Genomic DNA, 133,042 nt, shown 5'->3' with positions numbered 1-133,042 from the left:
TGTTTATTTTTTGTTTGTTTGTTTTCTAACCCTGGCACTGAACTCTTCATCTTTCAGTGATTTTGTAGCTGTATGTCCTACTTTGATAAGCACGAATTATGACATCATGTCATCATCCAATAGAACCTCCAGACAGTCATTCCAAGTAGAAAGCCACCAATCAAGTGGATTTAATTGCTCAATTGCTCTAAGCCTGCTTGGCTCTGAGTTCCAAAGAAAGTAAAGCGAAAATCTTTTCATGTATTCCCCTGCCTTCTTCTTTCCCATATGTGTTTTATTATACAAGCTTTCAAACAGCCTTCTTTCGGTTTAGCAGCTAATATAGTCAGTTTTAACTTAAGTATAGAGATAAATTAAAAAAAAATACGTAATGTATGTGCTAGATTCCTAACAAGCGGAGGAAGGTAGAGAGGCAGGAGTGAAGGTCCTCAAGCTTAGTCACTGCTGTGTCCCATGAAGTCTTTGCTGAGTAGCTGGGCAGGACTGCGCGCACTCACTAAGCTCCTTGTGGGGGGGTGGGGGCGGGGGAGATGATGGCTCGAGTTCTGCCCAGTGTGAGCAGACCCTGAGTTCAATCTGCAGCACCACATCCCCCGCCCAGGACCATATGAAAATTATCATCTAAATTAGTCACTAATTAGCGACGATGGGTGTTATCCACCACAGTTAGCTCACCCCCGTTTCTCCACTGGCCAGAAGAACCTGAGGTAAGGACTCTGCCACTTGTCACTGAGACCTCAGGCGCTGTCTGCAGCTGCCTCCTATTGCACATTCTTGAGGTCTTCTCACAGAATGTGACCAGGAACACGTCCCTACAACCCACAGCTTCAACACCCAGGCATTTGCTAAACTGAATAGAACATCTTCCCAGAAATTGTCTCGTGCTCGCCACTGCTCAGCATTCTCTCAGGCTAGCGAGGGCTGGGCAGGCCGGGGGACATGTGTGCATGCAGGAGCCCTGGGTTCTGGCTTTGGACCACACAGTCTCCCAGCACCTCAGGAGCAACCCCCGAGCACAAGCCACAAATGCCATAGCTGGGTGAAGCCCCCAAAATAAAAGAAGAAGTGGGGGGACGCAAAGCAGTCTTTTTTTTTTTTTTTTTTTTGCTTTTTGGGTCACACCCAGCGATGCTCAGGGGTTACTCCTGGCTTTGCACTCAGGAATTGCTCCTGGCGGTGCTCAGGGGACCATATGAGATGCTGGGGATTGAACCCAGGTCGGCCGCGTGCAAGGCAAACGCCCTACCCGCTGTGCTATCACTCCGGCCCCCAAAGCAGTCTTTTGATGAGTGTCAAAACACCAACTCATGTACGCTTTGGGGGGGGGCGGGGTCGGTACACTCCAAATTCAGAACAGCTTGATCCAGGAGCTCAGGGCCGAGAATCATCTTTCTCCCTCGTGGTCCTGCTGATTTCTTCCCTACAGTCTCGTGGCTTCCCTGCTACCCCCTGGCAGGTGGCAGCAGACACTGTCCTTCAGGCTACACCCCCCAAGTTTAGTGTCACTGTATCACTGTCATCCCGTTGTTTGTCGATTTACTCGAGCGGGCACCAGTAGTGTCTCTATTCCTCCCAGCCCTGAGATTTTAGCAGCCTCTCTATACTCGTCTTTCCCAACGATTGGAGGCTCTTTCAGGGTCAGGGGAATGGACCTACCGTTACTGTTTTTGGCATATCGAATACACTACAGGTAGCTTGCCAGGCTCTGCCGTGCGGGCGGAATACTCTCGGTAGCTTGCTGGGCTCTCTGACAGGGATGGAGGAACTGAACCTGGATCAGCTGCATGCAAGGCAAAAACGCTGCATATATATATATATATATATGTACACACATATATATGTATATATATACACACATATATATGTATATATATATATATATCGTTAGCCTACTGATCTCCATCTAATATGGTGTGGTAGTTATGGAAAATGGGTAGGAAGTGTCTTATAATGTGTCACGTAGCCAGTCTGTAAAGCAGCCTGGAGCGTGGTGGCGGTTGGGTAGTGGAGGTCTGCTGCTGGGGCTGGGTCCCTTGGGACTCTCACCCACCCCCCTCTGGGGGGCCCCAAGTGAAAACAGCCTGGCGCGGAGTTCCAAAGTTTAGTCATTTCTTTTTTTTTTTTTTGAATAGTTGATCATCTTTTTTATTTTATTTGCTTTTTGGGGGGGCGTCACACCTGGCGGTGCTCAGGGGTTACTCCTGACTCTGCACTCAGGAATCACTCCTGGCAGTGCTCAGGAGACCATATGGGATGCTGGGAATCGAACACGGGTAGGCTGCGTGCAAGGCAAACGCCCTCCCCGCTGTACTATCGCTCCAGCCCCAAGTTTAGTGATTTCAATGGAGCAAAATTCCTAAGAGTTGATCCGGGCTCTACACCTACCTTTGTCAGATGAGGCTAGGCACCCCTCTATCCCAGGCCGCCACACCTGGAGTGAAGCTGAAACATCTTAAGTCCACAGGTGTAGGCTAGAGAAATAACACGCTTCTTACATCCTATCCTTTAATGATAGGATTTTCCCCGTGCTATGGCCCCGCTCCACCGTGGGCCCCGGCCACCTTGATGCGTCCACTGAGATTGCACAGGTCAGATGAAACCACCCCTGCCACAGAGGACGGATGCAGTTACATAGCTGTGCCAAAGCGGTGACCTGCTCGGCCACTGCGAGCATGCGCACACGGAGGCTGCTCTGGCCTGCGCACTGGCGCTCGGCTGCACGTCCGGCCTCAGGCTCTTCTGGGTCAGCAGAGGGATGAGAGCTGGCGAGCAATGCAGAGGCCGGCAGACCGCGGGCAGGGGTGAAGAGTGAAGCGGCAGCTCCCGGGGTGATGGATCTCCAGCCCGGACTGCCGGGCCCGGCCTCAGAATACCATCTCGATTGTTCCTTTAAAGCTCAAGAATTACGGGCTGGAGCGACAGCGCGGCGGGTAGGGTGTTTGCCTTGCACGCAGCCGACCCGGGTTCGATTCCCAGCATCCCATCTGTTTCCCCGAGCACCGCCAGGGGTGATTCCTGAGTGCATGCGCCAAGAGTAACCCCTGTGCACCGCGGGGTGTGACCAAAAAGCATAAAAAAAATAAAATAAAATAAATTAGCATTTCTAACAGGTGCCTGGGTGAATGTTGATGAAGCGTGGCCGTGCCCTGCACTCTGGAAAAACCGATGACCCAAAGCCAGCTCCCACAGGAGAGGAATGACGCTGGCCTGGCGCCCGTGGGCCCTGCATCTCTCACTGAGGTCTGACAGCTGGTATGGAGGCAGCAGAAGTAACGAGCACAGAACCCTTGTGGGGAGGCTGGGTTCGGAGGTGCCCTAGATTCTGCCATGGCAGCTTCCTCTTTCATTTTCCACGTGATCCACTGCCCTCTCCCCTCCCAGATTCACCTGCCGCCCCAAGAACCATGTCTCTGCTCGGGCTGCGCGTCTGCCGGGATCTGCTTAGTGAGGCCCCTTCAAGTCGAAGGCTCAAATCCTGGAGGCCATCCTGGAGGAGGCCTCCGACCATGTGCGCCGTCACCCCCCGCACCCTGAAATGAGCTGCCCCTTCTGTGTCCCACACAGTCTCTGTTTCTCCCCCGGTTACACTCAACCATGGCGCAGCCCCTCAGGTTTCCCTCCTACTTCTCCGGCTGATCCTTTTCAGCCTCCTTTTCATACGCCTCCCACCTTCTGCTCGACTTGAAATGCGGAGTGTCCTGGGGCTTAGGACTTGGCATTCTTCCCCAGAGACAATCTTTTCTTAGGCAACCATCGCCTGAAGTCCTACCTCAATATTGATGACATAACCAGCGGTAGAGCTACACTCGAGTCCCGGCTGGCTCCTGGCTGCCTGCGGGACTCGTCTCGGAGGGCGTCCCATGTGTGACGGGGAGGAGGGTGAGAGGGTCACCTCCCCTGGCGAAGTGAGGCCCAAGCAACACCGAGACCTCTGCAGGGTCACAGCTGAGAGAGCTGGGGCTGGGCGTGGGAGGGAAGAATCTGCGCACACAGAGTGTGGTTTTCTTTCTTTCATCACTTCACCTCCACAGACGCTTAGTTTTTCTCTCTCTTCTGCTACCGGATTATAAACTCCAGCGGAACAGGGATCCCATGGATTTAGAAGGTGCCATGAGATCTGTTTGCCCGCAGACCTGGCCTGCACCTTCATTTCCCGAAGTCCCCAGGGCCTCCCTCGCCCGGAACAGGGCAGGTGGGGGCAAAGCACAGAGCACAGCCCCCTGGATGAATGGAGCCCCGCATGTTCTTTGCAAAATTACTCCTGGGGGCAGAGGAAGGAAAGAAAAGTTGCCATTACAACAACAAAAAAAAATCAAATCAAAAAATGAAAGAAAGCCACACAGTTGATGCCACGCAAAGTTCTGCACAACGGTTTTCAAAACCCGAGCTCCCTGATGGGGTAATGTCGTTTAAATATAGCAGCTATTTTTCTCTCCGCTTGCTTTGCGCTTTGATTTGTGTGGAAAGGTTTCCAAAGTTCTCCACTGCCCTCCTGCCTCAGCCACCCCCACCCCAGGCGCGGAGACCTTCAAGACTGAGAGGTCGGAGATGCACAGCTGACACGGCCGAGCCCGGAGGAGGAGAGACGCTGGTGATTCCAGGGGCCCGGAATTGTGCAGGACGAGTTACCAGCGCGGCCGACCCCGCCAGGGTGGTGCTTCAGCAAAGGTGGCGATGCCCTGAGCAGGTAGCGTTTCCACTGGGCAGAATCCAAGGGCTGTGGATGCAGCGGCCGCGGCGCCGTGACTGCTTCCTGGAATAGGATCTTTGTTCCCAGGCTGGCCAGCTTGTTCCCTTGATGTCACACAATAGGAAAAATAAAGAGGCAGGTGGTAGAGGCCTGCTTAGGTGTCCTGTGCCTGCAGCTACCGGAGAACTCACAAAGGCCTGCTTCGGGGGGAGCACATCTAGGGAGCCTGAGGATTCACTGAGGAGCCTGAGGATTCCATCTGGGAGCACACAGCATAGGCCGCCTCTGGCCCCGGCAGTCGGCCAGGCTGGGGCCACGGTCCTCTCTGGTCCCCTCCGCCTTCCTCCTCCCCCAGAGAAGAGCTTGGTGTCTCTGTTGCTGAGCTTCCCCCCACTCCCTAGGCCCTGCCGTCGCTTCTGCAATCCTCCTCCTCCTTTGTCCCACCGGTGGTTTCTCTGCAGAAGTGGGGCTGACTGAAAGTGCTCTCGAGAAGCCCCTTGGGAACTGGAGTGACAGTACAGCGGGGAGGGCGCTGGCCTTGCACGTGGCCAACCTGGGTTCAACCCCCGACAACCCATATGGTCCCGAGTACAGCCAGAAGTAATTTTTTTTTCTTTTTGGGTCACACCCGGCAATGCACAGGAGTTACTCCTAGCTTTGTGCTCAGGAATTATTCTCAGTGGTGCTCAGGGGACCATATGAGATGTTTGGGAATCGAACCTGGGTTGGCCGTGTGCAAGGCAAACGCCCTACCCGCTATACTATCACTCCAGCCCCTGGAAGTAATTCTTAAGTGCAGAGCCAGGAGTAACTCGGAGGAGGTAGAGGAGGAGGAGAAGGAGGAGAAGGAGGAGGAGGAGGAGAAGGAGGAGGAGGAGTTGTTTCCTTGAAAGAGCCTGGTGGTTTGTTTCTGTGGCATCACGATGGAACCCAGGCCTTCATGCCTGGTATGCTTTTGACCTCATCCCCAGCCCCTGCCAGTCCTGCCCTCACCCTCGATTTGCAGACAGTGGCAGCGTCGGGTCCTGCCCGTGTGCAAGGTGACTGCTTTCCTTAGCTCCATCTCAGGAGGTGGTGGAGCCCCACGCTCCACCACCTCCTGAGATGGAGCGCGGGGCTCTGCTTTAGCCTCAAACTCCCTCAAACTCTGCATCTTCTTCCCAGGTGGGTCTGAGCCGCACAGCTGGGGGATGGGGCGAGTGAAAGAAAGCAGAGGCTTGGCTGGAGATGTTTGCAAACACAGAAGCTTCTCTTCCATGACTCATCAGGAGAGCGGAGCCCTCCCTCTTCCTGGAATGCAGCAACCCCTTGGCCAACTCCTACCCCCACCCAACTCCAGCCCCCAAATAAAGCCACCTACACATCTGGAGAATTTGTCCTCAGCAATGTTCCCCAAAATCCAACATGGCAACTTGGGGCGATGGGCATTTTGAGGACTCAGACAGCTCCTAGAAGGATCCCTGAGCCTGGGGAAGAGGGAGCTGCAGAAACCCACATGGTGACTCACAAGCCAAGGACAAGCGCGAGGAAGTGGCCCTTCCTGGGAAAGCATCTGCCCTCTTCTCTCTTCCCCCATCCTTTCTGCTTAGCATTTCCCAACCTAGAAGGCGGGATAGGCAATCTTGGCGTCACTCCAGGTCGACTTGATTTCAAAGGTACACAAAAGCATTCCAGGAGAAAAAAAAAAACTAAAAGAGAAAGGACTGATGCAAATATAGAAAAGAAAGTGACAAGGAAGAAGATGCCTTTTTTGGGTCACACCCGGCGATGCACAGGGGTTACTCCTGGCTTTGCACTCAGGAATCACTCCTGGCGGTGCTCAGGGAACCATATGGGATGCTGGGAATTGAACCTGGGTCGGCCGCGTGCAAGGCAAACGCCCTACCTGCTGTGCTATCGCTCCAGCCCAGGAAGATGCCATTGGTTAAACATGTACCTGCCCAGCACACAGTGCACTAGGAGCTTCTCACGGGCTCCTACTCCGTCCAGGGCAGCCTCTGTGGTGAGCGTATTATCATTTCTACTTTTCCAGGGACCAAAAGTAGATCCTTAGACTTCATTTGCTAAAATTACATCATTAAAAACCACTAATTAATAAATACTGTTGGGAAAATATTCTTTGTATGAAGAAGTCAGGTCCTTTCCTAATATAAGATGCCATATACATTTCACAGGGGAGGAATTAAACAGTAGACAAATCTGTTTTGGGCTTGTTTGCTTTGGGCTACACCGTCAGTGCTCAGAAGTACTCCCGGCTCTGCAGTCAGGAACTGCTCCTGGGGGACCATATGGGATGCCAGGGATCGAACCCCGGTCAATCAGCCACGTGCAAAGCACTATACTAGCTCTCTGGCCCAAGAGTAGAAAAATAACGTAAGACAATTATAAAGCAACAAAAATGTAACTGTATGGGAGATGTATTTCTAAGTAATTCAGATAAAGAAACACTAAATATTTGGATAAAGCCGTTTTTTGTTTGTTTGTTTTGTTTTTGGGTCACACCCAGTGATGCACAGGGGTTGCTCCTGGCTCTGCACTCAGGAATCACTCCTGGCGGTGCTCAGGGAACCATATGGAAGCTGGGAATCGAACCCGGGTTGGCCGAGTGCAAGGCAAATGCCCTCCCCACTGTGCTGCTATTGCTCCAGCCCCTGGATAAAACCTTTTAATGGGGACTGGCTCAAAGCTGGAGCACAGACTTTACATGTGGGAGGCATGGTTTGATCACCAGCACCACACGGTTGCCTGAGCACCTCCAGGAGTAACCCCTGAGCACTGCTGGATGTGGCCCCTAAACCAGAACCACCAACAAACCATCCTTGAATGCACTGGGCTCGGGCTTCAAGGACTGCACGGAAGCCTCAGAAAGCCAGGCACTACTCTGGTTGCAGCAAACACTGCCCTGGTTGGTTCTTGGACCAGATTCATTTCCTGGTTCCACGCTGCTCCCACGTGGGGAGGGAAGGGGAGGGAATTCTTCTCAGTCCCTCTGCTCTGCAGCCTCGGAGGGCGGGGAAGGGACGGGGAAGGGACAGCGTTTTAGCTCACTGCAATGGAAACAGAAAGACAGAAAGCAGAGTCACAGCCACTGAGAACTGCACCAGGAGGCCGCCGCCAGCCGCATGCAGTGACCTGAGCTGGAACTTGGCCAGGACAGTGGGATTAACTTCCCAAGCGCTGGCCAAAATGGGCCTGGGATTTTTATTTTTATTCATTTTCCATTACAACTGCACAGCAACGCAAACAAGCCCCAAAACAATGTGAGCCGCGGGGAGTCCTTTTCCTTTGCGGGGTGCCATGTCAATACCACACATCTTGCTGACCTCATTTTACCGAAGTTTAAAATCTGTTTAAAATCGAGAGTTTAATTACTCACTTCCTGTCCAACCCTAGGGGAGGATGTCCACGAAAAGGGAAGTCGCTTGAGATGGGCCTGTGGAGCCCGGAGGTAACCAGGAAGAATGACTTGAGAAATCAGTGGAAATCGAAGAAAGGAGAAGTGTAGCTTTCCCAGCTGCAGGCACCGAGCCTGCCAGAGCCTGGCCGGCCACAGGCCACCGAATGCCAACTGAAAGGACTCGGGCCAGGCAGGGAGGGGCAAGGCGTGGTGCTTAATACTCAGACTCGGGGCTAGTGATACTCCGAGAGCACTTCCTGTACACAAGACACTGAGTTGCTTTTACTCGCGAGCTTGCCACCGGATTCACAGTTGTCACAAGTCGTCAAAATAGCGCTTTTTGGAAACGGCAGAGAAACAAGTTCCGAGAACTGTACTTCCGTGGTGATGAATGCGTGCTCTTCGGCAGAGTGCTCTGCTCCGGTCCGGAGTTCCTCCTGATTCCAGCTGTGGGCAGCAGAATCGATCTCTGCTGCCGCTCTCAGGAGGGAGAAGTGAGAGGGGAGGCTTGGCAGGGCCTGGCAGCGGAGTGAGACGCGCCTTTATTTTAGGTTTATATGTGCACAGAATTGACGAGGTATAATTGGAAAAATTCTGAACTATAGTTTGCAAAATTACGTCCAGCTCTCTGTAAAAATATGAAAGTCAGAATAGAAAAGTATGCACGAGGATGATAAATCCAGCCCTCTCTCTCTTTTTTTTGCTTTTTGGGTCACACCTGGCAACTCACAGGGGTTACTCCTGGCTCATGCACTCAGGAATTACCCCTGGCTGTGCTCAGGGGACCATATGGGATGCTGGGATTTGAACCCGGGTCGGCCGCGTGCAAGGCAAACGCCCTCCCCGCTGTGCTATCACTCCAGCCCCCCAGCCCTCTCTTTTTTAGGGAGGGCGGGCCAGCCCAGACAGTGCCGTGAGAAGGGCGACTCCCAGCGTGTGGCGGGGCCCGAGCAGTGCCGGGAACGGAACTGGATAGGCCCTTTCGAGTGTAGAGCATGGGCCCATCTCCCCAGCCCCAAAGCCGGCCCTTTGCAAACTAGCGTTTTGGGGTCGTGGTTCAGTGATCCTTTGGTTCTGGGGTCCAGAAACAGATGATTTCCAAGTTGTGCTCTCTCCAGGGCACCATGACCGAGCGCGCAAACCGGGGGCACCCAACCATGACAACCAAGGGAGGGGAGGAAAGGGAAGCGTGAGGTGTGTATAGTGTGTGGGTAGACGCATGTATGTGCATTCTATATTAGCACTGGAGCACTGTCGTCCCGTTGTTCATTGATTTGCTCTTTTGATTTGCTCGAGCGGGCACCAGTAACGTCTCCATTGTGAGACTTGCTGTTACTGTTTTTGGCATATCGAATACACCACAGGGAGCTTGCCAGGCTCTGCCATGCAGATGGGATATTCTCAGTAGCTTGTCGGGCTCTCCGAGAGGGGCGGAGGAATTGAACCCGGGTTGGCCGCATGCAAGGCAAACGCCCTACCCGCTGTGTTATCGCTCCAGCCTAAATTTTAAAAAAGCATTCTATATTAAAAAAAAAATAACAGGGTCCAAGACAGCATGACAGGTTGACCACAGTCTGAGGCTGGAGCCATAGCACAGCGGGGAGGGTGTTTGCCTTGCACGCGACCAACCTGGCTTCGACCCCCAGCATCCCATACAGTGCCCCAAGCACCCCCAGGAGTAATTCCTGAGAGCAGAGCCAGGAGCAATCCCTGAGGATCACTGGGTGTGACCCAAAAAGCAAAAAAAAAAAAAAAAAGGTTGATCATGTGGTTCACTGAGCACTGCCAGGAGCAACCCATGAGCACTGGGACAGGAATAACCCCCACTCACAGGTATGGTCCCTTCAAAAGAAAACCACCTAAACAACCAGATCCATTTGGCTAAATTCCACAAAGAGGCATGAACATGGGCGCTGTGGAGCCTGTGACCACGTGGCCCGTAGGCGAGGCCCTGAGGCTCCCTGGCGAGCACAGCCCCTGGAGACGGGTGCTCGGACATGACCCTGCAGAGAGCAAAAGCAACGAACCCAAACATCTATGTTAGTTAATACCATTCAAGAGAGAGACTTAATATTTTCCTTTTAGGGGCTGGAGCAACAGCACAGCGGGTAGGGCGTTTGCCTTGCATGCGGCCGACCCGGGTTCGATCCCCAGCATCCCATATGGTCCCCTGAGCACCACCAGGAGTAATTCCTGAGTGCAGAGCCAGGAGTAACCCCTGAGCATCGCCAGGTGTGACCCAAAAAGCAAAAAAAAAAAAAAAAACAAAAAAACAATATTTTCCTTTTATTTTTTTTTATTTTTATTTTTTTGCTTTTTGGGTCACACCCAGCGATGCTCAGGGGTTACTCCTGGCTTTGCACTCAGGAATTACTCCTGGCGGTGCTGGGGGACCATATGGGATGCCGGGGATCGAACCCGGGTCGGCCGCGTGCAAGGCAAATGCCCTACCCGCTGTGCTATCGCTCCAGCCCCTATTTTCCTTTTAAAGTAGGAGCTCCCCCAGAGCTATCTGGGGACCCAGGGGTTGCTCCCAGCCAGACTCTGCCCAGAGATTTTCTTGAATATTCGGTACTTGGGCAGGGCAAAGAGTGCCAGGGCCTGAACTCAGGGTCTCCTGCATGTGGGGCGTTGGCTCTATCCCTTTGGCACTATCTCCCTGGTCCCTCCTTTTTTTGTTTTGCTTTGGGACTATGCAGGGCGATGCTCAGGACTTACTCCTGGCTCTGTGCTCAGGGATCACTCCTGTTGGAATTTGAAGGACCATATGCGGTACCGGGGAACAAACCCAGGTTGGCAGCATTCAAGGAAATGTCTTCCCCGCTACATTCTCTCTCTTGCCCACATTCTTGCTTTTTTTTTTTTTAAAGAAAAAGAATCATGCCAGCTATATACGTGTGAATGTATGTGTGTATGTGTGTGTGTATGTGTAAATAGTACAAATAAATCCTAATGCCCACCATTTGCTTTAAGAAATCTAACCTGATTGGTATAACGAGAGTTCCTCATTTCCCATGGTAAGCGCTGGCCTTGATCTGAAGCCGATCACAGTATTCAGATGGCGTCAACTCTATGCACATGGCCGCAGCAGCTCTCTAGAACTTTCTCATCGTGCAAGACCAAGACCCTATATTCATCCAGCCAGACTCCCCTTGCCCATCCCCCAGCCCTGGCACCGACCGTGCGACCTTCTCCTTTCAAGAGTCCGATGACGTCAAGAGCTGCCTTGTCGAGTGGGGTCCTGCTGTATTTGCCTTTCCTTGTTGCAGCATCAGACAGGATTTCCTTATTGTACCAGAGCTGAATATTATCCCATTGTGTGCCGAGACCACATTCTCTGCGTCCGTTCACCTGGTGAGCGCATCTTGGTGACTCCTGCTCTTGGCTACTGTGAAGAGCGCTGAGGAGCACTTGGGGCTGGAGACATTTCTTGGCGACCCCGCTCTCCCGAAAGTTCCCGAGGCCGCCTGTCCCACAGCACTCCCAGAACCAGCCGTGTCCCACCCCTCTTCCGTTCCTTGCTCCCTGCTCCCCCCACCCTGCACCCCCATCTGGTGATTCCACTTTCACTGGTGCTCTTTTTGGGTCACACCTGGTGATCAGCCATGCACAGGGGTTCCTCCTGGCTCATGCACTCAGGAGTCACTCCTGGCGGTGCTCAGGGAACCATACGGGATTCTGGGAATCGAACCCGGGTCAGCCACATACAAGGCAAACGCCCTCCCCACTGCGCTATGCTCCAGCCCCCTCCCTGGTATTCTTGAAGTTGCTCTTTCACTTGGCCTGACCGGCCCCAGGGTCAGCCTCTGACAGAGTGGGAGGTCTCACACTCGGGACCCCCAGCGCCGAGACCACCCCCCAGAGTCCTCAGCTGCTGCTGTGGGTTTGTTTGTTTGTTTTCACCCTGTGGATCTGGAAGAGTCGCTACTTGTTTCTTGTTCTCCTACTTTTCTAGGAAGCGAGATGCCATCTCCTCACCGAGTCCGCTGGCCTCATTCTGTCATTCTCCTGCCCGTGCGGCTGCTGACACACGGAGAGAGGCTCTCCGAGGCCCAGTACACACCTAGAGAACTTTCCTCCCATTTCTCTCACTCCTTTCAGTGGCACCAGTGGGGCCAGCGTTTGACAGTCTGAACTCTATGAATTTTTTCGAAGATTTATTTTATCCCCCACCTCCCTCTTCCCTTCCTTGTTGCTGTTGCTGATGCTGTGATGATGATGATGATAATGAAGAGAGGAGGAGGAGGACAATGTGATGCACCGGGTACCAAGCTCTTATAGGGAAACGCCCAGACTCCCGTGCGATTCACTTCCTAGGTCAGAGAAGGCTGGGGTCTTTGCTCGGATCCTCCTTCAGGCTCCCAGCCGAAGGGTGGAGTGTGTTCCTTCTCCTGGTTCACTTCACTTTAAGACAAGTTGGCTCATGGCTGGTGCAGAGCTGGGGACCCTCCCTCCCCTTCCCACGAGGGTTAGTCTAGCCCTGGCAGCGTCACATGAGGCCCGATTCCCGGGGCCAAAGCTGCACATCTGACCCGTGCTCAGGGTCAGAGGCTCACCTTCACATTAAGGTAGGGAAGGAGACACAAAGACCTTCAGCTTTCTTACCTTCCAGAACCATCTCTCCTAGTTTTGATGATGCACAGAGTCGAAGAGTTGAAGAAAAAAGGAAAAGGTTCACAACAGTCTTACTCCTTTGCCTATGAATTCCCGGAGTGAACCCTTATGCAGGCGAAGTCTGCCGGAAACACAGGTAAACAGGAGCCAGGACCAGTTTACCAACCTCTTTCAGTTACCCCTGGGAAATAGAATTTTCATTTATAAAGCAAGTTCAGAATGAACCTAATTTCTCTTTCTCTGGCTACTAAGGTTCTACCAAAAAGAAATCCATTGGGAGAATTTGGGAATAGGGAAATAAATGAGATCTGACTCCACGGAAATGTAACAATACATTCAGTCACATCTGTGAATCTTTTTATTTTGTGAAATGATACTAATTACAGTCTTTCCTTCCATTCCTATTTGTGACTGGTACTGGTACTGGTCAATTTTGTGGGTCACCTTGGCTAGACTATAGGCCCTTGTTACTCAATCAAACACTAATATACTTGTTCCTTTAAAGGTGATCTGAAGATCTGACAAATGTGAATTGATCTGGCATTACTGTATGAATCACATTACCTGATTTCAAACAATATTGCAAAGCTATAGTAATCAGAAAAGTATGACATTATTAGAAAAACATATATAAAGCTCATGATGGCACAGAACAGAAAGTCCAGAAATTAACCATGTATGTATGCTAAATTATTTTTTTTATAAATAAGCCATGAATATATAATAGTGAAAGGACAGGTTCTTCAACAGTTTGAACAGTTGGAAAAACTGGCAGTTGCATGCCAAGGAGAAAAACTTGAGCTTTATTCTATACCATGCACAAAAATCCATTCAAACTGGGTTCAGAGATTTAAATTTAAGCCTCAAGACTGTAAAAATCCTAGAAGAAAATGCAGCAAGCAACTCATTAACATCAGTCTTGGCAATAATTTTTGCTTCTTTTTTTGGGGGGGAGGGTCACACCTGGCGATGCAAAGGGGCCATTCCTGGCTCTGCACTCAGGAATTACCCCTGGCTGAGCTCAGGGGACCATATGGGATGCTGGGAATTGAACCCGGGTCGGCCGCGTGCAAGGCAAACGCTCTACCCGCTGAGCTATCACTCCAGCCCCTTGGCAATGATTTTTGGACTTGACACCATAAGCCACCATAAACAGGGGCAACAAAAGCAAAATTGACGGGCTGGAGCGATAGCACAGCGGGTAGGGCGTTTGCCTTGCACGGGCGGCCGACCCAGGTTTTAATCCCAGCATCCCATATGGTCCCCTGAGCACCGCCAGGGGTAATTCCTGAGTGCAGAGCCAGGAGTAACCCCTGTGCATCGCCGGGTGTGACCCAAAAACAAAAACAAAAACAAAAAAAAGCAAAATTGAGCAAATGGGACTATATCAAACTAAGAAGTATCCGAAAAGCCAACGAAAGCATCAACAAAGCAAAAAGGAAAGACTCACAATGGGAGAAAATGAAATCACTGTTATACACACCTTAATTATATTCCATAATTTTGTCAATTATATCTCAAAGCTGAAAAAAAATCAGCTGACTTTAAAGGGAATTTAGTCTGGATAATCTAGGTGGGCCTGATGCAACCAGTTGAAAGAACGGAGCCAAGGCGTCCTTGAAGAAGGAATTCTACCATGGGCAGAAACTTCAGTCCCTGCCTGAGAGTTTCCCTCCACCCTGCCCTTCCCGATGACCCATCCTGTGGATTCTGGAATTTCCCCGAGCGAGGCTCCACTGTCATAGAAGCAGATTCCTAACACCAGATTTTGCGCTGGTGTCTCCTTTTGGTTCTCTTTTGGCTCAAACCTGACAGGTACAGTGTCTGCCATATGCTCCGCAGACCTCGCAAGTTCCAGCCGTGTCTCCTGCATCTACACTTCTGTGTCTTTAGCTTGTTCTTCTCCCTCTCCTGGAATGTCCTCTTCCACAAGGCCATTTTCCAAACCTCACAAGGTCCAGCTAGAAGAGCCCCGTCTGTGAAGGCTCCCCTGGCTGCCTCAGACGTGTCAGGGGGACCCGCTTCTGAATTAATTCAATATTGTGGGTGTCCACTCTTGTGGGCGACTGATCCACCTGATTCTGTTCAGACGGAGTCACTTCCGGTCTCCCTCCGTGTCCTCAGTCCTAGGAGCGCGTCACCATCGCTCTCCTGTGCCTTCACACTTCCAGTCCCTCCCCAGGTGCCAACACTGTCCTGGCGTGGGGCGCCCACACCCATCTTCTGGGGTCTTCTACATTAGGGTAACAGAAGGGGACATCTTTCAAACACGGCCTCGGATGGGGAAGAGGCCAAAGACCACATGTTGAGGTCAAAACACTGAAGAGTATGACAAGACACTTGTGGCAAGGGCTTCCCTCTGGGCCAGATGTCTTTTCTTTGGTTCCCGGCAAGGAAAACTTGACAGAAAGGAACCACCAACTGCCTGAACCAATCCCCAAGGGGGAGATGAAGGGGAGGTGAAGGGGAACCCGGGAGCTAAAAACTGGGGTTTGGCAGAGGAGAGTGTTCATAGACGGGAGATGTCCAAGTTTTCCAATGACAGAAGAGTTATAAGAAGAGTAGGCAGCATAGGGCCACTGCAGGGCAGGATGCACCCCAAAGTGAACACGTTCTGGGCATCTGAGGTGATGAACTTGTGCAGATTCCTTCTGGATGTGACTAACTAGCCTGTCTCCCCACGACAGCCTGCACCTGGGGTCCTTGGCAGCTCCAGGCAGACGAGATTACACAACCGACCGGAAACGTCGCTAGCTCAAAGGACGGCAGGACAATTTTTCCTTAGTGGTACACCCCTAATTTATTTAACTTATTTAGGTTCCAACTGAATGAGAGAGAGAGAGGGAGAGAGAGAGAGCGCAGGCATGAGGGCCTGCCTTCTTGACAGAGTTACTCATGGATCTCGAATCGACCAATAAATGCATGAAAGGAAATCCAAGCTCACTAGTCATCAAAGGAATGGAAGTCAAATCCGAGAGATGCTGACGCTGACTGGTCTGAAAGAGGGTCTTCTCACAGGCACTGACCTTTTGGAAAGCACTCGGTAATAGTACTAAGACCTGAAAATGACGACTCAGTAATTTCACTTCTAGGAAATGATTCTAAAGAAAAGGCAGAAGCCATAAAAAAAAAATTATACATCTGGCACAGGGACAGAAACAAAAGTCCAATGATTAATCATGGTAAATCTATGCTGAAGAGTATTAGGTAGCCACTAATTATGGGCACCGATAAAAGCAATTTGCTTTTAAAAATGTGTGAAGGGGGGGCTGGAGCAATAGCACAGGGGGCTGGAGCAACAGCACAGTGGGTAGGGCATTTGCCTTGCATGCAGCCAACCTGGGTTTGATTCCCAGCATCCCATATGGTCCCCTGAGCACTGCCAGGGATAGTTCCTGAGTGCAGAGCCAGGAGTAACCCCTGTACATCGCTGGGTGTGACTCAAAAAGCGAAAAAGAAAAAAAGTGTGAAGGGGCCAGCATGTGGCTAGAACACATGCTTGGCACGTATGAGGCCCTGGACTCCATCCCTGGCCCTGGCAAACAAACAAAGCTGATGTGGAGCAGAGTAATAGTACAACAACAAATAGGGCACTTGCCTTGCACGTGGCTGACCCAGGTTCAATACCTGACGCCATATAAGGACCCCAGAACCCTTCCAGCGATGATGATCCCTGAGTGCTGATGCAGGAGGCAGTGCTGAGCACTGCTGGGTGTGGTTAAACGCTGTGAAACGCTGTGTGTGAAACGCTGTGAGCATTTAAGGCTCTGCTAGCTAGAACAAGTTCTTACACCTGTCTAAGGTCTTGCTGCCTTATCTGTGAGATGAGCTTATCGGTTTCTACCTGCGAGAGTTGTGAGAATAAAATGAGAAAAGTCTACGTCTGAGCAGGGTTCCCAACCCTTATGTGAGTGATGACAACGCCATTGTGGATAATTCCATAATGGACAGCCATCACTTTTAATAAGGAAAAAACTCCCACCTCCTGTCATCTTTTGTTTCTATTTTTGGGCCACACTCAGCAATGCTCGGGGGTTACTCCTGGCTCTACATTCAAGAATCACTCCTGGCAGGCTCAGGGATTCATACGGGGTGCCGGGGATGGAACCCTGGTCAGCCGCACACTGTAAGGTTGCACTGTTCCGGCCCCACCTCATGGTTTGTTTGTTTTTTTCTTTTGGGTCAGACCCAGCAATGCACAGAGGTTACTCCTGGCTCTGCACTCAGGAATTACTCCTGGCATTGCTCAGGGGACCATATGGGATGCTGGGAATCAAACCTGGGTTGGCCGCGTGCAAGCCCTCCCCGCTGTGCTATCGCTCCAGCCCCCCACCTCATGTGTTTGAAGGTAGTGTTTTGGGAGAATTTGGATGAGACACAAACCAACACGCGAAATCTAAAAGCAGACAACAGGGGCTGGAGTGATAGCACAGCGGGTAGGGCGTTTGCCTTGCACGCGGCCAACCCGGGTTCGAATCCCAGCATCCCATATGGTCCCCTGAGCACCGCCAGGAGTAATTCCTGAGTGTAGAGCCAGGAGTAACCCCTGTGCATCGCCAGGTGTGACCCAAAAAGAAAAAAAAATAATAAAACAAAAAAATAAAAAATAAAATCAGACAACAAACAGTGCAAGTGCACAGACACCCACTTTTCCAACCCACACACCTGTACAGAAAGGGGCACGAACCCCTCAGCGCTCTGACAGAGCCACCGCACAGAGCTCTGGTCGCAGAGCTGAGGGGGGAGGTGGTCCTCTCCCCTCTGCTCTATAGGTCAGAGTATTTTCCACAGGTCTCGACAATCAGCACTTGACAGTTTTCAAGAAGTGCTAAGTTTCCCCCGACTCCTGGAGCTGGCGTGGGAGACTGTGCCAGCAGGGAAAACTGTGACCTCCAGCTGGGGGTCACCACAGTGCCACGCTCTGCAGAACGCCTACTTTCCTTCCCCCCCCCCGCCACCCCGGGGGGCAGGGTGACTGTGATGGAGACAGAGAGGGGCGCGGGACTCGCTGGCCTCTCTGGGAGTGGGCGTTTGGCTCCTACCCCCCATCTTCAGGAGATAAGGCGAGTGAAAGCACTTTGCCACAGAGAAAACTCTCTCCAGTGAGGTGATTCTGGGGCTTATTCTAGAAAAAAAAAAAAGAGGCTCTCTGGAACGCTGCACTCGGCCTCTGCCTCCCTCCCCTGAACAGAAATATATTTAGCCACTCTATCTAAATCCTCTTCTTTCCCTTAATTTGATTAAGGAGCTCGGGGAACAAGGAGATGAAGTGGGGGCGGAGAGCAGGGGCGATTGGGTGGGGGGGGTGAGATTAGAAGGGCAGGCGGCTATCGCAGGCCGGGTGGTGCCTGAGTGAGGACAGGGCAGGAGCCCCGGGTACTTAGCACAGAGCCCAGAGGGCGGGGAGGGAACAGTTTGTCACGGAGCAGCGGGGAGAATGAGGACCAAATCCGGAGGGACAGCCAACGCTAAGGACAAGGGGGCACGGTTCCCGGGAGGGGGCCAGGGTCCTCTTTCCTGGCTTCCTGGAGCCTTCGGGGGTCTCAGACCCTAAAAAGTTCCCGAGGCTCAGGTCAAAAACTCCTATGTGTTAGGTACTTTCGTGTCAAACAATTAAGTTATCCAAGAAGCGCATGGCTGTGAGATTAGTAACTTTGCCCTTCACACACCGGGGTTCAAATCCCGGGGGAGGGGGGAAGAATAATAGTCTGCGTTTCTTGAGCGTAAAGTGCCTTAGAAAAGGGGTTTATTTAATCCTCAAATGTCCCTGGATGATGATAATGATACTAAATTAGTCACTTGTGTCACTTGTCATCCCGTTGCTCATCGATTTGCTCGAGTGGGCGCCAGTAACGCCTCCATTCGTTCCTGTCGCGTGCTAGTGTAGCCCAATGGCATCTGCTCGCTCCAGGAACACGAAGAGCCTCAAACCGTTCATTCACTCATAACAATAATAATAATATGATACTATGCATAGTCCCATTTCAGAGACCAGGAGCCCGAGGCATGGGGGCCAGTGAAGCCGCAGCTCCAGACCTGGGGGGAGTGGGAGGGAGGGAGAGCGAGCCAGCAAGAGGAGTGTCGGGGGCTGTACCCGGGTGCGAGCCTGAGCCCTGCACAGGGACAGAACCTTGCTCATCCTGTTTGCCCAGCCCCCAACGCAACACTCGGAACGGAAAAAAAAAAATCTGCGGTGAGAACTTGTGGAACTTGATAAATGCGGCCAAGAGCCTCTGCTGGGGAGCAGCCGCGGGGAGGATTAGCGAGACCTACTTGTCAAGGGAGTTCCAAGTCCCAAATGTCATGGTGGCCGCCTCAAAGACAGCCCGCTGGCATTGGGTGCCGAGCAGGAGGCTTTCGGGGCGACCAGACATTGCCCGTGGGCAGAGCGCTCCGGCTCCCCTCGGCGCTGGCCAGGGACGGTCTGGCACCCACCGGCCACCTCGAGGGCAGCCCCAAGCCCAAGGGTAGAAGGCAGACGGGCATGAGGGCCGGGCGGCAGCAGGCAGCGACCCCAGCCTCCCGGGATGCAGAGGGAAGGAGGCAGCAGGCGCGAGCGTTTCTGAGCACCGACAAACGCCTTTAGAAACAGGCTGGAAAGCTCAAGAGCAGGACTCAGGAACCCTCGGAGAGAGGGCACGGGAGGGCTGACTCCTCCTGGACGGGCACCAACGGCCGAGCCGCGTCTCTCGCTGGTTAATAAGTATCTCGCGCCTCCTGGCCCACGAGGGAGGGAGATTAGGCTTTCGGGCACGTCTTCCTTCTCCAGCCCACAAGGAAGGCTACCAAAGGGCAGAGGACAAAACAGCCATCCGGCTCCTGGGCCAAGTCCAGGGCTGTCCTGGCCTCTACTCGGGCCTCAGCCTGGCTCCCTGTCGCAACGGCCCCTGGTGTCTTTATGGGAGCTGCTCATTAACCAGGCTATCGGGCGGGCAGGGCAGTGCGGGGCCCGCGGCCGTGAGCGCGGCGGCTGTCCGGCTGGCAGACTCGGGCCGGTACTCGGAGCAGAAAGCCTGTGACCTTCGGTGGCACCGGCAGAGCAGGGGACAGACCCTCGTGCTTGGGGCCCCCACTCGCTGAGGGCACTCCCCTCATCCTTTGGGGTGCCGGACAGACCCCGCCCGCCTGGGCAACAGCTTCGTTAACTGGGCAAGAGATGGTTTGATAGCGGGCGGGGGGCACCTGGGGGCTGGGGCGCCCCCCCCCCGCCCTGCCCTCAGAGAAGCCCCCGAGGCGGCTGTTTCGGTGCTGTGGGATGGCTCCGGGAGCCCCTCCAGAAAGAGACTTTGCAGAGAGACGGCTCTCCAAGAAGCCGTTTCAAGAAGCCCCACATTATATATGCAAACATCAGGCACCCGCTTCTCTCTCTCTGGGGAAGCAACGGGGGGGCGACCCCAAGCTGCAGGCTGCTAACAGTGGGATTCCTCTGCCAGCCGGGGTCCTGGGGTGGAACCCAGGATGCCAGGGAGGGTGTTGCCCCTTGAGCACAGTAGCTCCCCCACTTGGCTCCTCCCGAGTGGAGAAGGGAAGGGCGGCCCAGAGCTGCCGGGTTGGTGCTGGGGCCTTCAGACCACGGCTCAGAACAGCCCCTGGAGTGGGTCTGTGCAGGCCCCCACGGGGACCGAGCAACCTCGTCCTGATTTATCCTGCGACCTGCGCTCTGCAAACAGAAGTGACCCAGCCTTCATCTATCACCTCAGAAGCTAAACAACTTCCTCAGAGGGCCCCATGCAATGTAAATCAAGAGGAGGCCAGGGCTTCCGAAAACCTGCTCTCAGCTGCACTCAGCCCCTCAGCCCCGACCCCAAGGGGGGCCAAGCCAAGCCGAGCCTCAGAGCCGAGCCTCTCCCCTTCTCCGAGGCCTCCCCTGGACTCGCGCCCACTTCCAGGGTTGAGGTTGGGATGACGCCTCGTGTCCCGGGCTGGGGGGTCAGGTCTAGGTTTGGAGCACGGGTCACACGGACATCACCTTCCAGAATGAACCCCGAGCAAGAAGGGCTCAGCGCCTTGGAGGTTTCCAAACGCACAAAGCTGCTTCCTCCCGGGCCAGGCCTGCTCAGACATGGAGGCCGGGGGGCCTCCGGCCTGTTTCAGCTCTCCTGGAGGATCCTGACAGAGGCCAAGGCACACTCCGGGACAAGTGCCAGGGAGAGGTTCTGTTCGGGCTCTGGCTCCCGCGGGGGGCCCCCTCTTTGCTCTCGGCTTAGATTCTTTCCTCTCAGACATACTTGGACGATGGTGTCATAACCCGCGGACACCCTTACACTCGCTCCTACCTGAGCAGGTAAAGACACGACAGCGTTGCTGCCTCACGCTGCCGGAGGCCAAAGCCTCGGCCTCTCCGGCAGGCCCAGAGACCACAGGCCCCTGCACTATGTAGCAACGCGGGGACAACCTGGGACAGCTGGCCAGGCAGGCGGGCGGCTGTAAGCCGGCGACCTTTGCCCCTGTTTGCTCTTGCAGCCCTCGCCCGGGCTCCTGACCCGGGGTGGCAGAGGGCCCGGCAGGTGCAGGCAGAAAACTCTTCAGCGCGGGGCGCTGACTGCTTGCTCGGCACGCAGGGCTCCCAAGTGCCGGGGGGGGGGGGTACCCCCGACATCTTTCCCCTTCTGGCTTCCTCCTTTATGGCGGCTGATCATTAACTAGCCACCTGCCCCTCGAGAACACTGGCTGCCCGGCCCTCCTTCCCTCACCCCGCTGAAGGGCCCCAGGGCGCAGCTGGGAGGAGGGCCCCCCATCTGGGCCCAGGGGCCACTCTCCCTGCCTCAGCTTTGCTCCCTGACTGCACTTATGACCTTCCCCCCCTGGCTTGGACCGGCTGCGGGAAGGGGCCCCCTGGCCCCTCCCCCGCCACAGTGAGCGTTTGGGGTGGGCTTTCTCTCTTAATTTCCCCCAGCGCTGCTGCTGGAGCCGACTTCTCTTGAGAACAGTCCCCTGGGAGGGGCGTCAGGCCCTGGGCCCCTGTCCCCTTCACCTCCGAGGGCACAGAGCTGGCAGGGGCACCCGGGGGCAGCATCCCTTCTGTTTCGCAAATAAACAAACCCCATCCGTGTGCAGAGGGCATGGGGTGTATTAATAGCTAGACCTGCTGTTTCCCTCTCCTGGTGCTTATCCCCTTCCACTCCGTGGCAGATAAGTGAACACAAAATGTTCCCCGCGGCCAGCCCCTTCTCCCTCCCCGGGGGAGAGGCAGGCCAGGGGGCAGGAGCGATTCTGTTTAAAGCCATCGCTGATGTACAAACTCTGAGAAAACAGACGGGAAAGTTTATATTAGGTCTCTCTTGGCTACTGTTGCTGCCCGGCAAAGAAACTCTATATTGTTTAAGTCCTCCAGGCAAATGGGTTGCAAGGCAACCTTCAAACAATAGAAAATACCCCAAACTAAAAATAAAGGCCTTCAAGAGTGAGGAGCTGGTGGTGGTGATTTGGGAAAGGGACGGGGGAAAGGGAGCAAGGCGCTGACCCCGAGTAGCCTGAAGCCGTGGGAGTGGCCGAAGCAGGTTCCTTACACCCCGACATGCTGGGTCCTTCTTTGCGCACGCGATTCTTAGCTCTCCCCAAGGCTCCAGCACCTTCACAGGGTCTGCGGGCGGTGAGCCGGGCGGCCTGTCCGCAAGGCAATCCTAAACACTCTAATAAACCAACGTAGCTCCTGCCATCTCCTGCTCTGACACAACCTTAGGAACCCCCCAAAGGATCGGGGGTTCAATTGACCAACCAAGGATCAATTGAATCTTTGAAGCAGGAAGGAAAGAGGGTCAGAGTTAGAAAGAAAGGTGACAGGAAAACAGAGGTTGGAAGGGCTGGGGCGATAGCACAGCGGGGAGGGCGTTTGCCTTGCATGCGGCCGACCCGGGTTCGATTCCCAGCATCCCATAGGGTCCCCTGAGCACCGCCAGGAGTGATTCCTGAGTGCAGAGCCAGGAGTAACCCCTGAGCATTGCTGGGTGTGACCCAAAAAGCAAAAAAAAAAAAAAAAAAAAAAAAGTTGGAGTGAAGCGCTTGGGAGGGCGAAGGGGCCCCAAGCCCAGGAAAGGAGGAGGCTTCTAGGAGCTGACAAGGGCCAAGGGACAGATACTCTTCTCAAGCCTCCGAAGGAGCACAGGCAGTGAGCACCTTGACTTTGGCCTCATGAAGCGACTTCCAGAAATGTCAGACAATTCATTTGTGCTGTGGAAGGTATGGAACTTCCTCCGAAAGAGAAGGCCGTGAGGGAGGGAGCAGCAGGACCCCTGACCACAGCGTGAGACCCCTTTCCCCTCCCCCCACTCTGCTGCACCTTCGTCACCGGGCACGGCCAGTGGCGCCAGGGACAGTCTGTTGGGCCAACATCCCAATGTTCCCCAGAGAAGCCGATGGGTGATACTGTCCCCCAGCGGGGACCAGAACAGCCCCCAGAGCCGTGGTGGGGATGGGGACTTTCTATTTCTATTTTTTAAAACCTGTTTATTTTTGAATATTTATTATTATTATTATTATTATTATTATTATTATTATTTTGCTTTTTTTGGGTCACACTCGGCGATGCTCAGGGGTTACTCCTGGCTCTGCACTCAGGATGCTGGGGATCGAACTTGGGCTGGCTGCGTGCAAGGCAAACATCCTACCTGCTGTATTAACACTCCGGCCCCTCTATTTCTATTTTTGTTTGTTTGTTTGTTTTTGGGTCACACCCGGCGATGCACAGGGGTTACTCCTGGCTCTTCACTCAGGAATTACCCCTGGCGGTGCTCAGGGGACCATATGGGATGTTGGGAATCGAACCCGGGTCGCCGAGCGCAAGGCAAACGCCCTACCTACTGTGCTATCGCTCCAGCCCCTATTTCTATTTTTAAATAGAAATTTAAAGATGGGAACTTTGCAGGGAGGCACTGGGTGATTTATTTCTCTGAAAAGGGGAGGACCGGATAAACAAACCTGGGCCCCTCCGCTTCGAGCAAGCCTTCGGCGCCCCGTAATCAGTAGCAAGGCTGCTCTCTTGGACCCACCGAGGCGCAGGCTGACCAGTGTATTACCGGGTAAGCAGATGTGAGCTTCTGGGACCATTTTCTCTAGTAACCTGGGCCCAACCCGAGTGTTCCCGAGTGTCACTCAGAGATAGAACGGAAAGGGAAATTGGAAGGAAGATAAAACCTCCACTTTTCTCTCCAGATGGCTGGGCAGAAACGACCCAAGAATCTCTTGGGAGTGAGAAGGAAAGAGGAGACTGAGACGAAGGGAGAGCGGGAAAGAGGCCACGCGACAGGGCTGTTGCCAACGGCAGGAGTGAGGGGTTCACGCCCGAACAGAGGGACTGCTGGGTGGGGGGCGCCAGAGGTCAGGAGGCTGTGGCCTCTGGGTGGGTGGTCGTGGTGGGACTCAGAGATAGAGACCCTTCAGCCTGTCGCTGCATGGGCGCTGCTGGTGCAGGTGTGTGTGTGTGTGTGTGTGTGTGTGTGTGTGTGTGTGTGTGTGTGTGTGTGTGTGTGAGCTCCTCCCATCTTCTGAGCGAGCTGGGAATTCTAACCCTGGGGCCGCTTTGCCCGAGCAGCTGCCGAAGCTGCAGCTGGAACAGAAGGGCACAGCCCCACACTCCCTACCGTCCCCCCGTGCTCTCTCGGGGCCCTGCGCCTGCCCCCCAGATGTTGCCGGGAAAGGAAACCCCTCTCTGCTGAGTAGGGGAAGAGAGGCGGCCTTGCTTTCACAGGGCACAGTGAGGCTTAGGGCAACAGGCTGAGCGGACTCCCCGCGGGTGCCTGTGAAAGGGGACACGGACCTTAACAGGCTGGCACCGGTGTAGAGCCACGGCCAAGTGTGAGGCGCCGGCGTCTGTGTGACAAGCTATTATCACCTCATCCCTTTCGAGGGGCCTGGAACAGCTGAAGTCACCCTGTGACCCGTGACACATCAGGCAGAAAACAGAAACTGCAGTGGACAGAGGCAGAGTTGGTGACCCTCCGACTCAGGATGGGCAAGACAGGGCTGTCACCCGAAGAAAGATCGTGCTTTCAGAGGCGAGAATCGGCCATCAGCAGGAGGGCTTGGCTGACCATGCCCTGACTTGTTACTACCTTGGGGTCTTTTATTTGGGTGGGGCCACACCTAGAAGTACTCAGGATTTACTTGTGGCTCTGCACTCAGGGATCACTCCTGGTGGGGCTTGGGGGACCATATGGGGTGCCGGGATCAACCCCCAGCCAGCTGCAAGCGAGTGCCCTCCCCACTGTCCTAGCTCTGGTTCCTCAGACCAGTCTGAGAGCAAAAAAATCATCCTTGCTTAGGGATTCCCCCCGCCCCCAATAAACAGAATAACTCTCAATAAACAAAAGTTTATTGGTTAACTCCGAGAGGAAAAGCCCTAAGAACTCAAAGCTGGTGAGGTCACTGCACCCACGAAATGCGGCGTGGTGGTGAGTGGATGCAGGCCAGGCCGACCCCAGTTCCCCTTTAGACCTCTGGTGCAGGTGCCGGGGCTCCCCCGTCTGTGACAAAGCCGGGGAAATGGGACACCGCTCGGATCGCCTCTGCCGAGACTCAAGAACTGCACCCCCAAAGGCGGGAATCAGCTGCACTGGCAAAGGAGACCCGGCCGCGGGCGGAGTGGACAGGGGCCTCAGTTTCGGCAGAGGAGGACAGGGAAGGCTCCTGGTCAGCTGTCCAGTCATGGCAACGATACTGACACCCTCGGAGGCCCAGCATCTGTAGGGGTCTGCAACTCCTTGTCAGGCTGAGTTCCTGAACGTCAGTTCCCAAGCGCCCGTCCCCGAGCCGGCCCCTCGGAGCTCCCCTGGCCACCGCCTCTTGCACTACCTCAGCGAGGAAGGACAGTGAAAGCCGCTGCCACCTGATGTGGCCGGTTCTGGGAAGGAAAACCCCCCCTGGTGAAGGCGCCTCTCAAAGCGGTGACACAGAACAGGAGAAGACTGTCGGGGTGCCCCCAGGAGCTCAAGAGAGAGAAGTGGACAGGAAAGGCTGACCACACTGACTTGATCTTGAGTCCCAAGATTTTCTCTCATGGAGACAGCTCCAAAGGCTGAGCGCGAGCGTGTGGCCTGGGTTCTGTCCCCAGCACCCCCGGGGCCCACTGGGTGTGCCCCCCCAGCCCCTGCAAACAGAACAACCAACCCCAAACCCACTTTTCATTTAGGTCTGGAATCTTCTCCGCAGAGCTGAGTGTCTTGGATGTGAGACAGGAACCTCGGACTGAAGCAGACCCGGCGGAGAGATGCGTGTGACCACCACAGCGAAGTCCCTCACACAGACCGCTGCCCTCCTGCACCTGTCCGTCAGCTCCAGCTCCATCCCCGGTCCTGGTCCATCTGCACACCGGCTCTCTCCAGTGGGCCTCCCGCTGGTCCTCGGTTCACCCAGCAGTTAGCAATCTTTACAATTCAAATTCTTTCCTTGCCTTGCTCTCAGCCCTTCATGAATAAAACACAACCTCCTTACTCTCCAGTCAAAGTGCTTGAGAGTTGAAACTACACCTTTCTCCTGCCTCAAGCCGAATCCTTCTCTGCTCCACCCAGCCACTACTCGGTACCGCCCGAGTGTCCCCGGCACTGATGAGACAGCAGCTGTGTATTATGGCGTTTGAGCACTAAGCCACAAGGGCCACACAGCTGACATGAGCACCAGTGGGAGTGGGGCCTGGGACCCCTGACCACTGCTTGGGAGACTGCCTTAACCCCCCCAAAAAAGCAAAACACTTAAATACTAAAAACTAGCAAAACTGCTGAGAGCAATGGAAAAACCGAATGGAACGACATCCCATCCTAATGCTGTTCCGATTGTAATATTCCCCAAGCAGATCTATCGATTCAATACAATCCCTATCGTTTTGCAGAAACTTGAGATGCACATCTTAAGATACACAAGAAAACACAAACAAGCCAGAAAGGCCAACACATATTGAAAAGGGCAAAACCAAGTCGAAGACCCAAACTTCCAGATTTCGAAACTAACTCTGAAGCACAGAAATCGAGAGAGAGGTCGGGGACTAGCCAGTGGCTGGCGCGCCTGCCCTGCACGTGTGGTCAAGGGCTCAACACGTGCAGGGCCAGCCTTGTGCAAGCTCTGAAGCAGAAGACGCGCTAGTTGTGCTGGGAAGGGCGGCCCACATGCAGCACGGGGCTCGAGCACAATCAAAGGGGGAACTCCTAGGGAGCACGAGTTCCTGTGCAAGTATCACACGTGGGCATGAGTGTGGTCCCCAAACCAATCATTATCATCATCATCATCATCATCATCATCATCACTGTATCACTATCATCTCGTTGCTCATCGATTTGCTTGAGCGGGCACAAGTAATGTCTCCATTGTGAGACTTGTTACTGTTTTTGGCATATTGGATACACCACGGGTAGCTTGCCAGGCTCTGCTGTGTGGGCAAGATATTCTCGGTAGCTTGCCGGGCTCTCCGAGAGGGACGGAGGAATCGAACCCAGGTCGGCCTCGTGCAAGGCAAACACCCTATCTGCTGTGCTATCACTCCAGCCCAATAATGATGATGATGATGAAGAATTTCTCTGGTGACTCTTTCTCTGAAATTTCAGAAATTGTGATAATCAAGAGTCGAAGGCTTTCCAACAATGGTGCAGAGACAGTTCGATGAGGGGCATTGTAGCACTGTCATCCCGTTGTTCATCGATGTGCTTGAGCGGACACCTGTAATGTCTCCATTGTGAGACTTGATGTTACTATTTTTGGCATATCGCATACACCATGGGTAGCTTGCCATGTTCTGCCGTGCGGGCGGGATACTCTTGGTAGCTTGCCGGGCTCTCCAAGAGGGGCAGAGGAATCGAACCCGGGTCGGCCACGTGCAAGGCCCTACCCATTGTGCTATCGCTCCAGTCCTCAATGGGGGAAAAGAAGAAAATTTCATTGTTTTGGTTCTTTTTCCCATGCCTGGCAGAGCATACTCCTGGCGGGCCCAGAAAGAACAGTATTTCCACAACTGGTGTTGGGAACATGGATATCCATATACAAAAGAATAAAGTTGTTTTTTGTTTGTTCTGTTTTGTTCTGTTTTGTTTTGGGGTCACACCTGGAGGTGCTCAGGGCTTACTCCTAGGTCTACACTCAGGGATCACTCCTGGCGGGCTTGGGACCATATGGGGTGCTGGATAAAGAACCCGAGTCAGCAACTTGCAAGGCAGATGCCCTTGTTGTATTGTCTCTCAGGCCCCTCTTCATTGTGTCTTTGAAGCACAAAGATCTAGTTCTGAAGAAGTCCAGGTTATCTACTTTAGATAATGAGAATGAAAGTGCAACCCACAGAATAAGGAAAAACACTAGGGGCCAGAGAAACAGTCCAGGGGTTAAGACACTTGTCTTGCATACTGCAAATCCGGCTTTGAATTCCTGTCACCAAATATGGTTCCCTGAGCATCTCTGGAGTACTTCCTGAGCAGAGAGGCAGAATGATGATGTGTGTATATGACAGAGAGAGAGGGGGGGAGGGAGAGAGAGATTATAAATTACATCTGACTATACTTGTATTCAGAATATATAAAGAGCTAACAATTTAAAAAAAGACAAATTATAGAGCTTAAAAATGAGCAGAGGACCAGAACAAACCTTTCTCCAGAGAAGACATGCAAATAGACAATAAACAAGGGAATGCAAACTCACTATTAGATATAGTATCACATCTACGAAGTTGGCTATAATAAAAAAGATGAACAATAACAAGTGTTGGTGAGGACATGGAGACACTGGAACATTCATATTTTTCTGGCAGAAATGCAGAAATAAAGCAGGTATTCTGAACAAGTTTTACAGCTCCATACAATTAAATACAGTTCCTCTATGACTCAGCAATTCCAGGTATATGCTCCAGAGAGCCAAAAAACATGTCTGTACAAACACCTAAGCCAGAAGTGTTCTCAGTAGCATATATTCATGACATAAAGGTAGAAACAAGTCAAATGTTCATTATCCCATGAATGGCTAATCAAAATGTGATATTATATATACAGTAGAATATTATTGTCAATCAACGAATTTCGCTATGTGCATTTTCAACTACTTAAAAAAAGAACGAAGGGCTCAAGAGAGAGTAGAGCAGGTAAAGTGCTTGCCTTGCACAGGACTGACCTGGGGTCCATCCCTGATGTCCTGATGTCACTGAGCACAGAGCCAGGAGTAATCTCTGGACATATCTGATGTGCTCTCTCCTCCGGCAAAAAGGAATGAAGTAATGATACATGCCATTACATAGATGCCAGCCTCCAAAGACCACATCTTGTATGATTTCATTAATCTTTAAAATATTATTTTATTTGGGAACCATAATTAATTGGCTCAGGGACACTCTCGGCCCAGTGTTCGGGGTCACTCGCAGGGGAGCTTTGGCGATGACACAGTGCTAGGGGTCAGCCCGCCCAGCCATCCCCCTGCCTGGACGCTCCGTGGGATGAAATTTCAGACAGGCAAAAGCAAATTCACAGAGTCAGAAAATAGGTAAGTGGTTGGTGAAGGTTGGCAGACTGGGGGTGTGGGGGTGGGAAACGGGGCGTGGCCGCTACGGGCACAGGGCTGGGTTTTTTTGAGGGTGGTGATATGTTCTCCAAATGCAATGTAGTGATGGTTGTACAACTCAGGGAATAGACTAGAAGCCACTGAACTGCATAAAAGGGGTGAATAGTATGTTACATGAATATTAAGAAAGCAGTTAAATTTAGGGCCAGGGGCCTGGGGAATCAGCAACCCCAACATGAGAATTTTTTTTTTTTTGCTTTTTTTTGGGTCACACCCAGCGATGCTCAGGGGTTACTCCTGGCTTTGCACTCAGGAATTACTCCTGGCGGTGCTCAGGGGACCCTATGGGATGCTGGGAATCGAATCCGGGTCGGCCGCATGCAAGGCAAACGCCCTACCCGCTGTGCTATTGCTCCAGCCCTTAAAGGTCAAATTTTAACTTGCTTCTCATTATTCTGTATTCGGTCATGCTCTCAGGCAATCACATGAATAGACAACACCTGCAAGCATGTTTCAAAGTAGAAACGACCGTACCATAAAAGTGACATTAATTGATATTAATTGATATTAAAAAGGACAGTGTTCGGGCCCAGGAAGGAAGGAAATCCTGTCCCAGGCGCTGACGAGCACCGGGCTGCTGAGCAGAAAGCAGGAGCAGGAGCAGGCCTGCACCATGCCCTCCGCACGTCTGGGAGGCATGGGGCTAGTTACATGCGCTGAGATAAAAGTGGAGCTATGGCTGCCAGGGAGCACGGGGAAGAGACGGGGGAGCACCGAGTCCTGCCCAATGAGAAGGCTCTGAGGGGGCCTCAGAACCATGCAGGCCGACGCGAGCAGACTGGGCGCTAGAAACAGGCAAGACGGCAGATTTTAGACGAGGCTTTTCCCCACCACAATAAAGATGTTAAAAAAAAAAAATAAAGGATACCATTAAAAGCCGTAATGAAATTTAAAGTATGATGGACTCGAAAAGAATTTTCAAGACAGATAATGAAACTGCTGGCTAGGCTTATCTTTACTCTTTCTCAGGGAGTCCTGAAAACAGGCTGCTTGGTTTAATTCCACGATTATTTTTACTTCCTGGTTCCTGCCTGATTACGCAATACTTTTGCTCACAACTAGAAAGAAGATAAAGTTTATGAATAAGACTGGGTTTTAGTTTTTCTTTCTTTCTTTTCTTTGTGGGGGGAGGGTACTGGGTAACCTCCAATGGTGCTCAGGTATTACTCCTGGCTCAGTGCTCAGGAGTCACATGTGAGGGGCTCAGGAGGCCATATGTGGTGCCAGGGATCAAAATCAGGAAGGGAAAACATGTACAAAACATGTACTCTAACCCACTGAATTATCTCTTTGACCCCATGCATCTATTTTCTTTTTTTTAAGTGGCATTACATTAGGGACTAGACCAAGAAATGTTTCAAGTTTCAAGACACTAGTAATCTTTTTTTTTTTTTTTTGGTCTTTTTGGTCACACCCGGCGATGCACAGGGGTTACTCTTGGCTCATGCACTTAGGAATTACTGTTGGTGGTGCTCAGGGGACCATATGGGATGCTGGGATTCGAACCCGTGTTGGCTGCGTGCAAGGCAAATGCCCTACCCGCTGTGCTATCGCTCCAGCCCCGACACTAGTAATCTTTAAGGTCAATAAACCAATGATTTATATTCCCAAATGAATATTTTTTGGCTTTTGGGCCATACGTGGAGGTGCTCAGGAATTATTCCTGGATCTGCACTCAGGAATTACTCCTAGCAGTGCTTGGGGGCCCCTGTGGGGTACTGGGGCTCAAACCCAGGAAGGCGACATGCAAGGCAAGTGCCTATTGTTGTATTGTTCATTGCTCTGACCCCCAAATGAATTTTTATGTTAACTGGTTTTATAGTACACTAATTTCCTCTTTCAACAAACTTGAAAGGTCACAGAATCCATCTTAGTAGTACACATAAAACATGTCAGACTTTAAGCATTTTACGGTACTAACTTTAAAATATAACTATCATTTACAACTGCCTGCTTATTTAATACAAGAAAAGCCAGCTAGAGTCAAATGCAATAGCCCAACCCTGAGAATAGGTATTCCATACTCACTCCATGCATGCTTTCCTGTCATTTCTGTTTTAACTAAAATCAGATGCATTTCAGAGTATGTTAAAGGCATATAACCTCCATTTTCTATAACTTTACCTGAAATTTGATGGATGTTCCAGAGTGGCATCTATATTAAAATTCTTTTGAACATTAAGAATGAATAATACAGTGACTGAGATGTCAAACCTTCAGGATATACATTAAATTTTCTGGCTATAATCAGCATCCCTGAAACTGTTCTCTAGTAAGTTATGTAACATACTAAGTGGCGTCTATCTCTACATAACAGGGCAATAATACACTATAAAGGCTGCCAGTTCTTTCCAATTATAAAGTTGTATTTGATTTCCTGTCATTTTAGCCAGCCTAGATTAGGACCTGAATAGCAACTGTAAAATAAAAGGACAGGGACCAGAGCAACAGTACCGTGGGTAGCGCGTTTGCCTTGCACGAGACTGACCTCGGGGAGTTCAATCCCCGGCATCCCATATGGTCCCCCAAGCACCACCAGGAGTAATTCCTGAGTGCAGAGCCAGGAGGAACCCCTGAGCACTTCCAGGTGTGGCCCCAAAACCAAGACAAACGAAAAGTAAAATAAAAGGACAATCTGCTTCAGGGTGTTTCTGGTCTCTTAACATCCTCACACGTTAGTGAATTTAAGTCTTTGAAACTGAGGTTCAAAGCAATAAAGCGAAGGTGGGTATCGGGTTCAGAAGTACAATACATGCTTTACATGTGTCAAGCCCCTAGGGCTGGTCCCTGGCTTCTTTATTCCCAACTGAGAACTCAAGGACACGTTTGTTTGTTTGTTTTCGGGAGGAGGGTTTGGGCTACACACGCCCTTGAGTTCTCAGAGTCGGGGTAGCTTGCAGGGCAAGTGTCTCCACCCCTGTATTATCTTGACAGTCCCAAACAACTGTGGTGGGTGTTTTTTTGTTTGTTTGTTTGTTTGTTTCTGCTTTTTTTTTTTTTTGCTTTTTGGGTCACACCTGGCGATGCACAGGGCTCACTCCTGGCTCATGCACTCAGGAATCACCCCTGGCGGTGCTCAGGGGACCATATGGGATGCTGGGATTCGAACCTGGGTCGGCTGCGTGCAAGGCAAACGCCCTACCCACTGTGCTATCACTCCAGCCCCTGTTTCTGCATTTTAAGAAACACACCCAGCAGTACTCAGGGGCTACTTCCAGCTTGGCGCTTGGGGGTCATTCCGGGCGTGCACCGGGTAGGGGGGGAGGGGCCACACTGGGCTGGGGGCTGAACTTGGGCCTCCTGCGTACAAAGCATGTGCTCAGTACCTTGAGTTATCTCTCTGGCCCTTCAAGGTCACATTCTTTCCCTCTCAGTCCCTCATTCTTCATGTAAGTAGCATTTATTTCCCAAAGTCGCCTCTGCGCCTCTGAAAGCAGCGGGAATTCCAGCAGGAACAGAAATCATGCATCCCCGGCCCTCAGTGCAGAGGGAGTATCTGATTAGGAAACACAGGATGGCCACAGGGCTGGGGTCTGAGGAGAGAGGGTCTGCGCGCTAATCATTTTATTGTTCCCAGGCGGCCACCAGAGTCTCTGCCTATTCTTAAACTGCTCATCAACCTCATCTCACTGTGCATGCGTGTACGTATGGTTGAAGAAGGACGACACATACATATACGTAAATGCGCGTTATATTACGCACAAAGATGTGTTTGTTTCTCAAGGGACAGGACTCTGAGTATCTTCCCTAAGTGTCACAGAGCCTCATCCCTTCCAGTGAGAGGCGACTGGCTGCTCGGAAATCTCATCCCGCGTGAGCCCTGGTAGCGACAGGGCAGTATCAAGGAAAGAATGCTAATGATTTTTCCACTCGCTGACTCCAGGAGCTTGGCAGAGGGCGGCTCGGTCCACCAACATTTATATAGCACCTTGATTAAAAGAGTTCAGAGCAACAGTTTAAGTAACTGAATGATCTCATTTTGTAAACTGTGGTTTTAAATATTAAAAACGAGCTTCTTTATCAAACTTATCTGTTAAAAATAATCGCAAGTTTCAGAATTTCTACAGGAGGTTGGAAGTAAGTAAATTTGTAAACGGTGATCACCTCTGGGTGGTGGGACTACGTATGATTTAAACTATCTTTTTTATTTATTTTTATTTATTTATTTTATTTTTATTTTTGGGTCACACCTGCTGATTCACAGGGGTTACTCCTGGCTCTGCACTCAGGAATCACCCCTGGCGGTGCTCAGGGGACCATATGGGATGCTGGGAATCGAACCCGGGTCGGCCGCGTGTAAGGCAAATGCCCTACCCGCTGTGCTATTGCTCCAGCCCCCAAACTATCTTTTTTATTATTAAAATTTTCAACAACTATCAACTATTTAATAGGAAAAATACTCTGGAAGTATTTAAAAATAGGCTTCGGCTCCAGAGCCATAGTGAGGTGCCTGCCTTGTGTGTCATGTCGTGGGTTCGATTCCCGGCACCCCGCATGCCCCAACAGCCCCAACAGGATTAATCCCTGAGCACAGCGCCAGGAGTAAGCCCGAAACACAGTGGGTATGGCCCAAACAACCCCCTCCCCTGCCAATATTTGGCTAAGCCAGATTCTATATCAATCTGCAGGAGGCTGGGTATAAATTCCATATATGGTAGACACAAAAGGAAATTAGAGAAACATTTACTTTGTAGTTGCTAGGAGCCTCTCCTGTTTTAGGAAGAAGGCTGACAGAGAAATAGCGATTCTCAGGCAATGAACACTTTCTGAAAATCAATAATGCCCTGAATTGATGCAGAGCACCTGAGGCTCTACGGACAGCTTGAGAAAAAAGGGCTCCTGAGCATCCGATAAACTTGAGAAGCATGAATCATGCACGAAGGTTCTATGACCCAAGCTTTCACATGTTTTTAGAAGGATAAAAAAACACATCTGGAAAATATTTATAAAGACAATCATAAAAACTTATATTTAAGTCTTGTTCTCTATTACTGTTTTTTTTCCCCCCCAGGAGACCATTTTCTCATTAAAAATCTTCATTTAGCACTACAGGTTTTAGGAGTATTTTATTGGCTACCAGGGAAGTCGGGGATGTGGCTCCGTGGTAAAACACAGGCGCTATATGACACCTGGGCCTGATCCTGGCACCACCAACATTAGAAATATCTATGTATGTGTCATGCCATATATTTATTATAAATCTATTTTCATTGTGCGTATATTTCAAAAGCATAGTTCTGAAGCTGTCCAGTTGAAGGAGTCTCTGATACCAGGAAAAGCAAACTTATCCGATAAAATCAATTAGCCCGGTACTATGAGCTCTTGTTTACTTAATTAGGGCAGTGTGGTGACTTTAGCAATTGCTCCAGTTCAACATCAATAAATAATGGAAATGCACACAGGCTACCCACACCCATGAAAAACCTGTTTTTATAAAGAAGTAAATGTCAGAATAAAAATAAAAGTCAGCCGGGCTGTGCATGTATATCAATGGCAGAGCATATGCCTCCCATGTGTGAGGCCCCGGGTCCGGTCCCCAGAACCAAAATATACTCACTAGGTTTTGAATAATAAAACAGTAAAGTGGGTTCAATAATTTATACAAATTAAAAATGTTAAAGATAGGGGCTGGAGCAATAGCACAGCGGGTAGGGCGTTTGCCTTGCACGCAGCCGACCCGGGTTCGATTCCCATCATCCCATATGGTCCCCTGAGCACCGCCAGGGGTGATTCCTGAGTGCAGAGCCAGGAGTAACCCCTGTGCATCGCCAGGTGTGACCCAAAAAGCAAAAAAAAAAAAAAAAAAAAAAAAGAATGTTAAAGATCAGCTTGTTATCTGATGGGATGGATCATCTTTAAAAATATATTAAGGGCGGAGCTGGAGAGATAGCACGGGGGTTAAGGCGCTTCCTTAGCATGTGGCCAGCCCGGGTTGGATCCTTGGCACCACATACGGGCCCCAGAGCACAATCTGAGCACGGGGCCAGGGAGGAAAGCCTGAGCTGGGCAAGGCTCACCATGCTCCCTGATAGACAGATTAAGGGGCCCACTTAGCATAATTCAAAGACAAAAGTGCCTACTTTGCAAGTCGGAGGCCAGTCAGGCAGCCCAGAGTGCCCGAGAACACACTATCTTTAAGACGGGCTTTTCTTTACTTCTTCTGCAATGCCAGGGACGAAACCCAGGGCCACACACATGCATGTGACTGCTGAGCTACGTCCCAAACCCTTATTTTTTCCTTCTTTAACATGTGCATGTATATGTGTGCTTAGCAATGTGCTCGTGTACTGCACCTGTTGGAGTTTGCTTTTTAAAACAAATGTCTCCAGGGGCTGGAGCAGTAGTCCAGTGTGTATTTGCCTTGCGTACGGCCAACCTGGGTTCAATCCCCTGCACTCCATATGTTCCTGAGCCCACCAGACGTGATCCCTGAGTACTGAGCCAGGAACAAACCCTGAGCACCACTGGGAGAGACCCCCCCCAAAATCCAATGAGTAAATAAATAAAACATTCACCTCTATAAATGCTCTAAACATAGCATCTTAGGAAACCATGGGAAAAGAGAAAACATTATACATGTAAAAGAATGATCAGACTATGATTCTTTTTTTGCTTTTTGGGTCACACCCGGCAATGCACAGAGGTCATTCCTGGCTCATGCACTCAGGAATTACCCCTGGCGGTGCTCAGGGGACCATATGGGATGCTGGGATTCGAACCCGGGTCGGCCGCGTGCAAGGCAAACGCCCTACCTGCTGTGCTATCACTCCAGCCCCCAGACTATGATTCTTAATTGCTTCCAAAAATTGCTTTCTTGGGCTGGAGCAAGAGCACAGCTGGTAAGGCACTTGCCTTGCATGTGACCTGGGTTCGATCTGTAACCCCACATAATCCCCCTGAGTACTGCTGAGAACAACCCCTGAGCACTGCACTTGGAGTACCCTCATGAGCACTGCTGGTATCGGCCCTTCTCTACAAAATGGATGTCTAAGTCTGTCCTGTGTCCTGTGACTCTGACCTATGGAATTGTTCCAATTTCCAAAATAAGCAAAATGGGAACTGAAAGAATGCCATATTAGTGACAGTTAAAGCCATCCATCTCCATGGAATAAATATATTTTCGCCTGTGGAATACATTGGATACAACTGCAGACTGACCTTGGCTCTCTGGCCTGCGATTAGAGCAGAAGGGCATCTAGCCCCTCGCCGGGTACAGCCACCTTCCAGTGGGACGCTGGAGTCTTCTTTAAACCTACAGAATCAGCTACAACGAGCCTTGGCTTCAGAGCAAACTAGGAATGCCGGGGAACAAAGACAAAAGCTTAAAAGCTTGTTATTTTTTCATTTCTTAGATGTTAAATTTTTTTGGCCTCACCCCACGGTGCTCAGGGGGTCTCCCCCTGGCCTGATGCTCTGGGGTTGACGGGGTTCTGGGGGATCAAGCCCAGGACCTCCACACGCCAGGCATGCACTCTGGTCCTTGGAATCGTCGCTCGAGCTAACATACATATTTCTAAAGGACAGTTCAATTTAGATTTGAAAAAGACACTGATGAAAAGCAAGTATGTTCTTAAATGTATTCTGAAATAGACGGTTTGAAAACTAATACAGACTCTGTGGTCTAAATATATCACTCCCTTAGAGGCAACATATTGCTGGGGGGGGATCCTCTATAATAGGACTTATGGCATATAGTAACTAAAATGTTTTTTCCATTTGCTGAATTTTCAGTGTTGGGGACTATTCTTCAGTAGACCCAGAGAGAAGTCCTAAATTGGAAAAGCAGCTGAGTCCAAGGTCATCTCTCTTGTTTCCAAATATATCTTGAAACAAATGCAAGAAGGGCACTTTGCTGAGTGTTATCTGGACATATATAGTTTCAATCAAATTCTCCGAGAAGTGTCAGAATAGGAGTTGAACATTTGTTTGACATTGCCAAGTCACTTGCAAGTGGGTCTCTTAGAGGGTTCAGGCTCTGCTAGGTGAGCAGGCAATTATTGCAGCAAAAAGGAATTCTTTCCTCCTGCTCTCAAGAAAAAAAAAAAAATCAAGCCCAGTTAAGCACCAGAGCAGAATTTTTTTCTCACGGTTTTTTTTTTGATCTACAGGAAATCATATAAACTTATAAAAATGGCTTCCAACAAAAATATAACTTTTAAATATTCTGTTTCTTAGCTAAATCCCTTGGAATTATCCCATCTTTTTCACACATTTGAAAATGTTACATGTAACAAAAATGGGATAGAATATAGAGTTGTAAATGGAATCAAAGAGGAAAATGTTGAATCTAATTATTGTAAGAAAGAGTCATTAAAATGCAAGGAAACAAATAATTGGCTCATGGCTTACATTGCTTGCCTTTGGTTAAGAAAAAAAAAATCCTAAAAAAAAAAAAAAGAAAAGAAAAAATTCCTAACCAGGCTGAGTCCATGCCAGTGCCCCCTCCCCTACCCAGGCTGAGTCCGACAGCGCCCCCTGTGGCCCCCCGTCTGTCTCTGCAATGTGTGGCATCTCATTCCCTCAGGGTCCAAAGAAGTAGGGTCAGGACAACTCTGACCATTATTTATACACCAAACAGGCAGCGACTCCCGAACACACCAATTCACAAGCTTCAGTAAAGTGTTTCCGACTCCCCTCCTGCCCCCAGACGCGGCTGCTGGAACCCTGGGGTCACGCTCTCCGCATGGAGCTCTTGTTCCTCATCTGAGCCAGATTCCTGATGCTTCCAAAGGGTTTTACCTTGTATCATTTTCTCCTCTGCCCAGACCATCCCAACCCAAAGTGGTTCTCCCCCTTTGAATTCCCGTAAGGCAACTCTGTAATTCCAAAATGCTGGATTGCCCCCACGCCCTCTTTTGGAGACCCCACTCCCTAAAAAAGTGCCACGACAGTGCCTCTCCACGCTACACGGATGGGGAAAACACACCAAAACAAACCCCTAAAATAAAGGGAAGGAAGTCTAATAGTTCTGAAATATCAAATATGTTTAGAAAATTTGGGATGTATCTGTTTGCCGACGGTACCACCCAGGGCTACAATCCGCTTCAATCGCATCTTGGTAACCAGAGCTCGGGTCCCTTCTCCTGCCTGCCGGACCCGAGACGGCAAAGGGCCCGCAAAAGTGCTCTCGTGACTCTCGTTCCTTAAGACAAACCTCGCCCCCTTCCAGGGCGTCTACCGAGCTCTCCACGCTGCCTCTGCGAGAAAGAGCTCCTTTTCCTGATGGCATTTCTCTCGAGCCACAGAACGGAGCCCGAGCTTGTGAGGGTTTGACATGTTTGCTGGAGATGGGCCACAGGGGCTCCACCGTTCACTTCGGCTGGCCCTTTCCAGGGTTTCACTGGGGATCCGGTGCACTTGATTTCCAAGCACAAGAGCTTGGCACAGGACAGGAACTCCTTCCCCTCCTCCGTGCAACGGGGTGACTTGCTGAACCATACTGGCCTTGTCATTTCCTTGGACGTGCCATGTCCTCAGACGCCTTTCTGGCTTCCATCTCTCCAACGCCGAGCAAACCTCAACTCCTCTTAATAAAGTCAGTGCGAGTCCTACCTTCTCCATTAAGCGTTCCTCAATCCTCTGTCAGAATTAATTGCTTTTTATTCTGAGTGCCTTTCTTTGAAATCATAGCACTTTAAAATTTCGCTACATAAAATTAGAGTCTTCCCGATTGTATTCTTTGAGAGCAAAAACCAGGTCATGTTCCTTTACCTCTTAGTACTGAGCACAGCGTCAGGGACACAGAAGACACTCCGTGAGTATTCACATGTCAGTAAGTGAATGACTGAATGACACACTTGTATTCTCCAATCAAGCTATAGTTTGCTAATTTCTTTTTTTTTTTAATTGTTTTTTGGGTCACACCCTGCGATGCACAGGGGTTATTCCTGGCTCAGCACTCAGGAACTACCCCTGGTGGTGCTCAGGGGACCATATGGGATGCTGGGAATTGAACCTGGGTCAGCAGTGTGCAAGGCAAACGCCCTACCCGCTGTGCTATCACTCCAGCCTCTAGTTTGCTAATTTCTTTGGGTTAGCTTTTTCATTTTAATATAAAAAGACCAAACAATAACTTATAAAACTATTTAATGGACCTTTTATTTGATCAAGTTAACTAAATGTGGTTGTTTTTCTTTTAGTCTGGCTCAATAATTTATTATATTTAAATCTTTAATTTTCACTGTTGCATTGTTCACAAAGTAAAAAAAAACTAATGTCCTATGATAAAGAGACATCTGTTTTTTTTTTATAATTTCACTGGGAAAGATTTAAATTATAGCCTATAAAACTTCCATTTCCTCTGAAACTATCAACTTTTAACTGTAGGTACTATATACATGCACTTTAATTTTAATTGTTTTTCCCCAGTGTTAGGTATTGCACTCATGCAAGACTCTAGCAATGAGCCACATCCCTGGCTCAAAGTGCATTTTTCTGGTTTTAGTTGTTGGGCTACACCGGTAGTGCTCAGGGCACACTCCTGGTGGTGTCAGGGAACCTGACACGGAGCTGGGGGTTGAACTGAGAATGGGGGGGTGGTTAGTAGGTACATGTGCAAGGAAAGCACCTATTTCCTGTACCATGTCTTTGACCCCAAAAGCAGCTGTGTATATATATATATATTTTTTTTTTCTTTGATCCACACCTGCTGTGCTCAGGGCTTACTCCTGGTTCTGTGCTCAGGAGTCTAGATGGAATACTGGGGGACTGAACCTTGATTGTTCAGATGCAAGGCAAATACCCTACCCGTTGTACTCTAGCCCCAAGGCACATATTTTTAATATCATCTCATATAATAGGTAGACCTTATTATTATTATTTTTTTTTGGAGGTCACTGTCATCCCGTTGCTCATCGACTTGCTCGAGCGGGCACCAGTAACGACTCTCGATTGTGAGACTTATTTGTTACTGTTTTTGGCACATCCAATACACCACGGGTAGCTTGCCAGGTTCTTCCATGCAGGCACGATACTCTCGGTAGCTTGCCAGGCTCCTCGAGGTAAACCTTATTTTTAACTATTTTTTACCAGTTTTTTTTATAGGTACATTAAGTAAAATGTATGTAAAATTTAAAAAAAAAGAATTATAAGAAATATAATGATTTCACATGTGTTATGGCTCTTAAGTGGCCTCCAATCTGCCTCTACATACGTCGGTACATACATGAGCACACTGCCATATAGCAAGCAGTTAAGCTGTGGACCCTGGCTCCTCTGGGGTTACAGTGGAAGCTCTCTGTGCCTCAGTTTCCTCTTCTATGAAATAGGACTAACAGCAAGTAGCGCACAGGGTTACTGTGAGGTTACTGTGACTTCACTCAGTAACTCACATAGACTCGGGACGGCGCCTGGTCTGTAGTAAGCGCTCAGTAGTAGTCAGGCTGCTGCCATCACCAGTAACACCGGGATTGTTATGACTACACAGCGTCAGGGAGCAAGCAAGCCTTGCCCGATCCTCTCTGACCTAACTGCTGTTTGGGGGAATGTCCTTTGTCGGTGAGTTTGCTTTGCTCCCAGAGCATGAAGCCAATCAGGCTGTGCCCTGTAGCGGCGGCTCAGGCGCCCTCGTGAGCAGCGAGCCGCACTGCGGTTCCCCAGGAGAGGCTGGAAAGGGAATCGCCGCGGAGCCACAGCACAGATTTCGGAAGTGCAGGAAGGCTGAGAGCAGTCCCTCAAAGGTCCCAACCTGCTCAGTGATCACACGAATCACTCTGAGGTTTCCTTGAGCTCCGAAAGTCCGTTCGTTCACCGGGTCATCACGTGCAGCGCTCGGAGCAGACCTGCCGGGCCCGAGGCCACCCCGCGTTGGAAAACTAATACTTCCACTGAAAAACAGAAATCTTGCGTTTCCTCCCATGCTCTGAATAGTGATTTTCCATAGCCATGAACCAGGCTGGGTGACTCAAATGTCTCAACAATTCTAGAACGGAAACTAAAATTACCCGTGTTTGCTGAGAAAGTGCTTCCCGCTTGCCAAGAGAGGGAGCATGGGAGCAAGAAGCATGTTTGTCCAAGTCTTGGGGGAAAAAAAAACCCACAAAACTTGTTTGGATGTGGGCTTAGGTTTTTTTTTTTTCTTTCTTTCTTTACAACCAACTTCCTCTTTTTCGGGCTGTCTTCAGACAGGAGGGTCAGGGATGGGAAACACAAACACTCTATCCTTCGATCCTTGCCCGGCAAAAAACGCACCCAGGCCGGCTGCCACACACCAGAGCACCAATTAACGTGATCTCATTAGCGGGAAGGGAGGGGAACGACAGCAGCCGCCCTCCGGAGGAAACAGACTCTACATAGCCAGTCAGAGTGCGGCTTGATTTCTCTCCTGGCGGCCCCGGGTTATTTGATAAAGAAGGAACCGCATATATGACCTAGACTTTGCCTTTATTACAGCTGGGGAAGTTAGTGGTATAACCGTCACTAGCCCAAGTTAATCATAAGGTAAGTGCTAACTTACCTCCTCCCCAGGGCTAAAGACTCCTTCGTGTCAAGCAAGAGAAATGATGTAAGCGCCTAGAACCTCCTGCAGAAACAAGTCTTTGATTCACACTCATTAGTCATTCCCACAGAGTAAAAACCTATGGGAGACAAAGATGCTTCTACGAGACTCGCAGCTTGTAATAATGAAACACACATGAAATTATTTTTTCCCATGCAAGTTTTCATTTTTGCCTTTGTACAGTCAGCTTTGGCAAATTACAAATCGTGTATTTTTCAAATGCAAATCGGAAGACTTCTGCAACTTTATTTATTTGAGTCCAAGCAACAGACTCATTCTCTTATTTTACTGCAATTACCAAAAAGCGCTACTCCAGCCTAAAAACTTAAGAAACAAACATACTTGGCAAATGCATGAGATTATATGTCCAAACGAGGTTGTCTTAAATTGGACAGAGTCTACATTTGGTTTTATTGGAGAGTTTAATGGAACGGCTTTTATAATTATTGCTGCCTTCTGAACTAAAGCAAAATGACAGTACGTGGGCTGGGAAGATTGCTCGATGGCCTAGAGCACATGTGTTACACATGTGAAGACCCAAGTTCGATTCCTGGCGCCACATGGTCCCTTGAGGACCACCGGGAATGACCCCTGAACACACAGCTGGGTATGGGGCGCCAAACCCAAAATACAGCCCCTCCCTCCACCCAAAGACAGAGTTAATCCAAAGGAAAAAGGGGAATGTTCTGAAGTTTCTTGAGACCCGATTTCATTCCCATATGCCTTTGAATAATGTTCTAGAAACTTGGTGGGTAATAGAGTAGTAGCAGAAAAGAGATAATTCTTCTTTTAAGATTCTCCTTAAAGGACGGCCTTGGAGGCTGGATTGCTTCCTGAGCCGACAGAGAAAGCCAGATTAGCGGAGGCCTTTCGAAACGTGCCCAGTCAGACCCGGGCAGGAGTTGGCAATGCCGCGCTCGAGGAGGAGGAAGTCTGCGAACTCAAGAAGCACATTTCACAGGCCACATTTTTCTCCTTTATTTGGGCCATCATGTGGAAGACAAGATTATTTTCCAAAATGATTAAGTGCTCTCATCAATTAGCCAGCTAGAGTATCAGTCTTGAAGGGAAAATGTAATAAGCAATTCTAAGTGCCAGCTGCCCCAAACCGTCGGAGCCCGTCAGAGCTTTTTAACGTTCCAGTCAAATCAGGGAAGAGTGGAAAGTCACTGCAGGAAACAGGGCACGAAACAGCCCTACGAAGCTGCTTTACTAAATGTCCAATGTTACATAAAAACTATAAATAACTTTGTACTTTTAGTTTTTTTTTTTTAAATTTGCTTTTCTCGAAGTAATAATGATGTTCTGCTTCAGTTAATAAAGTAATTTGGAGCTGCCTAATTGTTTAATCCACATACGCTGTGTCGAATAAAGATGGCAAGCAATAATTAAATCAGAATTATATGCATTCCTTGAAGTATCTGTCATTAGCAATTTTAAAAGTTGCAAAGAGCACCGAGGACAATATAAGCTAAAAAAATTAATCAGTCAGCTGACTCTCCTATGGGTAATGATATGCTGCTTCGAAAGGGTGTCTAATTCTTTCCAAATATGTGCAAAGGAATTTCTTATGCTACTGAAAGGAACATAGCTTACTACAGTTTAAAAATAATAATCTAGGGGCTGGAGCGATAGCACAGCGGGTAGGGCGTTTGCCTTGCACGCGGCCGACCCGGGTTCGATTCCCAGCATCCCATATGGTCCCCTGAGCACCTCCAGGGGTAATTCCTGAGTGCAGAGCCAGGAGTGACCCCTGTGCATCGCTGGGTGTGACCCAAAAAAGCAAAAAATAAATAAATAATAATAATAATAATAATAATAATAATAATAATAATCTAGTAGCTAACGCTTAACAAATGCGTGTATGTTGACATCCAAAAACTGATTATTCAATGAAGCTGGGCTTGTAGTCACACAATAAAACTCCACCTGCTCCTCTTTAAGTTAATAGTTGATCTAATTGTTGATCTTAAAGCACAGAAGTGAATGGCTGGAGTTAATCCTTGCCCCAAAGAGAGGATGAAGCAAGCTGAGACCATATTTTAACTACTTGGTAATGCTACTACAATTTTTTTTTTTTTTTGGTTTTTGGGTCACACCTGGTGATGCACAGGGGTCACTCCTGGCTCTTCACTCAGGAATTACCCCTGGCGGTGCTCAGGGGACCATATGGGATGCTGGGATTAGAACCCGGGTCGGCCGCGTGCAAGGCAAACGCCCTACCCGCTGTGCTATTGCTCCAGCCCCCCAATTTTCTTTTTTTTTACAATTAGTTAAAAGACATTTTCTACTTTTCCCTGGTAAGTCTAAAAAACAAACAAAAATCAAGAACTGAGTCCAAATAGGCAGAGACTGCCAACACCCTCCTGAGTTTTTTGGGGGTGCAGGTGGGGGGTGTAGGAGTGGGTTACATCACCCTGGTGGTGCTCAGGGATGACACAGAGCTGGGGGGACCTTAGCGTGGCACTGGGGATGAAGCCTGGTTTGGCCACGTGCCGGGCACGCACCCTCCCCTCCGCACTGTGGCTCGGACCCCGTCCCGCATCCTGAGCTGGACTCAGCTTATTGCCCTGCGCTGACTTTTTTTTAGCGTATGATTAACATCTATTTTCATAACAAATTTTAATATTTAAAACAAAATCTAGGGAGTACAGTGTTGTCGGCGGGCTGGAGTTCATGCCTGTACATACACTCACCAAGGCCCATCCCTGGCACTGCGTGACAACCCAGGAGCACCCCGGGGAGAGATGGGTGTGGCCCTGGCGGTGCCACTGGCCTGAACACCCAGGTCTACACAGCCTCTCAGCCCTGCCCGGGAGACCTTTGCAAAAAAAAAAAAAAAAAAAAAGAACCAACCTCCACCCAAGCCCCACCCCCCAAAAAATTAAGACCTAAAGATAATATTTTATTTATTTATTTATTTATTTATTTATTTTTCTTTTTGGGTCACACCTGGCGATGTACAGGGGTCACTCCTGGCTCTGCACTCAAGAATTACCCCTGGCGGTGCTCAGGGGACCATATGGGATGCTGGGAATCGAACCCGGGTCGGGCTGCGTGCAAGGCAAATGCTCTACCCGCTGTGCTATTGCTCCAGCCCCAGGACCTAAAGATAATATTTTAAACTTATTTAGTGTTTTGGTGAAAATGACAATATATTACATCTTATTTGTTTTGTGGTGAAAATAAGTGCTAATCTAGTACAGTGGACGGGGTGCTTACCTTGCACACAGCTGAGCTGGGTTCAATCCCCGGCACTCCATACTGTCTCCCAAACCCTGCCAGGAGTGATCCCTGAGTGCAGAGCCAGGAGTAAGCCCCGAATATAATATAGAATAACATCAGGAATGCTTACTTAAAAAAATAACACAGTAACGCAGTTTGAAAATACTATAATTTTAAGATAAAAAGTCATGATATGTGCACTAAGTTTTATTTGCCATTAAATTTACAAAGAGAACAACTATGTCATTCAAAATACGAAAATTTTGTGAGTTACAGGAAAAAAAGAAACTGAAGTGAAACTGTAGGAATTGATGAACTTCAGGTAAACTTTTCTTCAAAACAAGAGATATTAGTTGCTAAAAGAGTCCTCTAAAGTTAAAAAAAAGATGGAGAGAAACAGTAAGCCACTGGGTTATTTATACTTAAAAGAAATGACATGTTTCTTAATGGACATATGTTTTCATTTTATAGATAGTAAACTTAGTCTCCTGTCTCATAAAACTCAGAAGACAGCACTGAGGACTATACCAAGCAAAAAAATAATAATAATAACAGAAGTTTCTTTTTCAAACTTAACCTTAAAAGCCTACATATACTGACTCCCAAGAAAACTTAATAGGAAACGGCTATTCTGAAAGCAAAGTGTTGTAGAAATAACTTTTAAGAACTGCATCCTGGGACGTGCTGTCGGTCAGTGGGATGCACTGAGGCCTGTCATCCGCTGCGAGGCTTCAGAGAATCAGGCGGTCCTCTCCTCCCTCCTGGATTACCTGGCCGATGGCCGCCTGGTTCTGCTGCTTCAGGAAGCACTGTTTCTTACACTCCATCAGCTGTTCGAAATCACGCCACATTTTCACTTGTTTCATATTTGGACCATGACTTTCTCGTACAGCTTTTTGTTTTTCTCGAAGTTTCTAGCATAAAAAATATATAAAAGAACAATTCAAAAATAAAATAGGGGCTGGAATGATAGCACAGAGGGTAGGGCATTTGCCTTGTATGCGGCCGATTCAGGTTTGGTTTCCAGCATCCCATATGGTCCCCCGAGCACTGCCAGGAGTGCATGAACCAGGAGTAACCCCTGTGCATCGCCGGGTGTGACCCAAAAAGCCACCAAAAAAATAAATAAATAAATAAAGAATAATTAAATCTCAGATACAACAGGGATTTACTTTTATTAGTGTAATCAGAAAATTTGGTTATATTTCATAAGCTTGATAAGCAATAAAGGAAATGAGGTTATCCTTTGAAGAATGAATACTAAGATTTATAAAAATTAAATTGATGGTAAATATTGGACAGCTCAAAGTTAAAAAGGGAGGGGGGGAATAAAGGGCATCAGGAAAGTGGAACAGCATCAAGGTATAGAAAGAACAGACTTTGGAAGTCAAAAGACTTGAGTTTTAATCTTGACTGTGTGACACCATAAGATGATTTCTCAGTTTCCTCTATTATCATCTAAGGCTAATAATAAGGGACAAATACATTATCAGTCTCGCAAGATTAGTTTTTTACATGACATACTACTACATGGAATTATTTAATAAACTATCATGTGTTATATTTTATTAAATATTGTATTCGTCCCTGAATCAGTGCATATCTTACATATGTACAAATAAACCATATGCAAATATTCCTCAGGGAGAAGTCTAGTGACTGATGAGTGTCAGGTGCCAGCCCGCTAGGTACGGGCCAGTGTGCATGCTCCACACGCATCTCTCTCATGCCAGGCACCACATGGTCCTGAGAACCACTGGGAATGGTCCCTGAGCAACATGCCAGGAATAGGGCCTGTGCATCACCAGGTGTGGCCCCAAATAAATAAAATAAAATAAAATAAATATACAGTGGTAAATAGGTATGAATCCTACAATTAAAAACATTAAAAAATATATTGTGTGTTTGGTGGCTGGGATCAAACCCAGGGCCTCACGCATGTAAGGAATGTGCTGCACTGCGGAGCCCACCCAGGGCCCTCAGAATCCTATTTACTAACAGGCTACAGGCTTCTACTGTCAGAGCTATTCTGCTCCTCTAGCTCTGAAATAACAAATAGGAATAGGAAACGGTTAACCACAGTCAGCTGCAAAAATATACTTTGGTTCTGAGTTACGAGAACTGAGGCAGGGTTATTGAAAAGAGGGACAAACACAAAGTCAGAGATGAAAGACAAGAAAGGAAGAGGTGAAGAGAAGGAAGCAGCAAGTGGACAGAAAAGGAAGGAAGGAAGGAAGGAAGGAAGGAAGGAAGGAAGGAAGGAAGGAAGGAAGGAAGGAAGGAAGGAAGGAAGGAAGGGAGGGAGGGAAGAAAGGGAGGGAGGGAGGAAGGAAGGAAGGAAGGAAGAAAGGAAGGAAGGAAGGGAGGGAGGGAAGAAAGGAAGGAAGGAAGGAAGGAAGGAAGGAAGGAAGGAAGGAAGGAAGGAAGGAAGGAAGGAAGGAAGGGAGGGAGGGAGGGAGGAAAAGAGGGAGGGAGGAAAGAAGGAAGGGAGGAAGGGAGGAAGAGAGGGAGGAAGGGAGGGAGGAAGGAAGGAAGGAAGGAAGGAAGGAAGGAAGGAAGGAAGGAAGGAAGGAAGGAAGGAAGGGAGGGAGGGAGGGAGGGAGGAAGGGAGGGAGGGAGGGAGGGAGGAAGAGAGGGAGGAAGAGAGGAAAGAAGGGAGGGAGGAAGGAAGAAAGAAAGGGAGGAAGGGAGGGAGGGAGGGAGGGAGGGAGGAAGGAAGGAAGGAAGGAAGGAAGGAAGGGAGGAAGAGAGGGAGGGACGAAAGAAGGGAGGGAGGAAGGAAGGAAGGAAGGAAGAAAGGGAGGAAGGGAGGGAGGGAGGGAGGGAGGGAGGAAGGAAGGAAGGAAGGAAGGAAGGAAGGAAGGAAGGAAGGAAGGAAGGAAGGAAGGAAGGAAGGAAGGAAGGAGGGAGGGAGGGAGGGAGGGAGGGAGGGAAGCAGAGGGCAGCAGACAACAACGGCTTCGCACACTTGGGAAACACAAGGTGACAAATACACCGACACTGAGGATGAGACAAACAAAAGGACAGAAATAAAGCGAAGGAAGAGAAACAGATGCCACAGGCATAGCCTCATCTTCTCTGCTTTAGATTATGGCTCAGCTAACAGCTGAACCGAGCAAACAAATTCGAAGGCCGGCAGCTGGTACTTGCCCAAATAAGACAGACTAAACTCAAAGACAACCCAACGGGCTGAGTGCAGGCTTTACCTGCTGGGGCCTGGGTTCGATCCCTGAGCACCACTAGGATGGACCTCAGGCCTAGAGCCAGGGGTGAGGGACCATGAACAGCCGGGAGTGAGCAAGAATGAAACACCCCGTCCAATTAAATGGGAAGGAAACAAACACCTTTCTAGCCCCACAGCAGTGTGGGGTTAGGTGTGTGACTCAGGTTCTGCCACTCAGGCCTCCTCAAGACTTTAAAAAATTGCTCTATTGAAAGAATGTTTGTAGGGGCTAGAGCGTGTAAAGGGTTTAGAGAAGTGCCAAACTCATAGTAGGAGCTTTACTAGACAAAATAAATATACGGCTACTTATCTCATTAACTGTCATCCCATTGCTCATCGATTTGCTCGAGCGGGCCCCAGTAACGTCTCTCACGGTGAGACTTACGGTGAGACTTATTGTTACTGTTTTTGGCATATCCAATACGCCACGGGTAGCTTGCCAGGCTCTGCCGTGCGGGCGGGATACTCTTGGTAGCTTGCCGGGCTCTCCGAGAGGGGCGGAGGAATAGAACACGGGTCGGCCGCGTGCAAGGCAAACGCCCTGCCGCTGTGCTATCGCTCCAGCCCATCTCATTACCAGATAAAATATAACATGAAATTCAATCTGCATTATATGAGGTTGTTTTGGGTTTTGTTTTTTCAGTGGGGAGGTGGGGGCAGGGTTGACAATACCCAGCAGTACTTAGTCCTTGCTCACCCCGGGCAGTGCTAAGGGCTCAGCCTGGGTCGACGCGTGCAAGGCCAGCACCTTAACCCCGGCAGGGTCTCTCAGTGGCTCTATCAAACTTCCTCTTGAACTCTTGGTTCTTTTAGCAGCGGGGGTTGAACCCAGTCCTCTCCTGCTCAAGGCAAGTGACTGACTGCTGAGCCCATCCCTGGCCTCTCAATTCTGTTATTTAAAACTAGATTTTTCCTCCCCAATTCATGACTTTTACAAAACCACCTTCCTATGGAAGAGTCTCAACTCTGAAAGAAATTAAGGAGGATATAAATTCTTCCTTGAAAACGACTGCCCAACCCTTTAAAAAGAATGACAATGTTATAGCCATCTATGGAAGCTTGCGATTAGACACACTAAAATGTCTATATGCTTACCTTCCCCAGATTTTCCTGTTCGGCAATATTTCTGGTATACTGTTCCCTAGGGAGTCAACATAATGATTTAGTTTCAATTTATTCCGGTTCATGTGATCATATAACTAAATTATAAATTAACATCTATCTAAATATATTAGGCAATATAGTTTAAAGTACTAGAGTTAGAATGAAACCCATTATCAAATACTCTCCCCTCTTTAGTCATTTGTTCCAGTAAACAGTCATTTAAAAGGGGGGGGAAAAGGCGAAACACAAAATAAGAAATTAAGAGGATTAAAATGTTAAATGCTATTTCTGTTTACTCTGCCCTAAAAACAAAGGAAACACATTTACTTAAATAACACATTGTTTTTTGAAGAGGTTCGCAGAAAGGAGGAAGGATCCGCATTGTAAATAACTAACTAGCATCTAACCCTGTAATTCCACTTCTAGGAAACCATCCTACACAAAAACTCAAAATTTCATGAAGATAAAAGGAAGAACTGTTTAGTTTACACCACTGCACGTAATACTGAAAATTTGCAAACAAACTAAATGCCAATAGGTAAGGAAAAGCTCCAATAAATATGGCATATCCATTCAAATGAGCAATACAGAATAATCAAAATGAAAAAATTACAAATAGTGGAATGGAAAGGACTTTAGATAAATAATTAAGAGAGGAACTGTAACTTTATCTCATTATTGTATACACACAGAACATTTCCCCATGTCAGGACCAGAGAGACAGCACAGCGAGTAAAATGCACCTGGCCAGCTGGGTTCAACCCGGGCCCCCATCTGGTCCCCTGAGCCCTGCCAGGAGTGATCCCTGAGCACAGATTCAGGAGTAAATCTTGAGTATTGCTGGATGTGGTCCAAAAACAAACAAACAAACAAACAAATTTCCCTCAAGTGTTTGCTAACATACACATATTAAGATATATTAGCAAGTGTGTGGAAAAGGAATGTGGAATAACCTGCACAAAAATATGAACAGGCTTAATATCCTAAGTAGCCTCGCTCTTCAAGCCCATGTTCTCCCTGGAACACGCGTCTCTCTTGCGTGTCTCTCTGCCCCTTCACTTGCTTTTCCGCTCTGGAGAAGGCCCTGTTGTCTCTCGAACACGCACTTCCTCTCTCTCCCCTCACATCTTTCTAAATACGCTTCATTCAATAGACACCATGTTGCTGCACTAAAAACAAGAGCAGACATTTAGAAGAATGGTAACGGGGACACCCTTCAGCTGCCGTGTGCGCTGTACTTCCTAACGGCTGCTGATTTTATAAATATTTCTCCCCAAGATTAAAAAATTGAGGGGCCAGAGAGACAGAGTGGGAAAGGCACTGGCCTTACATATGTCCTACACAGGTTCGATCCCTGGCACCCCATACGGTCCCCCAAAACCTGCCAGATATGATCCTCAAGTGCAGAACCAGGAGTTAAACCCTGACTACCACTGAGTGTGGCCCCCAAACAAAGCAAAAGACGAAAACATTGCAATTTTTAACGTCTATGTAAAATATTCATGACATTACATTTTATTTGAATACAAAATTATAGTTATATTTAAGACTGCGTAGGACAGGAGTGAGATTTAGAGTATTCAGGAAAAGTTAAAGGACACAGGAGCCCTGGGCCGGATCCTGGGCGCAGACCGCAAAGTTCCCGGAACCACGGAGCTACCTCCGAGCAGGCTGCAAGTCTCACCGCCAAGTGCCACTCAAAAGGAAGACAAACAAAAGCTCAAAGGCGTCAAAAAGGTCAAAGAAGATAAGAGAGACTTTAGACCTCAATTTACATGGAAACAGATTATGTTTCTGTGTAAAGTTACAATTCAGTATTTAAGAGGAAATAAGTAACACACCTTTGGGAATCTAAGCCACAAAGATGAACTCCAGTACCTAAGTGAGGGAAGGTTTGCATATATACCCCCCGAATGGCTGCAAAAATGAGTAATTAGAATAGGAGAGAATGGCAACCAAAGTAACCAAAGTCCGTCCAGAGTCAGAGCAGAGGGCTGGAGGGGTCGGAGAGACAGGACAGCGGGGTAAGGCCTTGCTCATGGCAGACACGGGTCCAATCCCCGGCAGCCCATATGGTTGAGTCCCAAGTGCAGATCCAGGAGTAACTCCTGAGCATCACGGGGTGTAGCCCCCAAACAAACAAACAAAAAGTAGAGGGCTGAAGAGATAGTACAGTGAGTGGCTAGGCAGGTAGTACAAATTGCCTTGCGCGGCAGATCCGGGTTCAATTCCAGAACCCCTTATCCCCTCACCTCAGGAGTGATTCCTGAGCACAGAGCCAGGAGTCAGCCCTGAGTACCACCAAGTATGGCCCCTAAACCAAAAATAGCAAAGGTAGGGGTTAGAGTGATAGTACAGAGGGGAGGGCATTTGCCTTGCACGTGGCCGACCTGAGTTCTAATCCCTGGCATCCCATATGGTCGCCCAAGCACCACCAGGAGCCATTCCTCAGTGCAGAGCCAGGAGGAACCCCTGAGCATCCAGGGTGTGACCCAAAAAGCAAACAAACAAACAAGCAAACAACCAAAGGGGGCTGGAGCAATAGCACAGTGGGTAGGGCGTTTGCCTTGCACGCGGCCGACCTGGGTTCGATTCTCAGCATCCCATATGGTCCCCTGAGCACCGCCAGGGGTGATTCCTGAGTGCAGAGCCAGGGGTAACCTCTGTGTATTGCCGGATGTGACCCAAAAAGCAAAAAAACACCCAAAAACCCAAAGGTAGAATGGTGCACACGGGAATGAGAGTGGAAGGAAAGAAACAACCATCCCGAGGAACCTTCATTTGCCCTTAAGTGTAATGATGCAATTAAGCTGCCTTTCTAGGTCTTCAGTGAGAAGCTCTAGACCGAGTCAAATGACATTCTGCTCAAGAAAAATGAACGGTTATGGTTCAGATGACATTAGCTAACTTATTTAGGAGCGGGGGGGGGGGAGAGAGCGGGGGTAAAGCACACGCCTGACATGTGCAGGCCCTGCACACCACCCCCACTTCCAGCGTCGCAGGATATAGGCCGTTAAAAATTGATTTATTCATTTATTACTCTACGTATGAGGGATATCAAATTTTTTTTTTTGTTTATTTTGTTTTTGTGTCGCACCCGGCGATGCTCAGGGCTTGCCCCTGGCTCTGCACTCAGGGATCACTCCTGGCAAGTTCAGGGGACCCTATGGGGCGCTGGGGATTGAATCTGGGTCGGCTGCAGCAAGGCAAGTGCCCTCCCCGCTGGACTATCGCTCTGGTTGCTGATGTTCTCTCACTGGGGGAGTGGGTCTCCCAAGCAGTACTCAATGCTGAGTGCTCTGAGCCAGACCCAGAGTGCAATGTCAGGCTGGTGAGGTAGTGCTGCTTGGGTCCAGCGGTGCCTGGGGCCAGGAGGGCCACATCCAGTAATGCTCAGGGGTCCCCAGGGCTGTCCCTGACAGTGCTCAGGGCCTTGGGCATGAACATCACATACCTTAGACTGCTGAGATTTCTCTCTGGCGCCTGGAGCCAAGTTCTTTTCCAATAACACTCATAAGTAATTTTTTTACTCAATGAATTTACATAGGAAGTAACTAGTGAACAACTGTTATGCATCAAGCATGTCCTACCTCGGATTTCAAGAAACACACAGGACAGAATCTGCCTTTCAGGAACTCATGCTACATGATTTCCCAAGCGCTGCTGAAATCATTATATTTAACTTCATTATCTGGGACACACATTGTTCTCTTTGTTATATAGGTGAGGAAGTGACCTGCCTAAGGCATTCACCCAGAACTAGAAAAACCAGATTAGACACAATATTTTCTGAATCCTTTCTAAGCACTTTGGAATAAAGTATGCTGCTTCTTTTTTTGTTTTTTTTTTTTTTTTTTTTGCTTTTTGGGTCACACCCAGCGATGCTCAGGGGTTACTCCTGGCTTTGCACTCAGGAATTACTCCTGGCGGTGCTTGGGGGACCATATGGGATGCCGGGGATCGAACCCGGGTCGGCCGCGTGCAAGGCAAACGCCCTACCCGCTGTGCTATCGCTCCGGCCCCAATATGCTGCTTCTTTAAATAAGACTTGTTGGTAACCTTTCAAAGCCAAGTTAATTTCTTACCAAAAAGTACCATAGAAGTAGAATGATAACAAAAATATTAGGTCTATAACAGTATTTTCAGCACTCATTTACACTTTTTATTTTATATTTTTGTTGTCAGGAATCCCCAGGGACCACATATACGAGGCAGGAGTCCTATCACTAAGCCACATCCCAGGGTCTCTATTTTCTTTTCTTTTTTTCTTTTTCTTTTCTCTTTTTTAGGGCCTCTGTTTTAAACATTCATTGGTGAGTTCAGAGTACCATCAACTCCATTTTTTTTTTTTTTTTTTTTTTGCTTTTTGGGTCACACCTGGTGATGCACAGGGATTATTCCTGGCTCATACACTCAGGAATTACTCCTGGCGGTGCTCAGGGGACCATATGGGATGCTGGGAATCGAACCCGGGTCAGCCGAGTGCAAGGCAAACGCCCTACCCGCTGTGCTATCGCTCCAGCCCCCCATCAATTCCATTTTGTTGATATATTTTTTTCTCATGTGCTAGTCATTAGACAATAATTTTCTGTGGAAACACTAGGACATCACCCAGTGATGCTCAGGGGTCACTTGTGATTCTGCTTAGGAATCACTCCTGGCAGAGCTCAGGGAACCATCTGGAGTGCCAGGGAGCAAACCCAGGTTGGCCGCATGCAAAGCCAGCACCCGACCTGCTATATTATCTCTAGTCTAGAAATGTTTATTTTTTTTTAAAAATGTATTTATTTAGGGCCACAATCAGTGGTTCTTAAAACCAAACAGAGGCTTTCTGCATGCAAAGTATGCATTCCAACCCTTTGTGCTATCTCTTCAGTCCCTAAAAAAAAACATTTTATTAAAATGATAACAGAGAGAATGTGGGGACCAGAGAGATAGCCCGGTGTGTTATCTCTATTCTACACTGCACACAGTTAACTTGGGCTCAACACTTGGCACCCCATAAAGTCCTTGGAGCCCCGCCAAGAGTGATCCCTGATCACAGACTCAGGGGTTAAGCCCTAAATACCAGTGGTTAAGCCCTAAAAACCCCTAAAACTTATATTTTTGTAAACATATTGCCTCAACAACAAAATTTTTAAAATTAAAAACAACTTATGCCTTCCAAGCGGCTGACGGAGTTTGGTTTCTGGCGTGGTCTTGCGGGGTGGAACTGGAAGGTCCCAGGCAGAAAAATCTATAAAACTTATTCATAAAACTTCCAGAGATACCAACATGAAGTGATTAAATAGAAAAACAACGACTGTCCTTGCCTGATCGCCTTTCTCTTCTCCTGCTGATCGGAGGAGACGTACGCCCTCAGCTCATCTGTAGCGCGACGAAGCTGCAATTCCAGGTTCTAAGCGGCAAGGTTTTAGAGGTTAGGCCTGGATAGAGAGGTCCCGGAAAAGCTTCTGATGCACTATCTTTGTCTTACCTTGATCATACAATTTGTATAATGGTATCTACTTTCTTCCTGAAGACACTCTTCACGGAGTCCTCTGACTTCCTATAATATACAACATATGATTCTATTTATTTTAATTTTTGTTTTTTGACCCACATCCAATGGTGCTCAGGACTTACTCCTGGCTTTGTGCTCAAGGATCACTCCCAGCGGAGCTTGGGGGACTGACCACAAGTGGCCCAGAGATTGAACCAGGGTCAGCTGCGTGCAAGGCAAGCGCCCTACCTGCTGTGCTATCATTTGAACCCCGCAACGTAATTTTAATTATTGATTGATTGATCTTTTGGGTCACATCTGCTCTGCACTCAGGAATCACTCCTGGCGGTGCTTGGGGGACCATATGGGATGTGGGAATTGAAAGTAGGTTGTCTGTGTGCAAGACAAATGCCCTCCCCACTGGACTATAGCTCCAGCCCCCACAACATAATTTTATATGGGCAATACTACTGAAAAAATAAGCAAACACAGAGGATGACTTTATTCAATAAAAGAATTGCCATCAGATTAATTTTCTCTGATGACTATACCTTTGTTTACTATGACATATAAAACTGTAACCTGTTCTGGAGTTCCTTACTTGCACTCAATTTGTCTAGGTTTGATTACTCATTTATTAAATACTCTCTGTGTTCCCAGAACTGTGTAGGTCCTAGGATATAGCAATGAACCAGACAGTGAGGTCTCTGCTCTTCTTCGAGTACAGGAAACAAATGTAAGCATTTCATGAGCATAAACACTATAAAGAAAACTCAGCAGCAAAGTGCTCGGAAATCACTAAAACAGTCGATGTTAGCATGAGGAGAGGCGTGTAGGAAGAAGGGATAATTCGGCTGGGAAAAGGAGAGTGAGGCAGAGACGGAAGCAGAATGTCACAAAGGAAAACCATGGTGGGAACAGGTCAAATCAGAAAGAGGCTGGGGAGGCGGGGCTGCACCGGCCAAGCCAGTCTGATCCCCAGCGCTACCCGCGGCCCCCTGAGCAGCTCCCCTGGGCCCTGCCAGGAGTGACCCAGAGCCCACTGCAAGCCCTAAGCACTTCAGGGTATGACCCAAAACAAATGGAAAAAACCCAAACAAACAGGTGGGACCAGAGAGAGAGAGAGAGAGAGTCGAGAGGGTGAGGCACAGCACACCAGGAGGGAGGTGCAGAGCCAGGAGGAAGCCCTGAGCACCAACTCTGTTGCCTCCCGCCTCCCCTCCCCACAAAAGGGGAAAGAAAAACAAGAACAAGCCAGTGTGTCGGAACCCGTGGGTGAAGTCTGTGAGAGGTCCCCCTAAGTTTTCACACAGGCTTCACGGGCTGCATGTGGAGAATAAAGTTCTTCGGGGGGGGGGGGGGGAAGTGCGGGGGTGGGGGTCAAGAGCCGAGGAAGGAGACTGTGTAGGAGTTTAGGAAAGACAGGATGGCGGCCTGGACATTGGTAGTTTTTTTAAATCTGTGCTCAGATTAAAATAAAAAAAGAGTTTACACTTCACTTTGACAAAATAAAAATCTCTGGAATGAAGGAATCAAACTCAGGAGTTGAGGGTAAAGATCTGGGAATGTTCTGATAATGGCATAATAAATAAATAAATATAATATATATACACATATATACAAATATACACACATATATATACACATATATATCCATGTATGTGTGTGTATGTATATATATATATATATATATATGTACGTGTCAGTTTCCGCTAAGGTTTTGCACTCAGAACTGTCTCTTACCTGCTCTAGTTTGGACCGATTGCTTTCGAGGCCTGCCGCGCAGCTATCATACTGCGATTTCTTCTCATCACACTCCTGGGTTAGTTCCTGGTATAGAAAGGGTAAATAAATAAGTGAAAAGCAAAGGCCTAAAATGTGGCTCTGAAACAATGCATGCCCTTGTCAGCCTTGTAACTTAACTCTAAGCTTCTTGGCATATTTATTTATATGACCAGGAGACATTTGAAAAATCTGACAGAAAAAGGTGCTGAAGAACAAGAACAGCTACCACAAATTGAGCGGTGTGTCAGGGTCTCTGTCAGGAGCGGGGGAGACAACAGTGAACAAGAGAGTCCAAAACCCTTCAAGGAATGTTCAGCTAAATAAACAGGCGGCTGGGTGCTCTTCCCGGCCAACTACAGAGTTACAGGAGCACTCGGGATCCTCACCGTATGTGCTCAGGTCTGGGGATCCCTGGGGACAACTTCCTGGAGAAACTGATACCCCAAATCAAAGTCTTAAGGATTAGTAAGAGTAGTTAGGGGAAAGGTAGACAAGGAAAAATGCTGACAAAAATACAATACTGTGTATAGAGGTTTAGAAGAAATCTTTATGAAGAAAGAAGATAAACTACTTAGGACACGCGAGTTATTTTCTTATGGTAGAAGATATCTGGGAAATATTTAAAAAGAAGATGAAAATCGCAGCAGGGACTTGATCAAAACTTTGCTAACCATTTAGCTGAGCTTTATCCACGATCAGAGCTGAATTTCACAGCACCCCCGAGGTAGGTATTAATATCCCCCTGTTGCTGGAGAATGTTCAGAGAGGTCAGGTCTCCTGCTAAAGATTGTGCTTCTGGAAAGAGGCACCAGAATGTGAATTCAGACTATGGAAGTAGTTTCAAACTTCTCTGGTACAATTTTTTTTTTTTTTTTTTGCTTTTTGGGTCACACCCAGCGATGCTCAGGGGTTACTCCTGGCTTTGCACTCAGGAATTACTCCTGGCAGTGCTTGGGGGTCCATATGGGATGCCAGGGATCGAACCCGGGTCAGCCGCGTGCAAGGCAAACGCCCTACCTGCTGTGCTATCGCTCCGGCCCGAATATTTTGAATTAGATACACTAAAAATATTTCACCTGTAAGTATCTAGAAACACTAAAAGTACCTACAAATACTTGGTAAGGTAGAGTAAATATCCTTTCAGTAGAGAGTGGAACTGAACTCTCGGTAAGGAAGAGGGATCAGTTTATCAGGGAAACAGAAGATACCACCCGTGGTTACCACGGCGAAGGGGCTGGGGACAGTCCATCATGGTTAACAGAGGGATCGTGTCCAGGCGGAGCAGAAGACAAAGCTTTAGCCTGGGCAGAGTATGAAATTAGAACCCGTAATTCCAAGTTGTTTTTCAAAGTGGAATCTGCGAGCGAAGGGTTAACAGCAGGTGTGCCCGGAAGGTGAGCAGGTGAGCCCGGCTCAGAAAGCCATGGCCCGACAAGGCGGTTTTCCTGTAATGGGTCAGTTAACACAAATGGGTATTGGAGGCTTCCCTTCCTTATGTGGAACTCCATTTTGTTTGAGGTGACTACAGTATCACTGTATCACTGTCATCCCATTGTTCATCGATTTGCTCGGGCAGGCGCCAGTAACGACTCCATTCGTCCCTGTCACATGCTAGTGCAGCCCAATGGCGTATTGGGGGCTCTTTCAAGATCAGGGGAATGAAGATTGTCGTTGTTACTGTTTTTGGCATATCAGATACGCCACGGGTAGCTTGCCAGGCTCTGCCGTGCGGGCGGGATACTCTTGCTAGCTTGCTGGGCTCTCTGCTACTGGAGGTGACTACAGTAGCACCAAAAATTGGTGGGGGAAAAGGAGCTGTGACTCTTATGTGTCGAAGTCAACTACTGAAAAAACTCAGACTCTTGTGAGAAATAGTCTACACACCCTAAGTGGCAGGGGCTGTGAGACTGAGGCACCCCTGGGTGTCACAATGGACGGAAGATACTTCCTTCCATTCCGCAAGTTGGAAACTCTCTACTCGTGACCCCCATTTGCTGGAGAAAAAGCAAGATGGGTGGGTGCACTAGAAACCCCTCAGATTCATTGCATGATTGATTCTGAATTAATATTTGTTTGCTGTATATTCAGAAAGCTTTTATGGTCACCACCTCCATATTCAGTTACACAATTCCAGAATGGGGTTGCAGCCCATGGTTTAAGAAGCTGGATTAAGGGCTGGTGCGTGGACAGTTGGTAGGGCGCTCGCCTTGAACACGTCCAAACAGGCTCTATCCTGGCACTGATACACACAGGCTCCCCCCACCCCCGAGAGCCCGCCAGACGTGACTCCTGAGCACAGAGCCAGGAGTAAGCCCTGAGCACAGCTGTGCACGGCCCCCACATCAGGAACCCACACTGAGGTTAGGGTATCCTCCATGTTCTCCTCACGATCACCCGTGATTCAGATCTCACACGGGTCTTTAATCAATGGGATTTGACTTTTGTGCATGATGTTAGAGAGGGGTTCTGATTTTTTTATTTTATGTATGTGACTGACCAGTTTGCCCGGCATCATTTGTTGAAGAGGCTTTCTCTGCTCCACTTCATATTGTTAGCTACTTTATGGAAGATTAGCTATCCATATGCCTAATGTTCTGTCTGTGGACTCTCAATTCTGTTCCATAGTCGGAGAGTCTGTCCTTATTCCAGCACTCTCTACCGCTGAGTTCCAGTGCCACGCTGCTCTGAGGACTGCAGCTTCCCAGTGTCGTTTACAGTAGGGGAGGGAGGCGCCTCCCATCTTCTCTATGTCCCGGGTGTGCTTTAGCTATTCAGGGGGGGGTTATAATTCCAAATACATTTTAACAGCATTTGATCTATGTCACTTAAAAATGTCATGGGTATTTTAACAGGGACCTCACTGAATGTGTATAATGGTTTGGGCAAGATGATCATTTTGACAATATTAATTCTTCCAACCCATGGGGATGTGTTTCCATTTTCTAATTTCCTCTTTTATTTCCTTTAGTAGTGTTTTATAATTTTCACTGTATAAGACTTTACCCTCCTTTATTAAGCTGATTCACAGTTATTTTATTTTCTGAGGTACAACTGTGAAAGATATATATATATATATATGTATTTATATATATATCATATATATGTGATATATATCACATTTATAGCACTCTGCTCCTCAGCTAACTGTTCCAGTTCACTAATCTAATGTTAACTTGTCATTATTTGTTGGTCGATTTGGAGCTTTAACCTGGCCACAGAATGTGACTTCATATTTTGGTGCTCAAATGCATATGATTGAAAGCCAAGGTTCAGTCTTGCTGCACCCATGATTTTTTTTTTTTTAACTGGAAGGGAAAAATTTAATCCAGCCTTTCTTTTTTTTTTTTCTTTTTTCTTTTTGGGTCACACCCGGCGATGCACAGGGGTTACTCCTAGCTGTACACACAGGGGTTACTCCTGGCTGTTACTCCTGGTGGTGCTCAGGGGACCATATGGGATGCTGGGAATCGAACCCAGGTTGACTGCGTGCAAGGCAAACGCCCTACCCGCTGTGCTATTGCTCCAGCCCCTAATCCAGCCTTTCTTGGCAATGAAAATTTCTTAAAAGACAAAAATGGCAGCAAGGCCTCTAGATAAAAATATTGGCATAGTTACAATCAAAATACTGCATTCCCTGTAATGTCCAATGCACCCATGATTTCAGTTTAAAGTCCTTTTCTTCTCTTCCCAATAAAACATGAACAGAAAAAATTTTATGTCATAGTACTCTCTTTTGTAGAAACATACCAATAAAGTACTAAAACCAATGAGAATAATTTTTTCTAAGATTATTACCTAAGTAAAACAGTCAGGATTCTAGCTAGAATACCTGAATAAGATAAAGAGTGAAAGTATATTGGGTCAGAGAGATAGCACAACAGGTAGGGTTCTGGCCTTGTATGAGGCTGACCCAGGTTCCATCCCCGGCATCCCCTATGGTACCACAACTGATCCCTGAGCACAGAGCCACAAGTAACCCTCAGAACCACTGGGTGTGGCAAAGAAAATAAAACAAACAAACAAAAAGCAGTCAAACTATTATAAAATCAAACTTACTTGACATTTTTGTCGCAACTGTCGTAGTTCTTTTATAACTGGGGCTAGAGCTGACTTCTTTTCAGATACCAGTGAATTCAGTTTTTTCACCTGCCATATAACCAAAAGACATGACATAAAAAAATTTCAAAAAAGTGTCAAAAAATGGGAAGAAGAGATGAGCTGAAACTTCTTCCAAGATGACATCACTGTCACTGTCATTCCGTTGCTCATCGGTTTGCTTGAGTGGGCACCAGTAACATCTCCATTATGAGACTTGTTGTTACTGTTTTTGGCATATCAGATATGCCACGGGGAGCTTGCCAGGCTCTGCCGTGTGGGTGGGATACTCTCGCAGTAGCTGGCCGGGCTCTCCGAGAGGGGTGGAAGAATCGAACCCGGGTTAGCCGCATGCAAGGCAAACGTCCTACCCACTGTGCTATCGCTCCAGCCCTCCAAGATGATATACAGATGGCTAATAGGTACATGAAAAAATACTCTGCATTACTCATCATCAGAGAAATACAAATTAAAAAAAACCATCAATGAGTTATCACCCTACACATAAAACAAACAAATGAAGTTCAATCCAGAACTTTCTGCTGTGCTAAACGTTAACCTCCAGGAGCCCCAGCGGGTGCAGGCGAGTGGCTCGGTGAGTGGAAGTGAGCCCCCGAGTGTGGACGGCAGGTCCTGGCCAATAAGGTCCTTACGCTCCCAGGAAAGACTGAGAGAGCCTGGAGCCTGATGAAGTGCCACCAGAACATCCTGGCTGGATAAAACCCTTACATCTGAAGACACAAACACAAACCTACAACAAGCTGAACAATTTTACAGGGATGAAAATCACCCAAGAGATCGAGAAAGACCGATGAAAGAATCTAAACGATGCTCAGAAGTGAAACTCTGAACGCTCCACTGAAAACCACCCCCCAGCCCCACGCCTGTGCTTCCCCGTGGGAAAAGCGGGTCATCACCATCTCTGACATGTCATCCAGCGTCCGCCCCTTCATCTCATCCACCTCGCTCTTCAGCGCAGACACTCTTTCCAGCTCTTCCTGCGTGTAGCTATAGCCAGAGATGCCCTTTTTCTCCTCAACAGTTTGCTGAAATGAAAGAACAAAAAGAGGTACAAAGAGTAGCAGCCACAAAATGGGTATCAAAAACTTGATGATTCCTTCTGGAATATAAAAATTTACGATATTAACAATCAAGTTTTTGTTTGTTTGTTTGTTTTTTGCTTTTTGGGCCACACCCGGCGATGCACCGGGGTTACTCCTGGCTCTGCACTCAGGAATCACTCCTGGCGGTGCTCAGGGGACCATATGGGATGCTGGGATTTGAACCCGGGTCGGCCGTGTGCAAGGCAAACGCCCTACCCGCTGTGCTATTGCTCCAGTCCCAACAATCAAGTTTTTAAATTAAAAAATTGGTGTAGAATTCCAAAGAATAATCCTTACTGACTTTATGAATAGCTAAATAGCCTTGTATGTTCACTCTATCACTGAATCATGGTTGTTCGTCGACTTACTCGAGGGAGACCAGTAATGTCTCTATTACACTCAGCCCTGAGATTTTAGCAGCCTCTCCTTACTTGTCTTTCCCAGCAATTGGAGGCTCTTTCAGGGTCAGGGGAATGACCTATCGTTACTGTTTTTGGCATATCGAATACGCTACTGGTAGCTTGCCAGGCTCTGCCATGCGGGCAGGATACTCTCGGTAGCTTGCCGGGCTCTCTGAGAGGTATGTATATATCTGTTACTGTATTTTGGATATGAATACGCCACGGGGAGCTTGTCAGACTCTCCCAAGTGGGCAAGAGACTCTCGGTGGCTTATCAGGTTCTCCAAGAGGGAGAACTAGGTTATTAGATGTCGTTATTAGATATTTGTATGTTACAAACTAAATTTTACTTGGCATTTTCAGGTGCATAAAATTATTTCTACTTTTGGCCTTAGAATAATGCTAGGTTATTTAGCAGAGTCTAAAACATAGGAAACAGTAAACATTAGGTGAGCAAATGGTTTCTCATTTGTGTAATGAACTCTATTTGCCTTCACTCTATCCGATATTTAGTATACACCTAAACATGCCTCATACTGCACAACACACAAGATATGTTGTGTCATACACACAACAATAAACAAAACAGGAAGGAAAAAAAACCTTTCCTCACAGAGCCTGCTTCTCGTGAGAGTGAAAAAAAGAAGAAAGAGCAGTCAGTAAAATATAGTGTGAGAGGAGCATGGAATTGCAATCTCGACCGACAGGGTGGTCAGAGGGCGTCCTGGGAAGATGACACCTAAGCAGAGCCCTGAAGGGAAGTGAGGGAATGTGCCGGCAGATGCCAGGGATCAGCAAGCGCCAAAGACGCGATGCAGAAGCACGCCCGACCTCCTCAGACAAGGGGTAGGGTGAGGCCAACGCAGCCGCACACGAGGAGCAGGTGAGGCCGAGGAAAGGCTCCTACAGACATCAGCGGGTTTGCTGAAACAAACTCACTTTCCAGGCACTGCCGTTAGCATTCTCAAAAGTGTTTTTGCTTTCGATGACAGATTATATTGTTATCTTATTTTTAGGCAATAAAAGAGCCTGGATTATTTATTTATTTATTATTTATTTATTTATTTATTTATTTAATTTTTTTGCTTTTTGGGTCACACCTGGTGATGCGCAGGGGTTACTCCTAGATTTTTTTTTTTCATTTTTATTGCAGATATTCTGTTTATTTGAGACAATTAAATTACATAGTTCTATTGAAATATTTATTTCAACTTCCCAGTCTCATTCACCTTCTCTCTGATTTCAGGATCAAACAATATTCTGAGTTTATTATGTATCATCCTAATTTGTGAATTTTTAGATTCACATATGCCTATCTATATATAATAAACTTTTGATGGGAGGAAGGGTGAAAAAGAGCAGCAGATAAAAGGAAGTTTAAACTACTTAAACTATTCAAAACTTTTTTTTTTTGGTTAGTCCTGGCTTTGCACTTCAGGAATTACTCCTGGCAGTGTTCAGGGGACCATATGGGATGCTAGGAATCGAACCCGGGTCGGCCGCATGCAAGGCAAATACCCTCCCCGCTGTGCTATCTCACCAGCCCCCAAGCCTGGATTATTTAAAATGAGGTGGAGGCTTCCTGGAAGTTAGGAAAAGAATAGGCCAAGGGGCAAAGGGTGGGGGCAGATGGTTGGGCCACCCTTATCTGTGCTCGGAGTGACCCCTCATGGTACTTAAGAGGTCATACGGGGTGCCAGGCTGAGTCCCCTGCAGGGAGCACTTTAACCCTGGAGGCAGAGTAGAATTTTTGAATGATCATTTTCTGTGCTGAAGATGTAGCTCAACACACAGTACCTGCCTCAGGTGTCGAAGGTTCTGGGTTCAACCCCGAGACCCACGCCAACAAAAATTACAGGTGGAATATATTATGTTTGACTCAAGGCAAATCCTCAAAGTTAAGTTCCCTAGAATCAAAAGGTATTCAAAAAGTCAGAAATGGTCATCTGGCCAGCAAAACAAAACTGGTTGTAGCTTCATTTCTCTCTGCCAGATAACGGCTATCTGGTAAACCTGATAAAATTAACTCCCTGTTGATGAAAGAAAAAAAAAAATACAGTCCTAAATGGAAAAAAAAACTCTGAGGAACTGGCATCTCAATGAGCGTTGCTGTTAGAGGGATTACTTTAGGTTGCACGCTTATACAAGGGAGCAGGCCTGGAGGCAAACCTCCGCGTAGCATCCTTCCGTGATATTTCTTGCCAAAGCTCTACAAAAGGTGGCTACTAAGAAAATTTTGCACAACAGGCCATGATAAATAACTATTTTACAGTCACCCTCTTGGTATGATCATTTTGTTCATATTAACTAGCTAAGCAAAAGAAAAATCTACTTGAAATCAACTTCTATTAATAATCCCCAAAGTCAACACACATAAAAAAGTTGCTGTTTTCTGCTACAGCAAAAATAAATGAGCGGGGCTGGAGAGATATTAGAGAGGGTAGCACATCTGCCTTGCACGCAGCTGACCTGGGTTCCATATTTGGCGTCCCACATGGTCCCCGAAGCACTGCCACGAGTCAGTCCTGAGCAGAAAGCCAGAAGTGACCCCTGAGCCCCAAAAATAAAAATAAATGGAGCCACAGAGCATTTGTCTTACTATGCCACTATGTGGGGCCCTGGGTTTGATTCCCAGAACCACACAAACACAAAGATTCCATTTATATGACATCTGTGTAATTAAAGACAATTAGTAATTTTATAAATCTTGCAACAAAAACAATATCCTGGGGCTGTAGAGCTAGCACAGCAGGGAAGGTGCTTGTCACACGGTCAGTCTGGGTTTGAGCCCCAGCACCCATAAGATCCCCTAAGTCCCACTAGGAGTGATTCCTGAGCACAGAGCCAGAAGCAAGCCCTGAGCACCGCCAGGGGTGGCCCCAGAACAAAAGAAAGAACAAAGAAAGAAAACAATCACCTCCATATAAAACTAGGACATATAAACCACCTGGCATTTGTATTTCTAGCACCCCAATATAATACTGTATTACCAGCTGATGCTGAATATTTTCATGACGTTGTTTAAGAAGTTCTTCTGTCCTCTGCAAGAGACCAAATTCAGCCTTAAATTCAGCTATTATTTGATGCTTCTTTTTGAAAATTGTACTCTTGCTTCGAAGTTTACTGACATATCGTTTGAACTGCAAAAGAACACAATATGTGATATAATAAGAATCAAAGTTCTAAAAATCACATATAACCTTAATATATTAGAAAACGTTTCTAATTAACATGTATGCCACAAGTATCCATAACATACTATTAGAAAATTTGAAAACTGCTCAACTACAATACTTTTTATGCTTTTTTTTTTAGTCCTTCTAATATTATAAATACTTATGTGTAAACTATTCATTTGGGGTTTTATAAATAATGACAGGTGTAGCCCAAAGAATAAACAAACGGAAAGGATCAGTCCTGTTTTATTTGCTTATATGGGCCACACCACAGTGCTCAGGGATCATTCCTGGCTCTGTGCTCAGGGATCACTCCTGGCGGGGGGCGGGTGGGGGTTGTTATTCAGGGCCAGAGATCTAACCCGGATCAGCATGTGCAAGGCAAGAGTCCTACCCACTGTAATATCTCTCTGGCCCTGTCCTGTTATATTTAAACATATCTAGACAAAAGTAAACTTCTGAGGGGGGGGGGGTGTTACCGGCACGCTCTCTGCCCAAACAAGACCCGGAGCGGATGCACACAAACGGCTCCTCTGCTCCTAAAAGGCCATGATCCCGGAGGCCTACTAGGTGGCAGTGGCCGTGTGGCGACCGCCATCATACAGAGCCCACTAACCAGAGGTACGAGCTTGCAGTGACACAACTTCTGGCAGAAATTTCTCTGGACTTAATTACTAAAATACCAGAAATCCAAGAGGCCGCGCAACCTAATATACTCTTCATTCTCAGCAATGGAAAACAAATTATCAAATGATGCCTTTTCTGCAGGTTTGGTTGTTGGGGGGAAATTCCAAATAATAATACTGAGTTTTCTGTTGAAATATTGAATATAATCAAAGTATAGGGAGAGTAAAGTGAATATCATTAGCCACACAGGTGGGATGGGAGGTACACTGGGGTTCTTGGTGGTGGAACATGTGCACTGGTGAAGGGATGGGGATTCAATCATTGTATGACTGAGACTTAAACCTGAAAGCTTTGTAGTTTTTTTCCATGGTGATTCAATAAAATTAAATTAAATTAAATTAAAATTAAAATTGGGGCTGGAGTGATAGTACAGTGGGTAGGGCGTTTGCCTTACACGCGCTCGACCCGGGTTCGATTCCCAGCATCCCATATGGTCCCCTGAGCACCGCCAGGGGTGATTCCTGAGTGCAGAGCCAGGAATAACCCCTGTGCATCACCAGGTGTGACCCCCCCAAAAAAAAATTAAAATTAAAATTAAAAAAATGCAAAAAAATAGTAAGCTTCTATGTATCTAATAGAAGATACATAGATACATCATTTAAAAGTCAGCCTTTTTAATGATTAGTTCTTTTTATGGCTAAGTTTTGAAGGGTTATAAATAATGAAAATAATTAATAAATTATGTGTATTCACTATCCCAACGCAAGGTCCATGTTGGCATTTTTCATTCAAAAAAATTTGGGGGCAATCTCCCAAGCAACACTCAGGAGACCCTGGGGCTCTTTCTGGCAGTTCTTACAGCCTGGCTGGTGGTTCCACGCAAGGGGCTGAGGTTGTGGTGCTGCTTATACGCTGGTGGAGCCAGGGATTACCTGCCAGCCACACCCCGGGACCTGGGAGCCTCCAGGCCTACTGCCGGCAATGCTCAGGGAACCTTGTGGCGCCAGGACCCAGTCAGGGTCGGCCACATGCTAGGCAAGTGTCTAAAGCCCTAGACGAGCTCTCCGGCCCCTTTCTTTGAATTTTGTTTTGTTTTGTTGCTTTTTTGGGTCACACCCAGCAATGCTCTGGGGTTACTCCTGGCTCTGCACTCAGGAATTACTCCTGGGGCTGGAGCAATAGCATAGCGGGTAGGGCGTTTGCCTTGCACGCGGCCAACCCGGGTTCAAATCCCAGCATCCCATATGGTCCCCTGAGCATCACCGGGAGTGGTTCCTGAGTGCAGAGCCAGGAGTGGCCCCTGTGTATCACCGGTGTGACCCAAAAAGCAAAAAAAAAAAAAAAAAAAAGGAATTACTCCTGGCGATGCTCGGGGGGACCATATGGGATGCTGGGAATTGAACCCAGGTCAGCCGTGTGTAAGGCAAACCTTACCCCACTGTGCTATCGCTCCAGCCCCCTTTCTTTGAATTTTAATGGTTAAACCTAAGGTCAGTAATGCTAAATTGTGGGTAGTAAAATAGGAAGTACAGTCCTATTTATGGTTTTTATATTTAATTTAAAAATTGCTTAAAAATTTTTATTGACTCACCATGAGATACACATTTAGGTTTTTTTTTCCTTTAAAGATAAACAGAGTCTTAAATATACAAAGAAAGTCATTAAATGCAGTAAGATTAAAAATTCTTCACATAAAAACAACTGTCTAATTCCTGACTTAGATATCTTTTCCAACTTGTCACAAGCTTTGAAAGAAATGAAGAAAACAGGATTTTACACAGAGCAAATTCAAAATATTTTTCTACTCATGATTAAGTTAGTTTTAATATTAAGGAGTCCAGCCCACACACAGCAAAATATCAATGGCCAGACTACAGAAACAGTTTTAAAATTTAAGTCATACCAATGTAGCTTAGAGTCTAATAACTTGCAAAATTTCCTTTTAAAGAATAAATGTGTAAGCCTGACATAACAGACTCAATCCCTAGAGTAACTATATGTTCTATTAAAAGTGTCCTGGGAAACGTGCCCAAAATGAAATCAACCCTGTTCATCTGCTAGCCTCTGTATTGTCTAGGCCAATTTTCCTCTTCTCTATCTTGCTGTGCTCCAGAACTATTTTTAAAAGCTAAAAACTATAAACGTTTTTGGGAAAAGAACAAACGTGCCAATTACACCACGTGCTCTATGCCAAGGGGATATTATTTGACATCCACCAAACAAAGGGAGGAGTCTGCAGGCTCTCTCCAGCGACCAGTCAACAGCTGAGCGACAGGGGACCACTGAAAGGGCTCCCCTACCTGGGGTGAATCAGAGCAAAGGAAGTATCTTATTGATGCTTTTCTTCCATTGGACATGTCTTTTATTAGGGCAATGTTAGGTATTTCTAAAATTTCAAATTATTTTTTTAAAAAATGATGAACACACTAGATCTTCGGGCACATGTTTAATAAGTCTATAGACACATTTCCAGAAATTATCAGAAACAGGGTTTTGACACACTCTTTCAAATTGTTCTTCAAAGGCATAGTACTTTCATTAACTAATTTTTTATGACTTAGCTCTGCACAGCACCTCGACTTAAGGTGGCACAGTGCTTTTTATTTATTTATTTATTTATTTATTTATTTATTTATTTATTTTGCTTTTTGGGTCACACCCAGCGATGCTCAGGGGTTACTCCTGGCTCTGCACTCAGGAATTACTCCTGGCGGTGCTTGGGGGACCATATGGGATGCCGGGGATCGAACCCGGGTCGGCCGCGTGCAAGGCAAACGCCCTACCCGCTGTGCTATCGCTCCGGCCCCCGGCACAGTGCTTTTTAAATGCATGGATTTGATAAGCAAAATAGTATCAGTTGTATTTCTTTACTGGGAAACTTCATTTATTTGTCAAGTTCAATGCGTATTTTTTCAGGTTTATTTTTTGAGCCTCTGTTTTCTCCCCACTATGGATCTGCTGTTGTTTTGGGCCACACCCAGCAATGCTCAGGACTTACTCCTGGCACTGCACCAGTTAACACTCCTGATGGGGCCTGGGGGACCATATGGGGTGTCAGGGGAATCAGACCCATGTAAGCTGCACATGTGACAAACGCCTTCCCTCCTGTACTCGAGCTCTGGCCCTTCCTGGAGATTTTTTAAAATGATTCTCCATCTTTATGGACTCAGTAACCCTTTACATTTAAAAAAAATTTTTAAGTTTTACTGAGGTGAAGTACAATAACATTTGTGTGTGTGTGCGTGTGTGTGTGTGTGTTGGGACACACCCAGTTGTGCTCAGGGTTTCCTCTTTTAAGGGTCAGGAGATCAGATGTGGTACCCGTGGCTGAGATCTCCAAGCCTGCTCGAATCGAACTGGGCCTCCTCCACCCAGAGCCTGGCAAGCTACCCATGACGTATTTGATATGCCAAAAACAGTAGCAACAATGTGCTCTTCGTGTTCCTGGAGTGAGTAGATGCCACTGGGCTACACTAGCATGCAACAGGGGCAGTGGAGACGTTACTGGCACCCACTTGAGCAAATCGATGAACAACAGGATGACAGTGATTGTGATGCTCTCTCTCTGGTCCCACTCCTCACATGTTTAAAATAAGCTGTTAAAAATATCAGTCGCAGAAATGACATCTGCACTTACATGTTCATTGCAGCACTGTTTACAATAGCCAGAATATGGAAAAAACTTGAGTGCCCAAGAACAGATGACTGGTTAAAGAAGCTCTGGTACATCTACACAATGGAATACTATGCAGCTGTTAGAAAAGTGAAGTCATGAAATTTGCATATAGGTGGATCAACATAGAAAGTATCATGTTAAGTGAAATGAGTCAAAAAGAGAGGGATAGACATAGGTAGATTGCACTCATTTGTGGAATATAAAGAATGGGAGACTAACACCCAAGAACAGTAGAGATAAGTACCAGGAGGATTACTCCACAGCTTAGAAGCTGGCCTCACATGCTGGGGGAAAAGGCAGCTCAGATAGAGAAGGGACCACCAAGTAAAGGGTGCTAGGAGGGCCCATTCGGGATGGGAGATGCGGGCTGAAAGTAGACTATAGACCGAACATGATGGCCACTTAATACCTCTACTGCGAACCACAACACCCAAAAGGAGAGAGAGAGCAAAAGAGAATGGCCTGCCACAGAGGCAGGGTGGGGTGGGGGAGGACGGGGTGGGGGTGGTGGGAGGGATGCTGGGACCATTGGTGGTGGAAAATGGGCACTGGTGGAGGGATGGGCACTCCACTGTATGACTGAAACACAAGCATGAAAGTTTGTAAGTCTGTATACCTCATGGTGATTCACTAATAAAAAAATTATATATATATATATATATATATATATATATCAGTCACAAATTGGAATAAAATGTTTGTGACACATTAAACCATTAAGGGAAGCAGGGTCAAGATGGCAAAAGACAACAATTTGAGAGTCCATGTGAGATCCTAAAATAGAACCACCCGCCCCTCAAAAAAAACAAATAAAACAAAAACCCAAAATAGTTTAGAGGCTAGAGAAACGGCTCAGAAGGCTGTGTCCATGCTTTGCACGCAAGATCCCTGGGTTAAATCCCTGGCATAATATGGTCCCCTGAGCACTGTGCTAGGGGATCACCCCTGAGCACTGCCTGGTATGGACCAAAAACAAACCCAAAACCAAATTAAACGCAGAGTGCTGCATGGAACCGCTCGAGTTCGCTGGGAAACGCAGCAGCCACCTCCGGGAGCTTCTCCGCCGTGGAGCGAGTAACAGCTGAGCAGCTGACATACAAGGCGTGCGAGAAAGCAGGCTGCGAGAGGTAGAGCTTTTCCAGGCCAGGGGGACCGAAGAAAGCGGAGCTGGCTAAAGGGCACAACTGCAGACCCGCGCCCCGGCCTCACGGGACCCGACCAGGAGGAGAGAACTAGGTCAAGCAGCGACGCAGGAGTGTATCTGCCGGCTGCTCGGGAGCTCGGACCCCTTCCTGCACGGGCAGCAGTGCTCGGGCAAACTCTACCAGTCCACGGGCTGGGCCACTGGGAAAGCAGAAGCAGCCTCTGCCGATCCCGTCCACGGGGACAGGCGAGGAGGGCGGGCCGAGGGCCGGAAGGCAACAAGGCTCCGGCAGGCTGCTGTGCGCAAGCTCAGGCCAGGTCAGGGTTAGGCTCGGACCCGAGCACGCGCCTGAGTCTGACAATACCGGCTGCCGGCTGCTGGTAGGTACCTGGTCTGCTCCAAGACACAGGTGCTCCTGGCAGCGCCTGCCATGAGTTCCCAGCTGCTACCCCAGCCTGTGTGGGGGACGCCGGTGCCACTCCAGATTCAGCCCTGGAGATGCGAATTCTGGATGCAGCGTGAGAAACACAGCTGAGACCACAACTCCCAGGAGCGGGCCAGAGCAACACGCCAGAGCCCCGTCTCCGGGGAGAACCCGGACTGTGAACACCGGCGTGCACAGAGCTGACCCCTCCCCAAGCTGCACCAGGCAGGGACGCAGCGGGGGGGACTCACCGGCCTGAACGGAGGGAGACAAAAGCCTGGGAAGGGCTCCGTGCTACTCGAGACTGTGTGACAAGCACGTCAAAGAGACGAGGGCAAGGCTGTTCACTGCCCTGGGGATCTGCAAGAGAGCGCCAGTCATGGAAGAGGAAGGATGAGAGACAGCGTGAGAAAACTTAGTCCAAAATCACTGAATGAAAAACACAGTAGGTAGGTGAACTAGAAACATAATGGAGAGGGGAGCAGGATGACAGTGGCCGGCCAGAGAGAGAGTCTAGAGGTCGGGTGCTAGCCTTGCACATGTCCCGGGTTCGATCTCTGGCACCCCATATTGCCCCTGGGTCTGCCCGGAGTGACCCCTGAGTGACCCCTGAGTGCAGAGCCAGGAGTGATCCCTGAGCACCACCAGGCGTGGCTCATAAAACCAAACCAAAACAAAACTACCAAGAAATAAGTCCACAAGGATACCATCCTCAAAAGGAAACCATCAAAAGGGGAAATACTAAGAAAAACAGAAGGGGAGCGGGAGATGGGCCAGGGGCTCAGGGGTGCTCGCCTTGCGTATGGTCCCCTGAGTAAAGCCAGGAATGATCCCGGAGTACAGAACCAGGAGTAAGCCCACAGGGCACTGATGGGTGTGGCTCAAAAATCGGAAATAAAAAAAAAGAAAGAAAGATGAACAAAACATAAGAGATTTAAGGTCGTTTCAAGAGGAATAACATTTTCAACATGGGAGTTCTAGAAGGAGAGCAGAAGAGTGGGAAGAATGAATTGTTGAAGAAATGATAGCAGAGAACATTCTCCCTCTGAGGATGGCATCATATATACAGATCTAAGAAGCTCAAAGTGTTCCAAACAAAATAAACCCAAATAGAAGAACAACAAAGCACACTGCCATTAAAATGGAAAAAGCCAAAGGTGGAGACGGAATTCTGAGAGCAGCAAGAGCAAAGCAAAAACTGTCAATGATACAAAATTCTTTTTAAAATTGAATCGCCGTGAGATACAGTTACAAACTTTCATGATTAAGTTTCAGTCATACAATGATCGAGCACCCATCCCAAGTGCGCGTTTTCTGCCACCCCACCCCACCCACCCCTGCCTCTGTGGCAGGCACCTTCCTTCTTACTCTCTCTACTTTGGGGCATTACGGTTTGCAATACAGATACTGAGGCCGTCGTGTTTGGTCCATAGCCTATTTTCAGCACCCATCTTCCATCCTGAGCGATCCCTCCCACCCTCATTGACTTAGTGGTCCCTTCTCCATCCCAGCTGTCTTCTCCCCCGGCACCTGAGGCCGGCTTCCAAACCGTGGGTCAATCCTCCTGGCCCATATCTCTACTAGGTATTAGTCTCATATTATGTTACTTTATATTTCATAAATGAGTGCCGTCATTCTATGTCTGTCCCTTTCTTTCTGACTAATTTCATTTAGCCATGTCCATCCACTTATATGCAAATTTCCATGATTTCAATAATACAAAACTTTTAAAAATATAGAAGCGCAATGAATCCTTTCAAAGATAAATCCAAAGGACAAACCCTTAGCTACAGTCACAAAATAAAAAGGAAAACACATAAATCAGATTAGAAATAAAAGAGAGAAGATAATTAGATGCCACAAAAATATAGAAGACTCATACGAGATCATTATGAACAACAACTGTTTTTGTTTTGGGGTCAAACCCAGGGTTATTCAAGGTTTACTCCTGGCTCAGGGCTTAGGAATCACTCTTAGCAGGGCTCAGGGGGCCATCTGTGATGCTGGGGATCAAACCTGGGTCGGCTGCATGCAAGGCAAGTGCCCTGCCCGATGTACTGTCATTCCAGCCCCTTATCTGATTAAATTAGAGAAACTAGAAATGGGTAGTTTTAGAATCCCAGAAGCTTCCCAAGACTGAATCAGGAGGAAGTGAAAAATGTCAACAGACTAACTGCTAGTACAGAAATGAAACAGTAATCAAAAATCTTTCCAAAAACCAAAGCCTTAGCCCAGACTGCTTCACTAGAGCATTCTTCCACATTTTCAAAGAGAATCTATTACCCATCCATTATAAGATCTTTCAGAAAATCTAAGAAACGGCAAACCTCCTGAACAGTTTCTCTGAGGACATTACCCTGTTTATCAAGGCGGGTAGAGACATTACTGAGAATGAAAACTACAAACAACCCTGATAAACAGGCAAGCAAAGATCTACAACAAAATTTTAATAAACTGAATTCAACAATACATTAAAAGGATCATACATCTGGGTTGGGCTGGAGCGATAGCACAGCGGGTAGGGCGTTTGCTTTGCATGAGGCCGACCTGGGTTCGATTCCTCAGTCCCTCTCAGAGAGCCCGGCAAGCTACCGAGAGTATCTCGCCCGCATAGCAGAGCCTGGCAAGCTCCCGTGGCATATTTGATATGCCAAAACCAGTAACAACAAGTCTCACATGGAGATGTTACTGGTGCCCACTCGAGCAAATCGATGAGCAACGGCATGACAATGATACAGTGATACATCTGGGTTCGATACAAAGTCAACTAATGTGATATAACATATCCACAAAAGCATAAAAATCACAGTATGATATCAATAGGTACAGAGAAAACATCTGATAAGATTCAACACCCATCCATGATAAAAAAAAAAAAAACAGACAAAAACCTCTCAACAAAACGGGGGTAGGAGTAATTTAACTCAATACAATAGAGATCACATATCACAAACCCATAGATAACATCAAAAACAAAAAATGGGCTGGAGCCATAGTACAGTGGGTAGGGCGCTGGCCTTGCACTCAGCCAACCTGGGTTTGCTTCCCGGCATCCCATACGGTCCTCTGAGCACCACCAGGAGTAATTCCTGAGTGCAGAGCCAGGAGGAACCCCTGAGCATCACCAGGTGTGACCCAAAAGCCACAAACAAACAAACCCCCCCAAAACTGAAAGGCTTTCCTTTAAGATCAGGCACAAGGGGCCGGAGCGATAGCACAGCGGGTAGGGCATTTGCCTTGCACGCGGCCAACCTGGGTTCAAATCCCGGCATCCCATATGGTCCCCCAAGCACTGCCAGGAGTAATTCCTGAGTGCAAAGCCAGGAGTAACCCCTGAGCATCGCTGGGTGTGACCCCAAAAAAGAAAAAAAAAAAAACAAGATCAGGCACAAGACAAGGATATTCCCTCTCACCGCTATTATTTAACAGTGTTGGAAGGTCTGGTCACAACAATTAGACAAGAGAAATGAAATAGACTCAAATCAGAAAAGAAGTCAAGCTACCACTATTTGTAGAGGATAGAAGCATAAAAAGATACACATATACAGAGACTATGCTACAGTCTCCGCCAACAAATCTAGAAAAATTGAGTCAGAAAGAGGACGAATACGGAATGACCGCACTCCTGTGAGGAGTATGAAGAAACAAGCAAGAGATAGACAATGAAAACGAGACTTGAGAATCTGCCAACAGAACTGAGTCTGTCGGGCAGGGAGGGGGTGGGGGTTGAGGGGGAACCCAAGGAGAGTGGAGGAGACACAGGCAGTGGGCATGGTGCCTGGAACATCAATACTACTGTAAATCATGGTCACTGTATCACTATCATTCCATTGTTCGTCGATTTACTCGAGCAGGCACCAGTAACTATTCCTATTCTATTCCTCCCAGCCCTGAGGTTTCAGCAGCCTCTCCTTACTTGTCTTTCCCAACGATCGGGAGCTCTTTCAGGGTCAGGGGAATGAGACCTATCATTACTGTTTTGGCATATCAAAAACGCCACAGGTGGGGCTGGTGCGATAGCACAGCGGGTAGGGCGTTTGCCTTGCACGCGGCCGACCTGGGTTCTAATCCCAGCATCCCATATGGTCCCCTGAGCACCGCCAGGGGTAATTCCTGAGTGAAGAGCCAGGAGTAACCCCTGTGCATCGCCGGGTGTGACCCAAAAAAAAAAAAAAAAGCCACAGGTAGCTTGCCAAGCTCTGCCCATGCAGGCGGGATACTCTCAGTAGCTTGCCAGGCTCTCTGAGACGTATGTATATATGTATATACATATACATACATATATGTATATATAACTCTCTATGATTTGTTGTCTACTGCCTGAACTCCATCAAATATAGCATGGCGGCAATTGGGTAGTGTTAAATTTTTAAAGGCAGAGAATAATTAGTGTGCTATATTTATAAGAAAGAAAAAACTTTAAATTTTTATATCCTTTTGTTTTTCTATAAACAAACAAAAACAGTTATTTCTATGAGAAGAAGATAAGAAAAAGTAATTGGAAAAATAGGTCTGATGGTAGTGGATTATCAGAACTTATTAACGCTAGGATCACTAAAGTAAATCCTGGTACTCATTATAAACGTTTAAGGATTTGTAGCTAAATATGTCAGTTAAACCCACAAATTGAGGCAGGCAATTCTAGGGGAACATGGATAAAATATTTTAATAGTTACTTCATAGAAGAGAAAACCCAAATGGTCAATAAACATACTTTAGTATGTTTATGTATCTCCCTCGCGGGCAGAGAAACAGTACACTGGGCAGGGCGGTGCCTTGCATGGGGCATTATGCCATGATGCCCGGCACCCCATAGGGTCTCCCGAGCCCTGCCAGGAGTGACCCCTGAGTGCAGAACTGGGTGTGGCCCCAAACCCAAAAATAAATAAAATATAATGTATCTGCTTCATTATTAACCAACTAATATAAATTAAAGCTATAAATTGACACCAATTTAATGCCCTCTCAATTCACAAAGTCCTCCCGTGCTAGTGCTGGGAAAGGAGCAGGGGCCGTGGATACACTACTAGGACAGAATCGAAAACAATCGCTTAGAGCACTATTGGAAAGAGCTACTGAAGCTGACATAGTGTGGAGACATAGTACAAGGATCAAGTGCTTGCCCCGATGGTACTTATCTGGGTTTAATCCCCACCATCACATATGTCACCCGAACACAGCTGCGCATGATCCCTGAGTGCAGACCCAGGGGTAAGCCCTGAGCACAGCAGGGTGGAGCTCCTCCAAAAACAAACCAACAAACATCAAAACTGAAAAAAATAATTTCAGGGGTCAGAGACAGTGTAAGGTAAAGCACTTGCCTTGCACGCAGCTGACCCCTGTTTGGTCCCCAGTGCATGGTACCCCAGCATCACGTGGGTGCACTCTGGAGGCCCCAAGTCCCACTAGGTGTGGCCCTGGAGGACCCCTCAAATGCCCCGGGGGTGGTGCAGGTGATCGCCGGCACTGCAGGATATGAGCAGCATTTGCGTGGAGCACTGCCCAGGTGATGGAGAATTGCCAGGGCGCCCTGGGCCCCCTGACACCACGGAGGACACCTCCCCCCACCGCCCCACCACTCCCGGCTCCAATTTTGTTCTAAAGATGATTTGTAAAGAAGTCTGTCATGGGAGACAAGCAACAGATCCTAGGAACGCTAAGAAAAAAGTCGCCTATAGAGCATTAACTCAGGTCAGTCAAGCAAATTTGTCATTAAAGTGAACTACAAAGCTTGCCACTGTGCAAAAACACCCAGTAGAACGGCCTCAGCACCAAACATTGGAACCAGCACACGTCTGTAATCTAGATTTGACAGTTGCGAAAGCACAGCCATATTTTAGATCCTGAGATCAGTAAGATTAATGCTTTTTAGTGCTAGCTTCTTGTTTGGGTACCAATTTCACAGACTCAGTTGTTTGTTTGGTTTTGGTATGTGTGTGGTCAAAATGGAATTTGACAGATATTCGTTTTTCTATTACCCATTTAATTTGCTTTATAGAAAGCTTAATGATAAAATCTGAGCTAGTACTTTTTTTTTCTTTTTGGGGTCACACCCGGTGATGCACAGGGGATACTCCTGGTTCTGTACTCAGGAATTACTCCTGTCAGTGTTCAGGGGACCATATGGGATGCTGGAAATCGAACCCAGGTTGGCCGCATGCAAGGCAAATGCCCTACCCGCTGTACTATCGCTCCAGCCCCCGGGCAAGGGTTTTTAATGGATAAAACAATCTAATTTCTCCAAGTATACAACCATTTAGTATGCTTTTCAAGCTTATCTGGAATTCTAAACTATAACTGGATTCCAGTCATCATTCTGGGTATTTATTATGTGGAAATAAGAACCTCCTGCTGCTGAAAATTTTCCTCCTTACTATCTGGCGTGAAAATATTTTGAAATAATTTTCCATGGTAATAACCTAAGAGGACTTCCTAAAAACCATACAACAAGTACTCTGCACTGTTGAGAATCACAAGGGGCTATTGTAAAAAATGTTTATTCTGGGGGCGCCACCAGGCAGTGCTTTGGTGAAAGGGTCATGGGGGATTCGGAACTGAACTCAGGGCTTCGGACATGCAAGTACTCTACTGCTGGGTCCCATCCCAGGCCCTGACAGCTATTTTTGTAAAGCACTGCTCCCATTTTACACAGAAGAAGCCCTATAAAGAAATAAACAACTCAGCAAAGTTTAGCAAGTTAGAGAAACTGGACTGGAATGAGTACCTTTAGCCTCAGATTCTTTTAGTCCAATATTCACGCTATTTTCCCACTTATATTTTTGTTTGTTTTGTGCCACATCCAGCAATGCTCAGGGGTTACTCCTGGCTCTATACCCAGGAATTACTCCTGGTGGTGCTCAGGGGGCCATATGGGATGCCGGGGATTGAACCTGGGTTAGCCACGTGCAAGGCAAACGCCCTACCTGCTGTATTATCGCCCTGGCCCCTATTTTCTACTTCTTATATTAAATCACCCCACTATTAGCTACTTCATCAAGTGATTTATAAGCATATAAAACTACAGAAATTTATAAGCATAGAAAACTGCCTGAAGATACCCTGTGGTCAGAATTTGGGATCTGGGGTTGGGTGGGTATTAAAAAAAATTTTTTTTTTTCAGTGCTGGGGCTCAAACCCAGGCCTCATGCATGCAAAGCAGGCACTTTACCCCTGAGCCACATTCTTGAACCTACTCACAATTTTTTTCACTCATCTGTCAGTGTCTTATCTCTGATTTCAGAATTTCAGAATAACTGGGAAAGTTACTTTTCATGTCAAACTGCTAACTCATTTGGACCCTGAAAGTCTAATTTTAGAGTTGCTATTTGTTTTCAGGCAAAGAAAAATGTTTTAAAGCACTTTTTGTTGTCTGCTAAGATCATCACCTTTTTAACTTGCTCGACATAACTAGTGCCGTGTAAACATACTATTTTAACCTCTTCCAACCTGTTAGTAATACATTTTTAACTTTAAATTAGAAATTCTCACCCCGCCAAGCATAAACACTGTAATTACCTACATATGGTACTGGATTGTTAACTGCTACTTCTTTTGAGAGAGTCTATAATAAGCAATATGATATATGCTGGAGAAATCTGTCTGAAGTGAGGCTTGCGGCACAGAAACAGCTCTCCCCAAAACAGTTCATCCTTCCACCCAAGGCCTCTGTAATTTTATTACAAATCAAATCATTCCCACACAGCTGTTACTAGACCACTCATGGGGGTTCCAACTGCTATCCAATCAATTACCTCCCCCCAGAATTTTTCTATGAAAACTTTTCAAATTTTGGATTAAAACCGTGACACTACCTAGGCTGCATTTATAATATAGTACTCATTTTACAGTGAATTGAACCCAATTAATTTAATTGTTTTGTTCCATCCCTTGGGAACATTTTAGGGGCCTCAGTCCTCCTGTGAACTCTGAAGAGTGTAATGTGATTTGAAAGGGTCTAAAAATATCACAGGTTTGCCTGGGCTTACTTAGAAGGGTGGATGATTCAATTACAAGTGTCAAAATTTGGTTTCTAATTTTTCAGGATCTGACAGCTGCAGCAAATCTTGCCAGGATTCCCCTCGCTCCAGTGTGCTTCATTTTGAAGTATTTAAAGATTTCGTAATCTTTGCTATTTTGTTCTAGGATTTCTGTTGGGAGCTGCAGGATGAGTTGGTTGGCCCTTTCTAAAGCTGTTTATAAATATTATTTGGCCAAGTATATTTGTAAAGTAGCCATTAACTGCAAAGCAGCTTCTTGTAATGTTCAGGGAAGAAAACAGAAAGGATGGCTTGTGCCCCCCTTTATTATTATTATTTTTTTTTTGTTCTTTTTTTTTTTTTTTTTTTTTTGCTTTTTGGGTCACACCTGGCAATGCACAGGGGTTGCTCCTGGCTCTGCACTCAGAAATCACCCCTGGCTGTGCTCACCATATGGGATGCTGGGATTTGAACCCGGGTCGGCCGCGTGCAAGGCAAACGCCCTACCCGCTGTGCTATCTCTCCAGCCCCCCCTTTATTATTATTTTTACAGTGTCACAATTGAACCCAGGGCCTTGACACATGCAATTTCTCCCCACACCTAGCTCTTTATATCTTCATATATATTATCACCATCTCTGTCATCCGGTTGCTCATGATTTGCTCGAGCAGCACCAGTTATGTCTCCATTGTGAGACAGGATTCAAACCTGGGTCGTCACTGGGAGCGATAGCACAGCAGGTAGGCCGTTTGCCTTGCACACAGCTGACCTGGGTTCGATTCCTCCGCCCCTCTCGGAGAGCCCAGCAAGCTACCGAAAGTATCCCGCCCACACGGCAGAGCCTAGCAAACTACCTGTGGTGTATTTGATATGCCAAAAACAGTAACAACAAGTCTCACAATGGAGACATTACTGGTGCCCACTCAAGCAACTCGATGAACAATGGGATGACAGTGCTACAGCGGGAATAATTTAGTAGAAAAAGTTTCTGGGGGTCAGAGCAATAGTACGGTGGGTAAAAATTAAGGCAATAGACCCCTTCTCCTGGCTTTAGTCAGAGGGGGACTTGACCTGCAAAAATATCTCTTGTCACTGAGAGGAGAATTTCTTTTTTTTTTTTTTTGGTTTTTGGGTCACACCCGGCGATGCACAGGGGTTACTCCTGGCTCTGCACTCAGGAATTACTCCTGGCGGTGCTCAGGGGACCATATGGGATGCTGGGATTTGAACCCGGGTCAACCGCGTGCAAGGCAAATGCCCTACCCGCAATGCTATCACTCCAGCCCCTGAGAGGAGAATTTCAACATTCAATAATTTCCTATCTGTGCCTAGGAGTGCAGAGAAAGATCAAGCGGTAAACCGCACATATAACATGTCTGAGGCCCTCAGCTCTAACCCGCTCACTGCATGCCCCCCTGAGCACGGCAGCGTGCCCCCCCACCCCCGCAGAGCCCCCAGCACTGCCAGGGAATAGCATTGCAGGGAATGACACTCGACCTCAAGCACTGTTGGGTGGCCACTATTTTTTTGTTCAAAGAGGAGAGAGACCTATCTCGAATGTGAGATGAAAAGAAACAGAGCAAGCATCCAACAGATGGCCAAAAGCATCAGAACGGAAGATTCCGTCTACAGAACTGAGCTCCGAAGAGGGGCGAGGGGTACTGGGGACGCTGGTGGAGAGAAGGGGGTTGTCTGGCGGTGGGCGTGGTGCTGGAATGATGCATCGAATGATGCATCCAGGAAGAGAATGAGTAACAATATTGTAAATCTCCGTACCTAAATAAAAATGGTTTAAAATTTTTGTTAAAGGAGCTAACACTCCAAACAACATATGCCTACTACTCTCTGCACACTTTAGGGGGATCGACTCGCTTCATCTTCACAGTATTAATTCACAAGATATATATCAGTAGCATTTTACAGCAGATTTCAAAGGACTAAGGAGCCCACCGAAGGCCGCCCAGTTCATAAACGAACAAGGCCAGTCAGCACTCAAAGGCCCAAGCTCGAGAGCCACGACTCTTGGCCAAGCCCCGGTAATGCCTTTCACATGTTGCAGCTGCATCGGGGCCACAAAAATAAGTAACATTCGGCACAAGATTCCATATGGTGACGGAGTCTTTTGAGTTTCTATGGTAGTTTTGGTTATTTGTTAGAATCAATCACCCCCTATTTTTATGGTAAAACCTTATATAGGCTAAATGATTTGCTTAAATTCAACAGAAATGAGAGAGAGCAAATCCCAACTTGGCCACTTAGTAGCTGTGTGGTGACGTAATCTCACATTATAAAATCCTGGGGGTGGAACCATAATACAGTGAGTAGGGAACTTGCCTGGCACACAACTGACCCAGGTTCAATCCCCGGCATCCCATATGGTCCCCTGAGCATCACCAGGAGTAAGTCCTGAGTGCAGAGCCAGGAGGAACCCCTGAACATTGCCAGGTGTGATCCAAAACAAAAATCAAAATAAATAAATTAACTCCTGAGCTTGCCTCAATTGTAAAACAGAAATTACAACACTTCTATAAGAACTAAGGTGTTTGGTTGCAAAACCTGCAGCACAGAGCCTCAATAAAAAATGCTCAATATCGCCGCCAAGATGTAATCCCGGGGGGCCGCAAGTGTGTGCGGCCTCTCCGCAGCTGCATGAGCGTGACTCCAGACGCCAGCTAAATTTTTCGGCATGGGCAGCTCCTCGAAGAATGTCTCCAGACTGAGAACTAAGCCGTGGCCCCATGCCCGCCCAGGAGGGGAAAGGTATTTCTCTCTCTCGCTTCTGCCTTGCCGGGGGTGAAGGGTGTGGTGACCACCATATTATGACGACCACAGATGGGGTTTACAAGCTTGCAATGATCAAATATCTGGAAGAAATCTCCCTGGACTTAGTTGCTTAAGTACAGAAATCCAAAACCTCATATCTCTTCACAACAGGTCTGACTAGTGGGGTACTCCTAACAATAATAGTGAGGTTCGTGTTGAAATATTGAATGTAACCATAGTAAATAGAAAGTAAAGTGAAATTTATCAGTTACATGGCGGGGGTGGTGGTGCGGGGGGTGGGATGGGAGGTGTGCTGTTTTTATTAATTTTTTTATTTATTTATTTTTTGGTGGTGGGATATGGGCACTGGTGAAGGGATGGTTGTTTCAGCATTGTATAACTGAGACTTAAGCCTGAAAGCATTGTAATTTTCCACATGGTGATTCAATAAAATAAAATTCTTAAAATAAATAAATAAATAAATAAATAAATGCTAAAACATCCTGACCCTGGATTACCAAACTGAGATTACCAAGGCGGGAGGGAGGTGGACTGGAAGTGACCTAGGAACACTGGTGGAGGGCACCTTGGTGGTCGTGGATGTGGTAACTGACCCTGAATGTCACATTTTTAAAATATGCACCTATTTATATGTGTATATATACACATACACATGTGTACACATACATATATGTTTGTATATATACATATGTAAATATATGTATAATATATTACATAATGCTAAATATATATTTCTTCTGGGATCCGTGAAAAAAAAATGCTCAATAAATGTTTGCCCTCCCCTTCCTCATTCTCCTTATTCGCAACTCCTGGCATAGTATTCTTCCCAAACACCATGCTACTACTTTCCCATATCCTCTCACCAACTGTGTCAACAGATGGATGGCAAAGAACATGAGTTGCTGGTGATTATTACCATGTGACACCAAATGAAGCGTCAGTGAAAGTCCGGCTATATTATATAATTTTAAGTATCACAAACTTCTTTCATTTGTCCATATGGCCCATCACTTATCAAAGTGGAAAATAAAATTAGTCTACCAAGATTTGTTCTTCATAAGATGTTCCCCAATACCTTCTGTTCTTTTAGGTAACTGCCAAGTGATTTTGTTCAGTTTTTCCATTTTCTGATCAGACATTGTTTAAAAAAATTAAGTTGATCTAATAATTTCCAGTTATCTTTTTCCCTTAAGAAGGAAAGTAAGATAGCCTCCCAAGGACCTCTAGGGATAAACCCGGTGGCCTCCAGCACAACTAGTAAGGTCCAAATAACACCAAAACGTATGACCCTTTTTGTCATCAGTTAATCCTACTCACCAATATTTCCCCAAAACAAAAGCCAACTGACATCTAATACTGAACTGGAAGTACTATTCATGCCAACCGTGGCCACGGCCATTAGTACTTCCTGTCAGCTGAGCAGCATTTTCTGAAGAAAATCTTTTCTTAGGAAAAGACTATAAAATGCTGGGCTACGGCAGCCTGGTCTCTTATGAAGCAAAATGCTGCATAATTAATTTTCTTTTTCCTGAATAGCTGGGATGTCACGAAGCACAGGCTGTTGGCTCCCAAGTATCCTTTAAAATATGCTCATGTTTCAAAGCAATCTGGAAGTGGAAGCTAAAATCCAAAAGAATTTCTCAATCAAGTGTTGAAATCTACTTCCCAGTAAGCTAAAAGGCTAACTGCTGGGCGGCTAGGGGGCCTCCAAGGGAAGGGTCCTGTGGGAACGGCTCATTGGTGTCTGGCGCAGGGAATACTTACTGCCAATTGTGACAGTATGAATTAAAGAAGTTTTCAAAGCAAAAATTAAGTTTGGACAAGAGCAATTTTGGGGGTGGGGGTGGGGGCCATACCCAGTGGCGTTCAATGCTTCTGGCAAGCTCAGATCATGTGGGGTGCCTGGGCTCGAACCCAGGCCGGCTGTATGCAAGGCAAGCGCCATCCACTGTACAACCTCGCCAGCCCCAAGAGCCACTATTCAAAGTAGCTTTTGGTAAAAATCCCAGAAGAAAACATTAAATTAAAAAGCTGTGCAAATTTAGGTACCATTTTGGAATTAAATCTGACCTATGACTTGATTTGCACCAAGTTGACCAAAGAATATTTTGCCTCATGCATTCAGCCTTTCTTGAACTAACCTATGAAAAGAAGATGGGAATTATATTTGGATATAAGTAACAATATCATCAGTCCTTCTAATCACAAGAGCCTAACAAAATAATAAATTAGAGCTGTTCAAGCACTTAAAAAAAATTAATGTAACAAAGCAACGGGCTGGAGCGATAGCGCAGCAGGTAGGGCGTTCGCCTTACATGCATCCGACCCAGGTTCGATTCCTCCACCCCTCTCGGAGAGCCCGGCAAGCTACTGAGAGTATCTCGCCCGCACGGCAGAGCCTGGCAAGCTACCCGTGGTGTATTCAATATGCCAAAAACAGTAACAAGTCTCACAATGGAGACGCTACTGGTGCCCGCTCGAGCAAATTGATGAGCAACAGGATGACAGTGACAGTGACAAAGCAACATTTAACTGTATTTTAAAATTTCATAAACATCCATAACTGGTCATTTTAAATACACCAGTCCAACTGACCAAATAAACATATTAACAATGCAACCTCTGTTTTGGGTGGGCTGCACCCAGATGTGCTCAGGGCTTTCTCCCGGCTCTGTGCTCAGGGATCACTCCTGGTCAGGTTCAGAGGCCCATATATCATGCCAGGGATCGAACCTTAGTGGGGCACGTGTTAGGCACGTGCCTGCCAGCTGTACGACCATCTCTCTGGCACCAACAAAGTACCTCGTGACTTTCAGCCCTTTCCAGAATTGCATTTACCAAGAAATAAGGATTTTTGTCATTTCTGTTAGTTCTTACTCCTTTTCTTCACTTTTATGACAACACTTAAAAGCGAAATCTAATGTAAATACACTTAATCCAAACATGAAAATTTGAGTCTAAGAGACAGCCCGGTGGGTAAGGGGCTCGTCTTGCCCATGGCTGACCAGGGCTGGATCCCAGCACCGCACCCGGTCCCCCAAGCTCGCCAGCAGTGATCACTCAGCCCAGAACCAGGATCACCAAGGACTATAAGCCTGGAGCACAACCAGGTATGGTCCTAAAACCAGAAAAAGGAAAACTAAAATATTACCTTACAAGAGTGCTAAGATTGGCTTATAACAGCCATTAAGAATATTTCACTATTACTGCAAAGAGTTTTTGGTATAAAAAATTGGTTTTGTAATGGTATAATAACAAATACCCAAAGGCAGTGAGCACCAAGAACCTGAGAACTGGCCTTCGGCAGGGAACATGCGGGACAGGGAGGGGCAGCGCCTACGGGGGAGGGAAGCGGTCGACCTGGAGGCGGCGGTGGGCTGAGAGGTGGGAAAGTGTCATGTGTGAAGCCGTATCAGCTACAGTGCTGTAAACCACAGTGCAAATATATATATGTGTGTGTGTGTTTATATATTTATATATGTAATTATATTTATATATAAAAGTGCCTCTTGTAGAAGCCTGCTGGTGGACGAGAGGCGATGGGAGGTGTGGGGGCACTGGTGGACGAGAGGCATTGGGGGGTGTGGGGGCACTGGTGGAGGGAACTGAACACCGGTGAAGGTGAGTGTTGAAAGTTAAGCGTGAATAACTTTGTAACTTCACAGTGACGGCATTTTTTTTTTTTTTTTTGCTTTTTGGGTCACACCTGGCGATGCACAGGGGTTACTCCTGGCTGGGAATCGAACCTGGGTCGGCTGCATGCAAGGCAAACGCCCTACCCCCTGTGCTATCGCTCCAGCCCCGTGACTGAATTTTTTAATGGCCTTATAAAATAAGATTAACATCGTAATATTGATGCGCAAACTAAGAGCAAAAGACACCAGTGATTTCCAACAGGAGCGAGCTCGTATCGTTGTCCACTAGGGACCTCCACTGACCTCGTCGCCCTTCAGGACCTCGGCGCCACCCAGCTCCCGCGTCTGACTGGTCTTCACCGTCACCTCCTTCTCCAGGCCCGCCAGCTTCTCCTTCGCCTCCTGAAGTTCTTCCGCTTTGGCTTCTTTTTTACGAGAAATGATGGATGCCTAATTAAGCATTGGATAGGAAAAGCGAAACATAACCAAAAATTCTCCTTTAGATTTTACCGTGTAAAGAGTTCAGAATGAACTGGGCTTCTGATCGGCGCTCCTTGCCCTCTTACCTGTCATCACCAGTGTGGTCTTGTATGAGTGTGCAATACTCATACAAATTTTAAATTGTTATCTTTTAAATTGTTATCTTTTAAATTGCTATGTTTTAAATTGTTATCAGATAACAATTTAAAAGATTTAGGAAAACTAAAATTCTTTTTTTCCTTTTTGGGTCACACCTGAAGATGCACAGGGGTTACTCCTGGCTCTGCACTCAGGAATTACTCCTGGCGGTGCTCGAGGGACCCTATGGGATGCTGGGAATCGAACCCGGGTCAGCCACGTGCAAGGCAAACACCCTACCCGCTGTGCTATCACTTCAGCCCCGGAAAATTAAAATTCTTAAAGTATAGGACATATTAGCAGAGAAGCGAGTGAAATGTAAATATAATTTAAAAAGTAAATTTTGGGGCCTAGAGCAATAGCACAGCAGGTAGGGCGTTTGCCTTGCACTCGGCCAACCTGGGTTTGATTCCCAGCATCCCATAGGGTCCCCTGAGCACCGTCAGGGGTGATTCCTGAGTGTACAGCCAGGAGTAACCCCTGTGCATGGCTGGGTATGACCCAAAAAGCCAAAAAAAATAATAATAATAAATTTTGTCAAGTACATTCAGGAGCTAATACAAATATACTACAGATACACAGACAGTAACATTAAATCTATTGCTTTTCTGTATAAGTTTCATTAGAAGAATGCTTTTAATCTTCACACTATAACAGAGGTCATCTTATTTAAATGTAATACCCATACTTTAAAAATAAGATGTGAAAGGGGCCAGAGTGATGGTACGAAGGGTAAGGCGCTTGCCTTGCATGCAGCCAACCCAGGTTTAATCCCCAGCATCCCATATGGTCCCCGGAGCCTGCCAGGAGTGGTCCCTGAGTGCAGAGCCAGGAGGAACCCTGAGCAGCCAGGTGAGGCCCCAAAAAAGGCCCCCAAAAGAAAAAAAAAACTAAGATGTTAAGTAACTGTTGTATTTGGGACTTTCTAATAAATAAGATGCGGGTTTTAAAAACTAAACATCTGACTCACAGGAATTATGCAAATATTTACACAATTCAAACGAACGTTCTCAGCCAAGATTGCATTTTTAATTAGAGAGCAACTTTGAGAGGATTTCCTTAAGTGAATCATGGGTTATATTAGTTAAAGGAAAATATTAGTCAAACTGTCTTTTTAAGTGAATTCATACAAGAATTTCCTTTAAACAAATATGACAGGAGAGGGAGAACTCTCCAGCGCAAACCCATTAAAATTGGTGCTGTCCTTCCTGTTTGAAAATGAAAAGACAGGCAATAAAAAATGTTTCTCCATACAGAATTCTAGCCAAAAGGAAAACAAAGAAGAAGCAGCCCGAGAGATAGAGATAGATAGACAGAGAGAGAAAGAGAAAGAGAGAGAGAATGATAACTCATTAGAACTAAATAGAAGTTGATGGTATCCTTTCTTTTATTTATTTATTTTATTGAATCACCGTGAGAACAGTTACAAAGCTTTCAGGATTAAGTCTCAGTCAGACAATGATCAAACACTCATCCTTTCACCAGTGCACATGTTCCACCACCAAGACCCTAGTATGCCACCCTCCGTATGCCACGGCTTTCGCGGCCCTGCAACATCATATGCTCTTCATTATCAGCAATAGAAAACAAAAGATGCCTTTGCGGCAGGTCTGATTGTTGGGGGGAAAATTCCAAATAATAATAGTGGGTTTTCTGTCGAAAATTTAATTGTAATCAAAGTAAAGAGAGAATAAAGTGAAAATAATCTGCCACACTTTCTTAACATGACAAAATAAACTTAAACCTTAGCTCAAACTAGGCTTCTACTCTAAAAGTGAAACAAGGAAGTATCTCTCACTGAAGTCTGGCACTAGATAAAAATGCCCACTCCACCCACTATAGCTTAATATTGAGTTTTAGGTTCCTATAGTATATAACATTAGACCAGAGAAAACAATTTGAAGCATAAGATTTGAAAGAAAAGTGATATTTTCATGGTACATTATAATATACCTAAGAAAAAACACATCAAAATAATCTACGGGAAAATTACAGCAAACAAATCAACAGCATTCCAGGGCAAACTGGTGAAGAAAAAATAAGGAAACCTCACTTATTGGAGCAAAAAAATGAGATCAAATATGTAAGCCTAAATTTAACGAATGGACCCAAGACCTTTTTATCGACTCGTCTTAGGGGCCGTATTTATCTAGTGGCGCTCAGGGTTTACTCCTGCTCTGCCTCAGGCATTACTCCTGGCAGACTTGGGGAACCGTCCAGGTCACCGGGGATGGGACCCGGGAAAGCCGCATGTGAGCAAGCGCCTTACCCTCCGTATTGTCTCTCTGGATCAGGGTCCAAGACTTTATGAAGAAAACTATTAAATACTCCTACAAGTCACAAAAATAAAAGTGAACATAGGAAGACCAAAAACTATAAAGATGTAAGTTCTGAAGTGACTGATAAATATAAAGCAATTCTAGTAATTAAAATTCCTGGGTGTTTTTTGGTTGTTTGAAGAAATACAAAGATATGGCAAGGAAAACCCTAAAATGTATAGCAATAAAGGGTAAAAGTGATTACTTTTATGAGATATCATTGGAACCTAATTATAAAGTATACATAATTAAAAGTTAATGATGGCACATAAACACACAGATTGATGGATCAACAGAAAATCTAGAAGTAAATACAATGACAATTTTAAATTTATAATAAAATATAGATAAAATCTCAAATTCACACAGCAAAATTGACTTTTTACTGTTATTGAGACAATTAGATAATTAGACATATACCATAAAAAAATCACACAGTAGAAATTTAGAATTCTAAATTCTAAATATATCAGAGATATAAAAACACAAAAGTGAAATTCTTTATGATCAAAAAAAAATGAGGAAATGTCCCTATAATTTTTACAGGAAAAAGATTCCTGAATATGAGTAAAAATATAAATGAAAGAATTGATAGATTTCATAAAAATACAGACCACTCCTATAGCAAAGCACAATATAAATTAAAAGGAAAATACCAAAGTGGAGAAAATGTTGCTATTTGATTATAAAACTCAGCCCCCAAAGTCAACAATTCTATAGAAAAAGTGGGTACAGATATGAAGGAAGAACTCAGAAAAATAAACCGACTCTTCACCCACTGCTGGTGGGAATGTGGAATGGTACAGTCGCTTTAAACAGCTATCTGGCATTTATTCAAAACGTGAACACAGAACTGGCATATAAACTAGCAATTCCACTTTTGTGAATATGTTCATGAAAAATGAAAGCATATGTCTACACAGAAAATAAGAATGCTCACTGCAGCATTATTCAGAATAGCCAAAACGTAGAAATAACCCAAATGGAAAAAACAAAGTATGATCAAACTGCACAATGGAGATTATTTGATAATAAAAAGAAACGAGCTGACCCACGCACAGATGGAGAACCTTGGGAAGCAATATGCCCGGGCACCTGGGGACAGCTCAGAGGCGAGAGGCAGATGCCCTGCAGGCGTGGGGACTTGAGTTCGGTCCCTGGTCCCCTCCCCCGTGTACTGAGCTGGGTCCCAGCAATTCTGCTGTTTGGGCCCCCCGAAGCCTCAACGGAGCGTGCACTGTCCAGCCGCCACTGAGGCTAGGTAGGTGCCAGCTCTGCGGCTGAAGGATGTGACCCCCTGGAGCTGGCTGGGAAGGGCTCCTTTAGTGGTGAGGCCGTGCACATGCTTGCCAGGTCACGTGGTCAGGTGATCGAGGGTTCTCTGGCTGGCGTGGGGTGCTCACATTAGCTGCAGTGCTCACACATGTGCTTGACTGAGGTCAGACTTCCTAGCTCTGGTATCTGTGCGTCAGTTTTACTGGGATCGGCACCCCTTGGCCCTGGCGTTTACACACGACTGGCTATAGCTGAAAACTGCCTGTGGTGCTGGAGATCACAAACAGCAAAGCGCCAGAATCACTCTTGGCACGCGTGCTGGCACAGAGGGTGGAACAGACCTCACACTCACCGGGCAGGCACCTGAAGCTACCGAACCAGTCCTCTGGGCCTCTGGCTAAAAAAAATATTTCAACCTTTACTTTTTAATGTTTTTATTAAGAACTCTTAAGTTTACCCTTTTTTTCTTCGGGTTTGTTTGTTTTGTTCCGGGGAACACATCCATCTGTGCCTGGTCAGGGACTCCCTCTGGCTCCGCACTCAAGACTTACTCCTGGTGGGGCTGGAGCAATAGCACAGCGGGGAGGGCGTTTGCCTTGCACGCGGCCGACCCGGGTTCGATTCCCAGCATCCCATATGGTCCCCTGAGACTGCCAGGAGTAATTCCTGAGCGCAGAGCCAGGAGTAACCCCTGTGCATCGCCGGGTGTGACCCAAAAAGCAAAAAAAAAAAAAAAAAAAAAGAATTACTCCTGGTGGGGCTGCTGGAGCAATAGCACAGCAGGTAGGGCATTTGCCTTGCACGCGGCCGACCCGGGTTCGATTCCCAGCATCCCATATGGTCCCCTGAGCACCGCCAGGAGTAATTCCTGAGTGCATGAGCTAGGAATAACCCCTGTGCATTGCCAGGTGTGACACAAAAAGAAAAAAAAAAAAGAATTACTCCTGGTGGTCTTGGGGGACCATACGGGGTCCTGGTTAAACCAGGTCCTGCGGCATGCGTGGTAGGCGTTCAACCCACTGTACTCCACCCCCCTTAAGTTTACTTTTAAGGTAAACTTGCATTAAAAAAAAAATATGGAAGATTTGAGGAGACAGTACACGGGGTCAAGGTTCTTGCCGTGCACGTGGCCAGCCCCGGTTCCGTCTCAGCATCACCTCTGTCCTGAGTACAGCCAAGAGCACTCCCTGAGCACAGGGCCAGGAATAAGTCCTAAGCACTGCTGGACAAAAGTAAATTTTTATGTAAAGGTAAATATCGCTATCACCCCCGCTGGCAGACATTAAGGAAACTAAGCCTGATATATCAGCATTTCGAACTTTGTTTTTCCACAAATTCTCTATTATAATCTAAAGATTAGCAATGACAGAAGAGCATTTATTCCTTACTTCCTTTCCACTTTGGACTACAAATAACACATCAGGAGTGCTTATGAAGATAAAGCCAGTAAGATTATGGGACCAAACGTGTAGCCAAGTCAGTGGTCTTACCTGTTGCCGGTACAGCGAGAGTTTGCCTTCGATTGGCTCGTTTCTCATCATTTTCTTTTCAATCAGTTGGTTGATCTGTGTGTTTATTTCGTTTATCTAAAATAGTATGTAAGTTAAAAAATATATAGGTTAAAACTCTCCATATGATTACACAAACTAAGGAACAGCTCATCGGGTCACAATGAGTTTTAAAATTACAGGGGTCTTTTTGGTTTTTGGGGAGCCACACCCAGCAGTGCTCAGGATTTACTTCCTGTTCTATGTCCAAGAATCGCTCCTTGTGGTCCATCTGTGGTGTCAGGCGTGTGTCCTACTTGCCGTACTATTTTTTTTTTTTTTTTTTTGCTTTTTGGGTCACACCCAGCGATGCTCAGGGGTTACTCCTGGCTCTGCACTCAGGAATTACTCCTGGCGGTGCTTGGGGGACCATATGGGATGCCGGGGATCGAACCCGGGTCGGCCGCATGCAAGGCAAACGCCCTACCCACTGTGCTATCGCTCCAGCCCCCCGTACTATTTTATAGCCCCTAAATTTACTACTTTACCATCAATGATTTGATGGAAAATTCCATTAATGTCATGATTGGGTAGTTATGATTACTTTTAGACACAATTTACATCATGTGATTCATGACATACATTTACATGCATTTATGGATTTATCTGTTCATGTCTAAATTATAAGTATTCTATATAAAATATTTTATATTACTATTGGAAGATTTCTAAAAATATGAAGCTATCTGGGTCTGGAGCGATAGCACAGCGGGTAGGGCATTTGCCTTGCACGCAGCCGACTTGGGTTTGATTCCCAGCATCCCATATGGTGCCCCAAGCACCACTAGGAGTAATTCCTGAGTGCAGAGCCAGGAGTAACCCCTGAGCATCGCCAGGTGTGACCCAAAAAGAAAAAAAAAAAACCACGAAGTTATCCCTTCACCTATATGGTGATTTTCAAATGATCAAGTGACAAAGCAAATTCTGAACAACATTCCGCAGGGATTTAGTACAAGGAACTTCTGAACTCAGCTGAGAGGTGATATGGATGGTAACTGAAAACCATTCCCATTCCAAAGATTTTTACTATTGTAGGATATCATTGGTTTGTCCTTTCTCCCTTGCCATAAAGAGTTTAGGTTTATCTGGTAACACCCATCACAGTGCTCCTGAAGCACTCTATTCCCCTATGCTTACTGGAATGGAGCTCTAAACATTTTAGGACAACATTGGTATGTCCTGTTCCCCTTGCCACAGGAAGCTTAGGTTTATCACAGTGCTCCCGAGGCACTTTCACTCCTTTGCCTTTATCAGTAAACTCCTCTCTATGCTCTCTTCCCCAACCAATCTATCACCATTTCCCCCAATCAGATTCTGTTAACTTGTAAGGTCAGATTCCTCAGAAATCTATGGTTTTATATGTATGAGTGAAATATTGTCTTTCTTTTCTCTTTATGTCTTTTGAATAGTTTACTTTTTTTTTTTTTTTTTTGCTTTTTGGGTCACACCTGGCAATGCACAGGGGTCACTCCTGGCTCTGCATTCAGGAATCACCCCTGGCGGTGCTCAGGGGACCCTATGGGATGCTGGGAATCGAAGCCAGGTTGGCCGCGTGCAATGCAAACGCCCTCCCCACTGTGCTATCGATCCAGCCCCTGAATAGTTTACTTTAAAGCAATGTCCTTTTTGTATGGACAAAGGAAGACAGTTGTTAATATGCTTTTGTAACTTGGGATTTAATTGGCTCCCATTCCTTCCTTCGCCTTCGCCACAGACCTCCCCGGGGTGGGGGAAGCGGTGTGAGACTACTGAACGTGGGCGGCGGGAGAGAGATAGAGCGCTGCTGCCCCACTTTTTGTGTTTACACAACTATCACCATAATCTATCCTACACATTAAAACTTTCCAAAGCAACAGCACAGCGGGTAGGGCGTTTGCCTTGCATGCAGCCGACGGGGTTTGACTCCTCTGTCCCTCTCGGAGAGCCCGGCAAACTACCGAGAGCATCCCGCCTGCACGGCAGAGCCTGGCAAGCTACCTGTGGCATATTTGATATGCCAAAAACAGTAACAAGTCTCACAATGGAGACGTTACTGGTGCCTGCTCGAGCAAATCGATGAACAGAAGGATGACAATGCTACAGTGCTAAATGTGAGCCAAATCTGACATGGACATCCAATTTCTATAAGAAAAATAGAATTTTAATTAGGCTCATATTACTTACTTCAAAGGATAAGCAAATGAAAACCTTTCAATAAATTCTCACAGCATTTAAATATTATTTAAAGGTACCTTATTAGTGTTTTATTCCAAGGGACAAAAATGTTATATAGGGATATACTAGGTTTCAGTGAATATTGCAAGAAAATTTAGTAATTTCAAAACTGGTAATAAAGGCTAATAATGTATTCATTTTAATATGAAACTTCTATTCTTAGAAATAAAAATAATTTATCATCATCATCATCATCATCATCATCATCATCATCATCATCATCATCATCATCCTGTTGATTGTCAAATTTCTTGAGTAGTCTCAGTAATGTCTCCATTCGTCCTAGCCCTGAGATTTTAGCAGCCTCTTTTACTCATCCTTCCCAACGAGGGAGGCTCTTTCAGGGTCAGGGGAATGAGACCCAGCATTGTTACTGTTTTTGGCATATGAATACACCATGGGGAGTTTGTGAGGCTCTCCCATGTGGGCAGGAAACTCTCAGGAGCTAGCCATAAGCTAGCTATAAGATGTCGCTTGGCCGAAAAGCAACCGTGCACTTCCGGGAGCTTAGTTTTAAGTCTCTGGATGTTGGCCATTGGTGGGATTACACAGTGCTGGGGGTCAGTCCCTGGGTGTGACCGCCTAGCTACTGGAAAATGGGAAATCTGGGTGGAAGAGGCCCAGTCCCGATCTGAGCAGGTTTGGAGGTCTCAGCCCCAGGTCCCACACTCCTGGGTTCCTCTATTTCTATTTTTATTTCTACTTTTAGAAATAAAAATAATGTATAAATATTTTAAATTTTGTCATATAAATGATTATATTATGAACATATAAACCTATGCATTATTTTAGATATCCAATTACTTAATTTCCTCCTCAGTCCCTAGGACTTTAAGCATGCTTCTAGTCTCATGCTATACATCCTCATAATGAACAATTCATTGGAAGAGTGGTCAACTACTGAGTACAGAAAAAGTTAAGACAGGGGGCCAGAGCAATAGCACAGCGGGTCGAGCGTTTGCCTTTCACGCAGCTGTCCCCAGTTCGATCCTCGGGCACCCCAGATGGTCCCCCAGGTACCACCAGGAGTGATTCCTGAGTGCAGAGCCAGGAGTAACCCCTGAGCATTGCTGGGTGTGACCCAAAAAGCAAAAAAAAAAGTTAAGACAAAGAGTAAGACACTATAGGGGCTGGAGCAATTGCACAGCGGGTAGGGTGTTTGCCTTGCACACGGCCGACCCGGGTTTGATTCCCAGCATCCCATATGGTCCCCCGAGCATCGCCAGGAGTAATTCCTGAGTGCAGAGCCAGAAGTAACCCTCAGCACCTCCGGGTGTGACAAAAAAAAAAAAAAGAGTAAGACACCATAGAAGGCAGCAATTTCACAGGATGGGACAAAACAGAGCTGTAAGAAGGAGCTGACTGTCACTTACTTTAGTCTCAAGTTCCAGAAGGTCAGAATGGCCCATAGCAGGTTCTGAAACCACTTTCTGCAAAAACTGCAATTCTTTTTTCTTATTTTCTAATTCTTTAGGAAATTTTTCTGTTACCATATATGAATTAAACTTTATTTCCTCTTCCAGTCTCTTCATTAAGCCTTAAAAAGCAAAATAAATGAATATGTAAGAGAGTAGACATATCGATATATATTTTAAGATAGAAGACCTAGAGAGAAAGCCATCTGTTGAAAGCATTTCATGCATTATTTACATAGTGCAGTAAAAGACTGGCTATTGAAATATTTTGATATTAGTATGATAATTAAGAAAAATTTACATGAAAACATGTAAACAATTACAGAAAAAGTAGCATTATGTTTCTAAGTTACCATATAATTCTTTTATATTTCAGAACATTTGCAGAAACAGAAATATTGTTGTGCTGTATTTTGCCTTCTAAGTATTTAAAAAAAATCCATGAACCAAATGACAATACGAACATAATCTAAGTCAAGTTCCTTCTTGTATGAGCACGTATTCTTTTTCTTTTATAATACCTTCAACTCAATTTTTTTTCTACCCTGATACTTAATAAGTGGAATTACAAGTTGTCAGCTTCAAACCTATAAAGACATTAAGTTGAAATCCAAAAGAGAGAGCTTACCTACATTCTTAAACACTTTTACTTTTCCATGTTTGGTATTTTTTATGAAGCACAGCTTTACAGTTAATAGTTTTCTTATTTTGGCAGAGTGCAAAATATACACACACAAATTTTTGGTGAATAATGGTTTTGTTATAAATTCCCAGCCTAGAGAGCTTTAAAAAGTTTATTTCAGATCTTTCCATTACACATTTACAAATTCTGGCTTAACTTTTTAAAACATTGAATTTCCGGCTTAAGTAATCTACGTACGTAGATTGCATAACAAATCTGGCCCAATGCCTTAAAATTATTTTTAGTTCTGTTGTGTTAACCATATATTAACATGTAAAGATTTGTTACTGCAAATTCATGAGTTTCCCATTCAGTCCTACCACTTTCCCATTTTTAGGAGTTGGGGAAAGGAAAGAAGAAAATGTTGAATGACTCATGCAATAATTAGAAAATCATTCCTGTTGGCTTCTTTTGCTATTAGATGACTAGTTTTTCTATATTCAAGTTCTTAAACATAACATATGTAATCAGATGCAAAATATAAAAGCCAAAAATATCTTTTTTTTTTTTTTTTTTTGGTGTTTGGGTCACACCCGGCCAACACTCAGGGGTTACTCCTGGCTCTGCACTCAGAAATCAGGCAGTGCTCGGGGGTCTATATGGGATACCGGGGATTGAACCTGGGTTGGCCACGTGCAATGCAAGCAAGCACCCTACCTGCTGTACTATCACTCTGGGACCACCCAAAATACTTTTAAGAATTAAAAAGTCTTTAAACTATTTTCCATATTTAAACACCAAGTTCTAGAAAATATAAACTTATCTATAATGATATACCAGCTCAACAGCTGCCCAGGGATAGGAAGGAAGAGAAGTGGAGAGGTGAAGAGCATACGAGGTGAACCAGGAAGCATCTGGGAGTGGTGGATGCATTTGTTATCTTGGTTAACAGTGATGGCTTCATCAGTGTATATCAAAAGTTATTAAGTTTATACTTCAAATATGTGCAGTTTATTACATCAATTTCACCTCAACAGAGCGGTTTTTAAAATTTCACGTTTTAAATTAAAATTCTCCTAAAATCTTAGCCTAGAGCTTGACAGTTGTCCAGTTTCTATGTATTTTTTAAATTATCTTTCTACTTCTGCAGAGAGTCTCTTGCCCGCACGCCTGGCTGTCTTCCCCCGGGGGCCCCTTGGAGGGGATGGGCTCCCTCCCCACCCCAGCTGAGCTCCCGGCAGCCGAAGACCACTGGAACCTAGCTACAGCCATGCTGGAGGCCCCTCTCCACATGTTCGGACAGGCCTCATGCATGAAGGTACCGGCAGAGGAACCCAGGTGTGTGTAATCCCATCAATGGCCAACATCCAGAGAAAGACTTAAAAGCAAGCTCTCAGAAGATATCATGTAGCCTGCTTCTCCCTCTGGGAGAAACTGGCAATCTTTTGAGAGTTTCCAAGCTTCCCATGGTGTATTCATATGCTAAATCCAGTAACAAGCTGGATCTCATTCCCCTGACCCTGAAAGAGCCCCCAGAGCTACATTGTTGGGAGGGCCTAGTGGAGATAGCCTTCTAAGATCTCAGGGAAAGGACGAAATGAGAGGTTACTGAGCCCGCCCGAGAAATCGGTGATTAATGGGATTTTCGTGATTCCTGATTCGAGACTTCTGGTTCAACTAAATCTTTTTTTTTTCTTTTTGGGTCACACCCAGCAATGCACAGGGGTTACTCCTGGCTCTGCACTCAGGAATTACTCCTGGCGGTGCTCAGGGAACCATATGGGATGCTGGGAATCGAACCCTGGTCAGTCACGTGCAAGGCAAACGCCCTACCTGCCCCTCTTTTTTTTGGCGGGGGGTGGGGGGAAAGGGGTTGGTCACACCTGGCAATGCTCAGGGGTTACTCCTGGCTCTGCACTCAGGAATGACTCCTGGTGGTGCTCAGGGGACTGACTACAGGGGATGCCGGGGATCAAACCCAGGTCAGCAGCACGCAAGGCAGACGCCCTACCTGCTATACTATTGTTCCAGCCCCTCAATAAACTCTCAGATCACTACGATCACTAAAGTTTTTGACTGAAAACACAGAGAAAGGGGCTGGAGTGACAGTATAATGGCCAGGGCACTTGCCTTGCGCGGCTATCAGGGTTCAACCCCCCCCCCCCCCCCCCGCACCCCACGTGGTCCCCCAAGCTCGCCAGGAGTGATCCCTGAATACAGAGCCAGGAGGAAGCCCTGAGCACTGCCTGGTGTGGCCCCAAAACAAAAACACACAGAACATATCTCACTGATCTTACTACAATTCAATGGCTAGGTTATTTTATGAATAAATTACATGCTCTGTAAAACTGCTGTTACTCTGAAAAAACTATATACATTACAAGACTATAAAAAAATGCCTAAACATTTTGTTTTGTTTTGGGGCCACATCCACGGGTGCGCAGAGCTTACTCCTCGCTCTGTGGGCAGGGACTGATGGCTCCTGGCAGGAACCATATGTGGTGCCAGGAACTGAACCACGGTTCAATCGTAAAACAAGTACCTTGACTCTCTGGCCCATTATTTATTTTTTAAATATGCTGGCGTACATAAATTTTTTGGTGCCTATCTAATCATTGGTTCAATATTTCTTTTAAATGAGTTATTTTTCCAACAGTCTGTTCGCTTTCTGTTACCCGTGTCAATAACTCTCCATCCGTGTCCCCGAGGTTCCGCTCCCCCAACACCTCCCTCTGCGGCCTCAGTTTACTGTTCTGTTGGCAGTCGCCTAAGGTTTGTTTCCACTGGGGACGGTCTACTCCCTGGCTTTGCTTCTTGACACAGCACGCATGATCTCACTTGTACATGCTGTGTATTTGCATTTGAGCATATGCGCTATTTTTTTTTCAAAAATACTTTTATGGGGCTGGAGTGATAGCACAGCGGGTAGGGCGGTTGCCTTGCACGCAGCTGACCCGGGTTCAAATCCCAGCATCCCATGTAGTCCCCCTGAGCACCGCCAGGAGTAATTCCTGAGTGCAGAGCCAGGAGTAACCCCTGTGCATCTCCAGGTGTGACCCAAAAAGCAAAAAAAAAAAACCCTTTTATATTATTTAAATAGAAACCTTTTTTTTTGGGGGGGGGGCTCACACCGGCGATGAACAGGGGTTACTCCTGACTCATGCACTCAGGAATTACTCCTGGTGGTGCTCAGGGGACCATATGGGACGCTGGGAATCGAACCCGGGTCGGCCTCGTAAAAGGCAAACGCCCTCCCCGCTGTGCTATTGCTCCAGTCCCTTAAGTAGAAACTTTTCACAAGCCAAAATGTGATCAACCTTATTACACTAAATTTCTGGGCCAAATAAACATGTTTAATTTCTTTTTCTGAGGCTGCTGAACACGCTCTGCAGAAAAAGGCATGGACAAAGCACGGAATCCTTACTGTCCTGCTCCTCTTGCTATGTCCACTCAAAAAAAGCACAATGCTCATATATCATTTAAAAAAAAATTATTTTTGGCCCTTGATGGCCAGGGACAGAGTGCTGGCTTTGCATGTACGAAGCCCTGGTACCCCTAAGGGGGAATCCATCTTCCTACCCCCTGCCAGCTAGTTTTCACTACTGGGCCCAATCCCTGCTGCCAGTAGAAAAGATGATTTTCTGCCTCTGCACCCCGTGGAGGGTGTGGGCCTCCACTCCACTCCCATCTCCCGGCTACCTAACGGAATGTTTACCGCCTGCGGCTTCTGTGCATCCTACTCTGCTGCTGTCCGGGACCCGCGAGACCAGCGCTGACTCAGTAACTCGCATGGGTCCAGCCGAGAGAGTCAGGGATGCAGCAGTAACAGCGCGTCCCCCTACAGCACATCCGAAGCAGCACGTGGCGCATAATGAGCGCACGGAGGAACGGTGGTTACGCTCATCGCACGCTACTCTCACAGGAGCTCTGGACACTATTCCAATTTACATGGTCTCATTTCTGATGAGCAAACACATTAAAATTTCCCAGGGCAGGGACCAGGAGATAGCACAAGTGGTAAGACACATGCCCACATCACAAGGCCTCGAGTTCATGCCCCTTGAACCACTAGGGGAGGAGAGGTGTAATAAAAACAAAAAAAATCCCTTAGCTGGCCTTGGTGATATAGTCCTGGCTACTAGAACAATTCTCTGTATAAAGCAAATGTGACCAAGAAGTGGAGGAAAACAACTCAAAACAAGAAACAGCATTCATTTCAAGGGTTCCTATTTTTATTCTTTTTCTTTGTAGTCCTGGTTATAAAATAATTCACATTTTTTCATCCAACTTTTTCCTAAAATCCATCCTCCATACTTTACACAGGCACACAAGAGAACGGCTTTCACAGACTGGAGGCGCTGCCCATGTGCTGAATCAGAATTTAAAGGCCTCAGTGGAAAACTCAAGGTGCCGACACTGAGAATCCTTCCACTCGCTAGGGAATAACACCCCCAAACTCTGGGCTCTCACGTGATGATAATGTTCACCGGTTGACTGCTTTCAGGAAGAATACTCATTTACATTCATATTCTCTGAGCATCTATATCATATTCCAGTGTCTACTTACTTTCAGGCTTTGCGTCTGCTGCTGCATGGCGCATGCTCTTCAGCTGGTTTTGTACTCTTTGAAGCCTCTGTACTGCATGAAAAAGCTTTGAAACAGAATTAGATCCATTACTAACCTATTAGACTGAATCTAATAGCTTTGTCCATTGACAACTACCACTCATACAGATAAACAAGGACAAAGTGTGTCACATAATAATTACACGAAAGGAACAAATAAGATAAATAAAACTTTTTTCAAAAGGGAGTCAGAAGTTTAATTATCTCTTGAATCTGGTGATCAAGAAAAATATAGGCAGAAGGCTTTTCTTATTATAACTTGTTTTTCTTCATTCCAAGGCATGCTTGAATTTAGCAAACGATGTCTCGGAACAGAAAACTGATGCGAAATAATCATTCGGGACCCAGGTTTTTGGTTGCATGGGAAATATGATGTGAAGTCAAATTCCAAAAGAGCTAAATATCTGAACTGTCCTTGTACGTAGTAAATGGAACTGATATGAGATATATTTTAATGATTAAGTCTATTCAGTTTTCATGCATTTTTTTTTGTTTATTTTGGGAGGAAATCACAACTGGCAATGTTCTGGGCTTATTCCTGGCTCTGCGCTCAGGGGTCACCCTGGCAGTTCGGGGGGTGGGGAGCCCCCCCAGCATATGGGATGTGGGCGATCAAACGACAAACCCAGGTTGCCCACGCAAGGCAAGCTTCCTACCTGCTGTCTTATCTATCTCTCCAGCCCAACAGAAGTAATTTATTTGTTTTGGGGCCACACCTGGCAATGCTCAGGGCTTACTTCTGGTTCTGCGCTTGGAGATCACTCCTGGTGGGCTTGGGGGACCACATGAGGTGCCAGGGATCAAACCTGGGGCCAGAAACATGCAAGGTAAACGCTCTACACACTATACTGTCACTCCAGCCACCAGCAGCAATTTTTTTTAATGGATCATAAAATAGGGAAAAAAAGACATGGAAGGTGGGTGATTTTTCAGTCTTTTCATGGTTTGCTTATTTGCTACACGTAACATTTACTGGACTCTGTGATCAAGAAACAGAAAAGACGTCCTAATAACTCCAGAATCTCAAGCTGCTATAGAAAAACAATAAAAGCCTAATTAATTATACTATTTAAGTTTAGAATTAATGCTTCCTAAGGTGGAAACAACATGAATTAAACACAAGATAAAAGATAGTATACAGACACCTATAAGCTAGGGACCCCAAAAGATGCGATTATTGTCAATGGTGGCACCACAAAATACTGATGACATTCCACCATGCTAACAAAGGGAAACATGAATTTATATAATCCTAATTCTTTCTTTGCATTTGAATGAGGAGCAGAAACTATTTCTTTAAAGCGAGAATATAAACTTCCACTCAGGTACCTGATTCTTTTGTTCCTGTTTCTGTTGCACTAGAAATTCTTCTCTCTCTTTTTCCAGTCGAAGTTGCCTTGCTATTTTAAGCATTCGTTGATGATTCTGAACTGTCTCCACCTACAGTAACAGAATAAGTAGTACATGTTACTGTCAGACTTAAGACAGAAATGAGCAAGTCACGTGACTCAGACAGCCACTTATCATTTCCTCCTGGTAAACAGTACTCCCTAGAGATGACAGTAGGCTCTAAACTCCACAAGATTCTGGGCCACTGCCTGGAGAGATTTCCTTTCTGTCAACGTTACTTGAGCCCATCCTTGGATATACACCCTGGCCTGGCTTACTCTTTATTTGCATTCCTAAATCTTCGCAAGTCCTTGGGAACTGAGGCCAAAGCCTGACAGTGCTAATTCTCGTCTTACCCTTTTCTTCAGCCGTTCAACTCTCTTAATGAGCTGATCCTTTTCTTCCTCCATTGCACTTATATCCTAAAAAAAAAAGTAGTCAAGAAAACATTATCAGAAAAAGAATTGTCTGGACTATCGAATTCAGATAAGGCTTTTATATGATTCTTCAGCGATCATGTTTATAATTTAGAATTAGAGCAGTCACTGTATCACTGTCATCCCATTGTTCATCGATTTGCTAGAGCGGGCCCCAGTAACGTCTCCACTAGTCCCCGTCACGTGCTAGTGTAGAACTAGAGCCTTAAGGAGCAAAATTCCTCTCTGGAGGAAGATTTTTCTCTAATGAAGAACCTCAGGGCTGGAGCGATAGCACAGCGGCTGGGCTTTCACCTTTCACGCAGCCGACCCGTGTTCGATTCCTCTGCCCCTCTCGGAGAGCCCGGCAAGCTACCAAGAGTATCGAGCCCGAGAGGCAGAGCCTGGCAAGCTCCCCGTGGCGTATTGGATATGCCAAAAACAGTAACAATAAGTCTCTCAATGGGAGACGTTACTGGTGCCCGCTCGAACAAATCGATGAGCAACGGAATAACAGTGACAGTGACAGTGAAGAACCTCAGGATCCTTTATGCAGGGGGATTTATTTGGCAGATGAGTGTGTTCATCTAGAAAAGCAGCTAAAACTGGTGATGATGTAGCAAGGTAAAGCTGCTGACTAGCATATTTGTGTTCTGATTCTAAATATAGGGTATGTAATTTTTCAAAAAATTTTTTTTTCAAAAATCTTTTATAAAGGAAATTATGCAGGTCTGAAAACATGAACAACTTGGGGCTAGAGAGATAGCACAGAAGGGAGGGCATTTGCCTTGCAAGCAGCTGACCCGGGTTCCATTCCCAGCCCTGATATGGTCCTGGATCATTGCTCAGGAATCCTTTATGGTCCCTGGAGTAATTCCTGAGTGCAGAGTTAGGAGTAACCCCCGAGCATCGCTAGGTGTGGCCCCAAAATAAAACAAATTAAAAAAGAACGCCGCGAACAAGATGGGACTGGAGAGGCAGTACAGCTAGTAGGGCACTTGCCTCGCATGCAGCCAACCTAGGTTTGATTCCCGGCATCCCACAGTCACCTGAGTACTGCCAGGAGGATCCCGAGTGCAGAGCCAGGAGTAATCCACATAATCCAACCCCATAAAACAAAAATAAATAAATAAATAAATAAACCCCCATAAATAACAGTTTCTGACATTCTATCTACTGTTCTGAATACCAAGTTCTACAAATTTTCCATCAAAAAATTTTTTTTGAAGTAAAACAGATTTTATTTGGAGGTTCTGAAGGGGAGGAGGAAGAGAAAGTGGGAGAGAGCCGAGAGTAATGTGCTCAGGAGAGAACCCGGGCTTCTCCCAGGGCGGAGAGAGCCCCTCCACACATCCCAGCATTCGACACAAAAGTACACATCTCAAGAGGGGAGATGCAGTTACCACATGTGCTCGGGCACCACATGTGCTCGGCCACGTGGGCACACGCAGCACATGGGCTCGGGCAGCATATGTGCCTCACAAAATTATTTTTAAAGCTTTGGTAGTTTCAAGAGATAAATTTATGTCTGCTTTTTTTCTGTTAACCAATTCCCTAACTGAAAATAAAAGCGTCATAAATAAACTACTTTCCATTTTCATTCATTTATTGCTCAGGGGTGTCCAGGGGCACTGCTGGCAGTCTTTGACTCTGTGGCCAGACCCTGAGCAGCCCGAGGGGCTGATCAGTCATGCCGAGCCTGGGGCCACCAGGGCAACACCCACTGATGCTTAGGAGCCACGGGGTGGCAGGGATCAAACATGACGTCTTGTGCTACACCCATTTGAGCCGAAACCCCCTGTCCCTAAATTATTTTTAACCAGTTCCATAGTTGCTTTGCATACAGCAACCTGGGCTCAATCCCCTGCACCACACATGCTTCCTGAGCTCCCAAGAATGACCCCTGAACAGCCCCAGGAGTAAGCTTTGAGCACAGCTGGGTGTGGCCAAATCCCAACACCTCTCTCCCACCCCCCACCCCCTACTCCCTCCCACACAAACAAGTAACAAAAACAATAAAGAATGGCTCAGTATGAGTCTCAGTGGCCCTGGTCCATCCCTAGCGCTGAGGGGGAGGGGAAAATAAAAGCCCACTGGGAACTAACTACAACCAAAACTCCTAAGTCTAACATTATTCAAATAAAAAAATATATATATATATTTTACCCTTCTTATTTCTGCTGTAGAAAATCCTGATGTCTTAAGCTGTTCACATTCTTTATGCAAAGTTTTAAAAGCTTCCATTAATTCTTCATACTAAAAAAAAAATTAAAATCATTATAAACCAATGAATAAAACCAGTAGGCTTCCCCACCCCACCCCCTTTTTTTTTTGAGGTAGAGGGGCAGTGTGCTAGAGGCTGCTGGGAATTGAAACCAGGCCAAATTGTGAAGTGAGCTGTGTCCCCGGCCTTCCAGTACACTTCCCTTAACCAGACTGTCTAAGAGTCATTACTTAAATCATAATAGATCAGCATTACAGATCCTTAAATAGCTATGCAAGATACAAAAAGACAGAAGCACGTAAATACTATTCCATAATATTCTGGTTACTTTCCTGCCTCATACTCCCTATTCTAGGTAAGCTGGGAGGAATTCTTTCTTTCTTTTTTTTTTTTTTTTTTCTTTTTGGGTCACACCCAGCGATGCTCAGGGGTTACTCCTGGCTTTGCACTCAGGAATTGCTCCTGGCGGTGCTTGGGGGACCATATGGGATGCCGGGGATCGAACCCGGGTCGGCCGCGTGCAAGGCAAACGCCCTACCCGCTGTGCTATCGCTCCAGCCCTAAGCTGGGAGGAATTCTAGTCCCTGCAATACTCTATTCCTTCACCCCCAGTGTACACACTCTATGATCCCCGCAGCCCAACACAGATCATTCTTACTCTTTAGGTCTCAGTGTAGAATACCACTTGTTTCAGAGAAACCTTAACCATTCTATCATTACATGAGAGTAGATATCATACAAAATTACAACTGCATAGACACTTGTCTCCTTTTGCTAGGCAGGGAGAGCCAGAAAGACAAAAATTGTTCATTGTGCATGCTTTTGCATCCCTGGGGCCTAGCATATACATAACCAGTGGCTGATGGACAACATAAGAATCACTGGAGTACCAGAAGGACAGGGAGGTAACCCCAATGAAAAAGCCACAGTTAAAAATATCATTGCTGAGACGTTCCCAGAGCTGGAGAATGTAGGCATCCAGATCTACGGAGGCTGAAGGGTGCCAGCTAAAAGAGACCCTAATAAAAGACTTCAAGACATAGCATAATCAGAATGATGGATACCACGGATAGAGACACCGTACTGCAAACAGCAAGATCAAAGAAGGAAATCCCATACAAAGGAGAACCCCTTAGATTTACAGCAGACTTATCAGAGGAACCTTCCAAGCCCGAAGACAATAGTGAAAAAACTCAATGAAATGAACGCCTCACCAAGAAAACTTTATCTGACTAAACTCTTACTCAGACTTGAAGGAACGATGCACATGGATAAACAATAGCTCAGGAACTTCAGAGACTCAAAAGCCAACCTTAAAAGAAGGACTAAAGGGGCTACTATAAGACAAGAAAAACCCCTACAAACACAACAAACCTCTACAGAAAGATGGCACAAAACCCCATGACAATAATCTCTCTCAATGTCAATGGTCTAAATGCAACAGTTAAGAGACACAAAGTGGCAAAATGGATTAAAAACTGAACCCAACATTCTGCTGCCTACAAGAAACACATCTGAACAGTCAGAGCAAATACAGACTCAAAGTCAAAGGATGGAAAACAATCCTGCAAGCAAACAACTCCCTCAAAAAAGCCGGGGTGGCCATACTAGTATCTGACAACATAGATTTCAGGTTGAAAAAGATTAGAAGGGACAGCAAAGGCCATTTTTTAACAATCAAGGGATATGTGCAGCAGGAAGAAATCATAGTCCTAAACATATACTCACTCAGCTAAGTACTTAAAACAGCTGCTAACAGATTTTAAGGGGACATTGGTAGCAACACCACAGCAGTTGGAGACTTCAGCACCGCCTTATCACCTCTGGAGAGATCAACAAGATTAAAACTCAGCAAGAAAACACTGGCTTTGGAGGAAGAAATAGATGAGAGAGGGCTCATAGATGTATAAAGGGCTTTTCATCCCCCCAAAAATGAATACACATTCTTTTCCAGTGTACACGGAACATTTTCCAAAATAAACCACGTGCTGGGTCACAAAACATACCACAATAGAATCAGGAAGATAGAAATTGCATCAACTATTTGCTCAGACCAGGATGCACTGAAGATAGAAGTTAATCATACACAGATGTGGAGAAACAAATCAAACACCTGGAAATTAAACAACTCAATGTTGAACAAGAGTGGATCAGAGAGGAAATCAAGGAAGAAATCAAAAGATACCTAGAAACAAATGAAAATGAAGACATGAGCTACCAAAAACTGTGGGACACAGCTAAAGCCGTGTTAAGGGGAAAATTTATAGCTCTGCAAGCATTTCTCAGGAAGGAAGAAAAGAGCCCACATAAATAACTTGACTTCACAGCTCAAGATCTTAGAAAAGGACCAACAAAAGGAGCCCAAACCAGACAGAAGGAAAGAAATAAAACTAAGAGCAAAAATTAATGACATAGAAACCCAAAAAACAATCCAAATAATCAATGAAACCAAGAGCTGGTTCTTTGAGAAAATAAACAAGATTGATAAAACAGTAGCAAGACTCACAAAGAAAGAGAGAGAACCCTAATAAATTGAATCAGAAATGAAAAGGGGATCATCACAACCAAAGAAATTTGGAGGGTCATCAGAGACTACTTTGAAAGTCTGTATGCCACAAAACAAGAGAACCTAGAAGAAATGGATAAATTCCTGGATTCCTATAATCTTCCAAGGTGGAACCAAGAAGATTTTGAATACCTGAACAGACTATTACTATCAAGGAAATTGAAACTGTAATCAAAAGTCTTCCCAAAAACAAAAGCCCAAGTCCAGATGGATTCACTAGCAAATTTTTCCAAAAACTTAAAGAGGACCTATTGCCAGTTTTTCTCAAGCTTTTCCAGGAAACTGAAGAAACAGAAACTCTCCCAAACAGTTTCTATGAGGCACATCATATATCTCCATAATACCAAAAGCAAACAGAGACACCACAAAAAAAAGAAAAAGAAGAAGAAGAAAAAACAACAGGCTGATATCCCTGATGAACACGGATGCAAATATCCTCAACAAAATATTAGCAAATAGAATCCAACAACTCATCAAAAAGATCATACACCACAACCAAGTGGGATTCATCCCGGAAATGCAAGGATGGTTTAACATTTGGAAATCAATCAACATAATCCATCATATCAACAAAAGAAAAGATAAAAACCATATGATAATATCAATAGATGCAGAGAAAGCATTTGAAAAGATCCAGCACCTGTTTATGATGAAAACTCTTGCCAAAATGGGTACTGAAGGAACTTTTCTCAATATAGTCAAAGACATCTATCACAAGCCTATGGTAAGCATTATCCTCAATGGGGAAAAACTAAGAGCCTTCCCTGTAAGATCCAGGACAAGACAAGGATGCCCACTCTCACCACTTCTGTTCAATATAGTACTGGAAGTACTTGCAGTAGCAGTTAGGCAAGAAAGAGATATCAAGGGCATCCAGATAGGAAAGGAAGAAATCAAGATCTCACTATTTGCAGATGATATGATACTATATTTAGAGAATCCTAAAGCCTCTACCAAGAAGCTTCTAGAAACAATAGACTTGTATAGTAAAGTCACAGGCTATAAAAATCAATACCCAAAAATCCATGGCTTTCCTATAGCAAGTAATGAGGGAGAAGAAAGTAACATGAAAAAAGCAATCCCGTTCACAATCATGCCTTAGAAAATCAAGTACCTAGGAATCAGCTTAGCTAAGGAGGTAAAGGACCTGTGCAAAAAAAAGAAACTACAAAACGCTATTTCATGAAATAAAAGAGGACATAGGAAATGGATATATCCCCTGCTCATGGATTGGGATAATTAACATTGTCAAAATGGCAATACTCCCCAAAGCATTATACAGATTCAATGCGATCCCTATAAGGATACCCGTGAAATTCTTCAAAGAAATTGTTCAAACACTCCTGAAATTCATATGGAACAACAAACCCCCATGAATAGTTAAAGCAATTCTTGGGGAAAAGATGATAAGAGGCATCACCTTCCCCAACCTCAAACTCTACTACAAAGTGGTAATAATTAAAACAGCATGGTACTGGAACAATGGCACAGCCGCAGACCAATGGAACAGGGTTGAATATCTTTACACACACCCTCAAATATATGATCATCTAATCTTTGATAAGGGAGCAAGAAATGTAAAGTGGAGCAAGGAAAGCCTCTTTAACAAATGGTGCTGGAAAAACTGGACAGCTACATGCAAAAAAGAAAAAAAGGCTCAGACCTCTACCTAACACCATGCACAAAAGCCAGATCAAATTGGATTAAAGATCTCAACATCAGACCAGAATCCATTTGGTACAATGAAGAAAAGATCAGCAAAACCCTCCACAACATTGAAGCTAAAAGTATCTTCAAAGATGACACCCCACTGACCAAGCAAGTGGCAACAGAGATAAACAAATGGGACTATCCTAAACTAAGAAGCTTCTGTACCTCAAAAGAAACAGCGACCAGAATACAAAGACAGTCTACAGAATGGGAAAGGATATTCACCCAATACCCATCTGATAAGGGGTTGATATCAAGGATATATAAGGCACTGGTTGAACTCTACAAGAAGAAAACATCCAACCCCATCAGAAAATGGGGTGATGAAATGAACAGAATCTTTCTCAAAGAAGATATATGAATGACCAAAAGGCACATGAAAAAATGCTCTTCATCACTAATCATAAGGGAGATGCAGATCAAAACAATGAGATATCATCTCACACTATAGAAACTGCCCACATCCAAAAGAACAAAAGCAACTGGTGTTGGCGTGGATGTAAGAAGAAGGGAACTCTCCTTCACTGCTGGTGGAAATGCCGACTGGTTCAGCCCTTTTGGAAACAGTATGGACGTTTCTCAAAAAACTAGAAATTGAGCTCCCATTTGACCCAGCAATACCACTTCAGGGAATATATCCCAGAGATGCAAAAGAGTATAGTAAAAATGACATCTTCACTTGTATGTTTATTGCAGCGCTGTTTACAATAGCCAGAATATGGAAAAAAACGAGTGCCCAAGAACAGATGGCTGGTTAAAGAAACGCTGGTACATCTACACAATGGAATACTATGCAGCTGTTAGAAAAGATGAAGTCATGAAATTTGCATACAAGTGAATGAACATGGAAAGTATCATGGTAAGTGAAATGAGTCAGAAAGAGAAGGACAGACAGAGAAGGACTGCATCCATTTGTGGAATAGAAAGTAACATAATGGAAGACTAACACCCAAAGATGGTAGAAATAAGGACCAGGAAGATTGCTCCACGGCTTGGAAACCGACCTCACACGCTGGGGGAAAAAGGGACCACCAAGTAAAAGATGCTTGGAGGGCTTGTTCAGGATGGGAGATGTGTGCTGAAAGTAGACTATAGATCAACATGATGGCCACTTAATACCTGTATCACAAACCATAACACCCAAAAGGAGAGAGAGAGTAAAAGGGAATGTGCCTGCCACAGAGGTGAGGGGTAGGAGGAAATAGGGGTGCAGTGGTGGGAGGGATACTGGGAACATTGGTGGTGGAGAATGGGCACTGGTGGAGGGATGGGTACTCGATCATTGTATGACTGAAATGTAAGCACGAAAGTTTGTAAGTCTGTAACTGTACTTCACGGTGATTCATTAAAAAATAAAAAATAGGGGTTGGAGCGATAGCACAGTGGGTAGGGCGCTTGCCTTGCACGCGGCCGACCCGGGTTCGATCCCCAGCACATCATATGGTCCCCCAAGCACCGCCAGGAGTAATTCCTGAGTGCAGAGCCAGGAGTAACCCCTGAGCATCGCTGGGTGTGACACAAAAAGCAAAAATAAATAAATAAATAAATAAATTTAAAAAGAAAATTAAAAAGAAAAGTACATGAAGTTAAAAAAAAATCATCACAACACTTTCCCAAATTTTAAGAAAGTAGTACTTTGTGGGCAATGGTAGAAAAATTAATATTTTTCTTAATTTATTATACATTTTAAATTAAGTTCTTTACTAAATAGTCAAATGCATAAGTCGCTTTACAAATACACCCCAAATATGCTTCACAAACACACATTTATCATCATTAATACTTCCATTAATTCACAGGACTATCCGTAAAAACTACAAATAAGTTTCCAGCAGAGGAACTTACTTTAAAAAATAAACAATTGATGGGAGAAGGAAAGAGAAATTTAAAAATTTTTTTTTAAGTTTTTGGGTTGCCCCCGGTGAAGCTCTGGGGTCACCCCTCGCGGTGCCCAGAGGACCATACAGAGTGCGGGCACTCGGCCGGGTGAGGCACCCCAGGGAGTGCCTTCTGCTCTGTACTCTTTCTCCAGCCCACCAGAGTCCATTACAATTTCGAGCCTGAATCCTTTCTTTCCATAGTCTAAGCAACAACGAATTTTGAAATTTCAGGACTAGGATCCAAACCAGTCAGAATACTCAGTAGTCAAAAATTTTAAGACTGGGGACAGAGCAATAGCACAGCGAGTAGGGTAGGGCGTTTGCCTTGCACTCGGCCAACCTGGGTTGGATCCCGGCATCCCATATGGTCCCCCAAGTACCGCCAGGAGTGATTCCCGAGTGCAGAGCCAGGAGCAACCCCTGAGCATCACTGGGTGTGACCCAAAAAGGAAAAAAAAATTTAAGACTGTGAAGGCCAGAATCTCCCATCAGCTCAACATTCTGGTTTGAGAATTCAGACTTCGGGCCCTTTCTCGATCTTCTGTCTGACCAGGAACCCTCGTCTCGAGGCGAGCATCTTTCCTTACAGACCGGTCACACACACTTGCTTTGCCTGCCTTATGGGGGTTGTTTCCCCTTTTGTCCTGAGTGGACTCTTTTTGTTTGTTTTTGGGCCACACCCGACTGCGCTCAGGGCTGACTCTCCGCTCTCATTTAGGATCACTCCAGGGGGGCTCACAGGACCATAGGGGGCACCAGGGATCGAACCTGGCTCAGCCACGTGCAAGGCAAGCGCCTTACCCTCTGTACTCTCTCTCTCCAGCCCCTGTCCTAGGGTGATTCTCATGAGCGCTCCTTCCGCTCTGATTTGGACGATAAAATGTATAATCACTAACTGATGAGCAAAGTATCTGCTATTCTAAGTTCAATATCCTCTATTCTCACAATTCTTAAATAATCAATCATTCAAAAATTCCCATTTTAGGATTTTTCCCTCTCTCTACTTACTTACTTCTACCATTCTGACAGTATTTCTTTTAAAAATATAATTATTTTATTTTAATTTTTGGACTGGAGCGATAGCACAGCAGGTAGGGTGTTTGCCTTGCATACAGCCGACCCGGGTTCAATTCCTCCATCCCTCTCAGAGAGCCCAGCAAGCTACTGAGAGTATCCCACCCGCACAGCAGAGCCCGGCAAGCTTCCCGTGGCATATTCAATATGCCAGAAACAGTAACAGCAAGTCTCACAATGGAGACGTTACTGGTGCCTGCTCAAGTAAAATGATGAACAATGGGACGACAGTGCTATTATAGTGCTACTAATTTTGGGTGTTAAGGATTGAATCCAGGGCCTCTGAGCTACCTCTGAGCTACCTACCATCCAAGCCCTAAAAGTAAGTCCATTTCTTTTTCTTTTGGGCAACACCCAGCAATGCTCAGAGGTTACTCCTGGCTCTGAACTCAGGAATTATTCCTAGTAGTACTCAGAGGACCACACAGAAAGCCGGGAATCAAACCCGGGTCAGCTGTGAGCAAGGCAAGCAACCTTACCCACTGTGCTATTGCTCAGGCCCCCTAAGTCTTCTAATACACGATTACAGTTTAGATAATCAATTCAGATTACATGATTAAATAATACCTATTTTCCTCCTTGGTGCCCCCTAGAACAGCGACAGCAAATAAATATGTTAGAAGATTGTATCCTGAAATCCATTGCAGACAGTACCTGTTTATTGGTATCAGCTACAGTTTCATCCTGAAGAAACTCGCTTGGCACTTCAAGTTTTATTAAAAAACGAGCTAAATATGCTCTTTTCTTTAGTTCATTAGTCCTCTGAAGAAGCCAATGGAGTACTGGGTAAATGACTGGTTTACTTCCAATCACCAGACCCTGACGAAAGGTACTCCTATGGAGAGAAAATAAACACACTTTAGCACTGTGGCACCGTCGTCCAGTTGTTCACCGATTTGCCTTGAGTGGGCACCAGTAACATCTCCATTGTGAGACTTGTTGTTACTGTTTTTGGCATATCAAATATGCCATGGGGAGCTTGCCAGGCTCCCCGAGAGGGATGGAGGAATCAAACCCAGGTCGGTTGCATGCAAGGCAAACACTCTACCCGCTGTGCTATCACTCCAATCCTTTATAATCTCCCCTCTTCTTTCCGTAACTTTTTTTTTTTTGGTTTTTTGGGTCACACCTAGTGATGCACAGGGGTTGCATCTGTCCAGAGTAATAGCACAGCGGGGAGGGTGTTTGCCTTGCATGCGGCCTACTCGGGTTCGATTCCCAGCATCCCATATGGTCCCCTGAGCACGGCCAGGAGTAATTCTTGAGCACAGAGCCAGGAGTAACCCCTGGCACCACTGGGTGTGATCCCATAAAAACCTCTAAAAACAACCACAAAAATAAAATAAAAAGAGATGAAGCATAAAAGTAGGCCCTCAATATGTCACTAAAAAATATGCGGTACGAGGCGGGGGGGCGGTCTGCCTTAGTGCTTATGTCTCCTGACTAAGCAGGTGTACGTTCCTTAGATGGCAGAAGAAAATAATTAATTTGCCTGATATTTTTGATTAGGAAAAAAAAAACTGAACTACTTCAGACTTAGGCATAAAATGAAACATTCGGGGGCTGGAGCGATAGCACAGCGGGTAGGGCGCTTGCCTTGCACGCGGCCCACCCGGGTTCGAATCCCAGCATCCCATATGGTCCCCTGAGCACTGCCAGGAGTAATTCCTGAGTGTAGAACCAGGAGAAACCCCTGTGCATCGCCGGGTGTGACCCAAAAAGCAAAAAAAAAAAAAAAAAAAAAAAAAACCATAAAATGAAACATTCAAGGTTATTTTGAAACTCAATGATTTAGGGATGGGAGACCAAGGATTGCCTAAAGAAACACACTAGAGCCCAGGAAGGTTTGGATACTGTAGCACAATTTTAAGAAAACAACCTGTAACAAAATTCTTACATGTCTGTTGCATTCCCTGGAGGCTTGTATTTGAGGATACCAAGAAGGTTCAACATCCTTTTAGCTGTCTGCTCCGGCATCTCCTCTCTGATGTCAACAACTTGCTAACAAATTTAAAAAAAAATTGAGAAAATGTTATTGTACATGGAATAAAGAACAATATTCAAACTGACAAAACTGTTCTGCTAGGGTGTAACAGGCACAATGGTCTCTTCATAAAACGTTAATCCAGAGGCCTCCAGATTCCAAGGGAGGAGGCACATACGCCAGATTGGAACTCGTACTAAGCATGTCACATTGACAACCTCCGGGAGAGAAGGCCAGTACGAGAGAGACATGAGGTGACTTGCATATAACAAAACCTTTTGTAAAAGCATTTTCATTCCAGGACTAAGCCTATTTATGTCTTAGAGAAATAATGTCTAAATAAGGTACACGTAGATAATTGTGCACTGGTCAAGAGACCTTAAAAAAATCACTTGCTATTACTAAACAGGAATGGAAAATAAAGTCCAGAGAGATTAATGATTTCCAAGGCCCAAGGCTACTTGAGAGGCAGAAACAGACGTTGCTGACATCCTTTTTTACCACAGATGAAGAGAAAATTCTTGAGCCAGAGAGATAGTACAAGGGTTAAAGCACTAGTTTTTGTTTGTTTGTTTTTGCATCACACCCGGCAATGCACAGGGGTTACTCCTGGCTCTGCACTCAGGAATTACTCCTGGCGGTGCTCGGAACCATATGGGATGCTGGGAATCGAACTTGGGTTGGCCACGTGCAAGGCGAGCCCCTATCACTCCAGCCCCATTAAGGCACTTGTTTCGTTTGGCAGCCAACCCCAGTTTGATCCCTGCAACCAAATGTGGGCCTTCAGGCACTGCATATGGTCCCCCAGGCACCTCTAGAAATGATTCCTAAACACAGAGCCAGGAGTAAACCTTGGGCACCCACTGGGTGTGACTTAAAAAAATAAATAAATAAAAAACTCTTACCTTTGAGTCAATCTCAGCCAGAACATCATTGAGAACTTGTAATAGTTGCATAGGCTCCAAGGAATCAAAAGTGATTAAGTTATAATTCTTCTTAAAAGGCTCCTTATTAAGACTGTCCACAATGTATTTGATTTGGTCACTCATAATTAGGTCTTATAACTTAAACTAGAAGAAAAATAGAGGGGCAAGTCCTTATTTTTAGCAATAAAGAGTTTTGTTTTTTTTTTAAAAATCAGTATTAATTTCATAGGAAGTAGGCAGGAAAAATACAATTCCATATGGCAGAAAGGCTATTTGCTTAAAGGAATCCGAGTATGAAGAATTTATTATGAAAGCTACAATATATTAGAAAGTCATCCTAATATTTAATGCCTAATGCTTTTCTCTATGTATCTGGTTTGAAAAACAACTGGATCAACACAGAGTTAACGTGGACAAAATAAGCAATAAATCCCACCTTACACTATCATCATTCCCATTCACCGCTTGTTAGGCCGAAGGCAGCCTTCTAATAACCATGTACTTGGAAATAACAGTCCATGTCAACGCAAATTCACAGTTGTTTTTGGTTTTTTTTTGACACTGGGCATGGAAGCCACGGCCACACCTACAACCACACCCACACACCCACCCACCCACACAGGAGGCACCTAAGTCACATGAAGCGACCTCTCTCTCCTGAAAATCAGACTGACAAACCTGAGCCCAGACGGGACACACCCACCTGAACCCGAGGAGAAACTTCACACTTGGCTGTGGTTTCCTTCCTTCACCAGCACTCTGCTGACCTGAGCCAGGGCGGGGTGGGGGCAGTCACTCAGGCCACTCCTCAGCCTTCAATGACAGACTCAAGTCTCCAGGTCATCACCTGTCCCGTTGCAGGTCAGTTCTCACTGCCTGCAAAATATAATCCGAATTCCTTAGAGTGCCAGACTTTCAAAGCTCAATTTCGCCTTTTCCAATTTTTATTTCCAAATGGTTACCTTTCACCCTTTCAAATTTCAGCTGATTGAAATGGTTACTGCTCCTTAAATAGTTTTTCCCACCTCTGATTCGGTTAATGCTGTTTCCTCCACCTAGAATGTTGTTCCTTTCCCAGTTTCCAAAACTGCAAATGCTTTGTACATCTCTCTAGGCCTTCCTTCCAAATGTAGGTTTCTCCAGCTCTTCATGCAGGTCTGGGGCATCAGAACAAAGTGCCTGCCCTCCGGCTGACTGCGGACTTATGGGCACTGCTTTAACCGGGACTGCTTTTCTATTTTGTACTAGTTACTTACATATATTATATATATACTTATGTATTAAATTATATATAATAATGTGTATATTATATATTAACTTATAACAGATATTTAATATATTTTGAATGGACTTTCCGGTAAGGATTAGAAAGTCTGATAGACAAATTCTAAAAGAGCTGTAACACTAGATCCATAGTTTCTTCCTTTAATACAGTCCAAGGTACTGGAGACAGATACTCGAAGCCAGTCTTTAGTAGTGGGTAATGGTGAGAAAGATCATAATTTTACAAAGTGAAGAATATCTGATTACTTGCCAAAATGCATTATCAAAGAGTCTGCTTCCTGCATGCAACTATAACTTTTTAGTAGAAGGGGAAAATAGTCCCAAGTTTGCAGGCAGGCAATTTTTAAAGCTAGCAAAAACATCAAAAAAAAATTTTTTTTTAATGAACTTCTAGAAAAAAGGAAAACCATTTGTATGCTCTCTAAGAGTTAACCAGAAAATGGATATTCGTATTTTACCAAAAACGTTAGTGCATGCAGTTTGTTCTGAAATCGGCCTGTTAAACTGAGTGGGGGTACAGCTGGATATTTCGGAAACCCCCAAAAGGTAAACACAGGGGCTTTGCTCCGTAATTTCGATCGAGCCGTAGATAACATATTTTTGTTGTTGTTGTTGAAAAACAACACTCAAAAGATGGCAGAAAGGATAACTAATGTTATAGCTTCGTGTTCCTCAAACTAATAAAAGAAATCTGAGGTTAAATCCAGTCTCACGCGGGAGCTGCAAGCTTTGCACGGCTCAGAGCAGTGAAGTCCAGGCCTGCCCGCACGCACACACAGAACACGGAAAGCCCCAGACTGGCTCGCTGCGCCCGAGGGTCCCGGGGGGAAGCAAACCTGCGGGGACCCCCACCCCGCGCGCTGCCCACCCACTCAAACGGTCTGCGGCGCGCCATGCCCAGGGACGGGCACAGCGGGTACTGCCTATGCCCAGGGGCGCTGACGCTGCAACTAGCCCAAGGATGGGCCCCCTCGCCCCGCCCCGGCTCTCACCCACTTAGGAACTGGGGGGCCCGGGGGGGGCTCCAACGGAACGTGCTTTGACTTGGCCCCAACGAGCCGCGGCGCCGGGGGCCGAGCTGCAGAGCCCGGGCCCCCCAGCACGTCTCCCGGCACCGGAGAGGGGGTGGCGTGTCCCGGAACCCCAACAGTCCCCTCCGCCGACCCTCACCCCGCGGGGGCGCCGCCGGAGGCCCCGCGAGGCCCGGGGACGGGGGGCGGGTATTGTCCCGGGAAAGGCGAGCGGGAGCGGCCACTGCGCCCCTATTTCGGGGTTCGGGGGAGTCTCCGATCGCGGGGTGGCGGGGTTACCTCAAATTCTGCTCACGAGATCCCTTCCCCGCCCCCCACGCCCCCTGGCATCCGGGCTCCCGCGGGCTCCTGGAGACCAGCTCCTTGGCAACGGTTGCCGGGCGCGGCGGGACGTCACTTCCGGCGGGGGCGGGCAGGGCGGGAGCCGGGGGAGGTGGGGGTGCCGGGGACCCCGCCGCCCCGCCGGCAGCCCCTGCACCCGCGCCCCCTCTGCTTCCCAGCCCTTCCTTCCCTCCCGCGGGCTGGGCCTGGCGTCCGATTCCCTTTGAGTTTTGCTGTTGTTTGGAGACCGCCCAGGATGCTGGAGGGGGGCAGGGGGGATTCTGCAGGCAGCGCCCCCCGCGCGGCCCTCGCCCGCATCTTCCTGCACCTTCCAGGTTTCCCAGGTGTCTCCGCATTAGGCCGGAGGAAGCAGTTGTCGAGGTTAAACGAGACACGGTTTATCCCGTGCAACACCGCCGGTGGCGCCTGGGCTAGGCCACACTGTGTACTAGGAATTAAATTTCTTTTAATTTAATCGGTTTGGGGGGAGGGGAAGGGGGAGCGTTCTGCAGTGCTTAGTGGACCTGCTAATGCCAAGGGGGGTGGGCGGTGAGAGGGGGTCTTCCAATCCAATAGATTGAATTTTTTTCTGAGAACCTGAAAAAAGAAAATATAATAAAAATAAAGGGAAAAAGTCAATAGCCTGAGCTGCCCTTGACTTCTGAGTGTCCCTTTAGCCCCTGCAGAAATGAAGGCCGAGTTCCTATCAGTCCTCGTTTCCCAGGAGGCCAGGGGAAGATCTTCGCGCCCAGACCACGCAGAAGGCTCTCGAAAGACGACTGGAACAAGGGAGAAACCTTGGAATTGTACCTGCTGGCTTAGGAGAGACCTTCCTTTGCTAGTGAACCGTGAACTGCCCGTGGACACCGCGGCTGTTAGACTGGAGACCATTGTACTGGGTGATGGCGGGGAAAAGAGAAGAAAAACACCAAACGCCTGGCAATGAAGTCTTGGTCGCTAGCCCAAACTCAGAGGAGAAATACCAACGCAGATTTAGCATCAGACTTCTAAAACAAAAATAATTTGCACATTAGGCAGATGCACTTCCACATACCAATGGAGGGCAGAGGTTACCTGAGCCCTGTCTTCATGCCCCTAAGGTCCAGTGCAGGAGACAACAGAATGGGTACACTAACACAACTATGTTCAACGTTGTCACAAAAGGTCCCGAAGATGAATGAGCCTAGGTAGAGTCCCAAGTTTATCTGGGGTGCACAATCAGGAGAGGTTCCTTGGACAAAATAATGTTTAAGGGACAGTTTAAAAAATAAAAAAGAAAAAACAGAAAAGAGGAAATTTTTTTTTTTCAGGCAGGGGAACAGAATATTCCAAGACAGGGCTTTGCTTGGCTGCCTTCAGACAGCTGAACTATTAAACAATATATTTATTATTTGCACCCTGCAAAGGAGATGGAGAGAACGAAATCCTTCCCAGCTCACAGATGCTCATAGGCTATTGCAGGAGGCAACAATTAAGGTCTCAAAAAGTTAAATAACTTAACTCTGCACAAAGATTCGTATGAGGGCTTACATAACTAACTGACCCTATTGGATGTATTAGGATATGCTTTGGCTATTCAGGTTTGAATAGGGGATCTCTGGGGGCCAGAGTGATAGCACAGCGGGTAGGACGTTTGCCTTGCACGCGGCCGACCCTGGTTCGATCCCCGGCATCCCAGATGGTCCCCCAAGCACTGCCAGGAGTAACCCTTGAGCATCGCTGGGTGTGACCCAAAAAAGCAAAATAAATAAATAAATAAAAATATATCGGGGATCTCTAATTGTGTGGTCTCACCCCTCTGAGTTTTTGTTTCCTCATTTCATAAAATGTGCCAACGGGGGCTGGAGAGAAAGTACAAGGGTACTTTGGTGTTTGCTTTGCATCGTGCCAACTCAGGTTAGAACCCCTGAGCACCAACAGGAGTGATACCTGAGCATAGAGCCAGGAGTAAGCCGTGAGCACTGTTGAGTATGGTCCCGAAACCAAAAATAGAATAAAATGTGGTTATAGGGAGCGGTCAAAGAGATAGTGCGGTGGGTAGGGCACTTGCCTTGGGAACCCGGGTTTGATCCCTGGCTCCCCATATGATCCCAGGAGTGATCCCTGAGTGCAGAACCAGGAGTAAGCTCTGAGCACGGCTGGGTGTGGCCCTAAAACAAACAAGCCGTGGTTATAGCTGTGGAGTTAGCCCAAGGGGTTGGGGCACATGCTGTGCAGGTAGGAGCCCCAACTTTGATCCTTGGAGCCACATGGTCCCCCCAGCCGCACCAGAAAATGCTGGGCATGCTCATCACTGGGTGTGGCCCCCCAAATAAAAGATGAAATAAAAGAAAGCATGACTGTAATAATTCCTCAAAAGGGTTGATGTGAGGTTTAAATAATTCAAATAGTATTTGACATTGAAAGAGCTAAGAACATTTTGGGGATTTGTTGTTTTTTTTTTGTTTTGTTTTGTTTTTTTGCTTTTTGGGTCACACCTGGCAATGCACAGAGGTTACTCCTGGCTGCGCACTCAGGAACCACCCCTGGCGGTGCTCAGGGGACCATATGGGATGCTGGGATTCAAACCCGGGTCGACAGGTGCAAGGCAAACGCCCTACCCGCTGTGCTATCACTCCAGCCCTTTGGGGATTTGTTTTTAACAAAAGAAGATATGTGGGGTCAGGAGCTGTACAGCTGGTAGGGCACTTGCCTTGCACATGGCTGTCCTGGGTTCGATTTCCAACATCCCATATGGTCCCCCGAGCACTGTCAGGAGTAATTCCTAAGCTCAGAGCCAAGAGTAACCCCCGAGCATTGCCAGGTGTGGCCCAAAAATAAGAGAGAGAGAGAGAGAGAGAGAGAGAGAGAGAGAGAGATGTTTACATTTGCTTCTTCCACAGGGTCTACAACTGTAAGGAATAAAAAGACAAAAGAGGCTTATCTAATCATTTGTAGTTCCTCCTCTGTCTGTTGTTGTTTCAGAAGATGTACTTTCATTTGGGGGAGAGGGTGTGGGAAGGGAACCATATCTGGCAATGCCCAGCCGTTACTCTTGGCTTTGCACTCAGGAATTACTCCTGGCAGTGCTCGGGGACCATATGGGATGCCGGGGATCAAACCCAGGTCAGCTACATGCAAGGCAAACGCCCTCCCCGCTGTGCTATCCCCTCCAGCCCTAGTATACTTTCAATGATAAGAATACAATTCAGGGAGCCAGAGGATGGCTCAGTGGCCAAAGTGCTCGTCTTGCGAGCACAAGGTTGCAAGTTCAATTCCCAATAGCACCACATACACTGAGGGATCCTGATGGCTCTCTGAGCACCACAACTAAAGGGTGACACCATGCCTCTGAAGCCCACCCTCTGCAAGCCCCACGTCGAAATAGATGTGAAGACTCTGTGGCCAGAACTGTGGCTCTTCCCACCCCCCACAGCCACAATTCAAGGGATCGACCCCCTGCAAGAACTACAGCGCCATGTGCAGGAGACCCTCAGCTCTGAGCGAGCACAAGAGTGGGCACAGCTAGAGGCAAGTGACCTCGGCGAGCACTGAGGCCAGGTGTGCAGTCACCTGGCATGCGCGGCTGCCCAGACATCACAGTAATGTCAAGGGAGAGAGGGGAATGGAGGCTGCAGCTCTCCCCCCAGCACGTCATGGAATGCAAACAAACCTGAATGAACTGTGTTCGTAACGTGATAGCTCTGGGACACAGAAGAACCCCAGGCCCAGCTGACATTCTAGCTGGAAGCAAAAGAGAGAGACAGAAGGGCCTGAGAATATCAGGGTTGTCTCCAGGGCCCCAGAAATTGGCCAAAGGGAGACTTGCTACCATTCGATACGGATCCTTGGATGGGCTCATTGAGGGATGGAAGAGAAACTTCTTGGCAATGTTTTCACCCCAGTGAAGGCACCCACACGAAGATTTATTTTCTTCTGCCAATGCTATACTGAGTGTTTCTTGTAAACCTTCAAAGAGGCCTCTTGGCTGAACTACACTTGACATTTTTAATTGGTGAAGTCACAGGGATATGAGACAGCCGCTCTGAAAAAGTCCCGCTCGCTTCCTGATTCTCTCTTAGCCTTAGCGGTAGATGATTCACGTAAATACACCTCACTCATTTAACCGTACGAACGCGACAGCTCGGTTTCTGTGAGCAGAGCCACAAAGCCGTGCAGCCAACGCCATCATCTACTCCCAGAAACTTTCATTACCGTCGCGACAAAACCCCCTCATCTCCTCTCATCATCATCCCCCAACTTGCAGTGAAAAATCCCTGCCACCTCCCTAGCAGACTAGCAACCGCTAATCTGCTCTCCTTGTCTCTGGATTCGCCTTTTCTGGACTCTTCATATAAATGAATCATAAAACATATGGCTCGTTGCGACTAGCCCCTTCCACTTGAGTACAGTGCTTTCAGAATTCATCTGAAAAATGTTGCAGCATTTTTCATTACCTTGTCCCAAAGCAGCCATGGGACATCTTATAGCCTACTTCTCCCTCTCGGAGACCCTGGCAAGCTACCGAGAGTTTTCCTGCCCACAGGGAGAGCCTGGCAAGCTCCCCGTAGCGTATTCATACTCCAAATACAGTAACAATGATGGGTCTCATTCTCCTGACCCTGAAAGAGCCTCTAATGCAGCACCGTTGGGAAGGATGAGTAAAGAGAGGCTGCTAAAATCTAAGGGTCAGGACGAATGGAGAAGTTACTGGGCCCGCTAGAGCAAATCGAGGATCAACGGGATGATAGTGAAAGTGATAGTGATAGTGTCCCATTTTAATGACAGAATAATATTCCATTGTATGGATTTATCTGTTGTTGGACATTTGGGCTGTTTCCATGTCTTGGCCCTAGTGAACATGAGTGGATACCCCATGCACAAAACATTTCACTGGTTAAGTCGGGTGAGCAGGGCTTGAACATCAGGAGCATGAGTATTGGCGGTGGTGGGACGGAGCATTCATTCTTGGGTTTGTCTTTTCCTTTCCATTGTGATTTTGGTCCCTTGAGTGCCCATGGCTGTAGATAATAGGACACAAGGTGTGGTTTTTCACTCTGGCCTCATAACAGATTATTGTCGACTCCTACTCATCCCTGCTACTAAAGCACTAAAATGCCCCTCTGCTTCTTATATGAAGCCCTCTGATAAGAAAAGTGTTGCATGGAACACTTTTTTTTAAAAAAAAAAATTTAATTAGGGGCCAGAGAGATAGCACAGCGGGTAGGGCGTTTGCCTTGCACATGGCCGACCCGGGTTCGATCCCCGGCATCCCATATGGTCCCTCAAGCACTTCCAGGAGTAATTCCTGAGTGTAAAGCCAGGAGTAACCCCTGAGCATCACTGGGTTGTGACCCAAAAAGCAAAAAAAAAAAATATTTTATTAGAGAATCACTGTGATGTACAGTTACAAACTTATAAACTTTTGTGTTTGCATTTCACTCATACAGTGACCATTAGCCCATCCCTCCACCAGTGCCCATTCACCTCCACCAATGATCCCAGTATCTCTCACCACCCCCACCCCATCCCCACCACCCCACCCTGCCTCTGCGGCAGGGCATTCCCTTTTGTTCTCCCTCCTTTGGGGTGTTGTAGTTTGCAATAGAGGTATGGAGTGGCCTTCATGTTCGGTCTATAGTCTACTTTTAGTTCACATCTTCCAACCCGAGTGGGTCCTCCCAGCATCCTCTACTAGGTGTTCCTTTCTCTATCTGAGCTGCCTTTTCCCCCAGTGTGTGAGGCCAGTTTCTAAGCTGTGGGGAAGATCTCCTGGTCCTTATCTCTACAACTCTTGGGTGTTAGTCTCCCACTCTGTTATTTTATATTCCACAGATGAGTGCAATCTTTCTATGTCTGTCTCTCTCTTTCTGACTCATTTCACTTAACATGATACTTTCCATGTTGATCCACTTATATGCAAATTTCATGAATTCATCTTTTCTAACAGCTGCATAGTATTCCATTGTGTAGATGTACCAAAGTTTCTTTAACCAGTCATCTGTTCTTGGGCACTCGGGTTTTTTTACATGGAAAACTTTAAATGCCCAACAGCCTCCGGAGGATAGGAAAGAGGAGAGAATACAGAAGCTACCGCTCCCAATTCCTTTCTTAAACAATATAGATATATGCCACAACTACCCATAGTTGTGAACTTCTGCTCTGATTACTCAGAGGGGAAAAAATGAGTCCTGGTCATTTCTTAAGTCCCAGGTTACTGTAAAGTTCAAAAATAAAAAAATAAATAAATAAATAAATAAATAAATAAATAAGGGTGGGAATCTGTAATTATAGCACTGCACTGCACTGTCATCCCGTTGTTCATCGATTTGCTCAAGCAGGCACCAGTCACTGTCACTGTCATCCCCTTGTTCATTGATTTTCTCGAGCGGGCACCAGTAATGTCTCCATTGTGAGACTTGTTGTTACTGTTTTTGGCATATCAAATACGCCACAGGGAGCTTGCCAGGCTCTGCCGTGCGGGTGGGATACTCTCGGTAGCTTGCCGGGCTCTCTGAGAGGGACGGAGGAATCAAACCCGGGTCAACTGTGTGCAAGGCAAACGCCCTACCCGCTGTGCTATCGCTCCAGTCCTGTAATTATAAATCCAAAGATATTGCTATCTTCAAGTATGGATTGATTTAGGAGTTCAATTATGTCATCTTAACATATTTTCTCTTTCTCTTTCTCATCCTTACTATGCTCTGAACGGGCTGCCATAGCAACAGACTTACATTATTACAGCCTAGGACCCTCAGCAAAAGTGTTTCATCTTTTCCCCAAATAGTTCTAGCAGATTCTCAGGGCTGACTCCAATTGCTCTACAGCATGCTAGGCCGTTCTTGAACCCACCGCAGTGATTCCAGTGGGTATGCTGAGAGACTTTTAGGAAGGGTGGTTCCGCAAAGATAAGAGCTGGATTCCCTTCCGGGGGGAGGGACGCTGTGCAAACAAGAACAGATGTCCAGTAGAGGTGGTCAGGGAAGGTGGTCAGATCCTGCAGGGGGTAATCAGAACCGAAGGGGAAAAGCTGAGCCCACTCTTTATTGTCTAGAGAATCTTCCCATCAAACCTCTCTGACTTCCCTCTAGCCAGTTCTCTCTCTCCGACACAGGCTTCCATAAATGGGCCAAAGACGGTCAGCGGAAGTAGCAGACCCTCCAGATCTGCACAAAAACTCGAGTGTGCCATGGACAGGACGTCTCCAGCCCCTTCTCAAGACGAAACTTCCAAACAAGACCTTGCTTGTGAGGAGCATAGGAAAGCCAAGCCAATTTTCTGTTTTTGGTATTAAATTTAGACCTTTCATCCTGACCATGAGCTATTCCTGGATTCTGCACGAGTATTCAGCGAACGCCAGTTTCGAGCTGCCCCCATCTGGGGCTGCTCTGCACACAGCCCACTTTATCTGGTTCTTTCAAACTAGGAAAAAATGACCCAGACGCAGGACCGCCTTGGGAGAAGGGTTATTCTGTTACCCACTAATTGCCATTGAATGTCTCTGCCATCTAGGCGACTTGCTGATGACAGAAATTAAATTTAAACAGAACCTGAATCAGTCGTGCAGATAGGCCAATTGTCTCTGCTCAGGGCACTCTTAGCAGCAGCAGCAGCTTTCCGAAAAGGTGAGACGACATGTAACATGTGAAACGTTCTACTGAATGGATGAGCTTCCGGACGTCTAACTCAGTGCAGACCTGGGGGTACACAGGGACATTGGGCCACCGCCAGCAGTGCTCAGGGGCCATACGTGGGGGCAGAGATCAAACTGGGCCCAGCTGCATACACGGCAAGTGCCTAAACCCCTGTCCTACCTCTCCAGCCCCACGTACAGTTTTATCAGATGACTTTTCAGTCAGTTTTGTGAGATTAACGTGCAATTCAAATAAATGTCTTGGTCCTAAGTATGAATTCAAATATAAGATGCATTTAGAATTCTTACTGGACTCAAGTGATAACCATGTTGTCATTTACTGAGTGGTGTCTGTATGTCAGGAACTTGGTTAAACACATCACCTATGGGCCAGAATTTATTAAACTACTAATTTATATGTGGAATCATATTTGTCTTAAGAAAATGGGGGCCCCCACACCCAATGGTGCTCAGGGGTCAGACCGTATGTGGTACCAGGGATTCAAACCAGTCCGTGGTTCCCTTAACCTCTGTACCCTCTAGCCCTTAATTTTTTTAAATTTTATTTTGGACTTTCAAGGTTGAAGCACTGAAGTTTAACGGGAATTTTTACCAGTTTCCCTCAAGGCGGGGGCCTATGGGGCAGGGAGTTCCTTCCAGAGTAAGAACAGAGGGAAAAGATGCTAAGAAAAAAATTAGTGCCTTTACTGGTGTGAAAATCTTGCCAAGGAGTTTTTCTTACATCCCTCAAGGAGCTCATTCGAGGGTCTGTGGTGACAAGTCTCCCTTTCTTTCTGAGAAACAACCAGAGATTGATAAATTAGGGGCAGCTCTGAAGAAGGTGCAAACGCCCAGGTCTCATGACTCCTAGTCTTTCCTTGACCCAAGATACAAGAAATCATCAAGGTCATTGCTTCAGAAATGAATACTATGCAGCCTGGAACCAGGAATGGGCAACCAAGCAGTCACCGGGATGAGCCACTGAGCAAAGGCTGCAGGGAACTCTCCAGAACTGACACTGCAGAAGCACCCAGGGCTTGGTATCCGCCTGGGTGGTGTGTGTGTGTGTGTGTGTGTGTGTGTGTGTGTGTGTGTGTCGGGGTGGGGGGGAGGGGATGCCCATTAATGATAAGATAGTAGCTCGGAGCTGGATTTCAGGTGACTGTAACATATTCCTGAGCTGTGGACCAGGATGGATAACCTCTGCTCGGTCGACTTCCTGGCAGGATAAAGATGGCACACTCGGGGCGAGTAAGGAAAGCTGAATAAAGGACTATTTTTAAAGGTGTGGGCAGGGTTCAGGGAAATCAACAGTGGCAGCCAGTGCCCTGGGCTGAGGCAGAGAGGAAGGGGACGTGTGCCAGAAGTCCACAGAGCAGCCATCTGGAGCCTCGCTCCCAGCAGCCCTTAGCGGCAGCCTGACCGGGCCTCCCCCTGCCTCCCCGCTGGCCGCACGTCCATTGGCTAAACCTGATCGTGTGCAGAAGGGCTGGGGGGGTGAGGGTCCTCGAACTCACAATTCACAGCACAGACAGGGCTCCTAGCACTGAGAAAATGACAGGGAGGGGATGTGGAGGGGCAGCCGAAAGGAATTATAAGTGGAATTCTGGACTGAATTATACCCCAAGTGCCGGGCACGAGGCTCAGCGAACTCCACCAAGCCACCCCCGAGTCTTCCAAGACTCGTAGGCATCGCAGTTGGCTGATGGCGTCACCACACACTGCCCACACCCACTACATCTTACTTAATCTCCATAAGGAGCCCACGAGGGCGACAGTGCGCCCCCTCTGCCTCTCTAGAATCAAGAAAATTGAGGCTGGAGAACGAAGGAGGGCTCAGCAGCCCATACGCCGTGGCAGCTGCCGGAGCCAAGATTCCCACGTGGGTTTGCCTGACCCCCCGAGTCATGTCACTCACCTACTACCCAGGCTCTAAACCTGCTCGGCAGAGCCGCTGCTGGGGCTGGAGGAGGGACGGGGTGGGAGGGCCAGTGTTCCCGGGCCATCTGCTCTCCCTGCCCACCCGGGCTTCGCTCGGGAACTCGGTCTCTTCCCCAGTCAGGCTAGCGGTGCAAAATGCGAGTGCTCATCTCAGACTCCAAGAGGAGGAAGATGGGAAGCAAACACTTGGCCAACGATGGGAGAAAAGGATATTTTCATTTCAGATGCCTTTCAAGTCCTTTTTTTCCCAGCCGAGTGTGGAGGTATTTATAGAATTCAGGGGGAGTGTTTAAGGGTAACCAGCAGCGGAGTTGCTGCGTTTTGGGACATTGAGAAGCTTGAGACCGTGTAAGAAAAAAGGTGGATGGGAGGGAACAAGGAAAGGCCAAGAGCAGCAGGGCACCATTTGGGCCCCCCCTCCTCCCCCCCACCCCCAGCCGCGTGTTGCCAGGACCTTTGTTCCTCCTGGGCTCGTGACGTCAACTCAGGTCTATAAGAGAGCTAGCGATGAAGTCTGGAGTCAAAATCCAGGGCAAATGGCTAAAAGCTGTGGTCTGGACACACAGAAAGTTATTCTGCCATAAAAGGCAGGGAAGTCGGATCCTGTTACAACAGATCTTGGAAAGAAAGACGGTGCTGAGGGAAGAAGTCTGTCAGGAAACGCAACACGGTGCATGAGAGAGTCTAGAGAAACAACCCCCCTAGAAACGGAAAGTGGATTGGTGATTTCCAGGGCCTGGGGGTGGCAGAAAACACAACCAACTGCTTAACCGGTGGAGGATTTCCTTTGGGATTAACAAAAATTTTTCTGAACGAGAGAGAGAGAGAGACAGAGACAGAGACAGAGAGACAGAGACAGAGAGAGACAGAGACAGAGACAGAGACAGAGAAAGAAAGAGAGAGAGACAGAGACAGAGACAGAGAGAGGCGATGGTTGCCTAACACTGTGAACGCGCTAAGCGCCACCCTTGCCCCCTTTCAAAGGTTAATCCTGCTGTTACGTAAGTCTCAGCGTCCACTCTAAGGAGCGGTGGGCAGCCAGGGCCTTGGGCCGTGGGCATCCCACCCCGGCTTCCAGAGGAGCTGGGCGCACTCGCCGTGGGGCGGAAGCTGCAGGCGGGCTGGCGCAAGGCCCGATTGCACTCGCGTCCTCTCCTCTCTGCTGCTCGGAAACACCAACAACCCCTTCTCCGCCTCAGGACTCTGCTCTGTGACTCCCTTGCCGCCTGCTCTTCCTCAGCCCGCTCCTCCCCGTTAAGGTCTCGGCTCCAGTGTTGCTCCCTCAGGGACTCCCTCCCGCACCCTCCTGCTTCAGTGAGCTCATCACCTGCCAGTCATCTCGGAGTTGCTCAGACTGTCGGTCAGGGCCTGTTCGTGGGCACGGAACCGCCCCCGCCCCTCGCTCTGTGGCGGTGGTTGTGGTGTCGCATCCTTGTGGCACCAGAGGTCAGGTCTGGTGACGTTGGGCAGTGCTGGGCGGTGGGGGTAGGGGCGGGGTTCGAGCTCAGCCTACTGAACCACTCTTCCTGTTTTTACTTCTGGGAAGTGGGGGGGCCGTACCTGGAGGTGTTGAGAAGCTGATCCCGGCTTGTGCTCAGAGACTGACCCCGGCAGGGGTTGGGGGACCATGTACAGTGCTGGGGATCAGAGCAGGCTCAGCTATACCATGCAATCGCACTAACACCTGTACTCTGGCTGTCTCTCAAAAACTGAAGTGTACTCTGACTGTACTCCTGTACTCTGACTGTCTTTCAAAAACATACGACTAAGAAGAAGGGTAAATGTTTGTGCATTATAAATCTTTAGTTTGTTTGTTTTTGCTATTTAGCACAATACTCCTACGGGCTCGCAAGAAGTTCTGCTTCACAGGGGATCTGCCAGAGTCATGGACGTCCAGGGCCAGGACACCCGTGATGTTTCTCCCTCCTCTCAAGGCCTCGGGGAAGGCTGCTCCTTCCCCTGTGGCCTGTCTTTCATCTGGGCCCTCGTCACTCAGTGGCCTGACCTGGGCTTTTGGGCGTTACGGCTGGTACCAAGAATACAGAGTGAAAGCTCTCAGGTCCCTTAAAGCTGAGCCCCACAGGGGCCAGAGCGATAGCACAGTGGAGAGGGTGTTTGCCTTGCACTCGGCTGACCCAGGTTCGATCCCCAGCATCCCATCGGGCCCCCCGAGCGCGTCAGGGGTGATTCCTCAGGAGGAAGAGCCAGGAGGAAGCAAACCACTGTGGCTCAAAAACAAAAATTAACTATAACAATAATAATAAAAGATCTGAGCCCCAGGACTAGCGCAGTAACGCTTCCTTTGAACCCCTCTCGTCATAGCAAATCAGATCTGCTCAGATCCCAGAGAAGGAAGGAGAGCTAGTCTGCTCCCCCTGCGGGGCGGGGCTCGTGCCTGCCAGAAGTGAGGCTGGCAGACACCGATCACAACTGTTTTGAGAAAATTTAATTTCTGTTTAATAAACATGCACGTGGCTTCATGGGGGTCACACAATAAACATCTCTTGCTGTGAGTCATAGCCAAAAGCATTAAAAAACATACTTCTTCCTAATACTTTAAATATTTTCTTCCATAGCACTTTCTCTAACCTTAATTTCGTTTATTATCTATCTCCCCATTTACACATATGCCTGAGAGTAGAAGAGGGATTTTTCTCATTCACGTTTAACGCCTTAGCCCTTGGCACCATGTAGGTGTTTACTAACGGGTAGTAACGGCTATCATTTATTGGGCATGGAACACCTCAAAGAAATGATCTCATACATATCTCAATACATATATGAACACCTACTATGTGCTGTCAACATTCCAGGTGCTGTTGAAACAGCACTGATCAGAATAGACATTAATCCCCATCTCTATGGAGCTTAACATTTCACGAGTCATTATGATCGGTGATATGACTTCAACAGATAAGGAAACTGAGTCAGAGAGGTCAGGCACCTTGCCCAGGGCCACACAGCTCATCAGCCCATCCTGACACCCGGCTCTCCTCCACGTGGCTGCTGGGATTTGGAAGTTATCTTTTGCCAGCGATGGGTCCCAGGGGTTACAAATCTCCATTCCGCCCCCTGACTTCCTGAAGGACCAAATACCTCTCTCTGGGAATCAGAAACAGGGCAGCGGAACAAGCCGAAATCCCACGACCTCAGAGTCCCCGCTGACCCCACCCCAGCCTCCCCCACTCTGTGACGATGGCTCACACCTGGGGTGTCGCAGATCTGAGCCACGGCTCACCCCCACGGTCTTATCGGCATGTGACAACCCCAAGTGGCTGAGGCCTGCAGGCCTGGCAAGGAATGCAGCGCGCACAAAAATAAACCTGCCACATTCCTTGGCAGCCCCCTGCCCCTTCCTGCTCTCCAGCCGTCCGTCCTCACAGCAGAGTCTGCCAGGAGGGCAAGAGAGGGAACGCGGTGCGGAGGGAGCACGGGCCTGCGGTGCAGCGCCGGGCGAGAGAGGGAGCGGGCAGGGAGGAAGAGAGGGAGCGAGATGGCCTTATATGGGAACGTGCGCAGACGCTGGGTGGCAATGGCCAGGAGGGCGGCAGAGGTCAGACACCAGACAGATGGAAGAAATTAAACATGGGACAGAGCGTGTTCCGGGGCCCTGCAAACAGCTCTTGTTTCACGGCCGAGTTCGCGCAAAGCCTGGCCCGTTTCCTTTTTTGCTGAAGCCAAGCAAGACGTGCGTCCAAAGGCTCCGTGACTCCGGGTCGGGCCCTGCAGCCTGACTTGGCAGAGGCCTCGGTTCTTTAGAGTCGTTTTTTTCTTTGTCGGACATAATTCCTCTTTGCAAATAAATAGAAAAAAGACGAGGCCTATCTCCTGTGGGTTTCCAATCTCTCCGAAGCACGGAGTAGCAGCTGAGGAGTCAATGCTCCTTTATTTCTCACTTGTCCATTCATTTAAGAAATTTTAAGAAGTTTTAATAGATTTGCTTTAATTCACTGATATACATTCTCCGTCCCTCTCGGACAGCCCAGCAAGCTGCCAAGAGTATCCCGCCTGCACGGAAGAGCTTGGCAAGCTCCCCGTGGCGTATTCGATATGCCGAATACAGTAACAATAACAGGCCTCATTCCCCTGACACTGAAAGAGCCTCCAATTGTTGGGAAAGATGAGTAAGGAGAGGCTGCTAAAATCTCAGGGCAGGGACGAATGGAGACATTACTGGTGCCCGCTCAAGCAAATCGATGATCAACGGGATGACAGTGACAGTGATTTAAGAAATAACGAGGAAAGATAGCACACTGGGGAGGGCGTCTGCCTTGCATGTGGAAAGCTGGGTTCGATCCCCGGCATTCCATATGGTTCCCCGAGCACTGCCAGGAGTGATTCCTGAGTGCAGAGCCAGGAGTAACCCCTGGACATCGCTGGGTGTGACCCACAAACCAAAAACAAAAACATAAAAATAAACAAACAAATAAATAAATATTGAGGAACTAATTATGTCCCAAGTGCTACCCCTGGGGCAGGGAAGGCACGAGTGATGATAATTAGGAATCTGATGATGGAACAATAATAACAATTTGTGAACTTGCATCCATCTTATAAGGATTTTAATTAATAATTGCTTAATTAATATCTTCTGTATCAGAGTCATAGTTGATCTATACCCATTTGTCTATTATCGGGTACTCCGGTTGTTTCCAGATTCTGGCTATTATAAATGGTGCTGCAATGATCATACAAGTGCAGATGGCATCTCTGTCGTGTTTTGGGGGCCCCTGACATCACTGTTGGTCTAAAGCCATGGTTTTTAACTGCCAGAGAGATGTAACAAAGTAAAAAAACCTTATATAGGACGCTGACCTAGAATTATTTGCTCCCTGCCCTATGGAATTAATAAGGGAGTGGCAGGAGATAAAAATGAAAGATAACAAACAAATGACCCCATCTGATCCTTATAAGAGCTTTTTCAACTGACTCCCATTTTTTTTTCCTTTTTGGGTCACACCCGGTGATGCACAGGGGTTACTTCTGACTCTGCACTTAGGAATTACCTCTCGTGGTGCTCAGGGGACCATATGGGATAATGGGAATCGAACTCAGGTCGGCCGTGTGCAAGGCAAATGCCCTACCCACTGTGCTATCGCTCCAGCCCCATGACTTCCATTATTATCTTTACTTAACACAGGGAGAGCGGGCGGTGCTGCTCTGGCCACTATTGGATATTTCACAATATCCTGCCGGAACCCCTCTCCTTCCAGCCCCACCTGCTGGAATAGCAAAACTACTCATAGACAGCAGAGGACAAATTAACTCTTGGTTGAGCTCACTGACTCAACAGATGAAGAAGCAGAGGATTAGGATGGGTTAAGAACTTCCAGACGGGGGGCTGGAGTGATAGCACAGTGGGTAGGGTGTTTGCCTTGCACGCGGCCGACCCAGGTTCGATTCCCAGCATCCCATGTGGTTCCCTGAGCACCGCCAGGTGTAATTCCTGAGTGCAGAGCCAGGAGTAACCCCTGTGCATTGCTGGGTGTGATCCAAAAGCAAAAAAAAAAAAAAAAAGAACTTCCAGACGGGGGCTGGAGCGATAGCATAGCAGGTACGGCGTTTGCCTTGCACGTGGCCAGCCCGGGTTCGATTCCCAGCATCCCATATGGTCCCCCAGGCACTGCCGGGAGTAACTCCTGAGTGCATGAGCCAGGAGTAACCCCTGAGCATCGCTGGGTGTGACCCAAAAAGCAAAACAAAAAAACAAAAAACAAAAAAACCTTCCAGACGGTCATATCACTGACAGCTGGACTCACCACTGGTCATTCCGAGGGAGCCTGTGGGCCTGACCATTAGTGTGAGATCATTTCTTTGACAGCAGATGATTATGGGCTCAGATGGTGATAGATTTCACTAGTTCGGTCTTATAAAGTGTAGACTTAGAAGTTATATATAAAGTGTAGTTATATAAAGTGTAGACTTAGAAGTTATCTGAGTGAATGAAGATTCTCTGAGGAGATGCCATGATCAGCTGAGGTGTGCAAGAGACTTAGCAAAAATGTCTTTATGCCTGTGCAGATCAAGGGGGAAAGAGTGAGCGTAGGTGGGGAAGCCTTCAGTGCTGGAGCTGTTGGTGGGGGCGGGGGGGATATTCCTGAGAGTTCCCTGTAAGAGGAGCCCTGGGTTTGGCAGCCACTGCTACGGTTCTGCTCTCACTCCCGTTTTGCCTGGTCAGGGGCCGGAAGCCGGCTGGGGAAGGAGGACCTTGGCACGAATCCGGTTTCCCCACAGGAGCGGGGGCTAGAGGCTGCTCAGTTCACCGCAGAAGATTTTTGAAGGAGTTCAAAGCCAAGTGACCAGGGCTGCCTCCTCATCAGAGAATTAAGCTCTCAATTCACCTTAAGACAAAGAGATGTGGGGGCTGGAGCAATAGCACAGCGGGGAGGGCATTTGCCTTGCGCGCAGCCGACCCGGGTTAGATTCCCAGCATCCCATATGGTCCCCTGTGCACCGCCAGGAGTAATTCCT

General features: G+C 46.8%; 1 protein-coding gene and 1 non-coding gene across 2 annotated transcripts; both read right to left on the bottom strand.

Moving 5' to 3' along the window:
- Window positions 1-45,093: 45,093 nt before the first annotated feature.
- On the bottom strand, window positions 45,094-117,267 carry IFT81 (intraflagellar transport 81). Its single transcript, XM_055147491.1, has 20 exons — window positions 116,977-117,267; window positions 115,086-115,258; window positions 114,362-114,526; window positions 113,370-113,473; window positions 112,127-112,307; window positions 104,185-104,274; window positions 101,959-102,024; window positions 101,543-101,653; window positions 100,155-100,239; window positions 94,924-95,087; window positions 91,280-91,375; window positions 85,882-86,028; window positions 65,126-65,275; window positions 61,550-61,678; window positions 60,594-60,683; window positions 56,496-56,582; window positions 54,747-54,818; window positions 54,583-54,668; window positions 49,262-49,307; window positions 45,094-45,857 (listed from the first exon to the last, which is right to left on the bottom strand). The coding sequence occupies exons 3-20, from the start codon at window positions 114,503-114,505 to the stop codon at window positions 45,675-45,677; spliced, it is 2,031 nt and encodes a 676-aa protein (XP_055003466.1). The 5' UTR covers window positions 114,506-114,526; window positions 115,086-115,258; window positions 116,977-117,267; the 3' UTR covers window positions 45,094-45,674.
- LOC129399002 (U7 small nuclear RNA) lies at window positions 115,728-115,789 on the bottom strand. The gene has a single exon (XR_008626852.1). It is a non-coding gene; the product is annotated as a U7 small nuclear RNA (small nuclear RNA).
- Window positions 117,268-133,042: the final 15,775 nt, after the last annotated feature.

The sequence above is a fragment of the Sorex araneus genome, chromosome 9 (assembly GCF_027595985.1).
Source record: "Sorex araneus isolate mSorAra2 chromosome 9, mSorAra2.pri, whole genome shotgun sequence".
NCBI lineage: Eukaryota > Metazoa > Chordata > Mammalia > Eulipotyphla > Soricidae > Sorex > Sorex araneus.
The sequence above is the reverse complement of the archived record's forward strand: the minus strand, read 5'-3'. Positions and strand labels throughout refer to the sequence as shown.

What these genes read in the sequence shown, in the direction of transcription:
- IFT81 (XM_055147491.1), bottom strand. Translation starts at nt 114,505, where the DNA reads ATGAGTGACCAAATCAAATACATTGTGGACAGTCTTAATAAGGAGCCT. An exon ending in TTGAACGGCTGAAGAAAAGG is followed by an intron (nt 101,654 to 101,958) that starts GTAAGACGAGAA and finishes CTGTTACTGTAG; the next exon opens with GTGGAGACAGTTCAGAATCA. An exon ending in AGCAGACGCAAAGCCTGAAA is followed by an intron (nt 95,088 to 100,154) that starts GTAAGTAGACAC and finishes TTGCTTTTTAAG; the next exon opens with GCTTAATGAAGAGACTGGAA.